The sequence below is a fragment of the Mytilus edulis genome, chromosome 2 (genome assembly GCF_963676685.1).
Source record: "Mytilus edulis chromosome 2, xbMytEdul2.2, whole genome shotgun sequence".
NCBI classification, from domain to species: Eukaryota; Metazoa; Mollusca; class Bivalvia; order Mytilida; family Mytilidae; genus Mytilus; species Mytilus edulis.
This window is the reverse complement of record NC_092345.1, coordinates 50,145,433-50,289,611: the sequence shown is the minus strand read 5'-3', so window position 1 is coordinate 50,289,611 and position 144,179 is coordinate 50,145,433. Positions and strand designations below refer to the sequence as shown.

Genomic DNA, 144,179 nt, shown 5'->3' with positions numbered 1-144,179 from the left:
TTTTAAAGAGAAAAAACCAAACATAAATTCAAAAAAAATATTAATGTGACTAAAGAGATACTAAGTACCTAAAAATAGATGTTTACCAACATTATCGACATCAAACATATAATTTGTACCTATTCTTTAAAATCATAACCCGAATAATTCAGTCGTTATATTGCGCTGATCTACGAAGGCTACATTATTATCGTATTTGTGTGAATTGAACACACGTGTTTGGTAAGACAATTACAAGACAGTTGCGCAGACTCATTATCCTGATCGCCGCCGGTTGGCTCTCTCTCACAGAGAGCAGGCGACGCGGCCAATGATCATAAGGAGTTCAAGCCCTCGTGTGGGAGAAAATCGGACACGGAACTGGCTTGAATTATTCGAGTTATTAAAATCACAGATCAGAATCTTACACTGGTTAATTAATCTTAATCTGTATGTATTCTAATCTAATAAAAATTCGTACTATTCCGATCAACATGTAAAATGTATTTTACATAATTCAAGCTTTTGCAAAAAGGGACATTAAAAACACATGGTTCATTCCCTCTATTCGGGCGTATGACATTTGCGCCGATTTTGAAAATTTTCATTCTTTCATTTGCGCCGATTTCATTTTTTCATTTGCGCCGATTTTATATTTGCTCCTAATTAGATTTACAGGTAAGTTAAAACTTGTACATGTACTGTGCTATACCATTGGTAAAATCTGGTTATAGTTGTTTTTCATCCATGTTTAAGTTAATTTTGATTCATATTGTTCTGGAACTTGTTTGTAACTTGATGGTCATATTGCACATTGAAACGGACCGAGAAGTAAATTTCGCAATCATCGAGGGCCATACATATCGGAAAGTCAGTGTTCTCAAACATAACTACATATCTTACTAATGTACCATAAAATCGTGTAAAGCCAGAGTTACCACGGATTCTATTGTCAAAACACAGATCGAGCGTAACCATGTGGTAAATGTCCGAAAGACAGATGCTAAAGAACTACGGATACGGTCAACAAGGAAAAAAGTCTGGAGATGTATCTTGTAGGCCTTCTTCCACCTCCCAGTGGTGAGCAGGGGACAACAGTTATATACATGTTGTGATTGACCATTCATTACATTTGTACAAGTGGCAAATGGAATAGGTCTACAATGATAAATGAAAAATAACATGACTTGGATGGAGAGTTCTCTCATTCACTCACATCTTCTTATATCTATTCACCTGTAATTTACCTGTAATAAAATCGGCGCAAATGAAAACAAAAATCGGCGCAAATGAAAGAAAAAATCGGCGCAAATGAAATGCAGATCGGCGCAAATGCAAAACGCCGCTCTATTCCCACTTTTTATAAATCTGGTAAGAAAAGGTAAAATTTCATGTGGGAATAGAAGGAAAACTTGTGCAAACAAAGGATTATACTGTACAAACATTTTTTAATCAACTGTTAATTGACCAGTGTTTTTTTTTTTTATTAGAACAGGTAATAAGTTATTTTTGCATCTGTATGAATTCTGTTTTTTTTTAAACAAAATAAATAATGAAGTAAAGTTAACAGTTTTCACCCATTATTTTATATCTTTGATTATTGGTCCAAGTAATTATATTTTAAAGTATACTTTTATTCCACATCTTAAGCCAACAGGAATCACCAAAAGCATTAAATTATCGTTAATTTAAAGTTACTTTGGAGTTTGAGAAATATTCATTTTGGATGACCGGCAGATATCCTTATTTCTTAAATTTGGAACTTTGAACATGAAATCTCCAATAGAAACTGGAAGATAGCAAAACATAGAAAGAGAAAACAGAAAATGTGTATTCTGTTATTCAGATGCCATTGGTGATGAATACCATTACATTTTTTAATTGTTCAGCTTTCGATAATTGTAGAAAACAATGTATTGCATTTTACAATAGAAATAGAACAAACACATTGAAGTTTTATGACTTAATGAATTCCCCAAAATGTACAGAACTGAACGAACTTTGTAAACTGATTAAGGAGATCAATAACAAATTGAACTTTTCTGGGTGAACAATTGTGAATGCCTCTATCTACTTTCGTACATTATATATTCATGTAATTGTATTGAAATATGTAAAATTATCTCTATACCTTTCTGTTATTTGGTTTGTGAGAATAAAGATTTATATATATATAAGATTATACTTGGTTATAATATTATTTATATGATGATTAATTAGTAAAGCAGACAATTTTTTAAAGTTACAAATTCAAAAATTATTAAAAATAAATCTGACTCCGATCAAGGATTTGTATAGTCTTACTATACAAATCCTTGCTCCAATCTATTTATCATAATTTTTCTTTATTTTGAAGTACACATTCAAAAGTTTAAAAATAAATCTAACTCCAATCTATTTATCATAATTTTTCTCTATTTTTAAGTATTTATTTGATGAAAAAAGAAACATATGACAAATAAACAAGGTATTATACCTAAACAGTGTACCAAATATGTTATGCTTTAAAAATAATACAGGTAAATCTTAGGTGAAATTCTAATTAACCCTGATTGTTATAAAAACAAATTATTTATCAAAACATCTATTGTTATTTGCAAGTGGGAATAGAAGGAATAGTATTTTTAAAAAGTGGGAATAGGAGGAAGACACCAAACACATAGGTGTTTCTTTAAATAATTGTAATCGTGTTTCAAGAAATCAAACCTTTAAATTTTTATTAGGTGCCAAATTTCAGAGGCCGATTTAGCCCCCCCCCCTTTTTGGGAAAAAGGAAAAAAAAAATGGTTGATTATATAGGTAATGACTGAAGCGTGACTGGACCGGACTCCCTCTTAGGCAGTCAGTGGGCCCCACTTATGAAAATTTCTAGATCTGCCAGTGCAAATGTCAAAGTAACGTGCTTGCCCAAAAAGAAGATAAACTGTAACATTTAGAAAGAATGTCAGTCATGAACTAGTTTTGTAATATAATAGGCGGTTAACATTTCTGTGGATGATTTAGAACTTTTCCCCGTAAAATAAAGTCTACCGATAGTCATAATGAGATAAAAAAAATATCTTATATAAATTTATATGCCTAGCATGTCGGATACAGTGCAAGGAGATTTGGTGTCACGATATCTCAGTAGCACAAGTTTGAATCCCCGCGAGGGAATGGCAAAAAAATTGCGAAATCAAATTTTCATATCTAACATTGAATTTGTTCAGTTGGAAAAAACTCCCTCTCGCAAAAAAGTCAAGCATTATAAACGCTTGAAGGCGATATATATACAAAATGTTCATATTATCTGGAATGAATCCATGATGATTGCATTCCATGTCAATGACATAATTATACAGACGCACAAGAAATATTTCATTGTATAAGAATTTGTCGTCAAGACTTCGAAGTTTTTGCAAGAAATACAACTTCTTAATCTTTATAGATGAAGTAATAGTATTATGTATAAAACAGAAGATGTGGTATGATTGCCAATGAGACGTACAACTGTTCACAAACGACCTAAATGACACAGACATTAACAAATATATGTCACCGTAGTCGACGTATACTTTGGCACATATCTGATCTCGTAGACGTTGTCAAGTCCAAAATACGCTTGACTTTAAAGTACTGAAAACCATAAAATAAAAGTAAAAAGATTTTATTTGGGAGATTTTACTTTTTTATCATGTTGCATGCAAAATCTATTCATTTTTGTTTGGTGAAAAGGTTGTATGATTTTTTTTTTAAATAATAAGATTCTTGTTAGTTAGTACTTGATTTAAGTTGCACATATAGTTATATTTCTTTTACTCAGACTATCTCCAGCATATGAACACCATTTCATCAGCTATCACCAGAAGATTTCATGATCTTCAGAACAATCCACGCCATGCAAATGTGCTTGGAGAAGAATTAAGCAGGTCGTTCCTGTTTAATGTAAGGCGTTCAGCACAGAACCAAAGAGACAGAAGTGGAAGATCTGCAAGAAGAAGCTCTGCTGCAGATTTGAGGATAAGCTCTTCATTTAAGGCGCAAATAACGTGTTTGCAAGATCCATGTGTAACAAGGATAAACACAAATTTGCACCTGGACAGTTTGACTTCTGTCGGCTTAGGTATGTATTATGGTTATATCAACATTACTCTGGTGGAGACTGTATATAGTCAAAACAATAAAAAGCGAATTTGCACTATCTTCCATTTCATAGGGGACATTAGAAATTGGCAAGTGAAGTGTTTACATGATATCTATGAATTTTCAGTAAACATTGTAACGCTCTTTCGATGTTGGTTTATATTTCATTGTAATGCATTAATTATAAAAGTCTTAAAAGTCTGTACAATATAATCTAGATTCAATTTGACTTTTTTGGCAAATAGTTATGAAATAGGAAAATTATAAGCCCGGCATAAATCAGTCAGATGGAATAGAGTATTATTATTCTATTCATAATGATATTCTCACTACTACCAAAGTGAGTAGGGAAGCAATGGTAAATATATACGTGTGTATAAATATATATAATATATATATAATAAGGGCTCTGCGCAATGCTAGGCGGTGTTGTCGTAGAAGTTAGAAATACAAAGTACGGGTTCTAACCCCGGCGCCAGGGAGGAAGTAGAGAATCAAATCTACTCTAAACGTGGTCGTTAGGTTGATTTTCTAGGTACTTTATAATACATGACATTAATGAGGCATTTGAAAGATAAAGTTATTAAGCATGTTAGGTAAGTTGTTAAAAGTTTATATTAATGATTGAACATACAACATGTACAAGTAAAATGACGATAATTTCATACATAATGAATGATAATTTTTTCAATTAAGCCATTCAAATAAAATGAATATATATGTACACACAGAGACATGTATACTATTTATATGTCTCTGGTACACATCATAAGCTCCAACTGCAATTAAGGTGTTGTTTATATTTATCTTGAGTTTAGAAAAATTACTAATGTTTAAAGTCATAAGAAACCTAAAAAAAATATAATGCATAAGATATCCGACGTATTTAAATTTGAGTATATGTTTAAAACTATCATTTCGATAATCTTCAGAAGCATTATTTAATGTCAAGAGTCAAAAATTAATTTTATGGTTCAATAAATTCAAAATAAATAATAGCCATTCATTAATTGTTAGCAGTAAAAATCTGTCCTTTTGAGGGACACCATTCCATGGCAATGGACATTATTAAATACCAAATTTCAATGAAAAAGTGTCCATGTGGACACTTTTTCATAGGACACTATTATGTCTTATTATAACTTCATTGAGGCAAATGCCTCATGTTGAAAACTTCAAAAAAAAAAAAAAAACAGAAACAAAAAAATTGTCTTCATATCAAATTGTTTTCACGGAAAGTGTTTTGCAAAAAGAAAGTTCTCTTCATTTTCTGATGTCGTCCCTGCATGTTTTTCGTGATCCATGATTCTATTTCTATTTTACTTTTACCGTAGTTTTGTTTTCAGAGTTGATGGTCTATTGTTTGTTATTCTGTGTTCCGGGGTTTGTCTTTTGTTCATTTATTGTCCTACTTTATGACGATAGTCTGAGGGTTAATTTCCATTTGTAAACGTGTGGTTTTGCAATGTTGCATGTTAACCGATGTCCAGACATTGTGCGACAAAATATTTTAAGAATATACGATGATGCTTCTGGACACAGAAAAAAATGATCGTTTCTGCATGGGGCATTGAACTTGATATCAAAGAATACAAAACTGACTCTTTTTGTAGATAAAACTAGACAGCTGACATGGTTTAAATTAAAGTAAGACGACCAATTCCTCGACATCTATAAAATTAAACCATCACTGTAATGCCATATGACATTTTACATTGAAGGATTAAACTTGCATTAAGTCGTGTTCATATCCTTTAACAGAAAATAAAGGAATATGGGGAAAACGTGCACGGGAACTACTCTCACACAAAGTCAATGAATAGAAAAAATACAAATGACCAATGGTCAAAGTTTTTATTCCTGTTCTTCATCTTGATAGTTGACGGAGGGTCTTCAACAATAAAAGAATCATTATTACCGTAAAACAATGTCAAGATCAGTGGCGGATGCAGGAATTTTCGAAAGGGGGGGTGCTAGCCCAGGGCAAAAGGGGGGGGGGTGCAGGGGGGGTGCAAAATATATGTCCCGATTCAAATGCATTGATCGGCCAAAATAAAGGGGGGGTGCGGACCCCCGGAACCCCCCCCCCCCCCCTCTGGATCCGCCACTGAAGATGGTCCTTAGTGTCGACTTAGGCAGTATTAGTACTTAAAATATATTACTGCACTGTCACTATATTTAAATCTAGTTATTATAAAATCACCAAAGTCATAGCAAAATACAAGACAAGAACAGACAGACAGACCCGGTTTTTATGACTATGAGACTTACGATGTTTGCTTTATCCTACATATCGGTCTGCTAATGATGTTGTCCCCTGAAAACCTAAAAGTCCCAAATTACAATGAATCTACGTTTTTGCTTTGAGACCAGAATATTGTCGAAGAAAAAAATGGCTAAAATAATAATTGCGTTTCAATGTAAAAAAGAGTCCGGGAAACGCTCAGAATGCACGATTTTGCGTTATTTTTCTCAGAGCTTCTGTTGGCCTTAAGCGGCCCCCAGACCCTTCGCCGAAAATTGTTCGCCTCGCTACGCTCGGCATATATATTTTGCCTCACTATTAACAGAGGCTAGTTACGGCCCTGTGTTTGTATGCATTGGTTCAAGAATTGGAAGAACAATATTTTTCACCAGTCACTCGTATCTTATGACTTTAAATATAGTAGAACTTTGCTTCAATCAGAGGAAAATAATTAATTCATGCTATTACTTGAACTGTAGGAGTACCAATTACAGAGAGATCACAGTCTCATTTGGGGCGAAGCAGGCAAACAACTTCTATGCCGACAGACTGGAATGCAAATCAGATGAGAGAGTTTTTATTCTCAATCTTCATACCATTGAGAGGATACAGTTATAAATTATGTTTCTCCTCTGTTGGTGGTAATCTTGAAGATATACCCTCTGATTGTGATACCCCAAAGAAATTGAAGACTTTTTTCAGTTCATTTAGGAGAACTGCAGGGAAAGTTTTCATACGGCCAGACAGATATATCACTACAACACCACAGGTATATAGATATATATATTATAAATTCGTATATTTTACTGACAAATTTGATTCGTTTAGGGATAGTCACATGTTAAACTATATTTTCGAAGGTAGAGAGAAAACGGCGGATAGCAAAAAGCATATTGCACGGTTATTTTTAGGATCTCTAAAAACCGATATAGTTTGTTATTGTTACGTCATGTAATGAATTTCATGATCATATTGTTAAACGATCTTAAACGTTTTGAAACAAATGATATCTGTGATCGATTATTTGAGATTTTGATAGCAATACATGTATGGTCGGAAATTAATAATATAACAAATAAAGCATTTGTATGAGGTCAATACAGGATATATCGACCCAAAAAAGTATATCAAACTCAGACTTTCTCCTCAGTCAATATATTTCTTTCGTGTATATAGTATATAAATTTAAAAGACTCTCAATATTTTTTTCAGCTTTGTGCTTTTAAACCATTTCCCCCATTCCTTTGGACGAAAATAGATAAATTGCATGCTGATTTAATTGTCTTCTTGTATTTCCCACCAGACTTATTTGGAATATTTCATTGAATTCATTAGAGAAGCTGGTTCTTAAAAACTATTTCTCATGAATTATAATTTTTCTCAACTATTGATAGTTAGATTTTCACTTTAAATCAGCTTGCCAAGGCTTGAGATTAAAAGTAAGAATTTTACAATCTTGAGTCATTCACTGGGAATTGTAAGAGCATTTAGATTTACATAAACATATTCTATAAAAATGTCTATAAAAATGTAAATTACCAGTTGTTATAGGCAATACTGGTAGATATAGTATATGAAATAATTAAAATAGTTTGATAAAAAAAGGACCTTAGGCAACAGCAGTTCATCAAGTGCATAACATATCTGTTGAGGAAGGGAAAAACAATTCTAAAGGACAATATTTTTCAAGGGTATAGGTGAAAAAGTAGAACAATCAAGCATAATAAACTCTTTTTTTTATCTTGAGCTGTAAAATTGTATATTATTTCTTTCAGACAAGTGAGAATACTTCATCATCCTCATTACCATCAACATCATCCTCATTACCATCAACATCATCCTCATTACCATCAACATCATCCTCATTACCATCAACATCATCCTCATCACCATCAACATCATCCTCATTACCATCAACATCAGGATTTGTTCCAACGGATGAGAGAAACCAACCAGTAAGAGAGGTAAAAATAAACTTGTGTTTATCTCAACTTGCCCAATGAAAGTTTTGACCATCACTGGCATCCAAAATTGTAATTATCATTATCTTTGTTGATGTTTCAGTATTGCGCAATAGCAAGAAAGCTTCAATTGCACAACACCAAATTTAAGAAATGTTCATTCCGTAATGATAAGAAATCTTCATTTGCACAGTATTGTGTAATAGCAAGTCAATTGCACAGTAATGGGCAATAGCAAGAACTATTCAATTCTATCGCACAATAACAAATCTTCAATTGCCCTTATATCTGTATATTGGGTAATGGAACTTCTGTGAATCAGGTGAGTCGTAACAGGCCGCTGTTTAAAAACTCATCTCTGAAATCCATGGATAAATTTTATCAAATTTGGCATAAATCATTAAATGTTCATTGTCATTTTTACTCGAAAAAATTAAAGATGCTTTGAAATTTAGATAACGGCAAAACAGGAAGAGCACATTTTATCTAGGTCAGTTTTTAGAAACGAGTCCCCCATGAATCACTAAGAAATAGTGCAAGTTTCTCATTTAGTTATCAAATGATTCAAAAGGTGAAATCATACTTTGTTTTTATATTCAAAAGGAAAAGAATTATGAGAATTTCATTCAAAATGTATATATATACCCCAGTCCGAGAATTTGATTTTTTATTAAGAAAAAACTAACGAAATTTTGATTGAAAATATGTGTTTTGTTTCTTGCAGAGAAGTGATAATTCCACATCAACATCAGGGATAGCACGGTTTATTCCAACTCCTGGGAGAAACCAGCCAGAAACTGATGAGGTAAAAACTATTATCTTTTTAAATGCCCACAGTAAGGCATTGGGGGTAGTTGGGCTTACCCAAGAATTTGTTCTTCATAATACAATATTTTAAAGTAGGCTAAGTTCAGATTAAGCAATTCTTGAGTTATTGCTGTTGATTTATACAGAACAATAGCAAATTTTGTGGTATTAGGAAGTCTTGTTTCTGTTGACAAAATCTGTAAATTTTAACATTAAGATATGGACCACCAAAGGCACATTCAATTTGTAGGATTTTGACATTGGTTATTTACTATTGTATTATTATATGTCATTTGACACTGCTGAAAATAGCTTTTTTTTTTGTTTTCATTAGATAACCTGCATATGTTTCCTATGATTAAAATTTAATATTGGCCGATTTAAGACCAACTGAGCTAGATATATATATATATATATTGTGGTTTGACAATCACTGACATTTGACATTTTTTTTACATTTAGTGAAGTTTTCAGAGGAATACTTTGACCTTTTATACAATTTATATTGAATAAATACAATACTTGAATTAGTAATGCACTATTTTACCATATTTATTCCAAGCAGGATGGCATGGCAATATTAATTAGACCAGGAGAAAGGAGTAGACGGCAGGCAGCACAAATAGCAAGAAATAATATAAGAGGATGGTGCAGTAATAGAGTGAGTGGAAAATGTCATGTATGAAATGATCAAGTCACCACAGAGCAATACTTCAATTTACAGCATTATTTTATTTGCTTTAAAATAGGTCAAGTTAACAGTAAAAAAATCATAGTTTCCATACACTTTTTGGCCAGATTAATCGTAGAGTAAATCTGTGTTATAGTAACAGTGAATTGACTGATAGGCATGGATAGAGGTAGGGGAATACAGAATATCAATTAAGTGTTATCAGCTTCTTTTAGAGTTTAAAGCCAGATCTTTGAAACTTTGTTGAAATTATAAACATTAATATTGTCTCATTCCCACATTTTTGTCTTAAAAGTCTTGGTCACATCAATGATTATGTTTAAGTCTTCTTACACTTGTGTATGAATGATAAATAAATTTTGTGAAAACTGTGATCCAATGTGGAGGGGGATAGGACCTTTATTGGGACTGTGGGATTGGGTGTTTTTTAAAAGCTCATAATTTCAGGATTAACACTTTCGGCATCTGGGAATTCTTTTTTTCTAATTTTGGGATGTCTGGTTTTAATTCATTTGAATTTCAGACCTTGGGATTTTATGTTTTTTAAGCCTCCAGGGATTTCGGGATCAGGACCCCTCCTACCCCCCTCAATGTGCATTATATACTTAACTTATTGGTTTATAGAAACACCTATTTAAATCAACGGTTAACACCAAAAGAGTTTGAAGCACTGACAGATTCTGGCTATTATATGTAGAAGCCATTTAAAAAAAAAAGAAATGTGTTCTTTGAACAACTCATTATTTGTACATTGTGAAACATTCAATCCATCAAATGAATTCTAAGAACCCAAATAATTTTAAGTCTGGTATCAGTATGACACAGTGGAGATACAAGGTAAGATCAAAATAATATTTCTTCTAAGTACTGTCTCATTCAAAAATGATTTCATAAGTGATCACATGGTTTAGGCCACCAAGTTCAATTCTTACCCAGCTGTTTCTTAGGTTAATTTCATACTTTATGTAAAAATGAATCTTCAACTCTCAGTTTACAATGGTTTACAAAGGAGGGGAAAACTATAAATATAACAAAATGCTTTATTGTAGCAGTTTAATTGCTCACATATGGCTGTTGTATATTGTCTGCAAACTTTTTTTTAGTAGTAATTGTTTTAATTTCAAGACTGTTATACATTTTTTATTTGCAGGGTTCAAGTTTAGAAAATGAAAATGTCCAAAGAAATGACTCTAATACTACTTCTTCAATTGATTCAATTATTAGTGTAAGTTATTGGAACGAGTAACAATTTGTATGAATACTACAAGGACATCAGAAATAACTGAAATGAAGTATTAATCATACTGAATTCAGCTGAACATAATTAGCAATTTGTATATATATAAAAAAGAAGATGTAGTATGATTGCCAATGAGACAACTCTCCACAAGAGACCAAGTGTAGTATGCATAACTTAATTAATGCAACATATATTTATTAAGTCACCTGAAACCAATGTCCTTGTGAGCTTTTAACCTGATACATATGTTAGATGTAATTAAGGACACCGATACATGAATCTTGCTTTATTATGTTGTTACCAGGCCTTGAAGGCACAAAACTTTGCTCAGTGCTCGGAGCACAAAAATCATGCTCGAAACATGAAATCCAGCAGTTTGATTGGTTAATTTTTGAGTCTGAGTACAAAAATCATGCTCGAAAGTTTTATGACCGTGAGGCCAGCAATTTGATTGGTTAATTTTCGAGTCTGAGTACAAAAATCATGCTCGAAAGTTTTATGACCGTGAGGCCTGATGTATAGCTTAAGTAAAGCAAACTCTAAAGAAAAATGATAATATGATCAATTTTCATAAATATCTCTACATGCACATACAAATTGTATAAAATAAAATTGAGAATGGAAATGGGGAATGTGTCAAAGAGACAACAACCTGACCGACCATAGAACAGACAACAGCAGAAGGTCAACAACAGATCTTCAATGCAGCGAGAAATTTCCACACCCGGAGGCGTCCTTCAGGTGGCCCTCATCAAATATATATACTAGGTCAGTGACGACAATCCTTCCCGTTAAGGGTTTAGTATCACACCATCATAACATATATGAGAATGCAATTATATAGAATAGCTAAGACTCAACATTTGGAAATATTCTGTACATGAATGATGCTATTACTTACATTTTTAAATGAGGATATCTGTGGTATGTACCCTTACAAATTTTCTTTTATGAAACTTATTGAATATTGATATTGCACACAAACTTTAAAAATTGATGAGGCTTTATAATTTGTTTACAGCCAGCAATGGTTTGCTTATATGTAAATTAACTCTTTAAATATTTTTCTTAGGGTAGTAGTATTGATAACCTAGGACTGTCAGTAACAGAATTACGGTCTCAGCAAAATGAACAGTATCTGCAAAGTTTAATGGCAGATCAGAAAAAGGTAGAAATGGTTAACAGTACTAGTATAATCTTACATTCCATATTCTTCATTTTTTGGCAAAAATGATATAGTAAACAGAAAACTTTTTTGGTCCATGGTGTACTGGGATACTTCAGGGTGTTATAATATCCATATCTATTAACTGGCGTTAACTTTTACAAAAATCTTCTCCTCTGAAACTACTGGGCCAACCAAACTTGGCCTAAATCATCATTGGGGTATCTAGTTTAAGAAATGTGTCCGTTGACCCGGTCAACTAACCAAGATGGCCGCCATGGCTAAAAATAGAACATAGGGGTAAAATGCAATTTTTGGCTTATAACTCAAAAACCAAAGCACTTAGAGCAAATCTGACAGGGGGTAAAATTGTTTATAAGGTCAAGATCTATCTGCCCTGAAATTTTCAGATGAATCGGACAACCTGTTGTTGGGTTGCTGCCCCTGAATTGTTAATTTTAAGAGATAAACTGTAAACAGCAATAATGTTCAGCAAAGTAAGATTTACAAATAAGTCAACATGACTGAAATGGTCAATTGACCCCCTAAGGAGTTATTGTCCTTTATAGTCAATTTTTAACAATTTTCATAAAATTTGCGAATTTTTACTAACATTTTCCACTGATACTACTGGACCAAGTTCATTATAGATAGAGATAATTGTAAGCAGCAAGAATGTTCAGTAAAGTAAGATGTACAAACACATCACCATCACTAAAACACAATTTTGTCATGAATCCATCTGCTTCCTTTGTTTAATATTCACATAGACCAAGGTGAGCGACACAGGCTCTTTAGAGCCTCTAGTTCATCTTCATTTAAACTCTTTTCATTTTTTTTAACTTTTTTTCTGTAGGAACAAGATAAAAAAGATGAAGAAGAAAGACTTCAAAATTATCATCTGAGACAACAAAGTTTGGTAACAGAAATTCAAAAGGTATTTCTTTAAAGTTTGATTGTTGAATTGCATGGTATGCAACTTTTCATTTTTACAACCCTTTCTACAGGCCAGGACCACTTTTAAATTGATGTAGGTTAAACTTAAAAAAGGTAAAAAAAAATGTCAATTTGCCATATTTATTTATTTCCCAAGGACATATAAAAAGTATGAGTTATAAATGGCAGAAAGATTGATCTTTCAGAAACATCCATTTTTCTGAAATAAATATGAAAAAAACAGGGGAAAAAAATTATGGAAATGTGATATTATGATAGATGGAACAGTGGGTGTGAAAAGTTTAACCCCACCCCAGTTTAAGTATAGGCAATTCAGCTATGTCAATAGAAAATAAAATATATTGTAATTTGTCGTTGGGACACAGATGATATCCCCCTTGCATATCATATGAAGCTCTAAAGGGACATAACTGCAGAATGGTCAAATAACAGCTACCCCAATGTGTACTTGAACTGCGTTTATGATAAAAAGTATTGTGTATTAGTTTCATAACATTTGGTTCAGGTAAACTAAATCAATGTTTCCATTTGTAAAGGGGCATAACTTGAGAACAGTATAAGTGACACCACAAAAATTCAAAATTGATCTATATTTTGTGGTAATAAGAATTATGAATAAGTTTCATAACATTTGTAGAGGAACAATACTATAGAATGGTAAAAATGACGCAACAAAATTCAACCTGATCTGTATTTTATGGTAATAAGCATTTTGTATATTTTTATAGCATTTGATTGAGGCAAACTAAAGAGAGAGGATGAAAACAAAAAAATCATAAATTTTCCCATTTAAAAAAGGGCATAACTCTAGAACGGTTGCGTGACCTACTTATTTATGAACAGTCAAAACAGACAAGGGTAAAACTTAATGCTATAGTATCTGCTATAGTAGGGGCATAAAAAAACCTAAGAAATACCCTAATTTGAATGTCCAAAAGTAATCTTATATGCTTTTAATTTTGATCTTTTCACTCATTGCCTAATCCATCTGTTTCCAAGTCTACACAAATTGACAATTAATACATACATTAGTGCCTATGATTGTGATTAAGAGTATAACAATGTTAAAACTTAATAAACAAGTGTGTTCTATTTTGATTTAGTTACGAAATATGAGGAAAGAAAGCCTCCCATCAGAGCCAGATGAAGGATTTGTACTTAAACTAAGAAGTGGCGAAAAAAGGAGATTTAGACAGTCAGACTTTGTTCAGGTACCTATATCAACAATTATATAATTTTGAAGTTTTAGACTTCTACCATGACTACCATAATTAATTTATTTTTAACTCACCAACTTCAACGAAGCATATACTGTACTATTATTAAATGTCTTATGCATTGTTGGTTCTCTCCCCTTGAAACATAAGAGTAATTCTGTACAGAATAGGTCGTAATGAGTAACTGCTATACCAAAACCATTGGTTCATGAAAAAAAAGACATTTTTTGTTCATTTTGAACGGAGAGGGTTTTTTAAATCAATCTATATTAAGTCAGATGTTCTCTAAAGGATGTTCAAAACAGACTGATATTTTTATTTAAAAGGATAGAAGAATGCATAGCAGTTAGTTTATTTTCAAAATGTGAAGGTATTTGCAATAAAATAACGGCCTGAAAAGGGCAATTCCTGACATATTTCTGTTTTGCCTGTGTATGCATATTTATTTGAAAAATATTTTGTGGGTATTTTTGTAACACAAAAATTCAATTTGGTACATGTATGTTTACATATATACATGTAAAACAATTAGTTACTAAAAAGAAGAAACTTTGCTTATTTTTCCTTATACAAATCAATTTGTATTTAAATATGATTTTTTGTTTGTGTAGGTGCTTATTGATTTTGTTGGTTGCCAGCAAAATGCAACTAAGGATTTTGAAATTTCAATTGCTGGCATAAGCAGGAAAATAAACTCTTGGAGTAGTAGTGGTATGCTGGAAGATTTTGGAATTCAACATTCAGCTGTTTTAGAAGTAGAATATGATATTGAAAAGCCATGTACAAATATCAATTCTCTTGTTCACAGGTGATTTTTGCTCATATTATTTCTTTATTACAACATTAAATACTAAATAAGTACTAACATAATAAATTTAAGGCTTTGGGAACACAGTTGTGGCAATCTTAAATCAATTACTTTTTTGTTTGAAAATAAGTTTCTGGAACACTGTTTGCGCCAAACAGTTCTGACATTCAGTTCTAACACACTTTTGGCCCATTGTGGACCATAAGTTTGCCAGAAAAACACACCTATTAATACACATGAATTGTTGCTTTAGTTCGAAGGTAATATTTTAGGTTACGGTAAAGATTTATCCTGCATGTCCATTCTTTACTGCAAAAACAAAAATAAAATATAGTTTTAATTGTCAAAACTGTTGTTCATTTATATAATATAATTTCACAGGAAACATGTTCTTGGAGAACTTTTTCACAGACAATTTCTATGTAATTTTGGTTTATTGGTATTTAATAGAACTTATTTCATATGCATTATAGTTCAAATACTTCTATGCAGCATGAATGTTAACACTATAAGTATAAAACTTACAAAGCCAACAGTATAGTCTTTTTGTTAATTCAAGTCATGTAAAAGCTGTTTATGGAATACACTGTCTTTACATGATCATTCTAATCAATGAAATTTCCAGAAGTTGTTTTGGGGTCAGTTAAAATAATATATTCATTGTTTCAAAAGAACAATCAAACTTGTTGATTTCACTTGGTTGTTTCGACTGTGATGTAAAGATTAATCCACCTATTGCTTGATTTGAGGTAAAATATGTAAGGCAAAAATTATAAAACACATTAGTAAATTGCCATTAAAACTATATTTCAGAAGCTATAATGAGTTGATGTCATCACTAGAATCACAAGATGAGAGAGAAAGTTCTGAAGAAGAACCAATGGAAAATGATGTGTAAGACACCTTTACATTGTATGATAACATTACATATTGAAATTCCAATCAACATTTATTAATAGATAGATACAGGAAGATGTGGTGTGAGTGTCAATGAGACAACTCTCCATCCAATTTTTTTTTTATAAAAGTAAACCATTATAGGTCAATATACCGCCTTCAACACAGAGCCTTGGTTCACACCGAATAAAAGGCTATAACGAAAGGGCTACAAGAAAACTAGTGTAAAACCATTCAAACTATAAAATCCATAAGTTCTTTTTACATGTTGGTTTTTTTTTTGTTTTTTTTAGACATAAAGCTAGTGGATACCAATAAATTAAATATGATAACAAATTGTATATTTTCCTGTACACACAATAATTTGGCAGATTGTTTTTGTTATACACTCTGGATCATTTTTATGAGTGCATGATAGAATTGTTTTTTTTTTAAATTGGCTTTTATGCAACCACAAGGTCAATTGGACTTGAAAGTTTTTACATGGTCAAAGATGGCAACTGCTTAGTAACTAAAAATAGAAATTTCCTTTAAAGACAGCTCTATTTTTCACCAAATGACCTTAAATTTTAACTTAAGCGTTTTGAAAGATTATGTATTGGGAATTCTTCCAAAAAATATACAGTTTGTTTATCTTTATAGATATGAACCTTTCTATATTTTTGTAATTTGTAAGAGGAAGATGTATTCTTTAAGTGTGCTTCACTATCATATAGCTTTATCAATAAATAGTACAATCTCTAATTTGTATATGCAGACCTCCTCCTGTTAGAGAATCATGTGATATCAGAGACACCATTCTAGAATGGAAGTTGGAATTAATAGACCTTGACAATTTCCAAACAATAAAAGTAAGCAGAAGACCAGAATCACTATGGGAACATTCTCTACGATGTTTTCGGAGATCTAGTTTTGATGTCACAAAACTGTTAAAGGTATTTCTTTAGATCATATTTCTTTTCCATTGAAATGCTAACTTCCCCAAGGACTTTGATGTAAAGCAAAACATTGTCCTTTGAAATATTTTCCACCAATACAGGGAGGTAATATTTTATTGTATTTCGTAGACAGATTGCCATGAGATTTTGTCTCATAAAAGAAAGGTTATTAACATATTTATGATAATGGATGATATAGTTAAAACGATTTAGGGAGCTACCATTTGATTTTTAGGAGGGGGAGGGGGCTATGATGAAATTTGAAAAACAATAGGCAGGATGAGACACTTGCAAAAAAAGTCAGGATGACAATTTATGTAAAAAAAGTCAGCATAAACTAAAAAAAAAAAAGCAGGACCGGATCGAGTGAAAAATAAAAAGGCAGAACAAAGATTACAACTAAAAAAAATGCCGGACCCCCCCCCCCTAAAAACCAAATGGTAGATCCCTTACTAGATTGATGATAATAAAAAAAACAAAAGTTAATGAACAGATACAGGTATAAAAAGAAAACTATTCTTGGTCATCATGGCCCCAAATTGTAATTGAAAATCCTTAAATTAGTAGTTTAGATTTGGGTCCCATTTTAAAAAAAAGTCTACATTGAGGTCCAAAGGGTCCCAAATTAAACTTTGTTTGATTTATTCAAAAACTGAATTATTGCAGCTCTATAATTTGCTAAATTTTATTGTGCATTTAGATGTTTTATTTTTGGCCATGTATTTGAATAAGTCCATATTAAGGTTTGAAGGGTCCAAAGTGAAACTTTGTTCATACTGCATCTAACAATGGTGTTAAATTTGGATATTAGACCATACAATTAAATTAAATGCTCCATTTCAAATTTTTAAGATCTTTGACCACATTTATTTTGTGTCAAAAATCTGTATAAATTTTGTATCAATTTAACAAGAAGGTAAAACAATGTTTAGTTTAGTCAAAATGTCTCTTTTAAATAAACCTACAAAAGGCATGTCTGTTTGATTAACTGCATGTCAAATTTTAAAGGGATTCACCCATTATGTGTACTATTTAAAATTTAATTCCTCAACATTGTATCCTTTGATAATTACATTGCATTATACTATGTTATTTTGATTGGCAATCTCTCTTCCATCTGCAATTGACGTTCATCACACAATGAATTTTTATCATTTATGATAACATGAGGGCCCACAATAACGTATACAGGTAAATTGATAAAAACTTGATAGAAATCGTGTTTTCATAATGCTAGCTAAAAAATGTAATTATAAGTATTGAATGCTTCTTTTTGTTATTTCACAGGATTGTAAAAGCATTGATCATTCACACATTGTTTATTATAGAATAAAGCACTTTAGCCCTTCATACAAAATGTATCTGTTCATACTTCATAAATATTTATGCAAAAGGATTTTTTTCAGGTTGAATTCAGGAATGAAAGTGGCCAGGATGAAGGTGGCTTAAGAAGGGAATTTTTAGAAATTCTCTTTAGACAGATGTTGTGTTCTTCACTTCTAAAAGGTATTTAATTGTTTTAAGCCTTGTTTTTGTAATTACATATACATATAACAATTACAGCCCACAAAACATATATGTAGATAGTTTATTTTATCAATTTGCTTAATTTTAGCTCATCATTTTAGAAATGCTATCCATATGTTCATTATTATTGATTTACAATCTGTTAACAGCATTTGGACAGAATTTTTTGTCCTGAGTAAACAGATGCATAAGTAAACTGTTCAACAGCCTTGGGACTGAAATTTTTGATTAAAGTAATTGTTGTCTCTGTTAAACAGTGCATGTATAAAAGTTTCATTCTAGCTTTTTGTCATTTTTATCCTAAAGTGATTGAAATGTATTTAATTCCATTGGTAATGTAATTGTAATGTAATTAATTACATTTAAAAACCAATGTTATTGTGATGCAATTAATTACATCTGAAAGTGTTTTTTTTTAATTGACATGTAATTAATTACTTTGGTATGTGATTGACCCAAGGTCTGGAGTAAACAGACATATTAAGAGGCAATATAGGAAAGGTGTACTGACATAAGTAGTCTCTAAACACATAAACTCCAAATGGAGCTATCATATAAAGTAGAAGTCATATTAATTATGATAAGTTTACATGGGATAAAATTACTAAGAAATTTAACTTCATAATCAAATAAAGTTGTTAGGTTTAGACTGATTTATGTTACACTAAGGTTTTAGTTAAGACATGTTTCACTGTACATTTAATTTCTTCGTTCAGACACAGGTGATGGTTACGAAGTGACAAGTAACATGATGGGAATGGTAAATGGACATTTCCATACTTTTGGGAAAATGCTTGGTACCATTTTGATACAAGGAGGACCAGTAAGCCCAGCATTTTCACATATGATGGTCAATTATGGACTGAAAGGTTTGGACAGTGCAACAATTGACAGTGTTGAAGATGTCAACTGCAAGCAGATTATTTCGAGGGTAAAAACTATATTCATTAAAACATGATCAAACATCCCTCATTTCATAATAGACTGGCAACAAACTTGGCCACCAAATGCATTTTTTGTTGCTGATTGGTTGAAAGTAAAAAATAATCTTCTCTGAAACTACAATGCAACAAACCTGGCCACTATAGGCAGTTCTTGTCTCATATTGGTCAAAGTTTTAAAATCTTCTCTGAAACTACAAGGCCAATTCAATGATTTGTAACTTGGAGGATTGACATATGGAAGATCTTTTTATGCCCCACCTATGAGAGAAGAGGGGCATTTATGTTTTCTGATATGTTTGTCCGTTCGTTAATTCATCCTTCTTCAGGTTAAAGTTTTTGGTCAAAGTAGTTTTGAATGAAGTTGAAGTCAAATCAACTTTTAATTTAGTACACATGTTTCCCATGATATGATCTTTCTAATTTTAATGCCAAATTAAAGTTTTAATCCCAATTTCACAGTCCACTGAACATAGAAAATGATAGTGTGAAGTTCAGGTTAAAGTTTTGGTTAAAGTTTTTGGTCAAGGTAGTTTTTAATGAAGTTGAAGTCACATCAACCTTTAACTTATTACACATGTGCCCTATAATATGATCCTTCTAATTTTAATTCCAAATTAAGAAAAGTGTTGATTCCAATTTCATGGCCCTTTGAACAAGGAAAATGATGGTGTGAGTCAGGGCATCCGTTTACTATGGACACATTCTTGTTTTATGCTTCATTTTATGCTGATTTGACAGCTATTCTGGCCCTGCATGTAACTTACCATCTATATAAATTTATCTTTATTTTTGTATTTTATTTTGAGGTTACTTTATATTTTTTTTCTTTGGTAAACATGTAAAAGACATTCAGTCTTAAAGGATGTACTTGGGTGAGGTTTTGGGATTTGTGTGGGTATATGAACTCCTGTTTTTCCCGTATGATATGGCAGCTAGTGGTGGACCCAGAAGTTTTCTTAAAGGGGGGAAGGACATTTTTTTAAACTCAAATATCCCAAAAAGGAGCTCCATAACCCATAAATATTCATAGATTGTTTTGCTCCCTAACAAATACATGTAGTTTTTCCAATCATAGCCTCAATTTTAAATTCTTGACTTTCTATGTTTAATCTTAGTACATAATTCCATATGATGAATATATTTACAGATCCAGGATGCTGATAATCCAGAACATCTCATGGAAGATGAATCAGTGATGAATATATTGGAAACTGCTGGGATTTGTACAATACTCAATGCAAAGACAAAACATACAATAGTCAGATCACTGATATTGAGTAACTCTGTAATTCTCAGAAAACAACCAATGCTTGATGCATTTTGGGAAGGCACAGAGTGTGTAGGATTAAAAACCTTACTACAAAAAAAACAAGGTAAAACGTGATTCAAGCTTACATTTGTATTTCATCACTATGTCTTCTTAATTAATCATCATGTTCCATACATCATAATTTCTTTCTGTAATGTGTTTTCTGAAGAAATAACATCAAAAATGTGAGGAATACTATTTTTGTTTATGTTATTTCAATTAGACATATGAAATATTACAAGTCTCTCTTATAATTTATTTCTTAATTCCATTTTTTACAGCAGTATAAACCATGAAAAAACATTGATGAAGTCACGGTCACATGACTAAATTATGTCTATCAGCTGATAAACAAACACATCAGCCAATTAGAAGACGTGATACATCTAGAATTAAACAATTCTCAAATATAGCTTAATGTTACCAAGCAATGCATAAACATTAATTGAGATATTGATAAAATATTGATTTTAGATGATTCTTCCAATGTTCAAAATACCTGTAGGAAATTGTCATAAAAGTCTAGATTTTTCCAGATTTTAATATCACAAGAACACATTTGTATTATCTTTCAACACTTATATCACATTAGGTAAAATATTTATAATGCATATTCTACTGCAATTGGATAACTTTTTTCTTAATGATAGTCCTAGATTCTATCGTCTTGCTTACAACAGTCAACATGTCGATATTTTTCAGGTCAGCTTGAGAGAATTTTATGTCACAGATGTGGTAAGCCACCAAAAATATCTGCCGAGATCCTCATGGAAATGGTGGATGTCAGCACATTTGGAAGAACTGGCAGTAATGCTAGGCATAATTCTGAGGATGTTGCTCAAAACTTTGAAAGTTTTGTGCATGATTGTGAAGGTATGTTTATTTACCTCTGCTGATATACAGTTGAACTTTGTTGTATTAAAGTTGGTTGTTGATCCCTTACCAAAAAGTGCTAACATGTTGCACATAAGTTGCACATAAGATGCTCACGTTAGAAACTAACATGATTGCACACAAGTTTTTTAACATGCAAATTAGGTGAGCATTTTGTGAGCAAAAAAATTGCACATATGAAACTAACCTAATTTGCATGTTAGAAACCTCACGTGCAACTGCTCATATGAGCTTTTGTTTCACATGTGCATTTTATTAGATTGCTCATATGAGCAGTTGCTCACATGTTGCACACGTGAATATTATAGTTGACCAAAACAAAATGGCTGCTTCAAAATAGGAATATTTTTCAAATTTAAATGAAAATCTTAAATATTATTCAGTTGAAAATAAAATAACTGATACATCATGTTAAAAGAGTTATTCTTTAATTATTGTCAGTTAATTATGATTTTCATATCATTTTTTTTTAAAACAATAATCATGATCATGACTAAAAACATAACATTACATTATAAAACTATTAGAGGGACTTGCAAGTTTAGTTCACAATTAATGTCTTTGATTAATAAGTACTGCATGTATTTCAAAAAGTTTAAAAAGGAAAAATCTTTATACATGTAGTACTTATTTTGAAGCAACCTGTATATATTCCCATAAAGGACTTAAAATTGTAATATATTTCAAAATATGACACAAAAATGAAAATAATGAAATAGAAATGATAACTTACAAATAATTAACCACAGCCACACTGGTTTTGTCAGATTTCAACAATGCCTTTCTTCAAATAGCACAATACAGGACTTAACATTTTCCATATCCATCTACCTCTATTTATTGCATGCTTTCATGAATTTGAATTTACAGGAAGTACATGACTGGGCATGTCATTTTGAAAAAGCTCATATGAGCAATGATGTAGGTTAGTTTTGAATGGTTAGAAGAATGGAAAAACTTTTCAAAGCACAAAACTAACATAAAACTAACGTGGATGATAAAAGCTCACCTGAGGTTTGAATTGCACATGTGAGCATTATGTTAGATTTTTGTGGGCACATATGAACTACCAAACTGCACATATGAGCAACCTGATTTGCATACAATTCTTACTTGCATCTCATGTGCTTCACATGTGAAACTTATGTGCTTTTGTTAGCAATTTCTGTACGGGATAGTCCAATCAGACAATAGTGTCAGAAACATTATATTTAACCTGATACATTGTACTAGTATTAAATAACAAAACAATTTTAAATGAAGCTGAGATTAAATAATTTCTCTAAATAGAATTCATTAATTTAAATAACTAAAAAGGATTGTGTGTTTTTGGTTTTGTAAAAAGTATACAAAATCAGGCTATACATTTAGAAATATATGTTTGCCTTAAAGTACAAATAATGGGTTAAAAATCATTTTTGAGCGAGAAAGACATTGCAGACTATCCGTTTATCATTGTACGTGGCTATGGGAAAATTTAAGTAACATATTTTTACTCTTCAAAGTTTAACCCCATAGGATATTCTAGAATGCTGCATAATATTGTTACAGTGGTATGTTACATTTTTACAGCATATCATTAGAATTTTTCCAAAGTGGACTCTTTAATGACAACCCGTTCTTTGACCATATTTTAGCTTTTCACCATTTTCTCTTGATTTTTTCAAGTTGAATTTTGCCACCTTATTTCACATTGTTAGGAATTCCAAAAAAGCTTTTAATTTTGATTTTGATGATAACAAATCTTTTTTTCAAGAGTTGGACATTTTGATGAACATGTTGCATAATATATTGGTGAAAGTTGATATTTCTGTTACCTGATTTATTAAAAATTCTTTGTTGCTTTTAGGAATTATAATACAAGCATATACCATATTATTCCTTCATTTTGACTATACTTAATGTCCAAATTTTATAGGATTTTTAATTTTCTGCTAACTTCCTTGTCTTATTTTTATACCCCACACAACGGGTGGCGTAGGGTGTAATGTTTTTCACCTGTTAGTCTGTCCATTAGTTCTGTTTCTTGTCATCACAACTCGTCTTAAACCACACAAAACCTTTTTAGATAATAAGGACATAATATGTAGATGTGCATATCAACAGGAAATGACAATTCAAATTTTTTTCTAGGAGTTACAACCCTTTGAACTTATTTGCTTTAATGTACTACTGCAACAGTTTGTCATAGCAACTTCTCTGAAACCATACAACAGAATTTCATGAAACTTTGTAGATAATAAGGACATACTATGTAGATGTGCATATTGACAGGAAATAACAACTCAATTTGATTCTAGGAGTTACGCTCCTTTGAACGTATTTGCTTCGACATACTACGTAGATGTGCATATTGACAGGAAATAACAACTCAATTTGATTCTAGGAGTTACGCTCCTTTGAACGTATTTGCTTCAATGTACTTATAGTTTGTCATTGCAACTCCTCTGAAACACACAACAGAATTTGATGAAACTTAGTAGATAATAAGGATATACTATGTACAAATGTAGATGTGCATATTGACAGGAAATTATGATTCAATTTTTTTTTATTTTACAATTTTCTTTTCTTACGATTATTTAATTCCTCTAATGACAATGTGGGGACATGGGATATGTGAGCGTGCTCACTTAGGTTCTTGAATTTGGTATGTAGTGGTGGGAAGATTCAACAATTAATTAATAGTGGTGAGTTCAACAAAAATGTGATTTTAATTTAACGATATGATTATATTTTATCATAATTGATATATTTTCAGATGGAATGTGTACCTATGATGGTGGTGTTGTTAAAGTGGATGATGTTCTAAGATTCATGACTGGTTGCAGCTCAGTACCTCCAGGAGGATTTGATGCTCGCTTCTCGATTGGTTTTACTGAGGAAAGAAAATACCCTACAGTTTCAACATGTACATTTGAAGTTGTTCTACCACTTCATTTAAAGAATTACAATACCTTTAAGGACATAATGATTGAATCCATTGTTTCAGGTCCTGGCTTTGGTCAAATTTAACCTCTTAGTTAAAAAAGTTTTTTCCAACCGAAATAATATAAATATTCAAATGTACCTCACAGTTCTGAAACTGTCTATCAGATCTTAAAAGTATCTGCAAAATGTATTGACGCTCTGAATATGTAACAGTTTATTTCTTCCGCTGTGATATTTTATCCTGAGGATAATTTGTCATGGTAATTTTTTTCCAGGCATGGTATTTCACAGGTAGAATTTTTCAAGAGGAGTGAAAATCTGTCTGTGTTATGCAGATAGTATGTACCGGTATATATTTGCCGTTTCATATTTCACAGAACCTTGTGAAATATAGTCCCATTAACTAGTATGTAAGTTACTCGCAATCAATATATACCTGACTTTAATTATAAAATGTTTCACAAAGGTAGAACAAATTTGCATAATTTATCAAAGGGAGGTAATTATGAGCAATTTATATTTTAAATTAAAGATATTAATATAATATATTCCTGAAACTATTTCATAGTGAAATTTTTCCTTGAGTCTTATTTTATATATATATTCATTTTTATAACAAGATGAATTACAACATGGATTTTTGATAAGACAGTTATAACATTTCACAGGTAAATACTATCCACTAAATTGCTTTTGTTCCAATATATTGTTATGCTATAATTTATCTGATTTCCATATAATCAACAACAACATCTTTGTCCCGAGACTATTTATATAGTTAAAAATATTATCATAATCAAATTCTTTCATTACTGATAACAGTAGTAATGCAACTATATTTCTACCTTTACGTTTTAATTTATATTTGTACTAAGATCTGAAAACAACTCAATCACTTTTACACTTACCTTATTTAATCATGATATTATTTCACAATAACGATTTTTGAAATTATTTCTGGTTTTCATTCTTATGTTTAAAATGATAATTTTCTTTTTAAAAGACTGATATTTACTTGATTTTTTTTTCAGGAAATTTTTTCAATGATAATTTGTGAAATAATTCCCATTATAATACATTTTTTTTACAAAATAGGTTTAATTCAAATACACTATTATTATTTCATAGTATTTGTAAAGGATAAGTTTTTTCTAATAACTATTCAATAAGTTACCTACCCAGATAGAATTTCACGGCAAAGGAAAAAATATCCCAGGGAAATATTTTCCTCCGAATAAAAAAATAACAACAACTACTGTGACATTTATTCCGGATATAATTTTGCTTTACACATACACTTTTTCATATGATTCAGTTTGTTTTAAGTAAGGGTACTTTAGGTTTGCACTCTCTGTCTGTTTGTCAGGTTTTTTTTCTTCATGCTTGAAGATATTGATTTGATATTTGATGTATTGTTTTAATATGACAAGTTACAGGTCAAGTTGGATTTTCACGATTCAAGCTTATTTCCTTATTCACTCAAATCCAGAGAATTAAATGATTGATGATGTACTTATTAAATGCTAGATTTCTGTTTCTGTTTTTGTGATGAGAATTAACCTTTGTTTACTTTCTAAAGTCAGAAAAGCATGAAGCTATTCTGGTTTCATATCCATACAATTTGTGTCAAAGATATCAAAGTTCATAAGAAAGTAAATACAATTAAATGGACTTCAAGTTATTTGAAATAGACAAAACGAGAGGCTCAGTTGGATAAAAAAGTCAGTTTTAAGAAAAACAAGTTTACAAGATAACATAAGGTGACACAGATTTTTTCCAAATTACCTTTACTGATTTTGAAAAAATAAGCAAATTGGGCTTATAATTATTTAGACAATGAACAAGTGGACACAGATGAGTGTGGATAGTATGTTTGGATGTTTGACAGTGTCTTATGACAAAAAGAGTTCTATGTTTTTCCTATATGGTGTTATTAACTGTGTTGTACGGTGACAACCGATCTGAGCATTTGGAGTGTTATTTGTTTAATATTTTTTTTATGTTCAATACAGACATGGGGAGACAGTAATTTCATTAGTTACCAAATGATTATGATAGAACATGTTCTATATCTTTGGTTTTGGATACATTTTGTAGCTGGGAGAGCAACACATAATAGGTTTATTTTTTCACATGTTTTTTTTCTAAATGGGAGATGATATCTAGATTTGAGAACATGATATAAGGAGCCTGTAACTCAGTGGTTGTCGTTTATTTATGTGTTACATATTAGTGATTTTTTTTAGTTTTTAAACATAAATAAGCTCATTGTTTATGGCCGTACAGTGACATGTAGTTGTTAATTTCTGGGTCGATTTGGTCTCTTGTGGAGAACTGTCTCATTGACAATCATACCACATCTATTTTATATGAATTTGCTTACTATTGGTATGGTTCTATTTATATTACTTTTTGGTGGATCGTCAGTATCATTAGTAAATTTTTTTGTTAAAATGTCGAATTGGTTCCTCAGATTAGAATACATTTTTTTGTTTTTAAGTAATGACAATGGCTTATGGCTGACATGATTATTGGGGCATAATGAGATAGGAAGTAAACCTCTGTGCTGATTTATATCACTTGTTAATATCTTGACAATGAATCATTAAAAATCTTCTCTGAAACTCAGAGAAATTAGAACTAAATGACTTTCAAGACTGTGTTATTTCCCCCTGAAACATTTTGATCACAGATAATTCAGGTTAGCGATTATAGGCTCATTTGTTATATTATGATGGTCAAATGAGCTGTAGCCACTTCTTTGTAAATTATGTATCATTTATTAGTATAGTATTGATGTGTTGGAAAACATAGTATTTTTATGATGTTTTTTGTTCTTAAAAATGTATATATTCATAAATAAAAAATTTATTTAATAAATGAAATTTGATTCACTCTTCACAAAGATATAGATTAGGGAAAATGGGAACATTCCATGAGTACACCTAGTTTTTTTCATCACTTGGCGTCTGTCGTCAAGTGTCTGTCGTCAAGCATTGTCTGTTAACTTTTACAAAAACCTTCTCCTCTGAAACTACTGGGCCAAATTTAACCTAACTTGGCTACAATCATCATTGGGGTGTCTAGTTAAAAAAATGTGTTTGGTAACCCCGCCTGCCAACCAAGATGGCAGCCATGGATGAGGAAGACAAGCATGATGGGAAATTATCAAACTTGTCCCCAAAGTCGTCATTTTTCTTGCCGGACCATTACGATGATGTTCAAAGAACTGTTTAATCTATTGGGGTAATTCCTGTTGCATACACAAAATAGTGCTACTTACCAGAATACACCATTTTTTTGTGGTAATATCAGATTTTCCTGGAAAACGAGAGGAGGGTGTTGAGGTAAAGAAGATAAATTGAAGAAATTGATAAAACGTTTTAGAAATAGTTGCAAATTGTTTGCAAATCTTGAAGACAATATAGTTCATATTTTTCTTAAAGTAGCCTAAGCCTTATTCTGTTTGAACTCCGTCGTCCATCGTCGTTTACTTTTACAAAAATCATCTCCTCTGCCCTGAAATTTTCAGATGAAATGGACAACCTGTTGTTGGGTTGCTACCCCTGAATTTGAAATCTTAAAAATCTTCTCCTCTGAATTTACTGGGCCACATCAAATCAAACTTGACCACAATCATCATTGGAGTATCTAGTTTAAAAATGTGTCGGGTGACCCGGTCAACAAACCAAGATGGCCACCATGGCTTAAAATAGAATATAGGGGTAAAATGTAGATTTTGGTTTATAACTTTGAAATCAAAGCATTTAGAGCAAAATCTGACATGGGGTAAAATTGTTTATCAAGTCAAGCTCTATCAGCCCTGAATTTTTCAGATGAATTGGACAACTTGTTGTTTGGTTGCTACCCCTGAATTTGTAATTTTTAAGAAAATTTTGCTGTTTTTGATTATTATCCTGAATATTATTATAGATAGAGATAAACTGTAAACAGCAATAAAGTACAGCAAAGTAAGGCCTACAAATAAGTCATGATGAGCAAATTAGTCAATTGAACCCTCAAGGAGTTATTGCCCTTTAAAGTCAATTTTACCATTTTATCTTTATTTTTAAAAAATCACAAAAATCTTAATCTTTTACAAAAATCTTTTCAACTAAAACTACGGGGAAGTATTCAGACATAGCTCACTGAAGGAGTGGGAATTTGAGAGATTTATTAAATTTTCTATAATGAAAATCTTTTGGAATTTCGAAATTGCACAATACATTTTTATTTCTCTACACTTTATACAACCATTCCATGCCACAAGATTAACAGTAACGCCTTTCTGAATTAATCAGAAAATATCTTTGGAAAGCAGAGAGATAAAAGCCTACCATACCTCTATGTCTACCTCTTCAATCATTTTTTAGTTTCCATATCTCCATTAAGCTTTGTTTGCAACAACAAAAAACTGGTAAATGCTATTGGTTATTTTACTTCTAGACAACATAAGAATATTTAGAGATAACACATGAATTAAAAGAATTACAAGAAACTAGCATATCACCACGAAAAATTATGAAAGAAACACAAAAAGCGAACTGAACACACACAGTAAAATTTCATACAATTAAGGTTAAGAATAATACCAGAAACACAAGAACAAGAAAACATTGAGCGAGAAAAAGAACAGAAAAGCGAAGAATACCCCTAAAACTGTTTACCTTCTGCTTAACGGCAATTTTTCTGCCACAAATAATGTGTTTGTTCTCTATTTCGGATGATTACAACTTCAACTAACAGTAACAAGATTGAGCCGCTAATTTTGCAATTTAAGATTGCAAAAAAAAAACAAGTATTTTAAAAGAGGGTCGAATGATACAAGAGCTAGGAACAGTCAAAATCATTACCTGGCCCATGATCGCTATAATAAAATAATGTCTTATGCCTAATGTCATAGATTGGAAATAAACTGACAACGCCATGACTCAAGAAGTGACACAAGACACGTAGTCGTGGCTGCCGGATAAATTCAACTGCCTTACTATATTCAATTGTTTTAATTTATGATCTCAGATAGTCATTGTTAGTCTGCAATAAATCTGAGTAATTATTACCAGGATAATATATAAACATTTGATAACTAATTGCAACATTGAGAATGGAATTGAGAATGTTTCAAGAACCCGACGAAAATAGCAGAACACAGCAGAGGGCCACAAATGGGTCTTCAATACAGCGAGATTATCTCGCACCACAGGCTTGCTTCAGCTGGCCCCTGAACAAACATATGTACTAACTACAGTAGAAATGAACGTCATATGATACTTAACTCCAAAATACATCATGAAATTAACTGAATTGAGCGTATAAACAAATTACACTTAATTTCCTTCAGCATACACAAAAACTACGTTCACAGTTAAAAGTTAACATATATATATACGAACTTTTTCACTTATGAAATATTTTATTGTCACCCATGTTTCTGGTTTCTGTACGGCTAAAAGCTCAAAACTTGTTCTCAATCTAAAGCTGAAACCTTTTTCTTTATTGCTTGTGCCGATGTTCAAGGACCTAGTTATAAATTCTGTTCTTGTTTTCTTTGTGTTCTTTTGGTATAGACTATAGATTTATGTATGACAGAACTTAGAGTTTGGGACCATTTCAAAATATGGAGTAAATTTCCCGGGATGCAGGTTTTCTAGAATTTTAAGGAATAGACCGTTTCGACACTTTTCTATATTTCTTGTTCAAATTAATAACTTGGCGTCGACAGCATTGAAGACTAGTCCCCAAAATATTCCTGTTAATGTCTTATGTATAAGACCAGTACTATGGCCAGTGAATATGTGAAAAAAACTTTAAAATAATGTATTATCAAATTATGAACTTAGTCCCACTTTATGGATTTTTTTGGAAAAAAAGGTTTCGTTTCCAGTTTTAGGAAAACAAATAATTTGTTTTAGACCCTGAGAAAAAAATTGTTTGTTCCACCCTCAGCTGCCACTATATTAATACTAAAATTGAAAGAAAAAAATGTTTTCGACTTGTCGCCAAAAAAAAATTGTCCAGAAAAAAATTCCATAGCCCCCAAAATCAAATGGTTGCTGCCTAATACAATAATACAATGCACATGCAATTAATATAAGAAGAATTCAATGTATTATACTTATACTTTGTATACTGATTTAAATAATGTACTGTGTAAACAAAATATTATGCAGATAGAAGAATTTTTACTTGATAAGTATATAGAAAATTGGCAAAATAGAATATTAACACAAGATGTTGGTAAAAAATTGCGGACTTATAAATTGTTTAAAGACAGTTATGGTAGTGAATTATATTTATCTAAAACATTATCTTATAGATATAGAAGTGCTTTTGCTAAATTTAGATGCGGAGTAGCTCCGTTGAGAATTGAAACAGGGCGGTATGAAAATAAAAATGTAGACGAAAGAGTGTGTTTTATGTGTAATGATAACATAGAAGACGAAAAACATGTAATACTTTCACGGCATGTCCTTTATATGCAGATTTGCGCTTTTGTTTATATAGCGAAGCTATGAAATATAATGTAGATTTTAATGATTTGTCTGATGATGATAAATTTGTTTATTTATTTAAAAACATTAATTGTTATGATATGGTTGCCAAAACCTGCTTTGATATTTTAAGTAGAAGAAATACCTTTTTATATTCTTAAAATGAAATGATTTTAATAATCGTATGTATTTTAACTAGTTTTATATAGAAATGGTTTTATAGTCTCTCATAATTCTTAATAGAATGGTACTTGTAATTTATATTTGTGTATTGTCTGTTTTATATTGTGTATATACTCTGTATGTACTGTATATTTATGTATTGCAAGTAGTGAGACTTTAATAAAATATTGAATCTGAATCTACTTAGACCTATTGGTGTAATCATTATGATCTGAATATTTACTAAATGACACAGTCACTGCAGGTGCTTAATTGCCACTTCCAGAATTTGTAGTCCGACAAATTATTTAGTTTAGAATCATTTATCGTCGAGAAATTTGTTTATGTCAAATAAAGCATTATTGACATAGTTTTCTATAGCAAGTGCAGCGTATAATACAAATTTAATAGAAATGATTACATTTGTTCGCGAGAAGGCTCTGCGGGGTACATAATTAATACATCACCCAAGATAATACAAGAAAATTATTGTTCGTGTGTGCCCCTTACATAATTGTTTTAAAACTACCCGATGCCAGTGAGATCAAATCTACTAATATGTACCAGGCAAAAACATATGAATATATAAAATGTAATAACATTAAACAAAGATTTTCTTCTCTCAAAATACTCGAATTGATCATTAAAAAAGTTTTGTTTTTGTTTTCAAATGATCGTATTATACATAACATTTTTAGAAGTATTGATGCAAAAGGGGCGGAGACTTTAGTGATGACAATTTAATAGATTCGTTAAACACGCCTTCCAATAGTAAGATATACAGTCCAATCAAAATAGATTATATAGCCTATGCTACTTTCGAGTTTTGACCCTTTATTGATGTGTTTGAAATAGTACAGCATATGCTACAATTTGAAAATATAGCATAGTCAGTATTTGTAATATAGCATATGCGATTAAAATGCAGCATAACCAGACAAATAGATATTGACCCTTTCGGTACGTCGAATATAGCTTATGCTACAAAGCAGCATAAGCTATTAAATATAGCTTATGCTGCTCTTTTTACTTTTGACCCTTTCCGTACGCCATACTATTCATAGGTGTTATTGTAACTAAAGGTTTAAGATTTACAACATATGGCATTCTTGACCTTGAAATACATTTAAAAGAAACAAATGTTATCAATCTGAATCACAATAGTGTCCATCACAGCATGTATTCCAAGGGTTTATTAAAGATGAAGCGACTGATACAGAAACAACAGGTGACCATTAAAATTAATACAAATCTAACAAATTTTAGATTAGTATAAGTGGTTATGATAACGTAAAAAACGACGAAACTAGTATAATTACAAAACATATATATATGTATTATTATTATTTATTGATTCTACTGAAATATTGCAGAACAGAAACTTAAACAAGAAAGAATATATTCATTATTTTTTAATAGCAAAATACAAAGTATCATGAAATATTCGCATAAATTTATTGCAGTCTGACGAGGACAAGTGTCAAATGTTGAACCATTAGTTATGTAGAGCAATCACAAAAGTCTAGGGGAAATTGATAATTGATAGTTGTATGCCCTAATGATGGCATATCTGTCATGATATTGATGAATCATTTATAGATTTATGACTGATTTAACATGTACTGGTAAATGATATTTTTTTTTATTTAATTATAATCAAGTCTAAGCTAGAGGACAAACCCAAGCTATAACTGCCGACATACTATAACAGTGTCGGGTCCTATCAGACGACATTGGATGCATCGTTTTATGCATGATAATAAAATATGTACACGGAAATCATTTCAATCTATGAAAATACTCTCAAATATAAAAAAAGAAGATGTGGTATGATTGCAAATGAGACAACTATCCACAAAAAAACCAAAATGACACAAACATTAACAACTATAGGTCACCGTACGGCCTTCAACAATGAGCAAAGCCCATACCGCATAGTCATCTATAAAAGGCCCCGATGAGACAATGTAAAACAATTCAAACGAGAAAACTAACGACCTTATTTATGTAAAAAAATGAACGAAAAACAAATATGTAACACATAAACAAACGACAACCACTGAATTACAGGCTCCTGACTTGGGACAGGCACATACATAAATAATGTGGCGGGGGTTAAACATGTTAGCGGGATCCCAATCCTCCCCCTAACCTGGGACAGTGGTATAACAGTACAACATAAGAACGAACTATAAAAAATCAGTTGAAAAAGGCTTAACTCATCAGATAGACAAAAAATACAAGTGGACGTGACCGGGTACTTATACATCCCGACACAAAAAGTCACAATGAACAGATCTGAGAGTACTCGCAGTTATCTGACAGCTAGTTTAAAGCCACTAACAACTAATAAAAAAATCATGCCTCTAAGACTAAACACTCAATCCGTACACATCCAACATACAATGGATTTAGTGTAAAAAAATCAATATTTATACCAATAAAAACAATATTCAATGATCTTATTACAGTGTTGAATAGGTAACCTTTAAGAATAAATTTATTTAAAGGAGCAACAAGTTTACATGGATCATTTCTAAATTTCCGGGCACGGTTAACAACATTTCCGTAAACATGAGGATGTGCTATCCCGTTTGAAATAAGTTTTCTACAGGTACAACCAAACTTCAAAACCAAATCTTTATATCTATGGAAAAATTTAGTAAAGGTTTTAAGTAATTTATGGTAACGATATCCCTGGTTTAATAATTTACCAGTAATACATAGGTTGCGTTCGTTAAAGCCAATTTTAATATCATCGAGCCCGACTCTCACGAACATTTATATAGCTCTTTTGATGTTGTTGCTTGGCAAAAAAATGAGGGATAAAGAATTAATGCAAAATAATTATAAGATGATATAATTTAGCCACAAATTTAGTCAATTAATTTGCATTAAGACTTTAGGGTAAATGTGCTAATGTGTTAAGGTTTTCACACTGTCTTAGGGATTTTTTTTTCGGTCGTTATAGTGATTCGGCATCTGTCTCTTAAAGATTTAAACATTGGCTATGAATTGGCATAACAAATTATACACGAAAAATTCGGGATATACATGGTTTCTATAGGTTAAACTTTATGCAAAGCTGTTTAATTCAACAATTTAGAATTTGGTTTTGAAATGGTGATATATGACAGCTAAAGGTCATTTTATTGATGAGAATTTAATTAAGTAACAAAGAAGTCTAGTATTTTTGAAGCTAAAGCTAGGTTGACACTGCCGATCAGACCAACTATATCAATTCCGATCAAGACAGATAAAGTGATCGGGAGACTGGTCTGGCTAGTTCGACAAGAATGTTCGGGGTGGTCTACCTTACTCGTCATCGATCTGACTTTCTTTCAGAGAGTTTTTGACGTTTCAAAAACATTCGAGTAAGCATCGAGAAGCCAGTCAATCGGAAAAGGATCGTAAAGGGATCGAGTTTGGTCTGAATACAAATATTTGAACAATCAGTACTCGATCATCACGACCTTTGTTCGACTAAAATGCGATCGTTTCTCAACCAACGTCATCGATCACTGCGATTACTAATATTTTTTTTTTTTATCCTAGACCAACTCGACCAATACCCAATCTCTATTCGACCAAACGCAACCACTTTTCGATGTGTAGATCTAATTAACTCTCATAACTTTTCCCGCAAGAATATATTGTCCTTGTTATTTTGAAATGTACGAAAATGAAATCCGCAAAAATTTCCCCGTGTACCGTACTTAGCTGTACGTTAACAGAGGCAAATATACCAAACAAACAATCACACCCAGAGGTCAAGAACAAACCGACCCAGCCATGGAAAAAAGCTAAAAACGACGACAAGACAAACAGCAGTCCACAACTCATTATAACTAAAATCTTAGCAACACGAAACCCACCAAATACACATTGCGCCTGTCATATTGCATAAGTACCAATCCGGTGACGAGTCTCATTTAGTGGTGTCATTTTCAAGAAAAGAGCAGTAAATCTAATAAATAAGTAAATACAAACGTTTCGAATCATTTTTGAAACTTAAAAAAGGCAAAACATCTACCAGTGGTTTAACGATAAAACTACAAGTAGCTTAATTTACAATAGCACTGATGAACAAAATCATACTCTCTTGCCACTCAACTGAACCTGCTGGCATTTTGAAATAGTGCATAAGATAGTCTCGGTTTTGATATATCTGGAGTACGGCTTCATCCAGATCTCAATGGTAATGCATCATATTCATCATGAGGTACCGGTATGAGTGTTCTCCATATCGCCGGGCAGTGGGTGTTTCTAGTTCCTCAATCAAAGTCCTCTATTCAGAATGGTTAAAGAGTCAGACGCACTTCCATCTCTGTACCATATAAACTTGTAATATGCGTCAACGAGGGCTAATAGTGTGACTGAGAATAATCCTTTGTAGTTGCAGTACAGTGTACCAGAGTCCTTGGTGCACTTTATCCGGACGCTTTAGTCCCCGTTCGCATATAACGATATTTAATCTGTGATATTTGATTAGGATACTAGTAATAAGCAGTGTGTATGAGTTTCATAACATTAGGTTAATAGAGGCAAACCAAAGTTAGAGAACGGAAACTAATATGTGGAATGAACAGACGTACGGACGAATGGATTGACAAGTGTAACACTAAATGTCTCTTTGTTTCGGCGGGGCATAAGACAATCCGACTTTTTTCTAATGAAATTGCACTTACTCGACCAATTCCCGGCTATCCCTACGACCCCTTTACGATCAAGTCTATTAATTCTGGTCGAGATCGGGCTGAGTTCGAGCTTTGTTGACTTGTTCTAGCTAGTCGAGTAAAGATCTTGTAGAGATCTTGTAGAGATTGTGAATTCGTCTTATAGTCGAATGTTTATTCTAGTGGTGGTTGGGTTGGAGTCATGATGTAGTCATTAAGAAGTCGTGAATTGTCGAGTTAAAATCTTGTACAGTAGGATTGCGGTCGGGTAGAAGTCGTAAACAAGCCTGGTCAAGAATGTGGTCCCGCTTGATCGTGGGAATTTGAGCAATCGGGTTCATAGAGTTGATCTAATCGACTGTGTGAATCTGGCTGATCTTGTGCGGGTAACTAAAGCTAGGTTCACACTACCGATCAGATCAACTCGATCAATCCCGATCATGACAAATTAAGTAATCGGGATACTGGTCTGACTCAATCGACAAGAATGCTCGAGGTTGTCTATATTGGTCGTCATCAATCTGAAATTCTACCCGATAATTTTTGACATGTTAAAAACATTCGAGTAAGGATCGAGAAGCCAGTCAATCATATTTAATGCTTCCTTTCCAAATGTACAATGCAATGTAATGTTATTTAATATGTTTTTCTGTATACCTTTGTTCAACTTAGGTGATACCAGAATAAAATGATATACACAAGAAGAGATCGACTATTCGTCGAGTAACGGTCGAATTGATCGGGAAATGATCGTGTAAAGATCGAGTTTGGGTGGAATACAAATATTTTACCGATCTTTACTCGATCATCTCGACCTTTGCTTGATTAGTATCAGATCATTTCCCGATCAACGCCAACCTGGTTGATCTGTGGTCCAGATGAACTCGACCGATGCCCGATCGCTTAGATCACCGCGACCTCTATATTATTTTGACCCCAGACCAAATCGACCAATACCCGATCTCTACGCGACCATATTCGACATCTCTTCGATCTTTACTCGGCCATATACAAGTACACATGATTGCTACACGATTCAGTAAAAATGTTTGCAAATCTGAATAACTCTCATAACTTTGCTTTCGCAAAAGTATATTGTCACTATTTATTTTTAATTGTACCAAAAATCCTCCATGTACAGTACTGGTCTGTACATTTGCAAGGAGGGGTAAAATTTTAACAGAGAGTCAAAAGATACCAAAGGAACAATCAAACTGAAATTTCGAAAATACCTACACAGCCATTAAGAAAAACGAAAAACGACGAGAAGAAAAACATGCAGCAGTCCACATAACACAAAATAGAAAGCTTAAAACTAATTAGCAACACGAAACCTTACAAAACCTGGGACTATCTCGTGCAGGTGTTCCGGAAGGGAAATAGATTCTGCATTTTGGTCCCTTGGTTTTTTTCAGATATGAAAGTAATTGTGCAATAAAAAATCATTATTAGAATGCTAATGACTAATAAAACCTCCAAAGTGGGGTTTACCTGTTTTATGAACTATTTTCTGTTTGACTGTTGTGTAGTATAAAAATAAGATCAGGTATGATTGCCAATGAGGTAACTCTCCACAGGACACCAAATAATACAGAAATGAACAACTTTCTGTTACCGTACAAACGAACTTTATGACGCAATTTTACAGAAAATAAGACGAAAGACAACTGATTTTGATTTGATCTCTTGATAGTTATACGTAAACAGTTTCAGAAAAGGTTTCACTCCAGGGGATTACAAGTCTACTTCTGGTCAATTTTTGGGAAATATATGACAGCTTTACCACCTTTCTACAATAGTTTTTAGCCAATAGGTAATTGCCATGGATACACACATACATGTATGCATATATATATGACACAAACAGCAAGCTTCATTTGTAAAAAAGCAAGGAAAAGGGGATGGTCAAATTTATGTATATTGCTATCTAACATAAGTACTAATCCAGTGACAAATCTCATTTTGTGGTGTCATTTTCAAGAAATTTAAAGACCAGTTAAACTCCCAAAACATATCAGCTTAGACTCTGAAGAAGTTTTTCAACCATTGGGGTCCTCTTTGTCGAACTCCTGCAAGTCTCTGATGCTACTCACACAGTGGTCGCCGTGTTACACACTGCCTAACCTAGACGTCTCGGCATCCGTTGCTGTCTACGCCTTCTTGTTCGTCTTCTACGTATGTCCTCACAATTTGTTTCCGTTCTCTAATTTTGTTTAGCCTCAATAAAATTTTATGAAACTTACACACAACACTTATTATCATAAAACACAGATCAAGATCGAATTTGGAAGGCGTCACTTTTGTCGTTCTCGGGGAATGAACCTTTATAACGTTATATGCAAGCTGGGGCATTATCTATGTCCCATGGACACATTCTTCGTTTGTTTGGTTAAATTCAGTAGTGCACAGAAGGTCCGAGTAAAACCATTAGAATATCTATATGGAAATAAAGCAGTTGGATTTATAGAGCACAGAGAGACAGGTCAAAGGTTGTGACGAAGCTTGAAGAGAGCGTACGTACACAATGTACTTACGGATGGACAAAGGCAACACTTATACCCCATTTTTTCACTTTTAGTTGTAGCAAAGCAACCCGACGTATAAATTTTATAGTGGAACTCGGTATTAGTCTTAATGACCCCTACACTGCGGCGTCGCATAATAAAATATGATGTTTTTATATAAAAATTGTATATACCCGACTAATTCCCGACTATCTATACGATTCGGTCGATCTGGTTTGGTAGAGATCATGCTGTGAACGAGTATCATTGATTTGGTCTAACAAGTCGAGTAAACATCGTGTGGATCGTAAATTGGTCGGAATTATCGAATATTTAATCAATTAGTGGTCGGGTTGGAGTCGTGGATGGTCGAGTTAAAGTCGTGTACAATCTGTCGAATAACAGTCGGGTAGAAGTCGTAAACAGGCCCGATCAAGATTTTGGTTTCGCTTGGTGGTGGAATAGGGACAATAGGGATCATCGAATTGATCTGATCGGCAGTGTGAACCTGGCATAAAATTTAAGTTTCCAATGAAAATTGCAAAAAAACAAAAATTGTGACCTCTATTTTGTATTTCATATTCCGATTTAATTCGGATTAAAGTCAAAAAGTGTACAAAATATTTTAAAAATCGCGAGATATGCAATTCGGTATCGTGTTACTTGTGCCATTAAATGTTTTTTAAACTCCCATGGGACATTCTAATTTATTGTCATCCAATGTTTTTTTATTTACTTTTTGTTGCTGTGTTACACTTTTGGTTTTTCGTTTATTATTTTGTACATCAATTAGGTCGTTAGTTTTTTCGTTTGAATTGTTTTACGTTTGTCATTTCGAGGCCTTATATAGCTGACTATGCAGTATGGGTTTTACTCATTGTTGAAGGTGTCCTATAGTTGTTAATTTCTGCGTCTTACGTATCCTTTGGAAGCGTTAAAGATGGTTAAAAAGCCAAAAACAACTAGCGCTTAATATGTTTTCCCATTTTTTTTATAAAGAGAATGAACCAACCAACAATAATTCACAAATCGATCTAGAAATTATGATATTAAGGAATGAAGAGGAGAAATTCTACCACCAGGAAAGCGTCTACCGTGTGGTTATGTCGGCGTAAATATAAAAAGGAGGTAGGGTGGGAGAAGAGGGGAAGTTGATAAGTAAATGAATCCATTTTTTGGTGATTAATTCATGCAAAACAATCCGTTTTGTCATAAATAAAATAAAGATTACTGACGTGCGATATAGTGGTATGTGCTATAATATTGCCACGTGTTCAACGCTCGGAACATGTGGGCGTTCTTCAAGTAATTTTAATTGACCAAAATGGGAGGAGTAAGCAATTAAAATTACTGTGTTAACAGGTTAAGCGATAAACCTCCTCCATCAATCACTTACTTATTTTTAATAATTATTTGTTTTGTGCATAGACGATAAATTAAAAGTTATTAACACTAAGAAATAGCGGTTAACCGATAAAATAGCGGTTAACCGATAAAAATAGCGGTTAACCGACATATTAATAGCGATTAATCGGTATAAATAGCGGTTAACCGATAAAATTAGCGGTTAATCGACATATAAATAGCGGTTAATCGATAAAAATAGCGATTAACCGATAAAATTAGCGGTTAACCGGTATATAAATAGCGGTTAACCGACAAAAATACCTTTTGAACCAAATGGTACACCATATAAAAAAGCTACTATTAGCAATGAACCTACATAAAAAGCAGGCCTATACGATTTAACACCTAGAGTACTAAAAAAGATGGCATTAAAAGTAACACCAATCCTAACAATGATATATAGAAGATCATATCTCACTGGAAAACAGCAAGTGTATGCCCAGTTTGAAAGAAAGGAAAACATTTCAAAGCTATTAATTATAGACCTATTACCTCCATCTGCTGCAAAATATTGAAGCATATAGTTGTCTGCCACATAATGAATCATGGAGATAAGAATAACACCCTCGAGCTCTACAAATGTAGCACGAGTTTAGAAAACAGTTGTCATTCGAGACACAACCAGTAGAGTTCATTCACGACATCATAAGGAACTTATGTTGCAGTTCCACCCCGATAAATGTGTAGTTCTACTAATCACCAAAAAGAAGGAACCAATAAACAAAAATTACTTCGTCCACGGACACAACTTGGGAAATGTATCATCAGTTCAATTCAATCATGTCTGATTGATCTATATGACCATTGAAATAATTTTCGGTATGATTACCAACTCCATATCTTATAATGATAAAATGTCAAGACCACTCAGTTAAAGCTATTTATAAAACCACTGACATAGATTACATCTAATAACATTTATTTCTAAAGTGCCCTTTTCATTTAATGAAGTTAAACGTAACTTTGTTGACACAGTAACCATGGTAACATATTTCCCTATATTCATAAGAAAGGTTACAATTATCACTTTATCTCAGTGGCGAATTTCTTGACCCATTTTTCTTGGATGATGTTTTCATGAGATAGATCATATAAATAACTCTCTGCGATATATATTTTTCCTAGAAGAATTAGATCTAATGGTCAAAGTTTTGTTTGAAGCAAGAAAGAATAATTCAATGGAGAAAAAAAATGTATTTATAAGTTGGAGAGTCTTCCTCCTTTTGTGATTTTGGTTACAACGTTATGTAAATCTGCGTTTTCATATTTTTTAATCGATTATAAAATTAACTATTCTAAAAGGCTTCAACTTATAACCGAATAGACAATCCTGATTGCCGCACCTTACTTTAATTGAAGCATCTACCAGTACGATAATTACTGATAGCAGCATGCTAACAACTTCTATCCTGGCGCAATATCTCTCCAGAAATTTACATACTACAGGATAAACACGAATGTAACGAATAGCCATAACTATTGACAATACACAAACGCCCAAAAAAATGTAAAAAGACAAAGAAGAGGGAACAAATCGTGGTCAAAATATTGTCACTTGGTGCTGGCAGTATTATGTTTGGATAAATTCAATTCAAAGTGCACACCAAAACGATAAGCACGAGAAACAATAAAATGCAATGGTAGCTAACCGATCTTCAAATCTCTTTTATACACTTTTACAATACCCCAAAAAAAAAGGGTGTGGCAAGAACTCCAAGAGGAGCAAGACCTGTTTCATTGACAGCGTTTCATTTCTGACTATGCATGCATCGCTAGCCATTTAAATTGAAAAACAGAAGTCAAAGTAAACATCGTTACATCTATTTATTATAAATATTATAATGTTAGTACCGAAGCACTGACTAATGAGCTGATTATCCAATTGATGACTAGTAATTCCACAGCAATATTATCGATCCAGTACTAGTAGAATAAAATAGTATTTAATAAATTTCGTGCGTCTGAAGCTTTACTAAATTTTCTATAATCTGGAACGCTTATATTCAAGTATGTAAAATCTAAAGATGTATAAATACTACTGAGCCATAGGTGCAAAATATCTCTAAAAGATCAACATAACATGTTTTATGGAACATTCAATTCCTATTGGGACATGTAAGTGTTAAAGGATTTAGTGAAACACCTGTTTTGATATACATTCTATTCAAATATAGAGATTACTTGATTTCTTTTATGTAAATAAATTGGATTCAAATATGGCATTGATATTTTCTTATTGCATGTTCTTCTGTTCTTTTATCAAATTAAAACATTTTTAAAAGACAAATATTATTAATATGAAGAATTCCGTCTTTATTGGGTGTTTTTTCACACTATCATAAACTTTATCGCCACGGTCTCACATAACTTTTCTGTTTTGTCTCGAGGTTAGGAAGTTTGATTTGTTCATCATTTTTCTGTTGTTCAGTATTACCAACTTCTGAGTTTGTCGTTAAACTTGGAAGTTTAGTAGCACAGTACGATCTTTGTCTATCTAGTGATGACTCGTCGGCAGATATGCCAGAATCTATAATAGAATAAAAACAGTTTTACATTCATAATACACATTCGAGTAAAACAATAACTTTTTCACCATTTTTTAAGTTGAGTTTGTTTGTAATGTAAGTGTAATATCTCGTTCAATGTCATGATTTTCGACTAAAGGATATTGTTCTATTTTTTTATAAATTTCGAATCATTCAAGGAATGTATCTCCCACATGAATAGCTCTGATTCCTCGTATTTAACTTTTATCTTCTTGGGTTTTTTTTTTAATCTGCCCTTCACTATTTGCTTGGATTTCAAATATCCTGGTCTCGAATATCACTGAAGAGACATTTCAAAATCATCGAAATGCGCATCCGGTGCAGTACAATTAGTACCGTTAATGTATCACTACCACTCAGTCGAGAACTCTGCTGGTCGACTGAGGGTACCCGAGAGTTTCAACAACCTAGTGACCAGTACTTCGGTACTAGAATTAAATTACGGATATTATACTGTATACATTTGCTGTTATAATTTTTTTAATTAAGGAATATATATCTTTCTTGTGCATAGCTTAGATTCTTTGTCATTTTTTGGCTTTACGATTGGTTCTTTTTAGTTTTTGTCTGCTCTTTGTGTATGGTTATTTACTTAAAATATTTTGTCTTCGATCATTATTGAAGAGACATTAGTAATCAAAATGTGAATCTGATGGGGAAAAAAAAATACACATTTTTTAAGCAGCTTTCTAACCAATATTCAACTAATTATCCTATAAGTCAATATCAATCTATAGAAAAGAAAATACGTCAGTAAAATTGATTTTTGGCTCCGAAGATTACCTTGAAAATCCGTCGCAGATGATTTCATCCTATGTAAAAAGTCAGTCGTAGGTGGTAAATGCTCAGTTTGTTCTTGTTTTCTGACAAATGTTTCAGATTTCATTCCAAGGTTTGGAGAAGACTGATCTGTTTTTTAAAATATAACAAGATAGTTGAGGATAGAGCAATACAAATATAAATTAAAACAAATGAATTGGCTGTTGATTGTTGATAAATCTTCCCATCAGATAGGAACAAAATTATATCCTTATTTGAATAAAGTAATTTTAATCAATATGTGAGTGATGTTGGGTAACATTAACCCAAGCCATTTTTTCTGTGCAATTCCACGCAAAATTTGATATTACATGTACTAGTGATACACAACTATTATATTTTCCCCAACATTTACATTTTTTCATTTCAAGATACCGTTAAAAATTATTTTGTAATGAAAACACAACTTTAATTTTTTAATTAAGGTCTTTTAATTCCTCCCTCATATTTACACTTTTTACCGAATACACAGAGACCCAATTAACTAAACGAGAACAGCAATCAGGCGTTTATTGTTTATAGCATACATCAAGCCGTTGCTTGTAGCTTCAGAGTTTTGAGATGGCGTAGTCATTTATAGTTTAAAATTCGAGACCATTTTTATTCTGCATAGGCCTGTCTTGGTTTAGCTATTTTTGCACGATTTATATATTTAGCTATTACGTTTTGATCTTAATCGAACCAGATTAATCTTATTGTAGTAAAATAATTATTATGCCAAAGAACTTATACTGTAGTATATAAGCAATAATTATTAGTTATCATGAATAATAATACCTGGCGTGTTATCATTTTCTGCTGTTGTCGACTTGTTTGACGAACTTCCAGTGTTAAAGTTCGCATTAGTCTTTGATTTTCGCTTCTTGTTTGAGTCTACAGGTTTAACTTTATTGTTAGAGCCTTTTTTCTGGCTTAATGTTACAATCGGAGGAAGAGCTCTTGGTGTGAGACTGTCCATATATGGACTGTTCTTACTTTTCTTTCCCTTCTTTTTCTTCTTTTTCAATGTATTTTTCTTCGGTCTATTTATTTTGTCGGACAGTGGTACCATTTCTGTTTTCGATCTTGGCAGAGTCTGGGAGAGAGGATTTTTGCTCATCTTTTTCTCAAATTTAGTAAGCGAATTTGATCTTATAGGAAACATGTAATGTGGAACTGTTTTATTATATTGTTTTGTTTTATCTATTATGGAGGGTCTATCTTTATCATTTATAATTTCTGTCTTATTCACTACATCTGCTTCATTTATTCCCTTCTCTTCTTCCATCAATATTTCTGTTTGTGTTCTGTCTGAGAAAGTTCCGATTGACCCAGTAGATAATGCTCTATACATCTGTATTCGCTTTAGAGCAGGTGTCTGTATATCTTTTGTCAAAGCAGCTGAACTTACTCCAGTGTTTATGACTGGTTTGTGTATTATCAAAGGTAATTGTGTTCCCTTCGGTGGGGCAAAAGAATTAAATGTTGTACTTGGTGTTGGTATCTGAATATCTTGCATTGATAAAGGATCTATCGTCGATACCACCTGACTGTCAAGATCAGTTGTTGATGTTGCTGGAATATCTTCCATTGACTGAGACCGATAGAACGAGTCATCTGGACTAGAATTGCGTGTTGGTGGGCGAGTTTCGGTCGATTGAGACTCTTTGAGAGAGGGAAGCGAGTTTGATCTAGAGATAACTGAACTTTCCCTAGACATGCGCATCAAAGATTTTGGTGGTGGTATAAATTTTGTTGCTTGTCTAGAAAGTTTTTTGTCGGAAATGGGAATGCCTGTGTCATCATATTTTATTCCATATTTAGATATTGTATAGTCTGCTAAATTTCCCTTATCTTGTTTTGAAACTAAAGCAGAAGCTCTTTTTGCGGTTCTCCATGGCCATGGCATATATTTTGGTGGTGGTGTTTTTGGTGGTGGAGTTGGCGGCGGCGGTGGTGGTGGTGGTGGTGGTGTTGGAGGTTTTCGAAAATTTATGTTCTTTAGTTTTTTAAGAAGTTCTGTCTGAGACATCGTATCTATAAGATAATAAAAACAAAGATAATTTAGTATTTTCACTTCCATCATTTTTTGCAATAACATACGCATAGTGTGAGTACGAGACATAGTTATCATCTTCAGGCAAAAAACAATAATATTATTTTAGAAACTTAGTAGAAAGACAATTGTTCGAACTTTAAAACGTTCTTGATTTTAGAAAACTTAATGAATAATATTTCGAGTACAATAGGATACAGAACGGGATTCATCAGTGAACAAAACAAATGATATTATAATCGTTTGCACAGCAAAAGATTCAGGAATATTTTTCCCTCAGTTCATCTTATGATCAAATGTTTTGAAAAAAAAAATTAGCACATATGTTTTTAATGGACCTAAATAAACAGCAAATGTTGGTCAGTTTAATTTTCCCTTAGTGATTTGCAACTCAAATAGTCAACAACATAATGGAATTTCAAAATTAAGTGTGTCATGTTATTCATGACAATACTGAAAAAACTTGCAACTGGAAAATGGTACCATTAAGACTGATAGTTCACAAGGAGCTAATGCTATATATAGCTAACAATAGGGTAACATCGTGGATAAAAGTATTAAACAGCAGTGAAAACAAGCTTACTTCCCGTTACAAGCACCGAAGTTCACCTTTCTTGTTTTGGGGCTTTCTAAATTTTTTGTTACGATTATTTTTATATTAATCCTGCATATCGCTTCAAACGCAATGACTCTTAGTTGTGAATTTTACCCACAAAAGGAAGTGAAAAACCACTGGAGATTGATTTTTTTATACATCAAATATGTATCAAAGCCCGATGTCACCAATGTTTTAACTCAACTGATCGAATGTAACAACAAGAAAAAGGGAAAAAATGATAATGGAATCATTTGAAACATATAAACTGACTTTTATATGCATCAGATATCAGGCTTCAAAAAGGTTGATATGCACAAACTTATATTCTGTCATCCATACTATACATGTTCAATAGAAATGTCATAGTGAAGATGTTAAATGAAATAATGAGTAAACAGTTTGAAGGAACATATTTTTACCTGTTGTGACGTATCGCCTTAAAGGTCCAATGGGATCTTTTGTGGGCGTGTCCCAGGTCTCTGGATATTCAATAGATGGTATTGATCCATCATCGCTCTGATCATCATCTGAAATATTTGGAAACTGAATAAATCTAACTCAGTTAAATGATATTGTGATCAAGAAAAAAAAAACGTGTTTTTGTATTTACTCTTGATTTTGGTCATCAAATGGTTACTTTGATTTTATAAAACAAATTCCATTTATTTCCATTTAATGGTTATGAAAAAGAACAGTTTCGATTCCCTAAAAAAATAGGGGATAATACATATTTTATTAAGTTTTGATCAAGTGTATAAATTATGGTGCGTTAATAAATTTTCTGTAGACAATTCCTTTGTAGGAACAAAACATTCCCTTCGAACAGGAGATGAACTCATCAATTCCAATGAAAATGTCAACCTTTCCTCTTTGAAGGTACATAGGAATTTTATCATATGAATAGATTAACCAAACGACAGCTTGGGCTAGATCAACACCCATTCTTCATCAAAAGACAGATGTAATACGATATTGAAAGCTCAACAATATCTGTAAAAATCACAAAGGATTTGCTTTAACCAATAACATTTAAAAAATATGACTTAAGACAACTTCTAAAGAGGTTTCTGACTTTACACAGGCAAATGAATAAGTTACGATGTAAAACCAGTTTTGTTTTAATATCCTATCTCTCACCATTTATTAATCGTGATAAATTAATCAAAAGGTAGATAAAAGAACATGCAAAAAAATAACATCCAATTCATTGCAATTAACTTTTTAAAAGAAACGGTATCAAATAAGTATATACAAAACAACAATTGAATTGAAGTGCAGACTGCTGGTCTTGTGATATCCTGGTACACAAAACGTCCACCAGTTGCGTAGCGACAATGTTAAACTAATTGTAAAAAAGCTAATAAAAATGCTTATAATTCAGCAGACATTTGTCAACTCAAATCAAAATATTTTTAAAACAATCAAATAGTTGTTTCGTTTGAACTCTTGTTCAACGCATGTTCAAATAATTTAACACAAATGATGTAGCGATCAAAATAGTTACTGTTTATAATTGAATCTTGCAGAAATAGTTATGCATAGGATATTATCACTTACCCAAACCATCTTCAACTTTAACCAAATCATCCTTAGCCTCCGGCACTTTCTTTTTCCGCAGAAGACAATACAGAATAATTAACAATAATAAAATAACCAGTAAACCACCCAATACGGCGCCAACTATAGGCCATATGTTACTATCATTAGAATCAACAGCAGCTGACTCTGTTGTGTTAGTCATAGTTTCTGTCGTAGTTGCCTCCGGTGTTGTTGTCGGAGTAGCTGTTGTTGTGGTAGTAGTTGTCGTTGATGTTGATGTAGTGGTTATTTCTGTTGAAATTATTTAATAAATACTAATGAATAAAAGAAAATTACTGTAGTAAACATTTTACCTCAACAAGTAGTTTTATTTGGGGGGGAGGGGTGGGGGGTTATACATTTATACATTATATCAATGGCTGGAGTTATAAAACTGACACAGTGATATGTTTCGCGACGGTATTCTGTTGAATGAATAAATTTTGAATCAAAAACAGTGATTGCAAAAAGACACTTAGTTTGACAGTTTGTTTTTAATGTTTTAACATTTGTTTTTGAGAAAATGTTGATCGAGCATTTTTTTCTATAATTGTAATCGATGTCTAAATTTGCCTCGTAATTTTAGATTCAAAATATAACGTTTCAGCCAGAACAAAATATTTTGAGATAGTTATCCTCAACTCTGATAACATGGGGCGGTCATGTTAATTGTCCGCTGGGTAACAGGAAACAAACAAAATGGAAACCAATGTTGGTCAATTCAAAGTTCCGTTCGCAAAGCTGTTTCCGGATTGCGAAAAAAGTTTACAACATGCGCCAGTTGCAAAGAGATTTTACTACTTTTAGGTGAGCTTAACTATACATTTTGTTGAATACAACGATGATAAATTACAGTTTTATGTAAAGGTTAACCCACAATCATGCATTAAAAACAATGATAACACTTACGAGGATGTAGTAATCAAAAATTAAGGCGTACTTCGTGTTGGTATGTTAAAGTTAAATTTAATTTCTATTTAAATAAAAAAAAAAAACTGTTGCCATTTGCCAAAATCCCCAAAACACTTGATAAGTAGCTTTTTTAGGATTTCTTATTTAATTCCATTTTCTACTTTTCATTATTGTTTCCCATTGTGAATGGTTTAAAAATAAATTATTAATTGTGTTGTTGTAGATCTCTGAAGTGTTTATGTCAGAAATAGTTCCCAAGAAAATTAAATTTTGTCTATACATACCACATGTACCTGAAATATTAATAGATATGAATTAGTACGACGAATAACAATGCGTAATATCATTTTCTGAAAACATTAAATTTAAAATTGGTAATCTTTTGAACATTGCTTTCCGGACAAAACATAATTAATTTGAATTGCTCTTTTTGTCTCCAAAATTGTATAAGGTAGCACTCCACAGTTAGGTGTGTAGTTTCGCATTTTGGCCCCTGTGGATTTTTCAAATATAAGAGCTAGTGTGCAATAAAATTCATTTTTGGATAGCTGAGTATTAAAATAGCCTTTGTATTGGATTTATATGAACATCAAGATTATGTAATGTATGTAATATAGGCTGTTTTCTGTATGACAGTCCGTATTTGCATGTCCCTACCATACATTGGTCCGGCAATTATTGCAATGTTTTTTTCCAACTTTTTATCGCACGAACTTTGTGATTGGATTTTACGAAAAAATGAGGCGAAAGACACCCATTTTTTATTTGATCATTAGGAAGATTTATGAAAACAGTTTCTAAAAAGGTATCACTCAAAGGCATTGAAATTCTAGTTTGATCAAAATTTTGGGGTGATATGTGACATGTCAACCCCCCTTTTTGCAATATTTTATGGTAAATAAATGCAGAATGTTGCCATGGATACACATAAAAGGAATTAATTTTCACTCTTTTAACTTTTGAAAATCAAATCTATGGAATATACTGATTACATACATATGCACATGTACAACACAAACAGTTAGGTTAATGTATTAGAAATCCAGGAATAGGAGATGATAAAACATTTTGTGGCTCATTTTTAATTTTATTTTCTAACTGTGGAGTGCTACCTTATGGCACATCAGAAAGTACAGAAATGCACTTTTTAAGATAAAATTTACCACAAATCTTAAGTCTTTTATGTTCTTGATTTAGTTCTGAAGGTAAAAAATCTGCTAGGAATGCAATTTATGTTTATTTTATTGTTTACTGTCCTTAGCAACCAAATATACACATTTTGACACTTAGACATGTTGCGGTCTTAAATTTGTACTCAATTAGCTTCACCATTGTAACCAAAGAATGCGCTTTATATGATATCCTCAGAATGTATCGCTTTATATTTTTGAATGCGAATAAGTCAAATAAACATTTTTAGCAGGATTTTATATTATAATTTGGCATTAATTAAATTTAATGATGCCAGTACTGCTAGAAATTTATACCCTGCTTGAGAGCTTCTAAACCAAGGTTAGGTATGCTATTTACAGCAAAATTGACCTATAAGTGCTTTCAAATACCTAAAAATTGTACAATTTGTCCTCTTTGAAGGTAATTTTATGATTTTAAATAAGATAATGGGAAAAGTTTTAGAAATTTACCCCAAAAACGAGACAGAATTGAAGTTTTTCACTATGATCCAGCATTTATTTTTAAATCACTTTTTGTCGCGTTTCAACATCAACTGCTAACCTTCATAAAATCTTTATTACTGAACCAATTTTAAAAACTAAGGTACCATTTTCATCGTAACAGCCAGTAGAACACAGAAAATATAATAAAAATTGAGGCAGGAGGGGAAAAATTTCACCTTAAGGTAGCACTCCACAGTTAGGTGTGTAGTTTCGCATTTTGGCCCCTGTGGATTTTTCAAATATAAGAGCTAGTGTGCAATAAAATTCATTTTTGGATAGCTGAGTATTAAAATAGCCTTTGTATTGGATTTATATGAACATCAAGATTATGTAATGTATGTAATATAGGCTGTTTTCTGTATGACAGTCCGTATTTGCATGTCCCTACCATACATTGGTCCGGCAATTATTGCAATGTTTTTTTCCAACTTTTTATCGCACGAACTTTGTGATTGGATTTTACGAAAAAATGAGGCGAAAGACACCCATTTTTTATTTGATCATTAGGAAGATTTATGAAAACAGTTTCTAAAAAGGTATCACTCAAAGGCATTGAAATTCTAGTTTGATCAAAATTTTGGGGTGATATGTGACATGTCAACCCCCCTTTTTGCAATATTTTATGGTAAATAAATGCAGAATGTTGCCATGGATACACATAAAAGGAATTAATTTTCACTCTTTTAACTTTTGAAAATCAAATCTATGGAATATACTGATTACATACATATGCACATGTACAACACAAACAGTTAGGTTAATGTATTAGAAATCCAGGAATAGGAGATGATAAAACATTTTGTGGCTCATTTTTAATTTTATTTTCTAACTGTGGAGTGCTACCTAAAACAATTGCCGTCTTTTTTTTCGGTAAGTATGTGGTTTAAATGACTTTTTTATACCATTGAATATCTGATTTTCAAAAGAAGACATTATTGTTTAATAAACTGAATGTGACTTTTTTCGTTCGTAATATTGGTTATTTCAAGCATTTCTGTCACATTTTTTCATAATCAATTCAATAGTTTTAGAAAAAAATCTAGTATAATGAAAGACAACATCTACAGCGATTCGAGCAAATTTTCTTCGACAAATCCAAACCAAGCCGCATCAAGATAGAATATAGTTTGGACCAATAAATGATCAAATATTTATCTTATCTGCCTACAAACAGTTGAATATGATACTCAAGATGATTTTAGGAAGATAAATACCACTAATGAACCTCTTTGTTTTCTTTATAAGGTCTCTTTTGGTCAATTCATACCTCCCATTTCCTCAAAATTTCAACTTTTCAGGCCAATAAGTAAAAATAATGCGGTAACTTTCACTCATTTATGATAGGAATGTTATAATGAATGAGTTATTGAAGTATTTTAGCAGAATGAACAATCCATATATAATAGAAGATTATGTTTACAATGAATTCAGCTCCATCGTCAATATCAAAACTTAATAGCGATATTCTTAGACTTATGTTTCTCCAATAGAATTAACTTTAAAATAGGTTTGCTGATAATAAAGAAACAATTGCACCAAGGGTTATTGGTGGTAAAATGTAAAATTATATTCGAAAGTGTTGCGGTCGTCGTCATCATACTTTGTTTTACAATTATGGAATGTTTATTTGTCATGAGGGTTCAACTTGTTCCACTGAAAGTGCGTTTCCTTTGCCTAATTAACACAGCGAAGTTGACAACCAATTTTTCAATAAATAATGATTATGTAAACCTTCTACCGCCCTGAAGAAATCCAATAACGAAAAGGGAATAATAAAAAATGTGACAAGAACTTTCTGTTTATGCAATAGCAACGATTTACTATATATATATTTATATCACACATTTCAAATCATAAAATACCATTTGGAGTCAATGTAATTAGTCCTCCCTTATTTCGTCCTCCAGAAGTTGGTATGGTGGTGTATGTCTGATCGGCAACACACTGACCCGGTGTATAGGTCACCTGAATATCTCCAGATGCTGCATTTTGGACTGCCTTAAAAAAGAATTCATTTTGTTCATCTGATGCATCAAAGTCAGAATATGAATTACTGTAAAATCATTGTTGGAATACTAAATGAAAATTAAGAGAAGTTTTGTGCTATTTTTCTATATTTACAAAATTACATTTTTTTGCGTTACGAAATGATCACCAAGCGTTCAATGTTTTCTTAAAATGGAGAATTTAGTCCTAAATTAGTATCGTTAAAAGGTTTGTGCTGTTTGTGCTGTTAGTGCTGTTTTTGTCTTATTTATGTACTATAATATCCTCGCCTGTTCTTTTTTTTTTATTATTCACTGCTGCCCTTTTAACTTATTAACTCAGTTCACATTACTAGTATATACAAGCTAACTATGTTGTGGTTGTTGCTAATCTTACCGCACAAGTGAATCTGTGTGTAGTCAATCGATTAACTGTATCGTCAAAATTATACAAAGACGTATAGTGTGTCCCAGATGAATCATCGATGATAGACGCAACACAACCAAGTCTGCCAAATGCTGCAATAGATAAAAAGATTTATTATAAAAAACGCGATTTAATTATGTAAGATCTCGTCCAAACTTGTACATGTATTGATTTGTATCGCTTTTTTTGTCGATTAAAAAATGTAGTTGTTTGTCTCTATTTTTTCTTTTATGCATTCCATTTACATTAGACATTTTTTTTAGAAGATCCTATGATATGTATCATTGTCAAAGGCTGTATAGGTGTAGATATTGAATTTGTTTTGATATCTTGATGGTTCATTTATGTCTTATTTTGTCAAACTAAAAAATATGTAGCAAACATATGTATGTCAGCGACTGACAAAACTCGAGATTAATTTTTTTCTACTGTTGACAGAATAAACACGAGTCTTATATTCGCCTCTTTTATTTTTTCTTCTCCTTGATTTGCCCCACATCTCATTTCATTTATATTTACATTACGATTTCACTACATACTCGTATACGCTATTTTATTGGCACATTTGTCGTAGTCAAAGTTCAACTCTTGTCTGCTAGGACACACTGAGACAAATCCGTTTTTCGGCGAAGAACATATATCTGTTCCATCAGTGTTGAAAATATAGGTAAAATTTCTGTATAGGGGATCTGGACAATCAGCTAAAGCAATTTCCTCTGAACCTTTGAATAAAGAAAAAAAATGTTTTTCATGTCAATTAGATGAAACATTTATGGGTGAAATTACTGCACAAAGTTATCGCAATTGAATTCTTTGGTTTTATCATTTTTACTCCTTTTATTAAGATATTGAAGATTATCCTTATATCCTTATGCATCAAGTCTTGTTTAACTGTTCCGTTCGTCTATTTTTCTATTCGTCGAAATTGTAGGAAGAGCTGTTCCTGTTATAATTCATTTTTGTGCATTACGCTAGAGGTACACGTAACAGGTCGTTCACGTACCTCAACTGATATTTATTGGTGATAGATGAATGGTCTGTGTTGTATCACCCAATATTCCATCATTATAACTAAGGTTTTACACAACTTAATATATAAAAAGTCTTATCATGAATTGCATTATCTGCTAAACTGCTAGTTATACATGTAAATAAAAAAAATGGTTTTCTGTATTTTAAAGGCGCTTTCATGCTTGTTTGACCTGCCGCTTTCTGCGCCTATTTTCTAATCTATCCTGAACCGCAAAAGTGAAAATTTTTCAATACTGTTCTTTATCTCCATGTTGTCACCAGTAACAAGTAAAATTTAACTTGAGCAATTTTTGTCAAACGGTTCATAAATAATTACACGGAAACTACAGAAAGTCTTATTCTAAAAAACTATCAAAGAATATAACTCCTGGATGTTAAAGAAGAAAATTGACCATACCAAACTTGATCTCATTTTTTTTTTCATAAGTAACAACTTATTAAGATTTGAAAACAATTTATAAACGGAAATTGTTTGCAGCCGCAAGCCCGCACATCGCCCGTCGCTTGCCTGTCGTACTTCGCCATTTTAATAACCGTATTATCTTAAAGGAAAACCCGATTTACATATTATTACTTACTTAAATTGGTCAAGAAAATGTTTTTTGTCATACTGTATATATGCGAAAATATTTGCTGCTTGACATTGAACAAAATCTATGAAACAATAAAAAAAATACAAATATTTGAATGAGTGTCAAACCCCATCCATTAAAAAGTAGACAAAAATATCTTTTACCAAAGCCAGATTTATTTTTGTCATATTAAAATGAATATTTACCTGTCCTGACCATGCTAATAAATTCTGCCTTTGATGGTGTTTCTGTGCAAATTTCCGTTGCATTTCCCGTTGCATTTGATGCTGTTCCAAATATATGTATTCGCTCACTACCTATAAAAGTATTTTTTGCTGCAATGGAAAAAAAACTACAACAACAACAATATTATAAAAGTTCATATGATAAAACGAAATTAATACATTTTTATATAGTTTCATAACCAATATTAACCCCATTATGAGTACAGGTTGTTACTTTATTAGTAATGGAGGGCAAGTGCATGTTGTTTCTTTATGTTTGCAAATTTTTTTCCCTGTATTTTTTCAGACTTGGTGATGTCTTTGTTTGTTCATGCTTGTTGTTCTCTTTTTGCGTGTCGTATTTTTTATTTGTACATGGATGCTGTTCTCTTTTTTGTTCATGCTTGTTGTTGTCTTTATTTTATATTTTATGTGTGTTGGTCTCTTTACTTGTTCAAGCGTGCTGTTCTTAATATAAGTTCATGTTTGTGTTTGTCTTTATTTGTTTATGTGTGTTGTATTCTTTATTTGTTCATGTTTATTGTTCTTTATTTGTTCATGCTTGTTAGTCTTATTTTTTGTGCATGCTTATTGTTCTTTTTATTTTTCATGCTTGTTGGTCTCTTTTTTTATTTATGAAATAGGTTCTGTCTATGTTTCTTTAATAAATAAGTGTACGTATTTCTAAACCTGTCTTTTTTTACTGTTTGGTGATTGGGAACATAGTTGATAAATACTTTACTAATCGAATATGTTTTTGTAAGATGAATAACTGCTGAATGTTCGTTTTTTATTTATTTTTTTTTTGTCATAAAAGGTTCTTATTGAAAATCTTTTATCCTTTTCTTTAAATGTTGATGAGGTATAATCCATAAAAAAAGAGACGAAGTAAATTAAAAGAAGAAATATTTCAATTTGCAATTACAAATATATCCAAGAATAAATAATAAGCAGAATGTTTTGTTATTAATTTTGTACTTACGAGAATTCATATAGAAGTAATAGCTATTGTTATTGACTGCTGTTGCCTCCATGCAGATATAAGCAACGGACTCAGACTTATATAGTTCAAATATTTCAGACCTGTAAAACATTTAAATGGGTTTCTTTACAATTGTGTTAGTTATTGGTAGGAAGCTTTCTTTTTTGTCATTATATTTAGTTGAAATTCTAAATGATGCAAGCTTGTGTTTCCACATTTTGCTAACCAGCGCAAAGAAAAAGACCAATAGATAATTAAAATCTACAAACTTAGGTGTACCAGAAAGGTTATTTACTTAAAGTAGTTATTGGTTTAATAGTGGTGTCAATCGTGTTGCTCATCTCATAATAAAATTGTTCAAAAACATGTCATTAATAACTAAGAAAAGAGAAGGGGATTTTGATAGAATAATGGAACATTACGGATAGGAAATAAAACTCTAGCGAGTAAGGCACTACAGTTGGGTGCAGGGAAATTAAATAACGCGATAATGGAAGCTAGTAATTGTTTATTTTTGAAGACATTAAGAGATTGAAAATAAAGATAAGAACCCGTATGCATGATGGAACGACTCGAAAGAGGTTTAAAAAATGCTGAACAGACAGGTCAGGTTTGTCCTCGCGTAAACTTGATTTTATCCACAACATGTATATCTTTATTACCAAAGTCTATATAAACTATAATTAGAACATTTTGGAGAAGTATACAACTGATCATCATGTTATTTTTTTTGACAATCAAACAAACGGTGTATTATGACAGCAACATTTATATCAGGCAAGTCTAAAATAAGGGTTTGGCTATACCAGACATCACATAAACCTCATTCGATAAAAGATTTGTATGTGTCACAGACACTTATCTCTGAAAACAACTGTATTGCAACATGAATTTTATCTAAATAAAAAAGAAAGTCTATGCACAATTCCCTATTTATCAACCTATGCTGAATATATGATACTCATATATAAGATGTAATTATGATATATTTAAAAAAAAGAGGAGACACTCGAAAAAGGGTCGTTCACTTTTTATAAATACGAAGCTATATCCAATTTCATTCGTAAATAAATTTTAAAAAAAAGTTTATATTGGGGGTCTTATGTTTAACTGGGAAAGTGTGATAAATACTCAAAGTAAGGTTGTACTTTAACTTTAAATACACATGAAAAGTCAGATTATATAGTTAAAAAAAGACTGAATTTTAAATAAAAGTATATAAATACCTTAAAATAACATACGGTTCTGTGGTATTATCATGACACGTCCAGTCGGTTGTAGTCTTCCCGTTTATATTGAATGTATGACTCCCTAATGTTAATACACTACTAGAGACGGTTATTGTCTCGTAAACGTTACTAGTCCATGATCCAACTAAGCTACTATCAAACGTGCAATCAGCACTCACTAGAAGATAGAAATTATACAAGAATATAAATAAGATGCGGAATAGACCACAAATAATGGCTGTTAATTTGTTGCGCATGACAATGTACAAAATATAGTTTATTGGAAACGTTTTGATAACTTTATTCTAAAAATTCACTTCGACTTAGATTTTAATTAACTGATTAAAATTATACAAATTAAAAGAATATTTGGTAAACTTCTTGCAGTATATCATGTGACTCTCCAACCCTTTTAACTTTGTAGTTCTATAAAACGTATACTCCAAAAGACTCGACCGGTACACACAAATCATTTAAACATCTAACAATCTTCGTTGATACAACATATACGATTCCTTCATATCCGTTGGTTGAATGCTTTGCAAATCAGGAAACATTTTGGAACAATACAGTATAAACAAATACCACGCATTTACATGAATATGTAGGTTCGATCGCAACAATCTCGAAGGAACAAAATAAAAATCAGACAATTACTATAATAATGAAAAGAGGTTTCTCTTAAACATAAATCATACTGCCGTGAATAAATTTGAGAATTTCCGCTTGTTCAAGACAGGAGTGGACACAAAGTAGGCAAAACTTCTATATATTTATAGTCAACTAGCTGTGCCAATCGGATGGATTAAATCAATTTTATTTTATTTTTTCGTAAGAATTGAACATACGACATCCTGTAAAATAAGTTTATCTCTAATTTGTATTCGATATGTTTACATAATGTGAGTACAAAAACTGGGTTGTCCATTGTGGGTAAGTAGAATAAAGAAATCCATCTAGTTGGTGTGTTGGAATCACAATTGAAACTTACCAGACTGAATGTGTAGAACAAACAAAATTTCTGATAAAAATAAAATACATCCTTTCGTATCCATTTGTGTAATGTTTATAATGTCCTTTCCACCATTAATATTTAGAAGTTAGTGTTACAATAAAACTCATTGAATGACTTAGCTTATTTGTTTAAAACAAATGAAAAGGAACATTAGTGATATTCAACGATTTCATGGGGTCACGGGTAAGGAACAAGACTTAAATACTTTGACTTTGTTGATGTTAATCGAATGATTAAAGATTTCATTGGTTTCCATACAGTTTGTCCCATAACTTTCCCTTGTTTGTCTTATGATATTTATCTGTATTCTCTGTTGATATAATTTCGTTTTATAATTTTAGTTAATAATGCGTGTGCTCTTAATACTAGAAGTTGAACAACATTCATATGGGAAACAAGTTCGACTTCTGGAAAATTTTTATATATATTCTCATTCTGCTTATTTACTTTCTTTCTATTATGGTTATTTATTTATCAGTTTCTTTCTTCCATTCTTTTTTCGTTCGGTCTTGCTTTTTAATTTACTTATTTAATTCTACCAAATTAAAATTCATCTATTTACTAAGTGATTTGAAACTTACAAATCGTAAGTTAAGTTCTTTTTTAAGGACGCGGTACATGAAAGGAAAGAGCCTGGTGCACCTAAGCACTAGAAGATGAAAAATATCTGTACAAAACACCGGGAGGGGGGGGGGGTTCAATTGTGGACTTAACAGTAAGCGCTCATAAATAAATTATTAAATTTAAATGTGTTTTACTTTTGGAAGTGCAGTGAAACTTTCAATGTTTTGAATGATAAAATCATCTCTTTTTTGGTTTGAGTGTGTTGTAAGAATCTGTTGCATTGGTGAACTGATAAAAACAGTGTCAACAAATTAAAAACGCGTCTTTACATTTTTACACATCTTTTCAATACATTCATTCGAAAATCGTCTACATTTTTGTTAAATAAATATTGTCGCTCCTTCAAATGAAATAAATATACAATCTATTGGTCTATTTAACAACCTCTCTTTTATGATAAACATATTCAAATACTTGGTGTTTAAAAAATGAAATGATTTTTACGACTTTTAATTTGTAGGTAATTAATCCGGTTGTTAATATCAACACATAGATACGAAACATGAACAAAGGTAAAATAACACATGCAATATTGAGTTACAAATTTAAAATCTTGTCTTTTGTTTAAACAATAAAACATGCGAAAAATAATCTAAAATTGTTAATTTGAATGGCAGGTTTTTGCCATAGGTTTAAATAGCCATCCTTTTGTAAAATATCAAAATGAAGAAAAAATGTTACATATTATTTTAATCTTTGGAATATTTCTGATGGATCAAAATGTTGGTACGTGACGTACGACTGTTTTATGGCTTGTTTCTGTTACTTCGTCAAAGTTGTGAGTATTTTTGTATATGTAGTTCTATAATAATTCCGAGGTGTGTTACATACTTCGTTTGCCGGTACAACTCTATATTTTTCGTCGCATCAAATCAAATAATCACAAGATTGACTCATCAACATATTGATGGCACTAGAAAAACTATAACTTATAATTCAACATCCCTAATAAAAGCAAAAAGCTCCTTAACGACTAGCAAAACAATGAAAGTTATGGTTCCTTTTATAAATGGACAGTATTCAAGATTGATAAACTTCTTAAATAAGGTGATGTTGATTGATTTCAAATGAAACAAATATGAACCAGAGACCAAAATGACGTTGACGTAATCAACTATAAGTCACCGAAAAGCTTACCATTGATCAATACTCATACCAAATAATTAGCTTAAAAATACTTGACATGAAAAAATAATAGAAACAACGGCCTTATAATTGACATAAGGACTAACGAAAAAAACAAATATAACATACTGCAATAAACAACAGAACAAATGCCACTTAATTCTATAAAAAAAATCTCCTTTTAACATTCCTTTAAAAAATCTTTCCCATGTTTTCCTCTCATTAAACTCCTAGTTCAGATGATCAATTATCAAACATTTCATTGGAAGTTTCTTGCTCAGCGGAAGATATTTTACTGTAACTTTTTTATGGTTTTAAGGTGGTCTTTGTACTTATCCAAGTGATTTACGAGGAACATGGCACGACAGCGTTTATGGGACTATCGCCTTTACAGATTCTTCTATGAACATGGAGACGAAATCATTCGTTAGTGGTTTCACCAATACAAACTTTACTTGTCAACTAAATAATGGTGATATGTATGTATCAAAGTAAGTAACATTTATAACTATATATAACATGACTGAATAAATAGTCAACGATCAATCTTACAGGGCGATGGATCATGTAATATGATTCTGTACACTACAAAATATAATATATAACAAGTCAAAAAGGGTACAACATCACCATTAAATAACTATAAAATGAACAAATATTAGATATTTCGGATAACAGATATCCTTTTCCGGTAATAGCTCGATGTCAAATGAATCATGTCAATATATTCAAATTGAGACACTATCAAAATCTTGAAAGTTTACACAATTTAAGCGGACATCACAGACGCTGGTAAAATTTCAAAATTTCCAAACACGGCGCAAAGATTTTAAAAATATGCCAAATAAAAATAGTTATTTGCGATGTGAACTGGCACAACTCTAAATTTGCAAAGGTTGTGGCAGTTGAGATGTTATAACTACATGGATAGAAGTTACCAAATAAAAAAAAAATGCCCTAACCGATCCAAGTTGGTATAATATTTCAAACTTGACAACGGTAGGGCAATTGCAACAGAAACAACTACATATTTAAGCCTCCCAAACGAAAAGCAGTTTAATAATGATAAGAAAATATGTATTATTTAATAAGGTAAAATAATTGAACGTGGCTAAGTACTTGTACATCCATCCCAAATGAATGGAGCCCTGTAATTCAAACTGGTATTTTAAAATAAATCTTCAAACTGTAAAGCCAGTACAGAAGCCGGAGTTACTGGAAACAAGTGTATGTATCAAGGTCATATTGTTCGTACATGTATGAACAGTAATGTCTCACAGTCTTTTATATAAGCTTTGGATTTCAAATATTTTGGCCACAAGCATCACTGAAGAGACATTTATTGTCGAAATGCGCATCTGGTGCAACAAAATTGGTACCGTTAATTTTATTACTATGCATGTATGCAAAAATGTACATGTTTTGGTTTTTGTAATTTTTTGTTTTTAATGTTATTAGTTTTGGGTTGTTATTATTTTTATTTTTGCCCTGTTTTGTGTTTCTGATTTTGATGTGTTGTGCTTTGTTCGTTTTTTTGTTGTTTTTTTTTTGGGGGGGGGGGTGGGTTTGGGGACCGGAGGGGTGCCATTGGGCTTCAAAATCTCATCGAAATTTATTTAATATTCCTCTCATCATTTAAATAGGTGTATCGCACGCCTGTCATACTACATTATTGGCATGGTATCTTTGATGAGTTAATAATATATGTTATCACCTTAATGGCATATTTGTATGACTCTATAATTTTTTTGTTACAAATGAATTTTATTTTGAAGAATATTAAATCAGACGACGAGGGATACGGTTCAGGCAAATCTCAACAAAAAAGAATTCTTCAAAAGACATTTTAATATTCCATAACACGGTCTTCAACTAGTATATGTACAAGGAATGTATATTTTGTACCTAGAAATAAAAGAGATATGCATCCTACAAATACTTACTATTTGTTTTATTTTTCAGAAGTGTTGAGTCTGTCACGCTAGGTATTCTTGGTGGTTTTACTATTAATGTATGGATATGCTTCGAAATAAAATCATTAACGACTTCATCATTTTATTATTACCTCAGATCAAGTAAGTGGCATTTTTTCTTCCAACAAGCTTTCAATTGATATTTGAATAAACTTCTATTTTGTCACCGTATTATTTTTTGTTTTACTGTTTATTTTTTTTAATTATCTTCAATTTTGCGTTTGATTCGGCCCTTTCTTCTGTTTTAATTCATGTTCTACTGACGGGTCTGACATAGACTCTTTCACACATTCCCCATTTCCATTTTCTATTTTATTTACGTAACGCGCATCTGGCGCACCAATTATAAGACTGTTATCATTGAAAAATGTTCGTGTATTTTTAAATAAAGACATTTTCGTTAAAAAGACTTATAGCTTAAGTCTTTGACATATCATTTCAGGTGATCAAGACAATTTGAATTTTGGCGATGTAGTCCCTGTTGCAACAACGGTTACGAGTGTAGCAGAAGCCGATGTGTGTAATACTTCACCAGGAGTCGGTGAATTTCATATGCTTGTAAATCCTGGTGAGTTGTTTAGAACTTAACTTATATAAACATAACAAGACTATTCTTTTTCCAAATATTTCATACGAATAACGATAATCAATGTTAAATATTTCCAATTACATTGAAAATAAGAATACTATGTCGAATGTTCATTATACTGAATCAGTATATTTCTAGGTTTTCTGGATTATTTCGACTGAAAACCTGACTTAGAACTGCATTTCTGTTTATCACGTAATCACAAAAAAAGAACACGAGACTACTGATTTCCTCACTTTGTACCAAAAGCCGACAGAGAAAACATCAGAAGGCTTTACTGTAGTAGTTAATAGGTACCCCAAAAACGTCATATAAAAATGATTTAATTTAGATATATGATTTGTGTAAGTCTTTAATGGTAAACATGTCTGCGTATTCTTGTTGTACTAGTTAACTTATATATTTAACAGCTTCAGCAAAGGAAGGACTAAGTGCTGTTCCTGTACCTTTGCTTGGTGATTTTACCTATACCATGAACTTTGGAACCGCTTCATCGGAATGTGGAGTATCTGCATTCTGGGAAGGATGTTCTAATACAACTATTATCACTCTAAATAATACTGCCTGTGGTAGTCAGTTCGTTGGATATTCAGGTAAATTTATAAAGTAGCTATATTTTTTTCATATAAAACACAATATAATTAGGTTTTAAACATCTAATTGAACGGTCTGTTTTACTTAAAACAATGCCTTGCAATAAATCATATCTTCATTGCACTGATTTTGTCTTTTACTATTAATGAGATCGCGGGAGGAATTTAAAAATCTGTTTTTTTTTTTACCTAACTCATTTTATCACTCACATTTCTAATAACCAAATATAGTTCCGTCGTCTTTTCATGCTACCTACACAAGTTATTAGAGAGTATAGACCGACCCATCAACAGTTTGATTGCCCAATTATGAGCCACGATAAATATCACGTGAGCTTTCCATCCATAGCATCTAATTTTTTAGTGGGAGTCATGTTTTTAGGTCTTTATTTTTGTTTAGATTAATATTTTATGTTTGGCTTTTTTCTAATTTTGGTCATAATATTGTATGCTTTTTGTCCCGTGATATCTTGATATCTTTTTATTGTTGTTCAACAGATCCTTTTTGTGTTATTAATTTGAATTTATACTAATTCAATTTGAAAGTATGATGCATTTGATGACATTTTTGAAATATGAAGTATGAAGAATACGTGTGTTCAAACGACACATTGTGTTTATTCAGAATCAACAGTTGTTTACCGATGTTTTAATCTCATCAATTCATTTAGAACATACAAGCCAAGGGTGAGATAAAGGCTTAGAGAATCGCATTAACTCCAAAAAGGGCACTTTTTGATGAGTTGAAAGGAAAGGCGTCATCTGATATGCATGCTTCACTCGAAATGCGAATCAAAACTCGGTCATTCCGCGCCAGTGAACATTTCAGGCAACCGTGGGACAGCCAGTATTTATTTTATTGACGCACAAATGTTGCAAATAAAACTATTTAAAAATTTCTTTTTTAGTTTACCATTAGAGTTATAGTAGTTGCAATTTCTGATCGAGCAGTTTATCAGTGAAAGTCTAAAATTGTCCGAATAGAGAACAATACTCTTTTTATATGGTTCAAAATAAAGATTCACAGTTTTTCATAAACTCAGCTTTTATTTAAAGTTTTAAACATATTTATTTATAGTGGATATGGAAATAAGTTATTGCAACTTATATTAATCGCTTTACACTTTACGGGTGTGAGTGCTACCTTTTAGCGGCATTAGCAAAATCTACAAGGGTGTCTATTACGTTAACTATGAAATTACACATGTAACTTAGCAATTTAGTAAAAATAAGTTTCTGTTAATGGAGCAGAGTTATTCATTCTTTTCACCAATATATAAATTATAGCTGATGTTATATTTATCCAGTTTTATGTTAGGCTAATATCTTCCCTACTACAGGCTATCTTTAACACACATTATTTATCTAGACAAAAAAATACGCTTAGAAAAAGACTATGTGGTATGATTGCCAATGAGACATCTCTCCACAAGAGCCCAAATGACACTAAAATTAACAACTATATGTCTTGATTGTTTTATAGCGAAAACCTAGTTAATAACTATCTACCTAAACAAAACAAACCCAATCAATGACAAAAAGCTCGACTGACTTTCAAATTCATTATACATTACATACTATGAATAAATCTATATATTATTATTATTCATTCCAGCGTCTGGATCATTAGGTTGTATCACATCATTCCAAGATACAACAAGTACCAGTGTTTATTATGTAGGGGTTTACAACTTTGATACTTCTGTCAATGGAGCGTCAACAAAGCGATTTACGTGTTTTGTGAGTAAAATAAAAATGTTAATGTTGCATTTTGTTTTTGATTTTTTTGCTATCATATTATTGCTTTACATGAAGCGAATCGAGTGTGCATACAGAATCACTCGCATACACACCTACATATACTATTCTAATGGTTAGACTTACAATCACCTTCCCCCCGAAAAACAATCAAGCCGGTGTAAGGGTGTCCTAAAATGACAGTGAATAGAAATTGTGTGTTTACTTCGTATGACTTAGGTGGGCCTCATTATGACTTTAAGATGAAAATATCAATAAAAGCGCTGTTCTTTTGATTTGTGTGTTTTGCTGTGCACATACTGATTTTGTGTCATGAATGGATACTCCATATCCTTCCGTCTGTATTCTTTCAAGAAAAAAAAACCAATAATTATATTCTTCTGACATTATAAATTATTATCTACTGTTATGACCGAACTGAGAAGAGAATTTAACAACGTGAGGTCTTAAATTTTTTGTTTATATTATTTTTAGACGGTTGAATTTGATACCAATATTACAATGGCCAGTCAAAGTCCAAATAAATGTTCATCAGGTTCCAGTCCGACGGTTCTTCCTACAGATGGTGCTCTTCTTCAACTCACAACTGTCAGTAAGTTGTTAACATTACAAATATTGATTTTGAAGATTCACTTTGTTTTTTCCTTTTTCTTTTTTTATGTTTATATACTACAGCATAAACTTATTCAAAAAATTGTCACTCAAAATATGCTTTGTAATTTTCAATGTTTATGCAAATATCTTGCTTTAGGACGGAATAATTCATACTTCGTGAAAAGCCACTTTCATTCAAACAAAAAGTTCTTTGAAACTGGTATTAACAAGATGCTTGATTTATTGTTAAATGACGACACATTTGTGACGTTTTTAGAACCTGTTTTTAATAGATAATCGGCATCTTGTCTTCTTGACGATTTGTTCTTTTGGTTTATTTAAGATATACCTCATACAGAAGCTTCCTATTGACACTTTAAGATATACCTCATACAGAAGCTTCCTATTGACACTTCAGTAGTGTCTGCATATGGATTAAATATCTCCCAGTTGATACGATACGCCAGAGCTTGTGTTTCCTACCTGATTTTCCTTGATAGCTGATTTCTGGTTTCAAGAAAGCTATTGAACCAAAGTTTGTAGCTTTGTAGTAGTACAGTTGAAGCAATCCCATCTAAAGTTTTAAGGATTCCATCATGGTTTAGTTAACTATTATGGAATAGCCGTGCCACAGATGAACAGAAATATGTGCCGATTGTCTAAGTAAGATCCCGTTCCTATTTTCTAAGATTATAACATCCCCAAATGAGACTTACACGACGATGGCACTAGAGAAGCAGGATCTGTTTGTCCTCCTGTGTACCTGAGATTACTCATGTTTTAGGGCTATTGTATACCTTTTTTGCAATGGTTTTGTTGGTCTATCTTTGGTATCTTCCAACATGAACACATTTACCTAAGTAACCATGAATTAAATTATGACTTTTGGAAAGCATTTCGAAGGTATATGTTTATATTGAAGTAATATTTGTAAAGGCCATATACGAAATCCTTTTTGACTGTGTTTCCTGTTTCTTTATAAGCACATACAAATGCAAAGCCATAATTAAAGGTACTAGTGTTAGATATATGAGTAATAATGCCACTGTTTTGCTCAGATAAAGATTGGTATAATCAATTTAACATTATTGCTGTCATAACCATTTCAATTAAAACTTGCCATAAAGTGTTTATCAAGAACATAATATACATTAGAAATGTCTTTTACTTACAAAATCAAAGGAATACTTGCAATCGAGGTTATATTTTAAGGGAAAATAACGTACAAACTATCATGAATCTTAAAGATATATCTGGTTATGGTAATTAATGCTATTCATTGTGTTATAAAATACATTTTATGGATCAAGTTAATTAATGTATTTCTTAATTTTAATTATACACTATTTTCAGCATCCTGTGGTGAGTATTAACTTGCTTTAAATTCTACAAACAACTGATTGAATACTTTACAAAATATTTTTATATTACCGTTCCCAACTGTCGTACATTTGTATCAACTGAAATTTTTCAAGAGTTATAATGTTGCCAATTAATTGCTATGTGTTGAAATCAATAATACAGTAGTCCATATCTTGAATTCGATCTAGTTCTACCTTAGCATTTAAAATACTAGCTCAAATAAACTCCTCATAGATACCAGGATTAAAATTTTGTATTTGCACTAGACAATCTTTTCGTTTACAAAAGACTCACTACTGACGCTTGAATAAAAAAAAGTTAAAAAGGCCAAAAAAGTACGAGTTGAAGAGCATTGAGGACCAAACATTCCTAAAAAAAATTACAGCTAAGGTAATCTATTCCTGAGGTAGAAAAGCCTTAACATTTCAAAAATTCAAAGTTTTGTAAATAGTTAATTTATAATAATGACCATATCAATGATAATTCGTGACTACTGGGCTTGTGATACCCTCGGGGAATAAAAACTTCACCAGCAGTGGCATCGACCCAGTGGTTGTAAATAAACTCATCATAGATACCAGGATTGAAATTGTGTATTTGCACCAGACCAAACTGAATAGCGGGAATATTGGTTCATATATGTATGCTGTATTGATTTGTAAACAAAAAGGAATGTTTAATATAATGATCTCTTAAATTACTTTAGCTTTTCTAAAATAACCGAGTAATACATTGATATTTGCTAGCCACTTGTTCTATCTGATTATTTTAATAAATTTATTGATATCATGATTTGCTATTCTATAGTCTATAGGAATGTCGAGGGGAGGGGTGACTTATGTTGGTGAAAAAATTATCGGTATATACGATAGTTATCAAAGGTACCAGGATTATAATCTAGTAAGTCAGACGCACGTTTCGTCTACATAAGACTCATCATTGATGTTCATATCAAAATATTTATAAAGCCAAACAATCACAAAGTTGAAGAGCATTGAGGATCGAAAATTTCAAAAAGCTATACCAAATACGGCTAAGTTAATCTGTGCTTGGGATAAGAAAATCCTTTGTTTTTCGAAAAATTCAAAAATTTTTAAACAGAAAATTTATAAAAATGACCACATTATTGATATTCATGTCAACAGACTTCATATTGTATGTTTATTATTTCTTGAGTGCTTATAAAATGTTTAACTATTCGAGTTGCTCTACCCCAAGTCATATTTGGTACAAATGATTTTTTTTCTTCGGTTTTCAATGCTCTTTAAATCTTTAAATTATATAGGGCTAAAAATATGCATGTAACTTTTTTACATCTATGTTATTTATTTAAATATTTTCAAAAGCGTACACCGTATGTTATTATTACATTTTTTTAGTTTAGTCATCTAGTTGCATTACTTTCGGTTTTCACATTTGTGTGCAAACATAGCAATTATCCGCAATCTTTTAGATTCTTAAACGACGAATCAGCCGAACATCAGTTTAATCTCTCTACTTTCAGCACCAGTAACACCGCCGGATGATCCATTGTCTATTCCAGCAATCTTTGCAATAGTTTTCAGTCTTATGTTAATCATATTTCTGGCTCTAGTAATTGGTATTTGCTGTTATAGAAGTTATATTAAAAAACACACAAAGAAAATCATTATCAGTAAGTATAGTCAAATTTCCATGATCTTGTCAATCAGCAAATGGTAAATTGCATTATATATATTAGAGATAACAGTGGTTTATCGATGTTCAAATCTTATAAATGCATTAAACAAATATATACTAATCAATATAATAAAACGAAGAATAGCATGAAATCAAAAGAACAGGGTATCGGTTGTCATGCATGCATCTAACGCCATTTCAATCTCCTATTATGTTTAATTTTTGAAAATCTACAGCAACAATGTATTTATGTAATCATAAAAAGCAATCAACCATTTGTCACATGGGCTAATGCAAAGAAGAAATAGAAAAATTCTGAGATAATACAGAATTAAGATAACAATATCTGAAAACAGACAGATTTCAGACCACATAAACCAAAGATACCAGTATTCTAAATCAGAATTTGGTTCGATCTTGGATTAGATTCATTAGTATCTATTCATTTTGTATCGATAGCTGTATCTAATATTAAATTATTAAAGCAATGATAAGACCGATAGTTTATAATTTAGAATTTTATCTTATTTAATATTCAGTCTTCAATTGATTACATGCAATGGAACAGATCTTTTTCCCAAATGTGTTCAATCCAAAGAGAGAATAATAAACGGAATATTACTGCAAATCAATCAAATTTCAAATATTTCAAAAAATAACTAGAAAATGTGAATGTCTTATTCGCCAAAATGAGGTCTATCGTCGACTAATCAAACTGCTAGATTCAAAAATGTTACCTTATTCGTACCGTTTTCAAAATAGATTTTTAACCAAAGCGGTCGATGCACTAAAGGAGTACTAGCTACGAGATATATACAATATTTTAAATAAAATATTTTTGTTCAATCATTAATAAAAAAAAAGAAATGGTGAAATAATTGTGAAATAATTGTTCAATTTTGTCAAAATAAGCTTAAAAAAACACATTTATGATGAATTATTCACTCGCAGGTGAATAATTCGACCTCATATTGAATCCGTATTCATGTGAACTTGAATTTAATCATTTGATTGACTGGTTCGTCCAACAAAAACACATTCTTATACAGGTAAAAACGATGATAAACATATATTTTTAATCTGTAATATGAAAATAAACAGACCTAAAAAGGTTCAATTACACGGTTCGCTTAATCTTTTTATATCTATATTTATGTTTACATCGTTATATGGTCATCGGAGGACTTCGAAGGTCAATTCGATAGTTGATTGATTGGTTTATATGACCGTCGGTTGTCACCTAGATGGTTATTAAGATGGCGTCTTAACAAAAATATACACGGAATGAAGCTACATATTTTAGAGCCAATGCCCCGTTAATTGTTTATTTTATACTTTTAATAGTGTGAATAAATGTGTTACATTCTTATAAAACAAATATGAGAATTTAAGTCAAATTGTGAACATGAATTTGACAGCTAGTGTCCCTTTAGCGTCAAGACATACAACACAATATATAGTGTAATAAATCAAAATATGTATGTTTATGTGCGTGACAAATGCAAAATGTTTAGAATTTCTTCTCTTAGATTAGAGGTAGAGTATAAATCTAATTAGTATATTAATAGATTATTTTTTTTTTAATTTTTATTAGTTCCAAAAACCCTTCCTAGAGGAGCCCATACTGTGTTTACTTTGTCGGACACCAATACCATGGTAAACAAGGAAATAATAACAGAGCCTAAACTTGTAGTGAAACCAATCAGGAATGGTCAACCACAGAGCATGGAACTTCAACAATGGAAACAAAACGCCGAGTTTCAAGAACCAGAAGGACAGCTTAAATTAGTAACGAAACCACAACCCCACATAGCGACGATAGACACAATGAAAAGTCGAGTTGCTACCCAGATGCGTGAAGACAGTGAACGTAAGCGCAACCAGGCGCTAGTTATCGACAGAGTAAAAACTAACTTAGATAGAGAATTGCGTGTAATAGCAGTGTTAAAGGCTAAGGATGATGCGAATAAAGATGCATATAATAGAGAAGCAGCAGCCAGTAAAATGAGCCAGGCAGCATCAATTTTTCAAACTAAAAGTAGAATGAGTCAATATGTTCATGACCCTCAGGCAAAGAGTCGAACAATGAGCATGCGCAAAAATAAAATCACAAATGGAACAATTAAAACAGCAGCTCATGACAATAGTTTTAACAATTCTTTTAGTTATGATCCTAGAACTTCAACACCATTATCGATTCAGAGACCTTCTAGTATTGATATGGTTATGTCTGAAGCAAATTTATCAGTGTTTTCAGTTGATTTAAAACCCAGAGCATCCAAGACCCCAAGACCTCAACCAGATATAACGGTGACTAAAAGAATTAGGGATACAAAGAAATTCCCTACCATTAAAGAACTTAGTAATATGCCAGGAGAATTTCAAAACTTTGAACGGTGAATTGTATTTAAAGATTAATAAGAAACAATAGTCATATAACAATTTATTTTCCATTTTATGTGCATTAGTTTTATATATTTCCTTTAAGAAATTGCATCTTTATTTATCATAAACTTGTTTTAACTAAATTCTTAACTGTATATGTTTTTCGTTGGATATAAACTTTTGCAAGGAAAAGTTCATCGGTAATTATAAGACATAAAAACATCAATCTTGATAGAATATGGTGAATGGTGTTTAAACTTCATTCTCCGTTCAATTTATGTTGGAATTATATTTATCAAAGGTACCAGGATTATAATTTAGTACGCCAGACGCGCGTTTCTTCTACATAAGACTTATCAGTGACGCTCATATCAAAATCTTTATAAAGCCAAACAAGTAAAAAGTTGAAGAGCATTGAGGATCCAAAATTCCGAAAAGTTGTGCCAAATACGGCTAAGGTAATCTATGCCTGGGATAAGAAAATCCTTAGTTTTTCAAAACCACTTTTACAAACCCTCATTTTAACCATTACAAATTTACAGCTATCATTTCGGATATTCCAAGTCACAGACTTTTCAAACCAGTTCGCATTGGAAAGATGAAAAAGAGGAAAAGATCTTGTCTTAAACTTTCCTTTGCCAACAAAGGTCTCGATTCCGTCAACTTGGGCAATATCCTTCATCATAAATTAGTTCAAACGCAAATGCCTCCCTATTTTAAAGATCAGTATGTACCAATCATGTCTTATAACTATACCAAACCGATTGAAACTTAAATGTTCAACTACAAGCAGGTTTTGCAGGATATCAATATTGACGACTTCAAGTCTAAAACTCCTGATTGTACCTGTGCTAGATCCCCACTCATATATAATCCGGCTGGTCACGTTATTACTGGTGGCCTCAACATTGTCAATAACACTTCCCTGCGAAATGTGTCATCCAAAGATCCGAAATATTGTGAGATAAATTCCATCAATTAGAAACACAACTTCGAAATACTGATGGAGTAAGTCGAGGATTATGCCAGGAAATTTGTTGAACACGAGAAATAAGACGTAGATCTTTTTTCCAAATGAATTAAGTCTGTGAGGCCGTTGATACAAACCAGAATTAAGCAGCTGGATGGGTCTATCAATACCCACGTTATGTCAATCTTTAAAGACCCAAATGGTGCAAAACACTTGTCCTACCTCCATGACAAATATGTTGTTGTCCCCGCAGATAACGCCCCAAACAACATCGTATTTGTGTGTAAATCACATTACATAAACTGCTTGATAAATGAATTAGACATTGACTATTCACTTGGAAACTCAACATATATCCACACGACACTTACTAAAGAAGAAATCCTGGATAATCATAGGTCTTTTCTATGTTCCCTTGGAATAACAACCAAAGATGAAGAACTGGATCTTCAATCATTTTATTGGATATCTAAATTACATAAGTGCCCTTACAAACAACGGTATATTGCTGGGTCTCCCAAGTTCTCCACGAAAACTTTTTCTAAATTATTTACATCGCTTTTATCAGCAATCAAACCATGGCGTCAAAGTTATTGTGAAACTGCTCGTTCTAGAGGTGATGTGAATCAGATGTTGATATTAAAAATTCCAAAGATCCTTTGAAGTACATACAATCTAAGACTCATCAAGTGTAATAGTATTAAAATAGTTGACTTTTCTACACTTTACACCAGTATTCCCTATTCCAAGCTAAAAGACTAATTGAAAGAGTTGGTATTACTTTGTTTCATAAAAAGAATAGCCAACGTAGATGCAAGTATCTTGTATTTTGGAGGGATACATTCTTCTTTGTAAAAAAATCACTTTTATTCAAACAAAAAAATCTCTGAACACTGACATTATCAAGATGTTTAGTTTCTTGATTGACAATATATTTGTTACGTTTGGAGAACTTGTTTTTCAACAAACTATCGGTATTCCCATGGGAAACAACTGAGCATCTCTTCTTGTCAAATTGTAACTGTTGGTAACATATGAATATACCAATAATAATAAATGGGGACATCGTCAATTTCCTGTAAACTTTAAAAGCAAGGAAAATGAATATTATAAATCGTCTTAATTGGACTATTGATGCAGATATACATCACACATGTAAAACGAAATCAACAAAAACGAAATAAAGGAGGACTTAAAGTATTCAATTTTCCAAAGTAAACCATATATAACAGCTGAAGATGGCTTCTTTGAGAATTGTATGTTAAGCATAACATACGAAATAGGGATTCGTCAAAGATTTCATTTAGCATAACAATATAACCACAATAGTTTGTACACTGCATGCTGATTTTTTCCCTTCTAAGCCAGTTCCTAGGAATTGCTACACTAAAACTTATGATAAATTGGATTGCTCCGGTGTCCTAAACTCAATCCGGCTATCATATACCAATATTTCACCATTATAAAATAATGATCTTATTGAATTTCAAAGCAAGTAACACCAAAATATGTCCATTTAGATCTGAGTTCAAAATACAGCAGATGATATACCATATGATCAACAAATGCCCGTACAATTCAATAATTGCTTATGAGAAACTAACAAACATACCGAATGCAAATGGTACTACAGCGTCGCACTTAGGGTGACTTACAATCATACAACACTATACTCACGGCCGACACTCGGCTAACCGAGAGATTGGTCGGTTAATCTATATTGAGTATGCGGCTATATCGGCAGTGGGTCTGTTAATCGGGTTGGCTATACGTCTGTTAAGAGTAAAACGCACAATTTAATGTTAAACTCGATCAAATATACAGATTTTTGGCATATTATAAGAATTAAATCAAAAAAAGAAAAGTGTCTGACAAAATGATATCTATCAAAGAACATTTTCCACCTTTAAAAACATTTCATAGTCTGCGCAGTTTTCAGTAAAAGTAAAAGGCGTCGCGCAAGTATGTAGTATTTATGATTACACGCATAGCAATTTTTTAATAAAAGGCGAAACAAACAATTTTAGATATCATTTAAAAGACACAAAATACTACTTTGGTTCTTAAATATAAATTGACATTAGTAAATATTTCATAATTGTAATATAACGTGAGTAATACCACGTTTTAGTGAAAATTATGTGAATAAAGTCTGTTAATGGGTTGGACAATTGAAATTGTGTCAGTTAAGAGTTATTTAGCCACGAAAATAGTTGTGCTACCTTTATATTTTCCCATTGAAAATGTTAAAAATGAGATGTTCTTGAGTAAAAAAAAAATATTGTAAGGGTTCCGCGGAACCCAGTGTCTCGCCTACTTTTGCTGTAAATTGCAGGCTCAACAAAAATGAGGAAAAAAATCAATAAAAATATTCCTCTTGATACTATCTTATGATTGTAAGAAGCTTCTGTCCATGTTTAGTAAAAATTTAGGATAGTGAATGAATCTAATAAATGTTTTGAAAACTTTAACTGCAGACTGTATGTAATGTTAACTGGAAGAAAACCTAAGTCCATTTAAAAGTAAAATACAGAATAAATGGAGTTATCTTTTTACAATATTTACTTCTTGATACTATCTTATAATCATAAATAAGCTTCTGTCCAAGTTTGGTACAAACCCAGGATAGTTTAAGAAAGTTATTAAATTTTTAAAAACTTTAACCACAGAGTGAATGTAATGTTTCCCCGCAGAAAAACTAAGTCCATTCAAAAGTAAAATACGGGAAAAAATGGATTTACTTAATTTAATAAATTTACTTCTCGATACTATCTTATGATCATAAACAAACTTCTGTCCATGTTTGGTACAATCTAAGGATAGTTTAAGAAAGTTATTAAAACTTTAAAAACTTTAACCACAGAGTGAATGTAATGTTTCCCCGCAGAACAAACTAAGTCCATGATTTATAAGTAAAATACGGAAAAAATGGAATTTTATTTTTACAAAATTTACTTCTGGATACTATCTTAATATGATCATAAACAAGCTTCTGTCCAAGGTTGTTAGAAATCCAGTATAGTTCAAGAAAATTATTAAAATTTCAAAAACTTTAACCACAGAGTGAATATTTGTGGACGCCGCCGACGACGACGACACCGACGACGACGGAATGTAGGATCGCTTAGTCTCGCTTTTTCGACTAAAGTCGAAGGCTCGACAAAAAATAATAATACGATGCAACACTATCCTTCCAGTAAAAGCATTTTTATTTTGACTTTCTTTGCATTTTACTCAAGAGTGTGTCACTTCAATATAGCGAAATCTGGTTGGTCGCTGGAATATGCATGAATTTATTATTAACGATTTCAATCAGCCTTAATTTTTGTGTCTGCTCAAAGTAGCATGTTCTCAAATCCGATTGAACGTGTCTTTCTAATACAACACAGGGTACATATATAACGTGTTGTCGTTTTCATATGCACATGACATTTGTCACTGGACGTTTAGGTGGTACCCAACACTACAGGGAGATAACTCTGTAAAGTCAGTGATACGTTTTAATTACGTTGTGTTGTAAAGGGAATAATAAGCTTCTCGAAGATCAAAATTGGTGTTTGTCAAACTGCTATATAACCAGTTAATTTTTCTGACAAAACGGTTGGTTCAAATTTTTTGAAATTTTTATATTTCTGTTAAAGGTTCAAATTAAATACTTGTCAAAATTTTATCCAAATTAAACGAACCACATTGATTTCAGTGAAAGTGTTCGGTACCACCTTAATCCTAATTCCTCAGCATCATCCAATTGTTTTTTTTCTTGTATTACTTAATCATCTGTTGTTTACAAATCATTCTAAAGAAGTAAATGGAAAGAATCGAATGCAGCTACATTTGGTTGTATTAGAATTTAATTCATTTTATTCCGTTTAGTTCCCTTTCTACATATGTGCAGAGGAGAACTGCAGGTGTCCACATGTAAGCGTCAAGCATTTGTCACCAATATGAGTACATCGCAATCCGTTACTGTTTCAACACCCAGGGGGTTTCATGTCTTTATTCTTAAACAAATTGTTTTCTTCTCTTTTTTAGCAATGCATCACTCTCTACTGTCCTTATCTTTTATTTTGTATTCTGTATCTCCATCCAGATTCTCGTGTATACCATGAGGGTACGGATTGGGGGGTGTTGTTTATTTCTGTATTCTTTAAATAGTTTTGTTACTTTTCTCTACATTTTATTTATCTTACCCATTATTCTTTCTCTATTCTTTATATTTAGGCATCCCAATATACTGATGTTTAGTTACATTACGACGTTAATCTCTGATTTATATACTGGTTACCAATGTAGATGACAAATTGGTGTCATTCATGACAATTAAACAGAATCCACATGATATATGCGACCATTTTCGGATAAAAACAATTTTACTTTAATTTAACACTTTTTGAAACCATTTTTATCAATTTTCAATATCCATTGCCTACATTGTTATTGTTCATGTGTTTTGTTCCGTATATTTTATATTCCATTGCTCATGTTTTGTTTCCGTATATATTTTATGTTCCATTGCTCAAGTGTTGTTTCCGTATATTTTAGCCGCTTGTCTTGAGCCTACCAAATGAACACACCATAAAGTAATAAAATTATACTTTTATTGTCATTCATAACTCTTAACAGACTAATTAACAGACCGGGTTTTATACATCCGACCCATTAACAGACCAGGTTTTTAATAAAGATTGATTTATGTCACCAAAATACAGATTTTCGTGTAGATTTTTCACAAAATGATATCAATTTGGTTGACACTCATAATGCCTGTCTTTTTTCGATGTTCAAAATAGTGCATGCAAGTAAATTCAACCCAAATGTCATTTTGTGTACATTTTGTGTGTGTAAAATGTGTATAAATTTACTGATGAGTAATTTGCCTTTTCATTTTATAGATCGTACATAGAAGCTAGAAAAATAATAATTACACCACAGGATTCAGTACATTGAATAGTTTTGTCAGACATAAATATTTTTTATGATAAACATATATTTAAAAGGTTATACAATGAAACATTCTGAGTTTTCAATGATTTTCTCGATAACACCTGATTAACAGACTTTAGCCAACCCGATTAACAGACTCACTGCCGATATAGCCGCATACTCAATATAGATTAACCGACCAATCTCTCGGTTAGCCGAGTGTCGGCCGTGATACTAGCGTCGATTTTTGTTTTCCTTTTTTGTTTTCCTTTTTTTTTTTTTTTTTTTTTTTTTTAAAGTTATCGTTAGTGTTATCCAGATCATCTGCTATGATGGAAACTTGGGAACTACGCTTATAGTGTCTAAATCAGTTGACAACTTTAAAATATTTTAGTTCCAAATTTTCTGTTAAAAAGTGTGGGATTGTGAAAAAATCACCTTCATCTATTTTTTTTTACTGTATCAAGATTTTGTTCATGGGCGACTGGACTGGTATACGGGCGTTTTTCAATAAAACTGAATTTCAGACACAAAAAAAAATGGAAAATCAACTTGTTTAAAATTTTATTTCGAGAGTTATTTTGAATACCTCTATTGTAGACCTGTTTGTATATAAAAAGTGCAATCTTAAATACTCTTTAAAATGATATTATTTTCTTAATTTATGTACTGTTCCGTAGGGGACTTTTGTCCACTACGAAACTGCTTCTAAACGCACATCTTACTGCACTTTAATGTCTTCTATAGACATTCCAGTTTGTTTTACTTTATATACTAGAAAGATCTAATTTTTGTCTGAATTGGAAAACCATTTTTTATCGATAAAGATTAGACAGTACTTCACATATGAAGGTACAACTCATGTTACGTAGTGGACATTTTGATGAGTTTCGTAGTTGACAAACCCGTTTCGTAGTTGACAAAAATTTCGTAGTTCACATCAACCCTATTCTATGTTGATAAAAACATACTGAAAATTACATGAAACTAACTCTTGTTATTTGTTTTGCGCGAAATAATTGAAAAAAAGAGTAAAAAAAAGACTGCATGGTAGTGGTAGTGTCCACTGCGAAATATAGATTCCACAACTATTTCTCCACTCGAGACAGTTAAATTTTAATATTTAAAGGGCGAGGCTTGTCGAGCTTTTGAAATAATTAAAATTTAACTGTTGAGAGTAGAGAAATATCGTAATACACGAGTAATTACAGTGGTGGAATCTGTTTCTCTTATGATTTTTATCCTCCCTTTTCAAAGATTTGAGAAAAGTTGTGTACTTTTGGTGTGACGTCATCAGGCACGGTCACCTTTTTTCATTTTTTTTATTTTGACATAAATTCAGTGTAAGAATTAAGTTTCTAGGGACAACATCAAAAGACCAATGTGCATGATAAAGCAAAAACGGAATTCACATAGTTAAGTCTGTGGCTGCTGTTTTTTTTAAAACTCATGATCAAGTTCACAACAAAACTACAGTCCTAGATTACAAAAAGAAATGCAACACTAACAGAATACAGAAGGGCAATCAATGAACAAAAGACAAATAAATACATGAAATAAGAAACATTGATCCCGACAAATCAGGGCTACGTCTGAGGAAAAACAGAACTTGCTTTTTGCAAGGGACTCGCCGTGAACACAATTTGATATGGAGACAAGTGTTTGGTTTTGAAATTTCCTACATGAGGCATTTGCCTCAATGTAGTTAGGCATTTGCCTCAATGTAGTTACGGCCCAGTTAAAATAAAAGTGAGGCAAGGTTTCCTGAGACAATTTACCTCAAGTTAAATGAAACCAATTTTCAGACATTTCACATGTTTCAAGTATATTTGAATAATATTTATACTTTTATTATTAAAAAATTGGGAAGAGTTTCCCGATTTTTTTTGGGGAAAAGATGAATTTATGAAGAATCTGGTGCCATCTCATACTTTCGATTAGACCTGCTGAGTTATTTATTTTTGATTGCAAGTCAGGTATTTTATTTTCAAACTACCACAGAACAAACCATTTATTTTTGTGATTATCAAGGCCAAGTTATTTATTTTCAAAATCCTCCTGCCCCCTCCCCCCCCCCCAGAATATCAAATGGTCGTCCCCTTAATTTAAATATTAAAATTTTAATAAGATTGCAAAAGTTCAAGCTGCCGGGGCAGCGGCGAGATTAGCGATAATGTGTATTGATTATGGACTTTCCCAATTGATCTTCCTCTAAGTTCAGTATTTTTGTGATTTTACTTTTTGAAAAACGACCATATGCATGCCTCTTTTAAATTTTTAATAATTAAATATTTTTTAATCCGCATTAATATTATTATTGTTGTTGTGTTGTTGTTGTTGAGCACTTATATCCAAAGGAGTTCCAGAGAACTGATATGGGTCGACGGTTTTGATCGAATAGTGGCGAAAGGAATTTGGGTCGAATAAAGGTAGATCTGCTGAAAGAGTTGACGTCCCCGTAAACAAGAGTAGGTGCTCTGCTAAATGAAACTGCTTTACATCTAATGAAGGCATTCTAAGGTCATATGACATTGTTTGAATATGTGGTATTTAGCCGCAGTGTTTTTGTAAATATATAAATGCCAAGGAGGATGACTGGTTACAAACAGTTGTACGCATTCGTTTGCAAGAGAAAGTCTGGTTTCCCCAGTAAATTATTTTAAAACTCAAGTTTAATCTTAATATTCATCATTGATCATCGTGAATATCTTAGTTTAATAAATTATTTTATATAAAGCTTGCTAACCAGACAAAGGTAACTGCCAATCATGCTAATAACTGAATACCACAGGCACTTGTTTCTATCCATAGGAAGGTCGACTATCCATATATATAAACAGATAAATAGATGGATAGTCGACCTTCCTATGGATAGAAACAAGTGCCTGTGCTGAATACACCTCATCACTATTTCAGGGGGGTTCTGATTCCAGATTACTCTTATTGTTTTGTCAGATTCCCGTATCCCGCTTTAATAGTCTTTATGTACCGTGTAATTCTTGTTTTTTTGTAATTTCCTGTGTCCCGCTAGACTTTATTTCCCGTTTTCACAGCACAATAATTTTACTCTCAAGTGTCACGCTTACAAAAAAATGGCAATCCTGTGTCACACTTAGACCACAATGACTGAATGAGACCCACTTTCAGTATTTGGAAATATATGTGCTGGTTTACCTGAGAATAGCTCGAACTATTGACGTCATACAACAATCAATTATCAATTATCCATTGTGGCATCAGATATTTTGTATTATGATGTCAAAATTTTATGTAAACTTTTGTGATGTCCTGTAATAATGCGGACTAATAGGGATAAAGTCACATGCACTTGCCTTAAGATAAGGTGTATAAGGTACATTTGTATCTTCATTTTACACTTTGGGGTATTTAGCTGAATTTGCCCTCAGAATGACCCTAGCTGGATCTTGTCAGTCTTTAGTAAATAACCATCTGAGGTCATGCAAAAATCACTTTAATTAGGCCGTTCATGGGACATATTATGGTATACCATTAAAAATGAATTGTCTATCAGTCTGTTCGTCCTCAACTGGTTAAAAAAGTTGTATCTTGTACTGCACAGAATATATTGGAAATTAAATCTAATAAGTTGGTCACCCTCGCTTCAGTCATAAGGAAATTAAGATTACCTACTTACGAAACATAAATCATGTAAATTATTTCTAGACTGTAGCTTCCATGCAGAATTACAATGTATGATTGTGAAATTGCTTGAAACTTTAATAGCGCAGGGATACAGGCTCGCCTTAATCTTCTATCTGGTACATTTGTAAATGACATCATAAAGGTATGCAATATTTATCATGGAGGACATGACTCCAGAAATGATGTATAACTAAAAATGTCTGTAATATGTAGATGGTCTATATATTAATTATGAGTTAAATTGTGATGACCAATTTGGCTGAAACTTACTTGTAACTTGATTTGAAGTAATCATTACTAATGACAGGTGTAAATGAATTACATTAAGACCTCAAAAGTGCTACTATAGTCTCTTTAATATATTCATTTGGTATATAAGTAAGTCTGTTCAATTCGTTGCAATAAGGTGAAATGAAGGCACTTACTTGAAAAACCAAATTACTGTCCATAATCATATAGGAAACAATTGATAACCATGGATAACTGTCATTTTGTTCAACTTGGATGACATTTTTTATCAAACCTTAAGGTGTTACATTTTAATTAAGACTAATCATGCTAATGTGTGTGTCAATTTCTAATCCTTAAAATTTCCTCCAAATATTTTTTTATACTTCAAAGTTGGAAGTACTTAAAATTATGTGTCAAAATACTTTTAATTGCAATGCTGACCAATGTTTTCTTTATCCAGTATAACATGTTCAAGTCAGTTTGTTAACAAATATTATCATGATTATGTTGATGAAATGATGACTTACTGGGGGCATGGAGGAACGATTGAGTAATGCATATAATTTTCTAAAGGTTACTAACTTGTGTACACCTGATGACTACAATAACATAAATAAACAGTGCCGTGTAGTGGTGAGGGATGGGTATTGGACGAAGAATCTGCTTTATGGATATATGTCTATTTGAGTCTTTAAAAATGCTGGTATGAACAAACAATACATTTGCAAGTATATATATACATGTATACATTACATTGTACATAATCTAGCAATTATGCAGAGAACAAATTTATTACGATTATAATAAACAGTGGTATTTTTCATAGATCTATTATTTTATGATTTTTTTGTAGATGGGTGACGTTAAACAGTTTTTATATGCTTGGTGTGGGAAAAGAAAGGTCACACCATGTTATGAGTTTGGCCAGACAGGATCAAAACATAAACCAAGGTTTAAATGTGAGGTATGTCAATATTTTGGAATTTATTAATGCATGTAAAACATTACAGCTCCTTTCCTAGCTCACCTGACCTATTACATGTTTTACAGGTAAGGAGTTGGCATAATTAGTCATTTTAGTAATCATAATCAGACTTCCACAGTAATCGATCACATTGCTTTAATGACTTATTTAGAGTTTACATCTAATTTCCATTATCAGATACTAAGCAATTTACAAATGAACATTGAAAAACAGTTTGTTTAAGTAGCATCTAGTGTGAAATTTCAAGGTTCTGTGGCAGCAAAGTATTTGACATGGATTTAAAAATGATTTGAAAAATGTTGGACGATTTTTGAATCCCTGTCAGATATTTTTGCAGATACTGATATCATGGAAATGGTTGTAGTAAAAAAGTGTTAAAAATTGACAAACATATGCCTATTGTAATTGTATATAATTTGTTTACCTGAATGACGTCTTATTTATTACCCACTATAGGGTACATGCCTATCACACAGTCATCTACATTTGACCTTTCATTGCAATGCTTTGTTTTAAAATCATATGTTTGGAATTTATGTGTCCTGTAATTTAATGTGTACATTGTAGCATCAATTTGAAGATATTCTCCAGATATATATATTTTTAACGTAGCATTTTAAAGACTTAAAATTTCATTAGTAGTCTCCCTTGTATTTGTTAACGTCATACCATAGTTCACGTCAACCAATTGTTTTAGTCACATTACCTGAAGATCTGTGAAAGCAGTGAAAGTACTAGTAAAAGTGATGCATTGAAACAGTTATTATCTTTTAATAATTTTCCTATATATATATGGTATGTGTCAAAATACTTTAATTGCAATGCTGACCAATGTTTTCTTTATCCAGTATATATACAAAAAAAGTTTTTTTTCAAGCGGTGTACAGAATTATATATTAAAAATTAAATACACAAAAAGAGTTTTAAAAGCAGCATTGTCTAGCGCTTTCATCCATCTTGGGACTTTTCAAGACTGATGAACGTCGTTATGGGGAACACATTAGTATTATGACGTAACGTCATTGTTCGTAACATGTATATATTTATATATATAAATATTGTAGGTCAGAGTTGAAGGGTTTGATTACATGGGTGTAGGTAACTCTACAAATAAGAAAGATGCACAAGCTAACTGTGCCAAGGACTTTGTTCAGTTTTTGGTTCGTCAAGGCCTGGTACAACAATCAGAAGTTCCTTCTACAGGGGTAAGTTTACTTCAAGAGGGGTTTCATTATTTTTATAGACTGGAGGTACCTTTGAGATTATAGGGGGAACCAAACCCAAACGTCAATTTGTCTACAACATTATGGAAATCATTATAAAAAAGAAGATGTGGTATGATTGTCAATGAGACAACTCTCAACAAGAGACCAAATGACACAGAAATTATATTAACAACTATAGGTTGAAGCACCCCTTGTATCAAAATCTTTGTGTGTAAGTGTATTCTCATCCTCAACATACAATTAATGCTATTGTCAATTATTCCATCATCTGGCTTCTATGGCTACTGAAAGTGAAGTACTTATAGACATTTAAAATGTTGGAGACATTAGAATTATGAACCTTTAATTTTAATTCCATCAAAAAGAAGAAAAAAAATTTATAGTTGAAATTTAGGAGACCATTGAATCAGACGGGAACTAATTGGAAGCTGTATGTTTAATTGTAGAACTCAATGATGTTAACCCATCAAAAATGTCTATCTGTAACTGATTATTTTGTATTGTAATTTTCATTGATGTTCTAGTTACAATCAGAAATGTTGGAACCTAGGCCCGGTCCAAGTGAAGCTAGTAGTGATGTTGGATTTAGTGGATTACCAGGTGGTCTAGCTCCACATCAAGCTTTAGGATTAGGTAATATTTGATAAAATGGTACGGTATCAATTAATTGAGAATGGAATCAGGAAATGGGTCAAAGAGATAACAACCTGATCAAAGAGCAGAAAACTGCCAAGGTCTACCTGTGCATACATTGGAGATATAATTTTTATTAAGAAGATGATTTCTTGTTTTAAATATTCACTGATTTTAATGTCTTTTATCACAAATGATATATGTATACGGTTACTTGCTTTTGAGTACAATTTTAATACATTATTTGTTTTTGAATACAATAAGAAAAAAATACTTGATCTTGAAAACAATTGTAATACTGTCGATTCATTTATTTTCGTGGGTATCAATTTTCTTGGATTGAGAAAATCTTGAATTTTCATGGGTATTTGATTGTATGATTGTAATACACTATACATATAGCTATCTACCCCCTGCCCCCCATTCATATCCAATCTCGAAATTTCTGAAATTGCTAGAGTTTGTACCCAATATTCGACTGCTTAGCTTTTTATTTAAGAAGCCTCTGGTTTATTGTATCTGATTTTAGGTGGGGAAAACTTTGGTGGCCAGAGAGAAGAACCACCCATGTCAAGAGAGTTTCCACCATATGAAAGAGGTCCTCCTCTCAGTTATATGGAAAGAATGGCAGAGAAAAGAAAACTGGAAGAAGTAATTTGTTTATTTTTTTAGGTCTCCTATCAGCATCCAGCGTCAGTGACACATAGTGATCACTTAGTACTGTCAACTTTTCTCAGTTTTAGACTTTGTTCAACTCCTTAAAATTCAAACAAATGTTAAGCAATTCTTTTACATGACAGGAAGTTGTGCAGCGTCTGTTTAAGTTTTTATACGCCCGTCGTCTTTTAGACGGGACGTATTATGGTATACCGTTGTCTGTCCGTCCGTCCGTCCGTCCGTCGTCCACACTTCGGACAATAACTCAAAAACACTTTCACCAATTTCCATGAAACTTAAGTGAATTGTTTATATCTATTGACGTACAAAAAGCTCCCTTTCGTTTTTTTTAATTTCAGATTTTAAGTTTTGGATTTATGGGGCTTTATTTATAAAAAAAAGGGGGATTTTTAACACTTCGGACAATAACTCAAAAAGGCTTTCACCAATGTCCATGAAACTTTGGTGAATTGTTTATATCTATTGATGTAAGCTCCCTTTCAATTTTTATAAATTTCAGATTTTAAGTTTTGGATTTATGGGGCTTTATTCATAAAAAAAGGGGGATTTTCAACACTTCGGACAATAACTCAAAAAGGCTTTCACCAATGTCCATGAAACTTTGGTGAATTGTTTATATCTATTGATGTAAGCTCCCTTTCAATTTTTATAAATTTCAGATTTTACATTTCTGTGTTATGAATTTTTATGCTTAAGGGGGTAGGCCTCAGTAACCCCAAAATTTTCCCGTCGTTTAATATTTTTTAAATTTACACCAATGAATAGGTATGCCTCAATACATGTTCTGGACAAGTTTAAACAAAATTGACCGTTTAGTTCTATTTTTAGAATTGATTGAAAATGGTCAATTTCGGCCATCATTTAAGCCAGTCCAATATACCAATAGATAAATATATTCGTTTATTCGAGAAAATGCACGGCCTAAATTATGACTGTTACTATTTGATTGTATTATGGTATCATATTCTAAAGTTAATATGAACTAAAATTGGCATACATATATGTGATAATTTTAAATGAAATGTAAGGTGGGAACTAACAGATACATGCAAAACTTGGGTAAGTCTCATTTGACACTTTTTATATATAAATACATGTAGAAAAATATTTTGTCGTTTAATTTGCATATAAAATTACTGGAACACATATCAGTCATATATTATTTAAATGACAACTTTTTATAAATTTTCACCGTTTGGAATTTTACGAAAAATTTCATCAAAGTGACCTAACGGACCCCCTAAAATAGGGGTATTTTGAAGAAAATAACCAAAATTGACATCTATGAATCCTCATAGCCATAATTTATGGTAGAACAGTTCAAAATGTTGTTTTACACAATGTATACATATATATGATATTTCCGTTGTTCATTTCAAATAATATTTATCTTCAAGATGCGGACCCCGGACGTAGAAAAAAGGGGGAGGGTGCCAATAAAGAAACATCTTGAGTGGAACTTTGTCAATGCATTTACCGTATAAGTTACACCTTAAGTGGGTGTTTGTTTGTGACACATCCTTCTTCCACTTATGTATTAACTAAGTAACATAGGCCCAAACAAACATAGTGTAAAATTACATTTCATCACAATGACATTGCCATTGGTTTCATTCCCCTGGACTACAACCGCTCCGTCATAATTTTTTTACTTGTGTACACCAACAAGGACCCAATCCTTCACTTTCAAAATACTTTCTGTGTGCTAATGTGAGTAAATTGTTAGCTTTAGCTGGTATTTTGTTAGTAGTTGAGATATCACCTCCAAGAGCACAACATGCAGTAGGCCGATAATTGCTAGGACTTGAATCTGACTCTGAAGATTTCAGATTTTGATCCGACCAGCTTCATCAACTTTTCAAATTGCATCCATATGATGATCATAAGATTTTGGTAAGACTGCTGAATTTGTAATCCAATATATCATATTTTTCAAGTCTGCATGTCCCTTTTTTGCATTATTCAATCTGCTACCTGTCTACACAAGATGGGGTGGGGTTTGGGGTAGAGAGGCTTTAATACTCAATTGATAGGTGCCGCTGTGTTTCTTTTGCCTCATTCTTTTCATAAAATTTAGGTTTAAACAAATGTAAACCTTTTCATGTATTGGTTAGGTAAAATGTTACCTTTTCCCATATTGTTTAAGTATCCTGTGGTGTATAATGTAGAACATGTAGAAGTGGTATACCAAAAATGCCAAAAAATTGTTTGATAACAACATGAACCCCAATAAAGACGAAGTTATGAAAACTTATTTACCTAACCATATATTTCTGATAGTTTTCTTAACTTATTCACATATTTTCAGGCTTGAAAAGGTGACCTATTCCTTGGGCACGTCCTATCACTTTCCCGTTTGAATGGTTTTTCACTAGTAATTTTGGGGTCCTTTATAGCTTGTTGTTCGGTGTTAGACAAGGCTTCGGGTTGAAGGCCGTACATTACTATAATGGTTTACTTTTTTAAATTGTTATTTCGATGGAGAGTTGTCTCATTGGCACTCACACCACAGCTTCCTTTATCTATTGTATATAGGAAGTGACCCCAAGCCTGTCTGCATGAGATCTAATCTAAATGTGTCACTTACCAAGAGAAAAATAAAATATTTCACTAATTTTTTTTACATGCAGTTTGAAAGTTCTCATTGTCTCAGTAGAATTAGTATGTTTCAAATATAACAGTTTGTTATAATAACATGTATCTGCTCTAAAGACTATACTCTTTAGTTCCAGCAGGGTGCAACAACAGCATACAAAGGGTAAACAAATGCTGTTAAGTAGTTGCCGTCCAATATATTTATTTTTTGGGATTTCTTTCTAAACTGCATTACAAATGTAAGATATCAATCAAATTTTTGTTTTCATGGAATTCTTTGAGTAACTGAAACAGGAAAAAATGTGAAGCACACTATATATTTAATCCTTTAAACAGTCTTCGTGTTTAAAGAGAAAAAGTCAAGAAAACACAACTGAATATACTAATGACAATAACTAACACTTTCACAAAATTTTATGCAACTTTGATAAATTGTTTATATCTATTGACATAAGCTCCCTTTCCATTTTTATAAATTTTAGATTTTACGTTTTCTTAAGTAATGAATTTTTATACTTAAAAAAATGGGGATTTTATGAAACTTTGGTGAATATATTAATGTAACATCCCTTTTGATTTGTATATATATTTCTAGTTGATCATATAAATTCATTTAAAGCATAAAAGACAAGTAAAAAGAGCAACGGGTGTATCATGCGCTAAAGCGCAGCGCTTTATTGATCTAAGTGATTCATTTGGGCTTTACTATATCAAAATATTGACTTGGTCATTTCTACTTTCATCAGTTTGTTGATCTGCAATTTCTTCTAATTAGCTCGTCAGAATTTAATTAAGCTTTCACATACTCTTCAGTGGGACATGAAATTATGTACCTGCAGTTTAAGTATTTGATGTGTGATTAATTGGGTTTTCCGTACACCAAAACATGGATTTTTCTGTTTCTACTTATATTATTTTGAAAAGACAGGTGACTAAACTAATTAAAAAGTATTAAGAATTAATTGCAGCATGACACCTATTCTCAACACCTGACCTATTGCATTAAAGAATTAGAAATAAGATGACTTTGAATTCAACTCTTTTAGTTTATTGCTTTACTAGAATAAGTTGTAAGAGGGGAGGGGTGGTTCTGAAGGTATTTTTATTAAAATAAGTTGGTAGTTATTTAGATAACCTTATGAATGAATAATATTTTAACATTTAAATTACATCCTCATGATATGCAATATTTTCTCCAAAGAAGGTTAACAAATTTATATTCCCATTTAGAAATATTAAATAAGATATATTTAAAGTAGAATGATTTATATTTTATATTTATTTAATAGTCAGAGGATGTAGATTTCAATGCTGATATCCATGGTAACTGGACTTTAGAGAATTCTAAGAGTCGATTGCATCAGTGGCTTCAACAGAACAAAATCCAGGCAGACTATAAGTATAATATGGTTGGACCGGATCATAACAGGTACTTGGTGCAGAATTGTCTTTATATTTTGTATACACCTTATCGCTATTTAGTCCAATCCGGGGGGAAATCCAGTCATTTAGACAACTTCCTGTTTAGGTCAACAGTTAAGCAAAACAAAGGTCATCAGTAATGAGCTGAGGAAGGAAACAATTTAGAAAGCGATCACTAAGAAACTTTGATAGATTATGATTCACTTTTTCGAAACTCAAATTATAGTTAAAAAAATATTTCATTTGAAGTATTTATGATGGTTTAAACAGGTCTCATTAAAAAGTATCATGCATGGTGCATTGTTTAAACAGGGTCCCAGATAGCTTCAACTGGATGAAAAAGTTGTGTAATTTAAGAAAATACTTGGAATGGAATGAATAGCGATAAGGTGTATTTGGTTCTCCCCTCTTAAAGTCCATGTTCATTTAGAATAGTATCCTGTGTTTAAATGAGGGATGTTTTATATTTCATAGATTTTATATTTTTTATATTTGCCCTAATGGCCAGTGTGAGCATTTGCTATCAGATGGTGTCTGTCAACAGACATCAAATCTGTTAATTTTAAGAAGATCTCCTTTGGAAATACAGGTTTGCTTGCCCCTTTTTATGCCCCACCTATGATAGTAGAGGGGCATTATGTGTTCTGGTCTGTGCGTCCGTCTGTTCGTTTGTTCGTCCATCTGTCTGCCCCATTTCAGGTTAAAGTTTTTGGTCAAGGTAGTTTTTTATGAAGTTGAAGTCCAATCAACTTCAAACTTAGTACACATGTTGCCTATGATATTATCTTTCTAATTTCAATGCCAAATAAAATTTTGACCCCAATTTCACGGTCCACTGAACATAGAAAATGAAAGTGCAAGTTTCAGGTAAAAGTTTTTGGTCAAGGTAGTTTTTGAGGAAGTTGAAGTCCAATTAACTTGAAACTTATTACACATGTTCCTTATGATATGATCTTTCTATCTTAAAGGCCAAATTAGATTTTGATTTCACTGTCCACTGAACATAGAAAATGATAGTGCGAGTGGGGCATACAAGTACTATGGACACATTCTTGTTTTTAGGAGTGATGAAAAGACCAATAAATTAATATGATACAGCATAATAACTTCATGAGATGAAGAATGAAGGGACAATGGGTGTAATATTTAATGGTTATATATTTTTGTTATTCATGTGTGTTTGTGATTAACCATAAAATATTACCCAAACTGCTTCAGTCTATATTTGACAATTTCTCACTGCACTTATCAGAAATGTATAATATGATATGGCCCTTTTAAAATTTTCAGTTTCTTAGGGTCTGATGATATGGCACTTGACAAATAATCTCTGGTTTTCAACCATGATACATCATGATATATCAGCTTTATATATATTTAATATAATTACATATTTTGTGGGCTAAAGGTCGATTATTGTTTATTTTCTCCCTCTGTTTAGCAAAAGACCTTCAGCTCATAAAACATTGTAATTTGATAATTATAGTTTAAAAAGAAATTTTCAACCTAATTTTAATTTGGAAATAAAAAATGAAGTTCGATATTTATCAATTGGAAATTTTTTTTGAAAATTAAAAAGCTTAAAGAAAAGCTTTCAGATTTTACAAAGTTTCAAATATTTAAGTACAGCTATTTTGAGATTTAAGTTTTGAGAGATTAAGGGAAAACCTAAAACATTACCTATGTGGTGTAATTGACACCATGTAGATAATGGAATATTGATTTGACATGATGTATCATTGTTTTGAAACAAGACATTATTTGTGTCACAGTGTGAATAACAGAAAGAGGAAGTGAGACCCTAAGAAACTGAAGACCATACGAGGTAAGATTAGAAAGTAATATTAATGCATTAAGTATAAATTATTTTGTTTATACCAGGGCTTCCAAAAAATATTTGAGCCAGCCGGATATTTTATATCTGATCCCGATTTTAATCCCTTAAGACTTAATCACAAAAGGCAATTATGGTAATCAGATGGCCATTCCAATGATTGACATTCGATTAAAAAAAATTCTTTACTTTGATATGAATTTGATGTTTGGATGTAAACTGTTAAATTGGCATTGCATCATTCCAAATGTGCACATCAGCGTGCTCATATCTGCCTTAAACTCTTTATTTGTGCAAAATAACATTGTCAAAAACTTTACTTTCGTTTTTAAAATTACATTTTTTTCAAACCGGATGTTGACTTGACAATGGTAAAACATGAACCATTAAAGGATACGTAAAATCTGTGTACGTTTACAAATCACGACTGAGTGAAGAAGCCCTTTCCACGCTATTTCTTCAACAAAATACTTGAAATGAACGTTAGATACAGGTATCAATGATAATTATAGCATTTTGAAGAAATGTAGGATGCATAATTAAATTTCACACCTGTGCAAATGCGCACACGTGTTTTAGTTCATACAACGTAGTTCTAGCGATTTTTCATTTAAACCTTTTCAAATTTTTCATCAAATCATGTTGATAAACTAATTTCTTATAATTTTAATCTTTTGGACTTAATCAAGTAGATAAAAACCGCTGAAATGTAAGAAAATAATTGTGAATAGACCGATCAATTTATATGATGTCCGGTACTGAAAATAGTTTACCTGTCACCTGAACAGGTAGATTTCAGCTGTCCAACAACTAATTAACCTTGATTAAAATTAGAAAGTATTGAAGTAGGGGTTGTTTTGATAGTAATTAATCATCATGTCACTTTTATGACCGCCAATGTGTGGATGTTATAGTCAAAAGGTTGGGTCAAAAAGATCGTGAATTATGTTAAAATGACCGAAAAAGGCTTGAAAACTAAAAAATAGATGACTGTTTCATGCTTTGCCCAGCCGGACTTTTACCGGACATTGTACAAATGACCGGAATATATGACCGTTTTGGAAGCCCTGGTTTATACATATGATTTTATTATTTATTTAAATAATATTTATTTCAAGATGTGAAGAAAATATATGTAAATTCAGAAATCAATTTGTGAATTTCTATATGTGAGTCCTTAGTTTTACAAATGTGATTGCTAAAATTTACAAAGGACCAACAAAACTAAAATTATGAATGCAAGTTTTTCAGCGAATTATTTATCTTTATCATCTGTCAAAAAATAAAGTTGTAGAAAGCATTATCTATAGTTTATATATGAACAAGTTTAGACAAGCTTCACACTGTGCATAGTAATATGACGAAAAGATGTGTGTTATTAGTCAATGAGACCTTTTTTAGCTCACCTGGCCTAAAAGGCCAAGTGAGCTTTTCTCATCACTTGGCGTCCGTCGTCGTCCGTCATCGTTAACTTTTACAAAAATCTTCTCCTCTGAAACTACTGGGCTAAATTTAACCAAACTTATCCACAATCATCATTGGGGTATCTAGTTTAAAAATTGTGCCCGGTGACCCGCCAAACCAACCAAGATGGCCACTGTGGCTAAAAATAGAATATAGGGGTAAAATGTATATTTTGGCTTATAACTCTAAACCAAAGCTTTTAGAGCAAATCTGACATAGGGTAAAACTGTTTATTAAGTCAAGATCTATCTGCCCTGAAATTTTCAGATGAATCGGACAATGGGTTGTTGGGTTGCTGCCCCTGAATTGGTAATTTTAAGGAAATTTTGTCCGTTTTCGGTTATTATCTTGAAAATTATTATAGATAGAGATAAACTGTAAACAGCAATAATGTTCAGCAAAGTAAGATCTACAAATAAGTCAACATGATCAAAATAGTCAGTTGACCCCTTAAGGAGTTATTGCCCTTAATAGTCATTTTTTACCAATTTTTCTTAAATTTTTTGTAATCTTTTACAAAAATCTTCTCCTCTGAAACTACTGTGCCAAATTTAACCAAACTTATCCACAATCATCATTTGGGTATCTAGTTTAAAAATTGTGTCCAGTGACCCGCCAAACCATCCAAGATGGCCACCATGGCTAAAAATAGAACATAGGGGTAAAATGTAGATTTTGGCTTATAACTCTAAACCAAAGCATTTAAAGCAAATCTTACAAGGGGTTAACTTGTTTATCTAGTAAATATCTATCTGCCCTGAAATTTTCAGATGAATTGGACAACTGGTTGTTGGGTTGCTGCCTCCCCCCCCCCCCCCCCCCCCCCAATTAAGGAGTTATTGCCCTTTATAGTCAATTTTTAACAATTTTCATAATTTGGTAAATTTTGGTAAGTTTTTACAAAATGTTTTCCTCTGTAACTAAAGGGCCAAGTAAATTACAGATAGAGAAAATTGTAAGTAGCAAGAATGATCAGTAAAGTATGATCTACAAACACATCACAATCACCAAAACACAATTTTGTCATGAATCCATCTGTGTCCTTTGTTTAATATGCACATAGACCAAGGTGAGCGACACAGGCTCTTAAGAGCCTCTAGTTTACATTTTTTTTTAAAGCAAAAAAATAAACATCAGTTGATTGATTGCTTGGTTTCTCCAAAAAAAATTAATTTAAGAGATTGGCATACTGTCTTCAACTGTACAATTATATCATATGCCAATACCAAGATTCATAGCTCTTGAAAAGTGGGGTTGGCCACCAAAATTTTAAAATGAACTGACACAAGTTTGGTAATTTGCTATAGAATTAATATTGAGGACCAGAAGATTTTCTTTGGACCAGCAGGGGAACCAAAATTTCAAGAACTCAAAAGCTTCATAACAATGTCTCATTATTTTTTGACATTTAATTTAGTCTCATTGTACACTTAAGATGGTGTTAACTTTATGAAATATAGTTCATGTTGTTAAAGCTCTGAAGAGAAGGTATTGAAGACCAGACAGTGTGTTTTTTGTTTTCACTGTTTTGTCCCAGTCTGTCTTTAGTTAATTTTCAGTTGTCTTCAATGTTATCAGATGTTAATGAATTTGTCAGTAATATATAACTGTATTGTTTAAACAAGTATTCAGAAAAGTTGTTTAAAAAAATGATATTTGCTGATGTGTAACTTAGCAGTGTTTCCATTGTCATGAGACCATAGCATTGACAAGTTTTAAGTTTTTGATTATGTTACATCCATGAGACAGTGAAATATAAGAATATATATAAATGCTTTCCAGAAACTGTAGCAGTTGAGATACATAAACATGTAGGACTCTAAAGTGCGATGGTACGCTAAAGTGCAATGGTCACGCTAAAGTGCGATGGGCTACGCTAAAGTACGATGGTGTCTCACGCTAAAGTGCGATGGTTGTTTGTTTGCTAAAGTACGATGGTATTTCACGCTAAAGTGCGATGGACCAATATGATAAAGTCGACGGTTTAAAACATTTAAATACATGGATTAAAAAAAAAAAAGTCTATTTGCAAAAGCTAGAATGCGAAGGTATAACATATGTGATAGGCTTTATGATTTATCGGTAAGCTTATATAGTGATAGTTTCTAAATTTATAAGACCGACCACATTGTCTGAATACATTAAGTAAGATTTATTTGTACAAGGTGTTTAGCTTTATTTTTAAATGCGAGAAAAAGCGATATTAGTAGAGCTTTCTCTTTTCCGTAAAAAAGACATGTTATATTTGTCTGCACTGTACAAACTATGTTGTAGCCGACAATTTATAATTTACGCTGAAAAACATGAACCTTTATTTTCCTGACTTTACTTTTCAATAAAATCGAGAATATTTTAACAGGAACCTCAATATAAACTGAATTGTAAACAATAATTTCAGTGCATCCGTTCGCTGCCAATAGAAGCAGGATCTACGATACCTATGCGTATACTATTTTCAACCTATTTAGCATCTATAAAGTAAAATGGTCGACTGCAGGACACAAGTCCTTCTTCCAGCATCCGAAATAAATCAACACAGTTGCTTCAGCCGACGAAGCACGGTTAGGTCTGAAATTAAATCATGGACATTTGGTTTAAAAGTTGTGAATCAAATGTTCTTAATTTATGTTCCGGCATATACATTTTTGGTTTGTATAAACGACTGTTAACGTCATAATCCAAGTACAATTCTCTCGTCTATACTTTCGCGGACCATCGGACTTTAGCGTATGGAGGAATCGCACTTTAGCGTAGACCATCGCACTTTAGCGTGACCATCGTACTTTAGCGTCCCCATCGCACTTTAGAGTCCTACAAACATAAGAAAGTGATTTCAAAGTGCATAATTAACTTTGCTTAAAATAATTTTAATAAGCTTATACTGAATGAATGAACTTAGTTTTATTTTGAATAATTTAATTTAAACCATTTTACAGAACTAATTTTTCAAGTTGCTTTCATTAATAAATGGATAAACAAGTGATCCTTAAAATCCAGTTTTATTGGTTCAATTGTCTATTAATAATGGAGTTTTTTGTAGGAGTTTTATTGCTGAGATGAAGTTTTATGTGAACAAGCTGAGACAATGTAAGTTACTCTTTATTATAAAAACAGATTCTGTATTTTTACCAATTCTCTAAAATCATCATCTTCTTTAAAAGTAGTGGTAAAACAATTTTTTATAGCCTAAATTTTTACAACTGTCCCTTTGAGGAGTTAGAAAATTATTAAAAGAAACATTCAATACTTACATTTACATTTTTTTGCAAGGACCATGATTTCTATCAAGTTTTCTTTATTAACCTGTGCACTTTATTGTGGAAGCTCATATCATCATGAATGTAACACTTCATTTTAAGATCGTTGACCGGGTCCTCCACCATATACCATCAATGTGTTATATCTGTATATTTATGTTATGTTTACTCTTATCTCCACAGGAGCTGGAGTTATAATATATTATTAACCAACCAAGTTTTACATGGTAGCAGAGTATGATTAAAATGATGGGTTAAGGACCCAGCACAAAAATTGTTCAAAATTGTTATAATGAAACATACATGCTATATAATTATTATCAAAAAAACTTCTTTTCAGATATCCATGCTCGAGAACATGGGTCTAACAAACAAGTAGCTTCTAAATCCTGTGCCTTGTCTCTTGTAAGACAACTGTTTCACATGGGTGTGATTGAAGCTTACACAGGACAGACAAAAAAGAAAGACCAAGAAAAGGTAGAATTGTGGATCACTTTTTTGTATGGGTGCCTAGTTATCATGTACTGAGGAGAAATAATTAAAAAATATATAAATTGATTCTATCATTATTACTACAAGTATACAAGAACTCTGAAATTTCAGGTTACCAAATTTTATGAAATTAACAAAAGTGAGAACTGTACAAATGATGATGAATCTACATAGTATACCTGATTGAATAAAGTCAGAAGATGTGTGATATTCAATGGTGTTTCATCTAAATGATACAATATGCTTAAACAAGAAATTATGGGTAGGAATAAATGGGAACATTGAAACTTTAAATAGTATGGCATATATTTCAACTTATTTTACATCTTCCCTGTGCCATGATTTATACATTGAAAATGTTATATATACTAAGGTGAAAAATGTTACTATAAATTCAGAAATTATTGCATTCATTTATTATTGCGATTTTGTCATTTTAGACTAAAATGCGATTTTAATATTTGCAATATTGAGAAAAATCCTGTTTAATTATATTATAAAAATTTTCATAATGTGAGTTTAAATTATTGCGATTATAACCCTGTCGTTTTTTTTGCAATTATAAAAACATCGCAATAATTTCTGACTTAACAGTACTTAGATTGAGTATAATGCTCATCCATTAATAGATAAGTCTTAAGTTGTTGACATACTTTCAATTTGCTTTTTTTTAGTTGGATGAATATGAAGTTGCTATAAGCAGCGAAACAGAGAACCTGGTCAATAAAGCTTTGGAAGCATGGAATATAGAACCTGTTCAGAGGGTATGTATATCATAAGTTTGGCTATCAAGTTATTTAGGTAAAAAAATGTATGTTTACAGAAATTTTAAACTAGATTGTATACTGCAGTTTAAAGCTAGAACTTTTATAATCACATTTGAATAATAAAAAATATATATCTTTTCTGGTATTTTCAGCTACAATGTACATGTATATCATTTCAATCAACAATCTGTTCTGGAATGAATATTAAAATCTCATTTTACATTTTTGCAAAAAAAAACATTGGATTTGGTAAAGAATATCAATAGGGGTGAGGGATATAAAACTATTCCCATACTTCCTACATATATGAGAAAGTGTGTATAGATTGTCTTTATATGTCAAATTATAACTCCTCATTAAACTGTGGTAAATTTGCAGAATAATCGTTAGAAAATTCTGCCAAAATCATGTAATTTAGAAGAGAAATTTTATAATTTATTCTACAGCCAGATGATACCAGTCAGCCTGTATCAATGATGTCACATACCTCATTAGAGGAATTTGAACCTGCACCCAAGCGAAATACAGGTGGAGTTGTTCCCTGGTCACCACCACAGGAAAACTGGAACCCATGGTCTAATTGTAATATTGACGAAGGCCCACTAGCTCATGTAAGTACCATGGACCTCTTTTAGAGCTGGAGCAATATAAAGTTGTTTTTGGGATACGATTGCTTTTAAGCAATCTGTAGACTTTTACCGTTGACTCAGGGCTCATTCCCTCACGTCAACCGTTTTATTCTAAACATTCAGCAACATCTCAGATTCTTATGATTGTCTTGCTTTAAAAAGTAAAAACAAGCAAAAGGATTGAACATGAACAACTTTCCTGTAATGTTCTTCTCATAATCTTCATGTTTGATTTTTCCCTTGACTTATATGCGTGTTTTTTACAACATGGAGTTAAGCAGTATTTATATTTAGTGTTTTTATAAATTTAGAAACACGTCAGAGGGAATTCCCCAGTTTTGATAAATGAGAGTTCTTTGAATTCCGATAATTCTATTTCTGTCAAATAAGAACTGAAGTGGACTTTTCCTGGGGCGTAGCTCCATATACGCTGTCACGCCATGGCGTGCACATCGCGGGGTCTAAAAAAATAATTTTAATACGCCGAAAAATAAAAAAAAATACAAACGAGTAAAAAATATTAAATCTAACTTAACCAAGCAAAGTAGAAATTAATAACGTCACAATAATATTTCCGTCTGTAAAATCAACCCTGACCTAAATCGTTTTTATTTTTTTTGCGAGAATTTTCTTCTGGTACTGGACGTAAAAAGCAGCGTATAAAACCGTGAATACATAATCAGTTCAAAGCGTGACAAGGACTGACAAGCCTAAGTAAAGGGCAAACGTTAGACATTTTTATTCTCTCACAAAAACGCCTACCAACAGTGATAGTCATGCAGAAACACACCCAGCAACAAATCAGGACAATTTAGACCCCTGAAACGTCAAAAATTGACGATGATTGAACTTAGCTTAATGCCACATCAGTGTCATGTCAAAGCCAGTACAAAAAAATCTGGGACCATCTTATCGAGATATTTCTTTGTTGATAGATTCGAATTCTTAGGAAAAGATGTAAAGTTACAACTTTTGCCCGACAAATGAAAAGATGTCCACACCTTCAAATTTCCGACAAGGTATATTGATCTATATTAACTCCATTTCAATTAAAAAAATATATAATGCGCGTCGTTGAACTAACAGGGCTGCAGGGGTTGTAAACTCACATGTTTGTTTAGATAAGGGTTGTAAATTTCGTACATTATTTTGGCAAAAAATGACCAATTGACTTTTGTTCCATTTTTATCTCTCAACTTTGGTTTTGAACAATTTAATGAATTACAGTAAACTTTATATGAGTTTGACTGTCCCTTTGGTATCTTTCACCCCTCTTTTACAGTAAATTACGATAACGGTAAATACAAATCTGAATTCCCTCTTTAAATTATTGTTTTGAAGGGCTACTTCATAATGTTCTGTTTTGACACCTTCCTGTCGACGAAATATTAAGGCGTCAACGCATTTAAAATAAAATAAAATCGCCTTTCAAGACTTCATCAAGCCAAGTTCCGCAGTACTAGTCCGTTACTGAAATGGTGCGTTCCGAGCAAAATGATGATAATGTTTGGAACGAGCTATACCAAACCACTCTTGATATTGCAGACCTTTTTGGTATAAATGAGAAATGACAGATTATCGGCTCTGGGTTCCACCGTGATTTTGAGGTCAATTTAGACAAGGCCATGGACGTTTTTGTTGCAGCCAAAAAAACGAAGTGCAGATTTTTGAAAAATATTCAGGATGTTACTCAATAAAAAATGATCAAATACAGTCTTAATAATTTGCTAATCAAACCAATTTTAGGCCGTCAGAACGCACCATTTTGCGTCTAGCCAAAAAAAAAATCTTGGAGGGACAATCCCCTCCAAACCCCCCCTGGTTGGCGTGCACTTAAAAGGGACCCAGCTACGCCCCAGTTTTCTATATTTTACCGTTATGAAAATGATACTGTACTCTCATAAAGAAATTGAGACTCATTCATTATATCATAAATTAAATAAACGTTCTTGTTCCAAATCGCAAGTCGCGGGTTTGTTTATGTATTAATGCGCATGCGTATAGTTTTCTTGATTTCAAGGGGTATCAGATTAAGCGGTTGTTCTGGATTCCCCGCTTATTAATTAATTTGAAACTCATTGGATTCTTTCTATGTCTGCCTGCTATTGAGGGTTTAATATTGTTGTTGCATAATTTAAATTCATATGCATCATTTAAATTACAATCAATGAAGTTTTACCTATAACACCCTTTAGCCGAAATGGAGTCTTCCATATCATCGTTTCGAGTTGTCTCCCTTTCAGAAGTATTTCCCGTCAAGAAAAAATTAACTCGTTAGATGTCAATAAACATCGTATTCTATTAATAACGATCTCAATTTAGACAGAGGAGTGTGTACGGAAGGATTCATGCCCACTGACCCAAAGGAAATTAATGATTAAAGAGTTAGAAATGGGGTTCCTCCTAGAATTAACGGTGATAAGATACGAAGTGAATAGTCCGAGATTTATAGATTATCGTTGATCATCTCAACGAGATTGATTTTCTCGCTTGAGCTGGTACAGCGAAAGTGAGAAAAGCAATTGAGTTGAGATGACCAATGATAATCTGTTTATCGCTATTTTACCTATGACGACGTTGTCAATTTCATGTCAATTTCATGTCAATTTCGTTAGCAACGCCACGTGGTCTCCTTAGTTTCTAGCGATAATTTTCCATCTCAAGCTAGAAGCATGATATGAAAATTATCACAAAAAAAGATCAAAAGAAAAATGCACAAAATAGCGATAATACTGGGTACAAAGTCAAATCGGCACCCATAGAAAAAGTCAAATCGGCACCTGGTTAAATCGGCATCTAGTCAAATCGGCATTTGATATAATATATGGGACTGGGAAATGGGGTTCCTCCTAGAAATTAGAATTAACGGTGATAAGATACGAAGTGAATAGTCCTGAGATTACTGGGTACAAGTCAAATCGACACCTGGTCAAATCGGCACCCATAGAAAAAGTCAAATCGGCACCTGGTTAAATCGGCATCTAGTCAAATCGGCACCTATTTAAAATTCAATTCGGCATCCAATAATACTTGATATAATATATGGGACTGGGACTATTTAAGTTTGTAATTTAAGTATACTAGCATAAAAGTCCCCCATGGTCCCAGCTTGTCTGGCAAATCAGACGTCGGACATCAGAGTAAATACCTTCTCTCTCTCTCTCAGTGACTGCTGTGGAAAGTAAACTTGGAATTGATAGCACACAAATAAAACACAATAAGTACATTGCTCGTACACTTGTATCCAGGATTAGCTATTTTTAAAGTTGAGTGACTATTCAGATTTATATTACCTTTGCATGTGCAGTTGAATTAGTTTTGAAAATAATACTATCCAGCTGTACCAGGCCTTGCGGTCATAAAACTTTCGAGTCAGTTTTTTTGTACTCATACTCGAAAATCAACCAATGAAATTGCTTGATTTCTTGTTTAGAGCATGATTTTTGTGCTCCAAGCACTGAGCAAAGTTTTATGCCTTCATGGCCATAGTCCAAATAATTATGACGTCTTGGAAGGCTATTATATTTTTTTTCTTTGATGCCTTACTTCGACGTCGAAGTAAGGCGTCAAAGAAAAAAAAATATAATAGCCTTTCAAGACGTCATAATTATTTGGACTATCAAGGCCAGGGCTGCCAAAAATGCGTGAGACTCACGCATGTTCATGCTTTTTTGCAGCAGTATCCTTGGATCAATTTTTTCCTCTTTGATCTTTTCTATTTTGGCCAAATCTCACGAATTTGCTTAATGAAAAGTTGGCAGAACTGCTATACATGTGTCAATGAAAACTATATGGCAATCGTATCCCTCAGAGCATTCTGCTCTTTGATTTTTTATTTGAGAAAGCTAGACTTTAGAAAATATTTTCTCTAATAGACAAAGTTGCAAAATTGTAGTTCTTTGAAAAGTTGATGAAGTCTTGCTGTTTCATAAAAAGAACCATCAAGCATGACAGTTAGACCAAGAGTAACTACATATTGTGGTTTAACTAAATTTGTAACTTTAAAAGAGTCAAACCATTTCTCTTCAAAGTAGTTATTTCTTTTTCTTAAATTTAGTTTTGGTGTATATATATTAATGCTGAAATTCATCAAAAATCTTTTTATATTAATTGTACATCTAACTTAACATTATTTGTGTAAAATTAAAGGCTACCCTTGACCAAATTAGTAGAGATTTATATGAATCAACAGAAAGACAAAGAAATACAGACCAGAATTTACAAAAGGTTTGTTCAAATATTTATTATATATATCTTTAGCGATTTTAAATGTCATCTAGATATTTAAAATAAACTTGAAGGTTCAAAGGAGAAATTTTCTTCATTTTCACATATTAATGATGTGTTTTGTTATAGTTATAACTGGCTAAAGAAACCATTTTGTCGGCTTTCATCAATCATGATAATTTCATGTAAGGCCAAATAAAAATATATGTGTGGTTCCAGTAACCCGACCGACCCTAGTTAAAACCCACCGACCCTAGAACTTTTTTTTTCATTTCTGAAAAATAAATTTTCAAACGATCAAATTTTGAGGATTGTGAATTAATATAATTAAATTCATAGATTTCTGTCATCTGAATTTCCATCACAAGTATCTGTTATTGCTAAAATGCAACAATTCATAACAGAATGCAACAAAATTAACTAAAAACGTATCATGACTGTTTATTTTACAACCAAACACATGTAAAAATGGTGGACTTCCGGATGGGGCGTGTATAATACCGGAAACAATTTCAGTAAACACACGATTTTTTTCCGGATTTTGACATTCAAAAATAAAAATAAAAAAAAAAAAAAAAAAAAATTTGCCGACCTACCGACCCTATTTTTTAAAAGTATGTAACTGGAACCACACATATATTTTTATTTGGCCTAATGGTTCTGCTCTGACCTATCATGTACATATTAATGTTGTCTTTGCATTTCACAAATTAGCACATACCATGGTTTGAGTTGAACAGAAGGGGACATTTGCTGACTATAACTATGATCTCAATTCTGCTTTTATTTTTAGGTAAAGATTGCATGAAATGCAATTAAAACCTTATACATGTAAGACTGACCTGATATCTAAATGTTCCAAGGCTGATCACTACCTTTTTGATATACAAAATATAGTGCATTAACCATAAAATTCTATACATCCTATCCATGAACATTTCCAGAAATTTATTGATGTAATATATGCTCAGATATTCAAGACATAAAATGATGTTACACTTGTCAAGAAAAATTACATAACTTTTGCACAGTGCAGGAATCTAATATCTGTTCTAAAAATATAAATTTTGTCATTGTTAACCTCATCTTAAAAAATTGGAGTTATCTTCCTTTGTCTAGAAGAGCTGTTAAAATCAACTACAACCGATGCAATATTTAATTTTACTTCCTACTGATAAAATGAAGCAATCTTTACCATTTAGTGCTTTCAAGCACTTTTATTCTTTATATGGAGCTTGCTAAAGAAAGAAAAAAGTAATGTGTCAGTTAATGAAACTTCCTTTTCTTTGTACAGCTAAGCTGAGTAGCTGTCTCATACCTAAGTGTCACACATCTCCTTATATTCATATTATGTTTTATTTTGTAGATGATAGAAGAGAGAACCAATCTCCCAGTGTCTCGGTCACATGATTACATCTTAAATGAAATTAACAACAACTCTTGTATTATTATCAGAGGAGAAACAGGTTGTGGCAAGACCACTCAGGTAAACTTTTTCTTTACAAAGTTCAATTGAAATTCAGAAAAGTATAAAGTAAAATCACAAAAATACTGAACTCCGAGGAAAATTCAAAACGGAAAGTCCCTAATCAAATGGCAAAATCAATGATAAAACACATCAAACAAATGGACAACAACTGTCATATTCCTGACTTGGTACAGGCATTTTCAAATGTAGAAAATGGTGGATTGAACCTAGTTTTATGGCGCTTAACCTCTCACTTGTATGACAGTTGCATCAAATTCTGTTATATTTACAAGGACGGTGAACAAAACAGACATAATCGGTAAAATAGTCAAAAGAAGGTTTCACAATATTAAATGTAAGAATTTTTCAATGGTAACATGAATTAGAATGGCATTTATCAATGTACTAAGTGACATTATATCTCCCAACAATTAAGGTATATGATTTGTTCTAAAAAAAAAAAAGTAAAAATGATTCAAGATACAAAACTAAATCAAGGCAGAGCTTATGGTAGAATTTAGGGGGACCATGTCAGAAGAAATTGCAGAATTTAAACATTTTAATTGTAGAATCAAAATTATTTCTTGTGCAGCTGGCAGGTTTACAAGAATGACTAGGTAGAAACAATTTCTGTTGGATATTTCCACTGAAGCATGACCATAAGCAAAATGTTTCAGATGTTTTTATTAGAATTGTTTATGATTCATGAGATTAATGTTATGTACTGGTATAAAAGGAAACACATTTGAAATAGAATGAATTTTTCACTAACAGGTTACCCAGTTTATTATGGATCAGATGATACAACAGGGAAGAGGAGCTGAATGTAATATTGTAATTACACAGGTAGGTTCATTACATGTAGGTGTGCCAAATAATGTAATATTGTAATTACCTAGGTAGGTACATTACATGTAGGTGTGCCAAATAATGTAATATTGGAATTACCTAGGTAGGTACATTACATGTAGGTGTGCCAAATAATGTAATATTGTAATTACCTAGGTAGGTACATTACATGTAGGTGTGCCAAATAATGTAATATTGTAATTACCTAGGTAGGTACATTACATGTAGGTGTGCCAAATTATGTAATATTGTAATTACCTAGGTAGGTACATTACATGTAGGTGTGCCAAATAATGCAATATTGTAATTACCTATATAGCTAGGTAGGTTCATTACATGTAGGTGTGCCAAATAATGTAATATTGTAATTACCTAGGTAGGTTCATTACATTTGAGTGTACCAAATAATGTAAAATTGTAATTACCTAGGTAGGTTCATTACATGTAGGTGTGCCAAATAATGTAATATTGTAATTACCTAGGTAGGTACATTACATGTAGGTGTGCCAAATAATGTAATATTGTAATTACCTAGATAGGTTCATTACATGTAGGTGTGCCAAATTTTGTAATATTGTAATTACCTAGATGGGTTCATTAAATATAGTCGTGCCAAATAATGTAATATTGTAATTACCTAGATAGGTTCATTACATGTAGGTGTGCCAAATAATGTAATATTGTAATTACCTAGATAGGTTCATTACATGTAGGTGTGCCAAATAATGTAATATTGTAATTACCTAGGTAGGTTCATTACCTTTAGGTGTCCCAAATAATGTCATATTGTAATTACCTAGGTAGGTTCATTACATTTGAGTGTACCAACTAATGTAATATTGTAATTACCTAGGTAGGTTCATTACATGTAGGTGTGCCAAATAATGTAATATTGTAATTACCTAGGTAGGTTCATTACCTTTAGGTGTCCCAAATAATGTAATATTGTAATTACCTAGGTAGGTACATTACCTTTAGGTGTCCCAAATAATGTCATATTGTAATTACCTAGGTAGGTTCATTACATTTGAGTGTACCAACTAATGTAATATTGTAATTACACAGGTAGGTTCATTACATTTAGGGTGCCAACACATATACAAATGTAGGTTTACAGTCTTAGTAAAGCTTTAATTCTTACCAATTATGTAATCCTCTTACACCTAAACCTAACCTTAGAATAAGCATTATCCCTGAAAATGTGTACCCCTTAAAACAATGTTACAATATACAAATCAACTGATATGGTTTGATTGCTAGTGAGACAACTATTTGCAAATGACCAAATTAAGTGCATAGTAGCAACTATAGCTTGCCTTTATCAATGAGCATAAACAATACTCTCTGTAAGCTATCATTGGCCTGGGCAACGGAATTAAAAATAGTCCAAACTAAGGCAATCAATCATTATTGTACAGTATCAAAGCTGAAATGTAGATTCTGTTACAATACTAATGTTCAGAACTTAAGTCTTTTGAGTGGTCTTTCATGTTCAAAATTCAACATTATCCTATAGCTGGATACTTTACTTTTAGAGGGAGAAAAAGAAAACAGTGTTTTAGAATGAAGTAGTGTATTGTGTTAAAATAATGATAACACATTTGTATTGCAGCCAAGAAGAATCAGTGCTATATCTATAGCAGAGAGAGTGGCTCAGGAGAGATGTGAGGAATTAGGCATGTCTGTAGGATACAGTGTCAGATTTGAATCAGTATTTCCAAGACCATATTGTGGTATTCTGTATTGCACAGTAGGTGAGTGATTCAGAAAAGTTTGCCAAGACTATAGTATATATTGCTATAGTCTAAGATATAGATATGAATGTAAAATAATAATTATACTTTAGATGGGTGAATTATTGATTATTAACTGATTGAACTACGTTTTTATGTTCTTATTATCACCATTGATAGTTTTTATGCCCCACCTACGATAGTAGAGGGGCATTATGTTTTCTGGTCTGTGGCTCCGTTCGATCGTTCGTTCGTTCGTTCGTCCGTCGTACCGTTCGTTCGTTCGTCCCGCTTCAGGTAAAAGTTTTTGGTCAAGGTAGTTTTTGATGAAATTGAAGTCCAATCAACTTGAAACTTAGTACACATGTTCCCTATAGTATAATCTTTCTAATTTTAATGCCAAATTAGATATTTACCCAATTTCAAAGTCCATAAAACATGGAAAATGATAGTGCGAGTGGGGCATCCATGTACTTTGGACACATTCTTGTTTTTTCTACATTGACTAAAGATAAAGGGGAGGGTTGAGATCTCACTAAACATGTTTAACCCCGCTGCATTTTTGTGCCACTCCCAAGTCGTAGCCTCTGGCCTTTGTTAGTATTGTATGATTTTTAGTTTAAGTTCATTTATTTAGGGGTCAGCTGAATCCTGCCTCTGGGAGCAGGATTTTTTCTCTGTTTTGAAGACCCATTGGTGGCCTTCTGCTGTTTTCTGCTCTTTCATCGGGTTGTTGTCTTTTTGACACATTCCCCATTACCATTCTCAATTTTATTTATTATACCCCTGCTTTAAAAAAGGGGGGGTATACTGTTTTACCTCTGTCTGTCCGTCCGTCCATCAGTCCGTCAGTCCGTCCATCAGTCCTTCCGTCAGTCAGTCCGTCCCATGAAACTTTCGTCACATTTTTCTCAGGAACTACACATCCACCCTTTCTGTAATTTGGTATCAACATTTATATATGTTAGCCATACTGTGTGATGCGTTTTCAGATTCATCACTTGACAACTTCCTGTTTACCGAACACTTGTATGATTTTACACATGATAGCCAAGTTGAAAATTTTCGTCACATTTTTCTCAGGAACTACACATCCACCCTTTCTGTAATTTGGTATCAACATTTATATATGTTAGCCATACCGTGTGATGCGTTTTCAGATTCATCACTTGACAACTTCCTGTTTACCGAACACTTGTATGATTTTACACATGATAGCCAAGTTGAAAATTTTCGTCACATTTTTCTCAGCAACTACAATACAAGGATTTCTGAAATTTGGTTTCAGGATTTATATAAGTCAGCTATACTGTGTGATGCGTTTTCAGATTCATCACTCGACAACTTCCTGTTTACCGAACACTTGTATGATTTTACACATGATAGCCAAGTTGAAAATTTTCGTCACATTTTTCTCAGGAACTACACATCCACCCTTTCTGTAATTTGGTATCAACATTTATATATGTTAGCCATACCGTGTGATGCGTTTTCAGATTCATCACTTGACAACTTCCTGTTTACCGAACACTTGTATGATTTTACACATGATAAAATTGAGAAAGGAAATGGTGAATATGTCAAAGCGACAACCACCCGACCATAGAGCAAACAACAGCCGAAGGCAACCAATGGGTCTTCAATGTAGCGAGAATTCCCGCACCCGTAGGTGTCCTTCAGCTGGCCCCTAAAATATGCATAATAGTACAGTGATAATGGACGTCATACTAAACTCCGAATTATACACAAGAAACTAAAATTTAAAATAATACAAGACTAACAAAGGCCAGAGGCTCCTGACTTGGGACAGGCGCAAAATTGCGGCGGGGTTAAACATGTTTATGAGATCTCAACCCTCCCCCTATACCTCTAGCCAATGTAGAAAAGTAAAAGAATAACAATACGCACATTAAAATTCAGTTCAAGAGAAGTCCGATAGCCAATGATTTATTTGTATGATTTTACACATGATAGCCAAGTTGAAAATTTTCGTCACATTTTTCTCAGGAACTACAATACAAGGATTTCTGAAATTTGGTTTCAGGATTTATATAAGTCAGCTATACCGAGTGATGCGTTTTCAGATTCATCACTTGACAACTTCCTGTTTACTGAACACTTGCATATTTTTACACTATTAATATTATCCACTTGCGGCGGGGGTATCATCAGTGAGCAGTAGCTCGCAGTTTCACTTGTTAAATTTAGAAAGCAGATCTAGATGTAACACTGAAATTTTAATTTAAAGAACAGAATTTGCTTTTATTTTTGCTTTTTTATGCCCCACCTAAGATAGTAGAGGGGCATTATGTTTTCTGGTCTGTGCCTCCGTTCGTCCGTCCGCTTCAGGTTAAAGTTTTTGGTCAAGGTAGTTTTTGAAGAAGTTGAAGTTCAATCAACTTGAAACTTAGTACACATGTTCCCCATTATATGATCTTTCTAATTTTAATGCCAAAATATAGTTTTGACCCCAATTTCATGGTCCACTGAACATAGAAAATGATAGTGTGAAGTTCAGGTTAAAGTTTTTGGTCAAGGAAGTTTTTGATGAAGTTAAAGTTACATCAACTTGAAACTTAGTACACATGTTCCCTATGATATGATCTTTCTAATTTTAATTCCAAATTAAAGTTTTGACCCCAATTTCACGGTCCACTGAACATAGAAAATGATTGTGCGAGTGGGGAATCCGTGTACTATGGACACATTCTTGTTTCAACTTAAGATTTAGTTTGAAATAGCCACTTTGGCTAATCTGGTAACTTACTGGTGATATGTAGAATGAAAGTCTGTAAAACTAAAAACAAAGTTTAAAGATGGTATTAAAGATGAGAAATATAGTTCTAAACCAAAATTATATTTAATGTCATTTCAGACATACATGTTATATAATTTTAGTTTTTAATGTCAGCTCTTTAAACTTTGCCGTCTTTGGTGACTTTCCATCTGAAAGAGATATCCTAAATCTATCTTTTAACTACAATATAAACTCTAGATATCAAATTTATTGAAAAGTTTAATGCCATAGCTGACACCAACACAATAGTAATGTCTTTTATTAAAATAAAATCTTTGTATATGAAAAAAATTTGAATGTATATCTCTTTTTTTTTCTCAAATGAATAATTCTATTTTTGTGTGCTCTGACAGGTACTCTGTTGAGGAGGTTAGAGAATGGTATGAGGGGTATATCACATGTTATTGTTGATGAAATACATGAGAGAGATATCAATGTAAGTATCAACTTATTTTCATTGATATAAGTGGTTATCAAAGAAAAAAGGATTAGGGTTCAATCACTTAAATTTTCTACAGAGATGTCACAAAAGAAGAAGAGAAACAATGTTCCTTTGATCTATAGTTATTTTAAAGTATTTTATGACATATCTAGTCAATAATAGTATTATCAGTGTGTATTTATAGATTATCCTTGATCATATGAACGAGATTGATTTTCAAAATTGAAAAGCAGTTGAGTTGAGATGACCAATGATAATCTGTTTATTGCTACTTTACCTATAATTTCATTGACAACGCCACATGCCCCCTAAGTTTCTAACGATAATTTTTCATATCACTCGACTCCACTGAGAAAGGAAATTATCAGTCCACAAGATCAAAGGAAAATTTCGAACAAAAGCGATAAATGATGTTATTAGGGCCCCGCCGACGGCGGGTCGCCCTATAGTGATCAGTCTGTCCGTCCGTCCGTCTGTCCGTCCGTAACACTTTCGTGTCCGCTCCATATCTAGAGAACCGTTATGATTTCATACTTAATACTTAACATGATTATTAACCAACACCAGAGGGTGTGTCATGTTGTATGTACAACTTCCTAGGTCAAAGATCAAGGTCAAAAACTTTGGTTTCAGTTGACAACCCCGTGTCCTGTGGTGAAGATCGTGTCCGCTCCATATCTAGATAACCATTATGATTTCAAAGTTTATACTTGACATCCATTTTAACAACCACCAGAGGGTGTGTCATGATGTATGTACAACTTCCTAGGTCAAAGGTCAAGGTCAAAAACTTTGGTTTCGAGTTGACAATCCTGTGTCCTGTGGTGAAGATCGTGTCCGCTCCATATCTAGATAATCGTTATGATTTCAAAGTATATACTTGTCATACATTTTAACCACCACCAGAGGGCGTGTCATGATGTATGTACAACTTCCTAGGTCAAAGGTCAACGTCAAAAAAACTTTGGTTTCAGTTGACAACCCTGTGTCCTGTGGTGAAGATTGTGTCCGCTCTATATCTTGAGAACCGTTATGATTTCAAATATTATACTTGACATCCATTTTAACCAACACCAGAGGGTGTGTCATGATGTATGTACCACTTCCTAGGTCAAAGGTCTGTCTGTCTGTTGGTCTGTCCATCGCTAACAAATTTGATCCACATTATATTTTGAGAGGACAGCTGTTATTATTTCATACTTTATACCTGACAAACATTTTCAACTTAACATATATATTAACCAACACAAGAGAATGTGTCATAATGTATGCATCCTAGGTCTAAGATCAGTCTGTCGGTCTGTCCATCCGTTCGTTGTTCTTAACAAATTGTGTCTGCTCTACCTCTCAGGAACCATTTATATTTCATACTTTATACTTGGTGGGTCATAATATATTGAAGGCATAATTCTAAAAATATGTGACAAATATCAATTGGGCAGCACCTTTAAACATATTGTTCAAACATCAATCCATATATCCAGAAGTCACCTTAGAGTAGTAAACAATGAGTTCACATCATGCAGTCATATCACTATTATACTATGAAAGTAAGATGAGAATATTTATCAGTTTTAACTTAAAATCTTAGATCAAAATCACACATGAGACTATGTAATAACTTCAAATAATGCTTCATATCAGATTATCCATACAACTTATTTACCCCACGTTATTGACAGCGGGGCCCACAGAGATGGCTCCCATCTCAATGATATCTAGTTGAAACAGTTTATTATCCACACAAACAAACATGTTAAATCCCATAAATTACTTTTTAAGCCCCATTTATGGGCATTATGTTTTCTGGTCTGTGCGTCTTTTTGTTCATTCGTCTGTTTGTTCGTTCGTCGGTCAATCTGTCCTGCTTTAGGATAAAGTTTTTGGTCAAGGTAGTTTTTGATGAAGTTGAAGTCCAATCAACTTGAAACTTAGTACACATGTTCCCTATGATGTAATCTTTCTTATTTTAATGCCAAACTAGAGATTTTCCCCCATTTTCATGGTCCACTGAACATAGGAAAATGATAGTGCAGATGGGGCATCCATGTACTGGGGACACATTATTGTTATTGGTATGCATTTGTAAATACATTGTCCACTTTATTATCATTTGTAAATTGTACGTATATTGTCAGTTTCTTGTCTATTTCAGACTGATTTCCTTCTGATTATGTTACGAGACATGGTAAATACATATCCACAATTACGTGTTGTACTGATGTCAGCCACAATAGATACATCACTGTTTTCTGAATATTTTGGCGATTGTAAAATCGTTGAAGTGTATGGAAGAACTCATCCTGTACAAGGTATGTGGTTTTAATACCCCCCCCCCCCCCCCATTTTTTAAATTGATGAATGTAGTATCTTTAAGGTTTAGTTCTACTAAAAGTAAAATTTGAATAAGAAGGCAAGGTTACATTTTTTTGTAGTTATATGGCATAATAGTGGCAAGTTTGTATAAAAAAAAGCTTCAGGTTTTTGGTACTGAAGAAGTTTTAACATTCCTTGCACATGTAATTACATTAATCCCTTCTGAATTAATGATGAAATTTCTGTAATAACAATATTCCCATTTTATAGATATTACAAAGTTATTACAATATTCTATGATAAATTAGAATAGTTAAAAAAAATATTTTGATATATTTTTTCCCAATTTTAGTAATGGCAGCTTACTTAAAAAGTCAAAGTTCTCATTGAATGTTTCAGTTTCAGGGTTAAATTCTGATATAATTTGTCTGTGGCATAGAATTCAGATATAAGAAAATCTTTGTAGTGATATTCAGAAATGAAAATGGAAAAGGATTATTAGTACTCCATTAAAGTTGCTGCAGTATTCTCTACAAGTGATCATGCAAGTTATTTGTATTGTAGAATATTACCTTGAAGACTGTATACAGATGTTAAACTTTATCCCACCTCCAAATGATAGGAAAAAGAAAAAAGATAAAGATGAATTAGATGCTGAGGAAGGAGACCAGGAAGTAATTTATACTTTATGTTTTATCGTCATTTATTTTTAGAATTTGATTTGTTTGTCAGTCCATTCGTCTGTCTGTCCTGCTTCAGATTAAAGTTTTGGGCTAAAGTCTTTGGTCAAGGTAGTTTTTGATGAAGTTGAAGTCTAAGCAACTTGAAACTTAGTACATTGTATACATGTTCCCTATGATATGATCTTTTTGATTTTAATGCAAAATTTAGAGGTTTTACCACAATTTACGGTCCAATAAACATAGAAAATGATAGTGAGATTGGGGCATCCGTGTACAATAGACACATGCTTGTTTCATTTGTTAAAGTTACATCTGTATTTAACATTGACAGATTGTATCTATCCCTTCTAAATATATAATCGATATGCCACTGTTGCAAAAACTGTAATTTTGTTCAGGAATGACAGATAATGTTGGGTTTTTTTTTAATCTTGGGTATGGTTGTAACATACAATACAGTTTTCTATTTATCAAACAAGGAAAGAAATTTAGGTAGCTTTACATGGAACAAAGTCCTGTGAAATAATTGATGTGGATAGAAACATTAAAGTGATTGTTGTTCTACCTACATCTTCAAATTGTTCAAATCTGAAAACAAAATATATTGAATAAAGAACTTCAATATCACACATATAGCATGATTCAGATAAATGGAATATTATTTTGATTGTGACTTTTTCAGGAAAACTGTAATTTGAAAGTGAGTTCTGAATACTCTGAACAGACCAAACGAGCTTTGGCTATGCTAAATGAAAAAGAATTGTCCTTTGAACTGATAGAGGTAAGACAAGTTAAAATTATTTATTCCTAAGAGCAAAATGATCGGGAAAACAAGATCTACAAAAATACATGCAAGATAATCTCTTATCATTTTTTTTATTTTTTTTGCATTTATAGAAAACTGTAAACAGGAAAAATGATCATCAAAAGTATGGATATGACTGGACCCACATATTTATTTCTTAAAGAAGTTATTGCCTCTAAATGACATTTTTTTCTATTTTCAACCTTTTTACGTATTATCATTTTTTAATAAAAAATAGGTTGGCAGAAACATCAGCAATACATATCTTAAAAAATATACCAAAAACTGTCTAAAACAATACATAATAAAATTTTGTTTATGTGAGAGCTTTATTTCATATGATTTGTATACTATATTTTACAGGCTCTTATCAAGTACATAAAGACACTAGGTATACCAGGAGCTTTATTGATATTCTTGCCTGGATGGAATCTTATCTTTGCCCTCCATAAACATCTGGAAATGCATCCTGAATTTGGTATGAAATAATGGTTTTGCACCAATATATGCTTAATATCTTTTCCTCCTCACTATCTAGACAAAGTATATTCTAAAAATGAATCTGGTAACCTCAAATCAATTTGAGTCATATCATTAAATGGAAATGTTCCTAGCAGTAATCTATCATTATTAACCAAATTCTTTGAATGTTTTTGAGAAATGTTAATTTACAATTAAAATGCACTTTTTATGCCCCTGTCTTAGAAGTGGGAGCATTAAGGTTTACACTTGTCAATCTGTCTGTACATACGAAATTAGTTCTGTTCTATTTAGTTTTCTTTGACCAAATTTTTTGAAACTTATACTCAAAGTTTATTATCACAAAACACAGATCAATTTATAGAATTTGGGTGGCTTCACTTTTACCATTCCTAAGTTACGCCTCTTTATAAATGGAAATATTCCTTAATTTATGGCTTCTGTTCTCTCCCACTCTCTAACTTGAGTTAGCCTCATGCCAATTTATATGAAACTCAAACATATGCACAATGCTTAGAACCAAAACTTGCAGACACATTTATAATTTGGGTAGTGAGACAGTTACAGTTCTACAGCTTTGCTTATAACTAGGGACTTTTATGGTTCTGCATTTTTTCTTCAGTTCTCATTTATATTGTATGAAACTCATAAACAATGCTTAAAAGCAGAACATACCAACAGACTTGGAAATTGGACAGAGAGTCATTTACCTTTCTAGAGTTATGTCCCTTTTTAACTTGGAAAATTGCAAAGCTTAAGCATTCCTTCTTTTATTTCATGTACATTGTATAGCTTGATAGATCTGTATTAAAAAAATATTAATTATATTTGTGGAAGTATGAATGCTACATGTATCATTTTTCAGTTAAAGGAGTTAGTTCTGTAGTCATTCAAAATTAATTTAAATCCCAAATACTGCCATTAACTTCTCCTTTGAATGAATGATGGGGTGAAACTTATTTTTAACATGGGTAGTTACTAGTAGATCATTTATAGATGCATGTCTTTTTAAATGAAGGCAAAATTACACAAATATTTGTTGGTTTGATATGGGGGAATTTTGGAAGTGTTTCCCCTATCTGACACTTTCAATTAAAAGGAATAGTCCCAATGATTGCATGGTCATTTATTTTACTTTAATCCTGTATACACACTATTGTCCTTATCTGCAACGACTTTGATATATTAACAGGTGGTCCACAGTATAGACTGTTACCCTTACATTCACAAATACCTAGGGAGGACCAGAGGAGGGTGTTTGATCCAGTACCAGATGGTGTAACTAAGGTAAATGACATTAAAGCTATTTTCCTAATGCATGTAGTTTAAAGGTTTGTATAAATGTTTGTTCAAACAAGCAATAGGATTATACAAGCTGAAGCCACACCTATCTATTGATAGCAATTGTAAAACTTAAATACAGTGCTTGAGCAAACAGTAATACTTACAAATCAAACAAGTGAACCAAACCTTTGAATTACATGCATTAGGAAAATAGCTGTAATGTTCCATAAATATTGAATACTCTGACATGAGGCAACATACTAATATATTATTGATTGATGTTTTCATCAACCATAAAACATGTTATGATACTTTTCTATATGTAAATTGTGACTTATCTAACAATTTGTAATTCTCTTTTAGAATATTTTTTTTTTTTAATGACTTAAATGGGCGAATATTTGTAGATCTATTGTCATGATATTCTAGTCATAAAGAAAAAAGATACTGGGGATTCATTATTATTCGTTGGATACCAATTTTTGTGGATTTCGTGAAATTATATGTTCAACAAATGACAAATTTTTCTATAGGCTTAAATGCAGACCTCTGAAAACCACAAAATTAAATACCAACGAACATACAAGTTTTTCTTTATCCACGAAAATTGGTACCCACGAAAAAAGAATCTACAGTATGGAATACTTACAGTCATAACCTTGAAAAAAATCATTATTTTTTTTCAATTTTCACTGTTTGTTTTGGTTTCAGATTATTCTATCAACCAACATAGCAGAAACCAGTGTTACTATTAATGATGTTGTCTTTGTTGTTGACAGCTGCAAGTAAGTAAAAAAAAACTGTCCAAATATCAGGAAAATGTCCATTGCACCCAGGGGTCGAATTTAAGCTTTTTTGTGTACTGACCAGTCGGACCAGTGGACTGAAAACTCTACTGGTCCGGCTCCAAATCTACTGGTCCTGCAAAAATGACATTAATGTGTCAAACACTAATATAAATGACAGAGGTTTAATTTTATTTTGATGCTTTCGTTTACATAAGTTAGACAAAGGAATAGTCTTTATTCTGAATTTGATAAAGGCTTTGGTAATCTTAATGATTTTCTTTATCAAAATCAAGATCAAGGACAGAAAAAATATCAACATTGTCTTTCACGTCATCGCAATCCTCACATACATTCCTGTCTTTTATTGCCGTAGATTTTTTGTGCTGTTCTGATTGCTCATGAGCAAGTACAGAATCCAATCTGAAATTTGACGATCCAGTTACGAAAATACATTACCTATCTAGGTCTGTCACTGCAAATTTTTCACATATTGTACAGTTCATTAAATTCCGATCTACTACATAATGCAACCATTCACGATCTTTTTCCCATGATTTTTGGTATTTGCGTTTCCTTTTGTCACTTTCGTATACTTTATTTCGATCTTCCTTTTGATTTTCAGTTATCTTAATTTTTTTGTCCGGCGGTTTAACTCCTTCCAAAAATTTCCATATTTTATATTGTTGTGAAGGATGCTCACCCAAGATATTAATTAACTTGATCAATTGTAATACCCCCCAGTACCGTGTAATTGATTTCACAGATAATTGTTTTGTAAACAAACGGAGATTGCGATGCAATCAGTGATTTTTATCAACAAATTTCTACTGGTCCGCCGGACCACCAGCTGACAAAATCTACTGGTCTGGCGCAAATTTTACTAGTCCCGGACTACCGGACTAGCGCTAATTTCGACCCCTGATTGCACCATACACTAATATCTGAGGACTTTTCTCTGTACAGATCACTGTAGTCTAACACTTTGTAACTCAGTGCCTCTTACTCCAGTTCAACCAAATCAACAGAACCTTGAATTCAAATAAACCCATAGAAAGTGGGATTAAAGCCAAACAAACAAATTAACAAACTTAAACTCAATTGTAACATTCATATCTTACAGAAGTATGGAATGACTGATCAATAGCCAATTGTTGGGTAAAGATTGCATTCAATGCAATCCAAACCCCATGTGACTGACTTGATATATAAACCTTCCAAGGCTTATCACTACCTTTATGATACAAAAAAAAAAAGTGCATTGATTATATATAACATTCTATACACCTTATCCAAGAATAATTCAAGAAATTTATCAATGTAAAATATGCTTAGATATTTAAGTCACAAAATGATGTTACACCTGTCAAGAAAATAACATAACTTTTGCAATTTGCAGGATCTAATATCTGTTCTAAGAATATAAATGATGTCATTGTTAAAGTCATCTTTAAAAATTGGAGTTATCTCCAATTGTCCAGAATTGTAGTTCAATCATCTAGTACTACAACCAATGCTTTATTGACAATGCAATATTTAATTTTACTTCCCACTGATAAATTAAAGCAATCTTTACCCTTCAGTGCTTTCAAGCACTTTGATTATTGAGTGGTTCTTGTATATATTATCTAACGTCAAGAAAATTTTGAATTTTGGATCTTTTATATGTTTTATTTTACTAATGACGGTTTTAAGATTAATGATAAACTTGATCATATGTTTTCAATGATTACAGAGCTAAAATGAAACTGTTCACATCACATAACAACATGACAAATTATGCCACCGTCTGGGCATCGAAGACCAACTTGGAGCAGAGAAGAGGGAGAGCTGGGCGTGTTAGACCAGGTTTTGCCTTCCATTTGTGCAGTAGAGCCAGGTTTGAAAGGTAATAATGATATTTAGGATGTCCAAAAATTATTTCAAAGTGAGAGAATTGTTTATATATGTGAGGATGCACTGAAAGGGGGAAATACGCATTTATAGTAGGAAAAGTTTGTGCTTATTGGGGAATGTAAGGCTGAAAATGGTTACTTTATCCACTAGGGTTAGTTATTTATTTTGAAGGGTAAATTTATTGATTTGGAGCTGACATATTATATATCAGGAAATTTGGTGTGTGTCTAGTTTTCACTCTTTCCATTTTAATTTTATATTTGAACAGATTGGAACAGCATACAACACCAGAAATTTTCAGAACACCTCTTCATGAACTAGCATTGTCTATTAAGCTACTGAGGCTGGGTCCTATAGCTAAATTCATGGCTAAAGCAGTGGAACCACCACCAATTGATGCTGTCATTGAAGCTGAAGCACTTCTTAAAGGTAGGTAGCAGTTACAGTGACAAGTTGTTTATTGCTACACTTTTATCTTGGTAATTTCTTTCCAGTCTCATGGATTTTACATATTTACTTAAGAAAATGAATATTAATTTACTTCGTTTGACATGAAATGTTTCCTACAAGCTTTGTTTGTCAAAAACACTTAATTTTAACAATTAATTATTCTCCACAGAACTTCGTTCCTGAGGGTCAAATGTTTTTAACCTTTCCTTCTGTCTTTCAGTCCTGTTCTTGTCTTCTCAACTCCTCTGAAACCAAAAAACATTATTCATGAAACGTTGTAGATTATTAGAACATACTATGTAGATATGCATATCAACAGGATTTTTTTTCTAGAAGCTATGCCCATTTGAACATAGAATTTAGGCCTGTATTATACTATGGTAACTCATCTGAATCCATGCAATAAACTTTCATGAAACTTTGTAGATAATCAGGACATTCCATGTTGATGTGCATGTCCACAAAGAATTTTTATCAGTTGACTATTGTAGCAGTTATGATTCTTTGAACTTATGTGATGTCAATATATTTATATATTTTTTTTTTATTATTTCTGTTATAAGAAATGAGAGCATTGGACACGAATGATGAGCTGACACCACTTGGTAAAATTCTGGCTAAACTACCTATAGAACCAAGACTAGGAAAGATGATCATCTTTGGATGTATGTTTTAGTAAGTATTATCAATGGTAAATTAGTCTAATTCTTTAACCTGAAAAAGAAAAAAAAATAAGTAAAATGTACCATAATTAGTATAACTGAGCATTTATAAGACATACCCATAAGAGTTAAGCCTTTATACATTGAAAACAAAATTTTGATTGTTTGTTTATTTATGAAATCTAATATTTTTCACTATTCATAATGATATCTGTGAAGTTCTTTTTGTATTCCATGGGCATTATTTAATATCTTGTTATCTTCTTTTTTCATTATTCTAGATACAGAAATAAGAGTGTATCTATTTTGACATTAAGGGGGCTCGCTGTTCTAAATCGATTTTTTTTCTTAATATAGGATTACGCTATATTTTTCTATAAATGAACTTTATCTTCTACTTAATAGAAAAATAAAATAAAAAATGGGGTCACCGTTCATTTACGCTCACAATCTGCCTTCTACAGAAGCATACATTTTTGTAAAGGTACTTTTTTTCTGTTGAACTAATAGGAGAATTAGACAATATACGTATAGTGTCTTGAAATATGAAATTTATTTGTATGAGGCTTAGAAACGGGAAAATGCGAGGTTTTACCGAGCATTTTCCCGTTTCGTGCCGAATACAAATAAATTTCATATTTCAAGACACTATACGTATATTGTTTTTATACTGAAATCGATTAAAAAATTTAAAAAAAAAAAATGTAACAAATATTGTTAAAAAATTAAGTGTTTGGAATTTCCCTGTTGGGGTACCATTTTGGGGTATTTCCCTATGAGCCTAGTCCAGGCGGTAAGACATTGACATTTTAAAGATTTAGAAAGGGAAAATGAACTTATTAATTACATTTGATAAACATGGTATATAAATTACCAATTTGAAGACATAACAAGTTTAAATTCATAAAAGTTTGACCATTGTTACTACATGTTGTCATGGTTGTGATGTGACGTTGTTGATGAATTCCGGTAAGTAGGCGGGCTAATAGGTTAGTTGGGGTCATTGATGTATAAAGCTAACGTTTATACGTATAGCTTTATCTGTATAGTAAAATAGCTGATTGCAGTATAATTAGAGTTAATATCGAAATAAAAAAAGAACTAAATTACAGAAATTTCTCAGATTTTACAATAGTTTTGTTTAAGTACAGCTTATTTGAAAATAATAATTAAAAATATAGGTCACTGATGAGTTAAAAAAGATATATCAATTTTAATGCCAACAAATGTCATTTTTGCAGCAAAGGGAGATAATTTGGAGCTTTTTCAATGATATATACATTTAAAAAGTCATCTGGGTCCAAAACGAATTGATTTTTTTGAATGATTTTATACCATATGATAAAGTAACAACTAATAAAGTAATAAATAAAATTTGTAATGAAAAAAAAAATTTTATACCTTAAATGCTTTTGCAAAAAAAAATACTTTGTGAATTGAAAAGAACTTTTTCTTACATATGCAGCTTATGTAAATTCAGTAATATATATTTAGGTTTTTTTAAAAGCTCTACAACACTCTAAAAAGTAAATGCATTACATATTGTTAGTGTCTCCACACTCCACCAATCCTAAAACCCCTGATCTTATTATTAAATAAAAATTGATAACAAATAATAAATGTTATATTTTAGTGTTGGTGATGCAGTATGTACAATAGCTGCCAGTACAACCTTCCCAGAACCATTTATAACCCCTACAGATAGAAGAAGATTAGGCTGGGTACATAAATCTTTAGCTGGAGACAGATTCAGTGATCATGTAGCATTATTAAATGCTTTCCAAATGTGGGAAGATTCAAGGTAAATTTTCTTAAATTAGTGGAAATAAATGTTTTTAAAGTAAAAGAGTAAATTGTTTAAATTGGTAAAAAAAATATATCAGTCTGCTAGATCTGAATATGATTTCATTGATCGATCAAAAATTAACATTTTGCTGCTTCAAAAATTGACTTGATACTGATTTTCACAAATTACATAAAATCAATGAATCTGCTAACCCAAAAATCTTTTCTATTTCTATAAACTTCAACACTTGCAATCCATGAGTTAAAAGTCAGTCATAAGAATATGGTTATGCATACATTTTCAGATCTGGTGGAGAAATGTCAGAGATGAATTTCTGTGATCAAAAGTCATTGTCAATGCCAACACTTAGAATGACATCTGAAGCCAAGGTAAGATAACTCTGTCATATATAGGAAAAGATGTTAACATAGGCTTATAAAAAAATTAGCCTTCTCAGATAATTCTTCTTTTCTGTAAGAACTTGGATTGTTTTCCATTTTGATGTGATACATTAGAGTCTGATACTGTAGAATTAGGAATTAATGCATGGAAAATATGCTGAACAAATCGTTTATGTTCTCTAACTTTAGTTTGTCTCAACCAAATGTAATGAAACTTGTGCAAAATGCTTATAACCACAAAACACAGTTTAAGTTTGGGTAGCATCACTTAAACCATTCTGGAGTTTTGTCCCTTTATAATATAATATGCAAACAGGGGTATCATATGCATCTTATAGACACATTCCCCATTTATTTACAAAATGGTTTCTGATGGAAAGTAAAAGAGAGTGTCTTTGTCTAATTGTAAGGAATTCTTATTAGCCAGTGTAGCTAAAGATATTATTTCAACAGTTGAGAAATGTCTTCAGTTGTTATATAAAATAAATGAAAACAACAGGACTTTATTGGTAACAAACTATGTGAGTGTCTATATTTGTTTAGATATTCAAATTGCAATTAACATTATAAAGGAGTTTGGAAAGGTATGTTTCTGTAAGTAATGAAATTAATTCTAATATAAGTTTACATTTGCAAGTTTTTCGCTGATTTTTATAGATAAGAAGAGAAAGAGTGAATTTGATGATCACCGATTTATAGTTAGATCTATATCTATAAAATGTGGCATCTTTTTGTCTTTCAGAGACAGTTAGCAGATATCCTAGTGAATTCTGGATTCCCTGAAGACTCTCTGATGCCTCAAGCTTACAATTTTCATGTACCTGACAGTAATCTAGATGTGGTATGTTAAAATAAGCAGAGGTCTCAATTCCCTCATTTTTGTGAGACAAACCTAAAATTATGCAGAGCTTAACAATTCAATCTTATTGAAGAATTCAGGTTGAAAACATTATTCAATCCTCACTGTGATGAAATAGCATATAGTCATTAGTGTTGTGAATGCAAGATACATAGTAAAAACCGTATTCCTTTTGGCTCATTCAATACATGAGTTCCTGCCATTTAAATACATTTTGCCTTTACATATAATGAACTGACACCATAACATTTTTATTTTGGGGGGGGGGGGGGGGGGGGGGGCGGTTAATGTCTCCTACTTCTACCTACCAGTAACCTAAGCAGAAACCAAGCGTAAAATAAAACACATGCTCTAGGCCCTCGTGTATAGCAGGCAGCAGATATACTTTCTTTTCAGTAAATTCATTTAACTAACGACAGTCGACACAAACACTTGTCACCAGTCCTTCTCCTTCTCTATTTGAAGAGACCATGGACCTTCTCAAGGTCCTATGACTCCTGCTTTTCACATGTCCTTGTCATTGGTGTGGGGATCTTTTTCCTTGTGACTTACCACATACATAATGCAAGCTGGTTGTTTAACAGTAAAGTTTGAGCCAGTACAAAACAAAATTTATACATGATCATAGTGATGAATTAAATAAATGTTACACAAATCAAAATCCTTTTGTTTTATATGAAAACAATTTTTCTAGCAGTCCAGCAGTCGATATTGTTATAAGTTGAATTTTATTGATTTTTGAAGGAATTTATGTAAATTGGCCTACAACATGGCAGCAAAGGAAAACAGCTCAAGTTCAAATTATGTCAATGGAAAACTATCTATAGTTTCTTCCACTTAACCCCATCAATATTTATATTAATCACATAGCAATCGTAAAATGTAAATGGATATACAATCAACTTGAAACTTAGTAGACTTGTTGCTTATGATATGATCTTTCTAATTTTAAAGCCAAATTAGACTTTTGACCCCAATTTCACCGTCCACTGAACATAGAAAATGAAAGTGGGAGTTTCAGGTTAAAGTTTTTGGTCAAGGTAGTTTTTGGTGAAGCTGAAGTTCAATCAACTTGAAACTTAGTAAACTTGTTGCTTATGATATAATCTTTTTTATTTTGAAGCCAAATTAGACTTTTGACCCCAATTTCACGGTCCACTAAACATAGAAAATGAAAGTGGGAGTTTCAGGTTAAAGTTTTTGGTCAAGGTAGTTTTTGATAAAATTGAAGTCCAATCAACTTGAAACTTAGTACATATGTTCCCTATAGTATAATCTTTTTAATTTTAATACCAAATTAGATTATTACCCTATTTCACGGTCCATGGAACATGGAAAAGGATAGTGCGAGTGGGGCAACCGTGTACTTTGGACACATTCTAGTTAAATTATAATATTTAAGGTTACATATAAGTTTTATTTGGTAATATTTTCTCGCTCTCTGACTTTCTCTCATACAATACAAATACTCTTCACTCATTTGTTATGCTACAATATGTATCTTGACTTACTTTTAAAAAGACAAAAAAAAAATCAAAAAAAAAAAGCTCAAGGATAAATTTTTGCTCATAATATATATATATAAATAAATTTGGTGTATTTACTGTCTTCTGATTGGTTAAAAGTATTAGTTTTATTTTCAATGTTGTCAATTTTTATGGCGACACGCCCACTCTGACGTTGTGTATTCATACGCCAACATGTGTGTACGTTGTTATTGTTAAAATAAGGAATATAAAAAGTTCTTTGAGCCTTATTTTTGATAGAAATTTATTTATAATGAATGGCAATAATTTATTTTGAATTTATTGACCCATAAAATTAATTTTTGACTCTTCACATTTTACATAATCCGCTTTGCGGATTATTCAATGTGAAGAGTCAAAAATTAATTTTATGGGTCAATAAATTCATTCGCGGATTATGTAAAATGTGAAGAGTCAAAAATTAATTTTATGGGTCAATAAATTCAAAATAAATAATAGCCATTCATTAAATAAGAATAAAAATAAAATTTCTCATTTATATGTAACAATAATTAGTTAAATATCACATGTAAAGGAGACCAAAATTTTTCACACTTGGCCTCTGTTATTTTTCTCTGCAATATAATGTTCAAGAAATTGGTATTTCTTTATTCTATTCTTTAACCCAACCATATTTGGTTTTGTTTCATTTAATTTACATTTGTATATATAATTCTTTGTAATTATGGCTAACAGATTCGGTAATAAACTTTCATGTTTGCAACCAAGAAGCACATTCTCTTTGTTACAAAGAACAAAGTTTACCAAAAAAAGAAGTACTACATTTGAAAAAGACTGCCACAATTGAAAAGTTATTGGGCATTCAAAAAAAGGTGTTCAATGGATATATTAAGACCAACCAGATATTGTTGATTGCTATTCAGGTATCTATAAGTTATTTACTGTAATATTTTGTCATAAACATTATCTTTTTACAGGTTATATCTCTACTCTGTCTTGGTTTATATCCAAATGTATGCTACCATAAGGAAAAGAGAAAGGTGTTAACAACTGAGAGTAGAGCTGCCTTAGTTCACAAGTCATCTGTTAACTGCAGTAACCAGGAGATCAAGTTTCCATCGCCATTTTTTATATTTGGTGAAAAGGTAATGGCAATTTGAAGTATAACTGTATATCAAAGCAGAAATACAGTATAACCTTATAAACCAGCCGGCTACGGGACTATAAAAAAGGGCCGGTTTGGACAGTGAGCCGGTTTATTCAGGTTTCCGTTTTGACCGGAAGTTAATGACTTGTGAAGTCAATATTTTGCATGTAAAAGTTCTCTCTGTCAGATTGTAAATTATATCTGATAAATTAAAATACTTTCACTTCGTTTTTCATTGTTTGCATTTGCATCATAATACTTGCGTTGTTTGGATTGTGAGACGAGAATTTCGATTTTCTTCCATGATCGTTATTATGAAACGTTGGAATGCCATGGCCGATTAAAAAGCCAGAATATTATCAAATGTAATTTCATCACTATCGAAACGTTGTTGTACAGTGTACAATACCCATTGATTGTTGTCATCCAGATGTTTTTTATTAACAAGGTCATGTGTTTAGGGGTTCACAACAGGGAACCCAGGATTTTGAAATAGATGTAAATTTCTTACTCCGCGATTTTTAAAATTTGTTCATCCAAGTTACAACGTAAGTTCAATCCGAGATATATTCAATGTGTCTTTTCGTTTAATTGACATGTTTATAAAGTTTTAATAAATAATACAGCTCACTCCTGTACGATTGTCAGTTCACAGTTGAACACCTGACTAATTGATTATCCTGAAAAGCCATATTGTATAATTAAATATGTTTTGATTGCATATCGATTTTGAAATTAATTAGACAAACCGGTTTTGACAGGGAATAATTAATGTAATTAAGAGTATTGGGACTGCATAATAAGACCGGAATTCGGAATACACAGGGACCAGTTTACAAAGGGTATTTTAACAAAGCCTTTGAAAGGAAAAAAATGGGACTTTCATTTTCGGCCGGAATGGACAGGAAACCGGTTTATTCAGGGTCCGGTTTAATCAGGTTTGACTGTAGTTGTCATTGTGGCAACTCAGTTTGATCATTTGTTTGAATCATATATAATCAGAACTATGACTGTATCTGATTGCCTTTGGACTTAGTAGATTATGATAAAACAAAAACTGTGATTCAATATAGGTCTGTTTGATAAGCCTTTAATTTATTCATTTTGGTTAAGTACAAGATATTAAAAATGGGATGGTACAATAAATTTTATTGTATATTTCTGACCATTTATGTAAGAGGCTCAAACTTAGAAAACAAAACTTTAATGGAGAACATCTATATGTCATATTGCAAACTTAAAGGGATAGTAGCTACGATTTTGACAAAATTATGAACAAGTTTTAAAGCTGCTAAAATCAAAGATATTTGCTAAAAATAAGCAATAAGATCGCTAGAACGTTTTCATTAACTACAGAAGTGTTAATAATTGATAATTCATATTGTGTTGCGTGCCGTGCCTAATCATCTCATTAATTATGCATCGGGTTTACTTCCTGAACTTTGCCGACACAGCAAGTGAGATAACCAAGATATAAATAGATATGAACATGTGCTTTTTGTTTTCTTACGTACTTGATAATGACTTTAAATTAAACGTACATATTTGACGCCATTTATCAAATAATGTAAATAAAAAATATAACAAAAACCATCATATTATTCCAACCCAAGATTCTCCAATAATAGCGATATTATACACTTGTTATCACATTTGTATGAACAAACAATGCAGAATATGTATACAAATGTGTTGAATCGGGGGCCTTCATGAAGGATCCACTTGAAGAATAATATTATATTGTAGGGAGTTGATTTCTAATTTATTCTAAGGTGGGAGATCACTGCTCGTAAAATTATCACCATATTTTGAACAATAATGAACACGTTACGATTTATTTTCATGTGATCTGGAATATTTCAGAAATGTAAACATTACGCAAACCGTCAGCTTCTTCCGTTTTTTATTTTCAATTTACAATAACTTGTCATAACTTGTCTGAACCTCTGTTTTGTTTCTTTTCTCGCAAAAACTGTAAATTCACGTTTCATTTCCACGATAACATTCCTCTGTTCTACAATTTTCCCTTCGAGGCACAATGTGCGATTGCGCATTGGGAACTGAGGAGATAAGCTCAACATAGGTCATATGAATAAGGGTTGGCTTCATATCGAATTATTGTCTATAGACAAAAAATAAATTCAGGTATTAAACGTTGAAAAGCTTCAAAATGCTAAATGGAAAGTAACCAGTAATGGTTTCAATCATACTTATTAAACTTTTTGTACAAAATCTGGCATATAGATTATAATTTAATTTTGGATGTAACATGTCTTCTGATTGGCTGAAGTTGTTTTGTTTATCAGCTCATAGACACAATTTTTTCATGTGACCATAACGTCATCAATGTTTTTTCACGGTTTACTTCGGTTTAACATGGAATTTAGAATTAAATTATAAGAAATGACTGTAATATTTTTTATGTCTATTCGAAATAACATAAAAAATGTGGTGCACACTTTAAAATAACCATCTACGCAGTTATTCAGTGTGCATCACATTTTTATGCCCCACCTATGATAGTAGAGGGCATTATGTTTTCTGGTCTGTGCATCCGTTCGTCTGTTTGTCCATCCATCTGTCCCGCTTCAGGTTAAAGTTTTTGGTCAAGGTAGTTTTTGATGAAGTTGAAGTCCAATCAACTTGAAACTTAGTATACATGTGCCCTATGATATGATCTTTCTAATTTAAATGCCAAATTAGAGTTTTGACCCCAATTTTACGGTCACTGAACATAGAAAATGATAGTGCAAATTTCAGGTTAAAGTTTTTGGTCAAGGTAGTTTTTATACTTCCGTCTTTTAGACGGGATGTATTATGGTATACCGTTGTCCGTCCATCCGTCTGTCCGTCCGTCGTCCACACTTCGGACAATAACTCAAAAACACTCTCACCAATTTCCATGAAACTTAAGTGAATTGTTTATATCTATTGACGTAAGCTTCCTTTCGTTTTTTTTTAATTTCAGATTTTAAGTTTTGGATTTATGGGGCTTTATTCATAAAAAAGGGGGAATTTTCAACACTTCGGACAATAACTCAAAAAGGCTTTCACCAATGTCCATGAAACTTTGGTGAATTGTTTATATCTATTGATGTAAGCTCCCTTTCAATTTTTGTAAATTTCAGATTTTAAGTTTTGGATTAATGGGGCTTTATTCATAAAAAAAAGGGTGATTTTTAACACTTCGGATAATAACTCAAAAAGGCTTTCACCAATGTCCATGAAACTTTGGTGAATTGTTTATATCTATTGATGTAACAAATAATACTTAATAAAATCTGATGAAAACATAAAATTTGTAAAATCTTTAGTTCAATTTAAAACATTAAATTTCTTGTAAAAAATAGGTTCCATGAATGTCATACGTTTGTACTATTATTGAATGGTTGCAAGGATGAAAGCACATTAGCAGTCCCTGAGATACTAACTGTTCCCTGAGGCATATATCATTTTATGATAACATTTTTACTGTCTAAGCTATGGATAAAAATCAAATACTGTTTTTGCATATAGGATGTTTTACTCTTGTTAAAATTGGTTGCAATTGAAATCACAAATGATACCTTAGCATTGCAGCTTTTTTATAGAGTTCGGTTTCGGTGGAAGGGTTGAGCGCAATAAAAAATGTTATAAAACATAACTAGTCTACAATAGCACATAATAAGTGAACAAGTGACAACATGAAAATCCTAACATGTGACTTAATATTCCTTAAATGTTAAAGGGTGTCATTTTATGAAAAAAATAAGGAAATAAGTCTCCTAAACATTTATCAATAGGATCATCTTGTGAATATATTTTCATTCTCAGAAGAGGCCTCCTCATCATCAATGAAATCTTTATCTTCATCATCAATGAAATCCTTACTTTCATCACCTACTTCCTCATTTAGATCATAACTTTCAGTAGAGTCACTTTCACCATCTTCACTTTCCCTGTTATCTTCTTGCTGCTCCTCATTGTCATTGTAGTCTTTTTTGCCATTTTTATACGCCCGACGTCAATGAAATCCTTACTTTCATCACCTACTTCCTCATTTAGATCATAACTTTCAGTAGAGTCACTTTTACCATCTTCACTTTCCCTGTTATCTTCTTGCTGCTCCTCATTGTCATTGTAGTCTTTTTTGCCATTTTTATACGCCCGTCGTCTTTCAAACAACGGGCGTATCATGCGCTAAAGCTCAGCCCTTTTTTGATAAATCAGAAGTCCAATCAACTTGAAACTTAGTATACATGTTCCTTTGATTAAGATCATTCTAATTTTAATGCCAAATTAGAGAATTTATTCCAATTTCACGGTCCACTAAACATAGAAAATTATAGTGCGAGTGGGGCATCCGTGTACTGTGGACACATTCTTGTTGATGTTATTTCTTTATAGGCAGAAAAATATTACAGTCATTCCTTAAATATATTTAAGAATTATACTTAATATTTTTCTGAATTTTAGATACGGACAAGAGCAGTTTCTTGCAAACAGATGACAATGGTGACACCTCTTCAGCTTCTGATATTTGGCTCAAGACATGTGGCAGTTCACGAGGATGGCATTGTTCTGGACAACTGGTAAATTGGGCAATAACTAAATAATATAGTACAAAAAAAATTGTTCAAGGAAAGACAACTGTGGTGCATTCCAATATTTTCTATGTATCTGTAAAATATAATCATCATTTACCTTAAGTTTTCATTGTTGTGTTCATATTCCTATAATTTATATTACCATTGCCATCAGGGACCTTGTCATAGATTTGTGTAGTTTAAGCTTGATATTTAATTTCCATCTAAGAATTTATTTTGACGACAGATATCATACAGTCACTGTTAAATTTATTCACAACTCTCTAGGCTTGAGGTAATTTAGATCTTCTAATGATTGACAATGTGTGCTGATCTCTTGATTTCTTTGAATTTTTATGTGTTTAGGTTCATGTGTCATTAATGTACATCATGCATCGTTTATTCAAAGTTTTAGTATGTTAACCTTTAGTTAGAGTTTATTTTGTGTAATATGGTTGTTGTATGATTGGAGATAATCCAAACATTTTCATTTAATATTTCTTTGAATGATGTGGTTACTGTAATTTCATTTGACAGTTAATTTTTAATTTGAATATTTTTGCAGGATTAATTTAAAAATGGACTATGATCATGCTGCTAAGATAGTAGGTTTAAGACCTGCTTTGGAAGCCATGGTTGTTAGAGCTACAACAGATCCAGAGGTTGTTAGTAGTCCAGGACACCAGGAGGAGCCACTGATGGCTGCCTTCAGAACTCTAGCAAAGGTCAATGCTGGGAGGTTTGGTATTGCACAGGATGAAAAAACGTAAGTTTAGATATAGATGCTGTTGTTAAAATTTCACAAAGAAGTCTTATATTAACATTAACTTTATGCTGTTCAATTTTATTTTTAGATGGAGACAAAAACAGCTAGCACATTTTTACATCTATTTTTCTTGCCCATTCTGAATATCAAAAATTGATTTGTAATTTGTATTATTTTTTGAAATTTGTGCAGCTTCTGTTTCATTAAAATTTACATTATGGTTTCATTAATATTTACATTAGTGAATTGACTTGTTTTAAAAAACGCCAATGAAGATAAATATTAAAATTGAAATTGTCTTCCTGTGTCTATAATGGTATTTGAACCAATAATAGACAAATGGTGATATCTTCAATTCAAAATATTGCCTTTCAATGCTAAAATTTAGCTCCCTCTGAAATCTGAATGCAATCTTTTACCTTCAGTACTATCCAGCATGTTGAACCAAATCTTGTGATAACTCAATATATATAAGAAGGAAAGTCATGATACACTTCCTTTTGATTTTGACAATTTTCAGAGTTATCAGTTTTTGATTTATTGGACTAGTCAATTTTTCATATATCTCAACATAACTCAGTATGATTGTGACTTGGATGGATAGTTTTCTCATTGGCACTCATGCCACATCTTCTTATGTCTTTTTAACAAATTCTTCAAAATGTATTGCAAAGTTTTGTTTATTAGATCATGTAGATAGTATGTATTAAATCTTCATACAAAATCCACTCCAACTGATTGTTAGATGGATGTATCATGTGATCCATCTATCATTTAACCACATCCTGTTAGAAGCATGCACATTATTTATACTATGAGGAAAATTGTCTATTATTTTCATCAGAATTACAAAAATATTGCTTTTATTTTTCCATCTTTGAATAGTTTTCCTGTCAAGACTGCTGATCAACAGAAAGTTGGTTGTGATTATGTTCAAAAGCAGAATACAACAGATAGTGTGCTAACAAATTCCAATGCTAATGAAACTAGCCATAGAACTAGTTTGTATCAAAAAACAGAATTCATACCAGTAACTAATGCTCATAAGGATTTAGGTATTAAAGATTACAAATACGTAGGAGAGGAAAAACACTTTGTGACCACGTGCACTACAAATCAAGAAAGCAAAACGGATGTATTTACTGTAGGAACTATCAAGAGAGAACTTCAGGAAACAACATCAAACTTATGTCAGACACAAGAGAAAACATCAGCTTTTCAAACTTTGCCATCATTCCATCATTGCAAGATGGATATTGTTGGATATTTCCCAGAAGATCGAGTAGGAATAATAAGCAGTAGCCTGGAAAAAAGACCTGAAATTAATGTGCAAGTAGGTAGCAACGCTTACCCAAGGGTGAAACTAGAGGACAATAGTGATACGTTAATGTCAGTGAATAAAGTATCACAATACCTGGGTGTTGAAAGTTGTTTGTCCTCTACTTTTTCAGACAAACAAAATTTAGGTGAATCAATGCTAGAGGGTATCAAAAATAAAGAATTTATCAAGGATATATCTGTTAGTGACAATGTAAGAGAAAAACATTCAGTTTTCTGGTTTTCGTCACAAGAAGAGACAGAAATTGGTAAGAAGGAATTTATCAGTGGGAAAGAAATTTGTTTAAATGGTTCTGACATGACATTAAGCTGTAGTAATTCTGATATTGATCAAAAGACATTGAAAACTCAGATGGACAGTAAAAATCTCATGAGGAAAACAAATACTCACAAATCCAAAAGAATCACTGTCAATTCTGGCACAAGAATGTGTTTAAGGAGCTCAACAAAAATTGTTTCCACCAAAACTACAGTCAAGTGGGAAAAACGTAAAAAGCCAAAGAGGGATACATTAACAGAGAAATCAGAAATGAAAGAGGGGAATGAAAATCTGAAAAAGTCTAAAAGGGATAGATCACCAGAGAAATCACAAAAGAAAGACAGTAATGAAAGACTGAAAAGAAAATGGAGAATACCAAAGATAGTATTTGATCCTAAAATCTATGAGGTAAACATTGAGGAAATTGATTCTGTAATGATATCTAAAAAGTTCAAAGTCCAAAAAGATAGACTTCAAAATAAGTTTGTAGATGATTACAGGAAAACTGAACCGAAAGCCATTCTCAGAAAGGAGTCAAAATCTTCCACAAATAACGTTTCTTGTCAAAGAAAGGAGTACTTAAAATCTACAAGCAGTTATAAACAGACAGAAAGTAGTAAAGATACTGATGATATCCCATATAATGAAGAGAAAGATTATGTCTCTAGTAGGATAAGCATGTCTGAATGTCAGAAGAAAAAATTTAATATTTACAATAGCCAGGTCACTAATTGTTTTAGAGAAGAAGTAAGCGATGGCCATAACAATGTCATACCTGTCTTTATACCTCAGCTTCATAGCTTTAGGAGGAATTCCACATCCAGGAGTGCGTCCAAGCTTAGTCATGGTAAAGTGAACAAAGGAAAGGAGATAGAGAATTCATCCCAGCAAGTCAACATGTCAATAACAAACTTTGAAGATATGAAATACTTGAATGATTCTGATGGATCAATGGTAAATGAATCAAACAGCAAACAGGCTGTGGTAGAGGAAAATACAGCGATTCATAAAGAGCAAGTGGTGATTAAAAAGGAACCACAAGATACTAATGATATTCCATCTGCACTACTGGATTTCCAGATGAATCATTCAAAAATTGAAGAAAGAAGAAAGAGAGACAGTGCTAATTTAAATGCTAATGATAATATCAAAATCTGGACAGCAATTGATGATTTGGGAGGTGGTGTTCAGGTGAAAGTAGAGACTGGAAATACAATAAGAAATAATGATAGTAAAGAGAAACAATTGAAAGCCTCTGAGGAAACAGATAGTAACTATAACAGCATTGAACCAAAATCTGTTCATCCAGAAATAGAAATCAATCCTTTGATAAATTGGCATACTTCAGAAATGGGAATCAGTCATGTGACAAATTGGCAAGATGCAGAAATGGGATGCAGACCTGCAACAGATTGGCAGGATCCAGAAATGGGAGTCAGACCTGTAACTAATTGGCAGGATAAAGACATAAGAATAAAACCTGTGACAAATTGGCAGGATACAGAAATGGGAGTCAGACCGACAACAAATTGGCAGTATACAGAAATTGGAGTCAATCCGGTAACAAATTGGCAGGATACAGAAATGGGAGTCAAACCGACAACAAATTGGCAGTATACAGAAATTGGAGTCAATCCGGTAACAAATTGGCAGGATACAGAAATGGGAGTCAATCAGGTAACAAATTGGCATAAGGCAGAAATAGGAATAAAACCTGTGACAAATTGTCAGGATACAGAAATGAGAGTCAATCCTATAACAAATTGGCATAAGACTGAAATAGGAAAAAAACCTGTGAGAAATTGGCATGATACAGAAATGGGAGTCAGACCTGTGAGAAATTGGCAGGATACAGAAATGGGAATCAATCCTATAACAAATTGGCAGGATACAGAAATTGGATTCAAACCTACGACAAATTGGCATAAGACTGAAATAGGAAAAATACCTGTGACAAATTGGCATGATACAGAAATGGGAGTCAGACCTGTGAGAAATTGGCAGGATACAGAAATGGGATTCATACCTATGACAAATTGGCAGGATACAGAAATGGGAATAAATCCTATGACAAATTGGCATAAGGCAGAACTAGAAAAAAAAACTGTGACAGATTGGCATAATACAGAAATGGGAAACAATCCTGTGACAAATTGGCAAAATACAGAAATAGGATTCAAACCTGAAACAAATGGGCAAAATACAGAAATAGGATTCAAACCTATGACAAATTGGCAAAATACAGAAATAGGATTCAATGGTGTTAAAATGGAAACACAGGATGATATCAGAAGTGATAATACTGAAAGATACACTAGTTGTTACTTATATGAGGCGGAATTACTAAGAACTGATTCAGAACAGAATTATGGAAGGAATGACATTGAAGAAACAGAAAGAGTTAAAGAAGAGACAATGGAACATAATAAAAAGAGGGGATTCAATAATATGAAGATTGAAATGGAGGGTGAAATCAATAAAGTGCATAGAGGACGATATTGCAAGACTGGATTATTAGAAAATAAATCTGAACAAAACGAGGATCAGTGTCTGTAAGCTGGAAATTTGTTTTGTAGTCAAACTGTTTTTGTTTTGTTACAGTGGAGCCTGTTTAAACCAAATGTATAAAGATCCATCACATCAGTATATTTGAAAAATATTGATTTGAATTTAGAAATTAATTTGGTTATGCAATTTATGCTAATTATTTTAATTTCAAAGTCATATAATGATATTCATTAAAAGATTTAAAGCATTTATGTATGATTTTCAGATGAAAACAAATTACATATTATAGTCAGACAATTTGGTTTAAACAGGATTTATGGTTTCGGATCCTTTTTTAAATCCTTCCCTCCATTTAAAGTTATAGTAGTTTGTAGAAATGTTTTGTTGTTCAATAATTATTTCATGTTCAAATTTTGTAAAATAAATTAGTATTGAATATACCTATAAAACCTGTTTAACCATCTCATGTTAATTTGTTTAGTATGGTCTCTTGTATATTACCTCCTATAAAAGCGAGTTCATTTATTTATTCGTGTACTAATTTTTTCATTGATTTAAGAAAAATCTTATTTTCATGGAAAATGAATTTCTTGGTTCTGTCTTATTCTGCGGACAAGCCCATAGAACATTTATACTTTGATCAAAATTGTATTTTTTTTGTGAATTACATATACCTACAAATCCTTCCAAAATAAGTACTCCACAAACAGCAATTAATCCACAATATCATATTTTTTTTTATTGTTAATCTTTTTTATTTCTATTTCTAACCAAACAATTATTTCATTTTAAGAGTATTTATGAAACATATCATGATAGTCTTTACATTGTGCTGTGCTGTCAAATATTTAATTTTATTTTGTCAAACTTGATGAAATAAAATTAGAACACATTGTTTTACATTCATAGATTTGGTATTGATGGCTAATCTCTGTTAAATCAATTCACCAGTTTCCTCTAACTTGAGGCAATAGACCACTTTCGAGTTCATCCGTCACCGGAAAAAAATCGTCAATTATACGTGCCTTTATGACGTCATTTACCAGATAGAGGGGGTCGCCTGTATCCCTGCACTATTTACGTTCATCAAGTGTCTTAGTGATCGTCATTGTGCAGGATAAACAAGAAATAATGGTTGTTCTGTAGGTACTTAATGACAATTCCCTAATGACAGCAATGCTGATTGTCAATTTTGAGAATTCAATTTGCAGAATAATTCGTACAATATAGAATTATAGTTTTCCAACCACTCGCTCAACGTGGGAACTGAAGTGACGACGCCCCTAAACGCACAAATGACGTTCACTAAAACCAGAGTTTTTGACGGAAATGCATCGAACTCGAAAGTTGTCTATTTAGATGTTGATATATATTGCATATTCACTTTTGTATTGTTGATGACCATATGTTGGTTGCTTGAAGTTTTTTTTATTTTTTTTGCCAAGTTGGGGTGTTGTCTTCTCGCTGTATACCCAACATCTCTTTTGATTTATATCTTTATTCAAAGGACAAGATTCACTTATGGCACAAATGGCCTAAAATATCAACTTTGTCATAAAACATATAAACGGGTTACAATTTGGTTCGTAAATGGGTCTATTTCAAAAGTCTTAATGCTAAATAAGTCAGTTCTTTTCATAAAAGTACATAATATTCTCCAAAGTAGGCCCATTTTGGACTTTTTGTCGAAATATGATGATTTTGTGCAATTTTCAGACCTAAAAGCTTTAGAAACACCTTGGCCACCACCTCTGATCCAAAATGTGGGGTAACCAAAAGATTCCAATTTTGATATAGAATTCATCGATATCAAAACGTTTTGGATCATGGATGGCGGCCAATGTTAATTATGCCAAAAACTATTAAAATTATGGAAAATTTTACAGAAATTGACCTTAAATTACAAAAAATGTTTATTTAAGGGATCATAGCTTCAAAAATGTTAAAGAAAGGTGCCAAAAAATATATTTTTGTTTTAACAGTACTATCTCAAGTATTTCTATGTGAAATTTGTAATTTCATGGTCCGATTTAAAAAACATCAAAATTTAGGGCCAATTTTAACCCTTCGTTAACCTTTGTTGATACTGAGCTATTTGAAATACTGAAAATTCAAAAATTTTGGTATGCATTTAATATTGTGATTCTTTAATAATTGACCTACATGAGTGTTGAACTGTTTAGATTTTGAGTAATGCAGCATACAAAAGATATTAACGAAATTCAAATATTCTTATTTATATTAACAAATGTTCATCTCAATAAAACATAAAAAAAATTATATATATATTAGGACCTTTTTTAATTTAAAATTTGATACATTTAGAACTTAATTACATATTAAATGATAAAGTGATATAATATATATTTTTGTTATTTCAGGGATGATGTATGCTTTTAATATGTTTTAAAATGGAGTAAAGTATTATTTTTAAATGTAACCCTATTTTTTCAGAGCTAAAGGATTTGGTGGACCACACAAAAGAGGAAGATTTGGAGGAGGTGGGTTTGGCGGCGGTGGTGGTGGACGAGGATTTGGTGGTAGGGGAGGTTTTGGAGGATCAAGAGGAAACTTTGGAGGTGGTGGGTATGGAGGACGTGGATTCAGTGGGGGAGGAAGAGGAAATTTTGGTGGAGGAGGATTTGGAAGAGGTGGAGGAGGAGGAGGATTCAGTAGAGGTGGTCAATCAAGTGGATTTGGAAGAGGGCGTGGAGGTTATGGACAATCAGGTGGATTTGGTGGGGGGAACTTTAGAGGACAAGGGGGATATTGATTCTAATATGTGAAATGTTTTCTGTACATTATCATAACAGTCCTTGTTTAAGACATTTTTAAGACAAGTATGATAAGTTTCTTGTTAAATGTTTATGATTTTTAAAATATTTTTTTGTTATTTTATAGCCAGTGTTCTGTCTTCTACTAATCGTTACATTTCATTTTTTTAATTGTTTTGTTACATGTACAATTTCATTATAATAATGATCGTTTAAATCTTGGAGTACATTTACCTGTAACTAAAGTCCAAATCATTTTATAAATAGACATATTTTGTTTTAAATACCTTTAGGTATGTTGATGTGTAACCATAAAGAAGATAGATGTATGCTTTCATTCAGCTATGAAAATCGTTTTATCATTGCATTATAAATTCAAAACTATCAAGTTCATATTATTTTAATATTGTTTGATGAAAACTTATTTTCACCCTTTTTACAATTTGTAGTTTATAAGAAATAGAAGTTGTACAAAAGTACAAGTTTTTAATTTTAAAACAAAAGTCTTGCATCATTACAGCCATAGGATCTAGAAATTACCATAATCATGTGTTTTTGTGTTAGAATGGCCATTTTATTGAAAATATTGATGAATATTTATGTGTCTAAATAAATATAAATATACAGTTGTTTTCAGAGTCATATCTCATTTATTAAAGACTTTCAAAGATGTCACTATATTTTTGAGTTGATTTTCAGTGTATCATTTTATTCATTTCATGGAAAAGTTGGATCTGGAAATTAATTTGTCACAGTTTTTGTCTCGCTTGACGGAGTCAAAAAGTGAGACATAGTTATGCTGTTTCCGGCTGTGACGGCAGCGTCCAACAACGTATTTCTTTGTGATTAGGTCTAGTTTGTGGGGAACCATAAGTGGTAGGTCAATCATATTTGGTATGTAGTTGCATTAGAATTGGCAAATCTGATTTCCATAGAGATTATTTGGCCCTGCCCACTCAGTCATGGTCTATTGACTTAGAAACTTTTGCTTATTTTACATGCAGCAGTTCGTGATTAAGTCAGTTTATGGAAAACCACTAGTGGTAGCTCAATGATATTTGGTATGCAGTTGTATAAGCATTCAGCATATCTCATTTCCATAAAGATTGTTTGGGTCTGCCCCCATAGTCATGGTCTATTGACTTTGACAATTTTGCTTAGTTAACATGTATTAGTTTGTGATTAGGTCAGTTCAAGGGGAATCATTAGTGGTAGCCAAAGTTAATTGGTATTCAGTTGTATTAGCTTTAGTACATCTCATTTCCATGTAGAATATTTGGCCTTGTCCCTCAGTCATGGTCTATTGATTTTGAAACTTTTGCTTAGTTAACCTTTATTAGTTTGTTATGTATAGATCACTGCAGTTGCTTATTTTGAAAAGGGTTTTAAACTTTCTATGTAAACAACATTGATTTTTAGATGACAGTTTTGCCTTGGCATACTGATTTCGTTCTATAAAAGTTAACCACCTGCTACAGTAGAATAATATATATAATATATAATATATAAATGTATACAAAGAGGAGTACCTGAGTATGTGTTGTTGATACCAATACTTATTAACCTCAATGTTTGATCACTTTTCAAAGGCCATCCATGAACACATAAAACATTTCCAACCGATCAAGCAAATGTCAACCTGACATGTTAAAAATATTCTGTAGGACAACTACTCAAAAAGCCTTTTACCTATTTTCATGAAACTTGGATGAACTGTTTATATCTATTGATGTATAAAGCTTCCTTTTTATGATTTTTGTTAATTTAAGATTTACCAATTCTCAGATAAATGTTTCCAATAAAAGAGGGACGACAGATACCAGAGGGACAGTCAAACTCATAAATCGACAATAAACTGACAACGCCATGGCTAAAAATGAAAAGGACAAACAGACAAAAAATAGTACACATAATACAACATAGAAAACTAAAGAATAAACAACACGAACCCCACCAAAAACTAGGGGTGATCTCAGGTGCTCTGGAAGGGTAAGCAGATCCTGCTCCACATGTGGCACCCGTCATGTTGCTTATGAGATAACAAATCCGGTAAATAGTCTAATACGGTAGGTCACATTTATGAAAGGGAAGTGGAGTGTAGTTACAACGTAAGAAACATATCCGATATCATTTGTGAAACGGTTTATCCATATCCATAACGGTCAACCAATGGTCCATAAGGGTCAACCAATGGTCCATAACGGTCAACCAATGGTCAATAACGGTCATAAAGGTGCTGCTAAATCATTAGTACTATATTTAAGATTCTTCACAGTTATACACATCCCAAAATGTTTTCGAATAAAGCTGATGGGATGTGTTATGACATCATTAGTTCTTTATTTAATCATTTACACAATACAATACACCCCAACAATGTATTCAATTAAAGGTGCCTTAACATCATTAATACTGTTTTTTTTAATAATTTACACAGTATGACACCCCAACAATGTATCCAATTAAAGGTGCCGTAACATCATTAATACTGTTTTTAATAATCTACTGAGCTTCCAATTAAAGGTGCCATAACATTATAAGTAAAAAAAATTGTACTGTATTTAATAATGTACATAGTGATAACACCCCAACAAGGTATCTGAGTAAATATTTCCAATAAAGGTGTTATATATAACATCATTAGTACCTTATTAAATAATCTACAGTTTGACACCCCAAAAATGTAACCAAATAAATATTGCAAATAAAGGTGCTATTACATCACATCACAGCGTAGCATAAACTATTTGTACTAAGCTAAATATTTCAGAATGTAGAAGACCGGGATGCTTGTATGCAGATACTTTATGATAAGAAGATTCCATGAGTCTTGTCAATTGTCCTTGACCACGTTTTCAGGGTTCAGTGACTGTTTTTTGTCATGTGAATTTCTCACAATTGATTAACAGGATAAATATATTTCGTATATGGGTCCTGTACAGGACTGTGTTCATTAGACGTTCGCGGTAATGCTATGTATGTATTGTAACGTCACGTACTTATGACGTTGAGATTTATGTGCAAGATGAGTTTAGAATCATTACAAGTAGAAACAGCTAGTGTTTCTTATTGTGCCTAACAAGTCTGATAATACCACTCTAAGATATTGGTGCCGAAGGACCAAGATGAGTTCCAAACTACGTTCGATACGTGCAGGACACAGAAGTGTTATTTCCCGACTTTTGAAGAAATTTGAGGACATCCGAGACGACGGAGATGAGCCCGTGAACACTGAAGAGTTAACTAAAATTTTGAACAATTTGTTGAAGAAACAAGAGACACTACAAAAATTAAATGAGGACATTCTAGAAAATCTTGATGAAGGAGAAGTAGAAGCCGAGATCGTCGATTCAGATGAGTATGCTTACACATTAGATGGAAAAATAACGCAAATACAAAAGCTCATTCTTGTCAATACATCCGCACTCAATACAAATGCAAAAGATTTCGTCAGTTATAGCGGCCCTTCTCATTCCGCCCCTGCCCAGCCCGCTCATGATCAGCCAAGTTATGCTCAACCCGCTCATGATCAGCCAAGTTATGCTCAACCCGAGAGATGCACTAAACAGAATACATGTAATTCAAACTTCCGTGAACCGGAAACTCAGTTTTCACGTAGTAAAACTAGAGTAAATAGGTACAATAAGTTGCCCAAATTGAATCTTCCTACCTTTGATGGTAATATTATGCAGTGGCAGTCATTTTGGGATTCATACGAGACATCCGTTCACGAAAACACTACTCTTGGAAATGTTCAGAAATTTAATTATTTGAAGTCACTACTCCATGATGAAGCATTGAAAACCGTCACAGGGTTTGCGCTTACACATGCAAATTATGAGAAAGCTATTTCTTTACTGCAAGAAAGATATGGACAATCGCATGTAATAAGACAGAAGTATATGCAAGCACTAGTTGATATACCAGCCCCTAAATACACGATATCTAGCATGAAAAACTACTACGATGAAATTGAGATACACATTAGAGGTTTGGAGTCATTAGGTCAAAGTGAGCACACATGCGGAGCGTTTTTAGTGCCCATTATTATGAACAAACTACCCGGTGAAATCCGCAGAAATCTTGCCAGACAATATAGATCTACAGATTAACAACTGAATGAATTACGCCGTGGAATTTTCGATGAACTTTATATTATGGATGCAGGCAAAACTTCAGAACAGTTAGAACCCCCTACAGCTACCGCCGCCTTTCTGACAAATACAAATTCCAGTAATCGAAATAGAGGTAACAAGAATACAAACGCAAGTAACACTAAACCCAAACCACACTGTGCGTACTGTAAGGAGCCACACTCGTCTGTTAATTGCACTAAAGTATCTGATTACAATGGCCGGATGTCAATCGTGAAAAAAGACCGCTTATGCTTTAACTGTCTAGGACACCATAGCTTATCCGCCGGTAAATCTACAAAAACTTGCAACAAGTGTCACAAACGTCATCACACCAGCATTTGCAAAGACAATGTTGAAATAAATGAAGACAACAAACCAACAGGGGATGTAAACGTAGGCACAATTCAACACAACGCGGAGGAACCATACACTGTTTTACACTCGCAATCGCCAGATAATGTACTTTTGAAGACAGCAATTAACCCAGTAAGTGCAGAACATGAAATACTTGATGCAAAAATATTGTTTGACGAAGGCGCACAGCGGTCATTTATCACAGAGGAATTAGCCGAGAAATTGAAACTCAAGCCTACTGGAACTGAAAGCGTTAACCTATCCGGATTTGGAGACAATGCAAATAGTACTAAAATTCGCCATTTGAGAACAGGATTGGTATATCTCATAACTACAGATGGTAAACTGCCGATTCGAGTCTTGGTCGTTCCAGAGATCGCAGCACCGATGAGAACCTATGTACGCCAAGCAGCAAAACTTACATATTTGTCAGGAATCAAATTAGGTCACCCAGTAACAGCAGATGAAAACTTTGAAATGTCTATTCTAATTGGAGCTGATTACTTCTGGTCAATTGTTCAGAATGATATTATCCGAGGCGAAGGACCGACAGCTGTTCAATCAAAAATCGGATACTTGTTGTCTGGAACGCTACATTCACACAACTCTGACACAGATGGATACAAGAGAGCTTCAATGATGAACGTGATGATCGCAACAAAAACCGATGAGTACGACTTGGAGAAATTTTGGAAAATAGAGTCACTAGCTACCGAGAAAATTGACACCACAAAGTTAGAAGAACAGATAGATATTCAAAAGACTTATGAATAGAAACAAATTCGTTACCATGACAACAGATATTTTGTAACGTTACCATGGAATGAGGATCACCCTACGTTACCGACAAATAAAGCCATTGCACAACGAAGGACAGAAAATGTAGTAAGAAGACTTAGCAAAGAACCCAAACTACTTGAAAAATATGGAGAAATAATGGCAGAGCAGGAGAAAAGGGGCTTCATAGAAAAAGTGGATACTACTAATGAGACCGATGAAACTAGCAAAATACACTATATTCCGCATCATGCTGTGAGAAAAGATTCAACTACAACACCAATCAGGGTCGTATACGACTGCAGTTGTAAAGCAACACCAGAATCGCCTAGTCTTAATGATTGTTTGATGACCCACCACCACTGCCGTCCGACAGACTTAATGATTGTTTGATGACTACTCCACCCAATTTAAATGACTTAGTCGGCATTCTTTTAAGATTTCGTTTAAACCAATTTGCCGTTACTACTGATATAGAGAAGGCGTTCTTGAACGTTGGATTAGAGACACAGGATAGAGATGTCACACGTTTCTTTTGGTTCGATACACCAACAGACCCATCAACTCCACTATCAACTTACCGATTTAAGTCTGTATTTTTGGAGCCACTTCATCGCCTTCATACTGAATTCCGTTCTACAAAAGCACTTGAGAGAGAACCGTTGTGAATATACTGACACTTTAATGAATGATTTGTATGTTGATAATATACTGTCGAGTTTTCCTACTGAGAGTGCATTACTGAAATATTTTGATACAGCAAGAGACTTATTCACTAGAGCAGGATTTAACTTGCGCTCATGGGCTTCAAATTCTCAACTTTTGCGAGACCGCGCAAATTCACACAACGTATTAGACAAAGATGAACTCATAAAAGTGCTTGGATTGAGATGAACACTTGTAATGACACACTTACTTTCGCCAAACCGGAATACACCGATATTGAAGATACACGTCTGACAAAACGACAGATTTTAAGACAATCGTCGAAAATCTATGATCCACTCGGACTTATTGGTCCAGTTACTGTGCGTAGTAAGATTCTTATGCAGACTTTGTGGGAGATGAACCTCTTACATCTGAAATTACAACAGAATGGAAGTGTGAACTACAAGATATTAATGAATGTTCACATTTGGAGATTAATAGACCGTATTTCAAAGAAAAATCAGACAATGTAGAATTACATGTTTTTAGCTTGAAAGCCTATGGAGCATGCGCATATTTAGTCAGCGGAAAAGAAACCGTACTTATCATGTCAAAGAATCGAGTGGCACCTCTGAAACAGTTAACAATCCCGAAGTTAGAACTCAGTACAGCTTTGATAGGCGCAAGACTCGTCAAGCATTTAAAATTGTACTTGGATGTAACAAGCGTCACATTATGGAGTGACAGTCAGATAACTTTGTGTTGGCTTACTACTGAAAAACAATTACCCGTTTTCGTTAGTAATCGAGTGAAAGAAATTAACGAAATTACTCAAGAATACCAATGGAAGTACTGTCCGACAGATTCAAATCCGGCAGATATGCTATCGAGAGGAGTAACTGCAACGAAATTCTTAGAATTGGATCTTTTGATGAAAGAACCCGAATGGCTCACTGGCAAATCAAACTGGCCACAATGGAAGAATAAAGAATCACACATTCTTAGCACTACAATTGAGCAAGGACAATCAACTAGTGAACCACAACAAAAAATCAGATCTTATGAAGGAATAAGTAAAATTATGGATATACAACGCTACAGCTCATACCAAAAACTTTTGCGTATAACAGCATACATGTACCGATTCATAAACAACTGTAGAAATAATGACAAACTAACAGGAAATCTTAGTGTCAATGAAATTCAGACTGCTTCGACTTCATGGATCCGAGATTCTCAACTGCGTAAATACCCGGATGTTATTGAGAGTTTTAACAACAAATCAGAGAAAAATGCGCTAGTGAAGCAACTTAGATTGTACATAGACAAAATGAACATTATCCGTTGTGGCGGGAGAATTAACAATGCACCTATTGATGAATCAGCTAAATTTCCAGTACTAATACCGAACAAAGACAGACTTTGTAAATTAATTGTTATGGATGCACACGCAAGGAATTTTCACTCTGGATTAGAAAGTACAGTGACATTTATTCGCCATTCTTACTGGATTCCGTCGATTCGACAATGTGTGAAATCAATACTCCGTCATTGCGTTACTTGCCGTAAAATTACAGGAAGACCCTATCTTACACCCGACCCACCACCACTGCCGTCCGACAGACTTAATGATTCACCACCGTTTACGTAACCGGTGTCGACTTCACAGGAGCATTGAATGTGAGAACAAAAAGCAACAGTATTAGTAAAGCATATATTTGTCTATTCACCTGCGCTAACACTAGAGCTGTGCATTTGGAAATCGTTGAAGACCTTTAAATACAGAACAAATATTCATTCTAGCGTTTAGGAGATTCGCCAGCCGCAAATCGTTACCAAAAATCATGATGTCTGACAATTGTTCAACATATACCGCAGCAGCGAAGGAAATTGAAATGCTTACAAAATCTACTACTATTCAGGAACAACTCAACATATATGGAACTCAGTGGAAATTTATTCCAAAGCGTGCACCTTGGTATGGTGGTTGGTGGGAGCGATTGATTGGCTTGACCAAGAATTGCATAAAGAAAGTGTTAGGACGAGCACTAGTTACTTTTAGAGTGCTAGAGACAATTGTGACCGAGATAGAGGCTATATTAAATGATCGTCCGTTAACCCACGTATCAACGGACCTTACCGATGATAAACCGCTTACACCATCTCATCTTTTCTATGGGAGACGGATTAAAACTTTACCGTATTCAGGAACAATTAATTTCAACAGTGAGGAGAACGTACAAAACTTAACACATTACACAGCAAATAGACAATCTAGTGTTCAAAAACGCATTATTCACGACTTCTGGAACAGATGGAGACGAGAATATCTCACTTCACTTAGGGAACAACATAGAAACACCGGAAATAACACCCAAATCATTAAAGTGGGTGACATTGTACAGATTCATGATGATACCCCAAGGACAGTGTGGAATATAGCGATTATCGTTAAGTTAGTTTATGGGAGAGATGGACTTTGTAGGTCTGCCATTTTACGCACTAAAAATGGTACGACATCTAGACCGATAAGTAAGCTATATCCACTTGAACTCTTATCAACATATAGTCAGTGTGATTCTAGTGACAATACTATTACTTCAACTAGAAAAGCTAAAACTGATGCCACTAAGTAACGTGTAAAAAATGAAAGAGATAACTAACATTTGTAAACATGATTTAACACACTACCATGTGTGACTACAAATGAAACATAAGGGAGCAACCATTTAACTTTGAGGGGTGGGGGGGATTTTTTTTATATTCTCAATACTTAACACATTAAGGTTTGGTGAAAATCGTGATTCATAATATTATTTTTGACCTCTGCTTGAACAGAATATTTTTCATAGATGTGGGGGGGGGGGGAATCTTATCACACCCTCCCCCCTTTTTTTTATAGATTAAATGGTGTTCCCTAAACATGAAAAAATCTTTGTGCCATAATACACTCATGCTGCAAAAAACTGAAAGATTTGTTTTAGTATTAGTATAATAAATTCCTAGAGAGAATAAACATATTTCGGAACTATCAGTATCGTGGCAATCTAACCAAGGAAATCTAAAAGAAAGTTATTGGTTAATTCTTAGACTACTGAAACGTGTTATAGTAGTCTCAGGTTAAATGGATATTTTTAGTTTTTAACTATATTATGTTTTATTTTCCTTTCACAATTCCTTATTCGTGACCATCTGAATATACGGCACTCATACCGTAAATTGGGTTATTTTGGTTGTAGTTTTATTTTGGTTTATTTGGTGCCTCCAATAAAAGTGCCAAAATTAAACACACGAAAATAAAGCAAACACTGAAAATTGAAACGACAAAATCGTGCACCGGTACGAAAATATCGCCATGTTGATTATGGGGAAAATATTTTTTTGTTTTCATATCCTCCTTATATTTCCTACAATTCTATACATAGACAAATCTTCAATAAAACACTTGATATAAATTGACAACACTTGACAATTTTCTGAAATTGTTAAGAAAACACAACATGAATGTTTATTCCAGCATGTCATGAATATGCCAGACTATTGCTTATTAGACACCTTTATTGA

General features: G+C 32.3%; 8 protein-coding genes across 10 annotated transcripts; 7 read left to right on the top strand and 1 right to left on the bottom strand.

The window, feature by feature from the left end:
* The first annotated feature begins 9,576 nt into the window (after positions 1–9,576).
* LOC139510211 (G2/M phase-specific E3 ubiquitin-protein ligase-like) lies at positions 9,577–27,512 on the top strand. Its single transcript, XM_071296681.1, has 13 exons — positions 9,577–9,775; positions 10,956–11,030; positions 12,118–12,213; positions 13,067–13,147; positions 14,271–14,378; positions 14,996–15,192; positions 16,006–16,086; positions 16,847–17,024; positions 18,434–18,533; positions 19,271–19,485; positions 20,646–20,871; positions 21,510–21,680; positions 24,463–27,512. The coding sequence occupies exons 1-13, from the start codon at positions 9,686–9,688 to the stop codon at positions 24,714–24,716; spliced, it is 1,872 nt and encodes a 623-aa protein (XP_071152782.1). The 5' UTR covers positions 9,577–9,685; the 3' UTR covers positions 24,717–27,512.
* Positions 27,513–41,677: 14,165 nt separating this feature from the next.
* LOC139510896 (uncharacterized) lies at positions 41,678–57,605 on the bottom strand. The gene is made up of 12 exons (XM_071297441.1): positions 57,479–57,605; positions 56,485–56,665; positions 55,259–55,359; positions 54,259–54,387; positions 52,988–53,170; positions 52,419–52,540; positions 51,899–52,034; positions 47,428–47,700; positions 46,290–46,397; positions 44,015–45,253; positions 43,202–43,327; positions 41,678–42,399 (listed from the first exon to the last, which is right to left on the bottom strand). Exons 1-12 carry the CDS (start codon positions 57,540–57,542, stop codon positions 42,218–42,220), a joined length of 2,844 nt encoding a protein of 947 aa, XP_071153542.1. The 5' UTR covers positions 57,543–57,605; the 3' UTR covers positions 41,678–42,217.
* A 1,109-nt stretch (positions 57,606–58,714) lies between these two features.
* LOC139512380 (uncharacterized) lies at positions 58,715–70,237 on the top strand. Its single transcript, XM_071299976.1, has 9 exons — positions 58,715–58,904; positions 59,571–59,742; positions 61,214–61,326; positions 61,667–61,792; positions 62,224–62,406; positions 64,022–64,146; positions 64,639–64,756; positions 66,112–67,774; positions 69,374–70,237. The coding sequence occupies exons 1-8, from the start codon at positions 58,847–58,849 to the stop codon at positions 66,129–66,131; spliced, it is 915 nt and encodes a 304-aa protein (XP_071156077.1). The 5' UTR covers positions 58,715–58,846; the 3' UTR covers positions 66,132–67,774; positions 69,374–70,237.
* Positions 70,238–78,473: 8,236 nt separating this feature from the next.
* LOC139510207 (ATP-dependent RNA helicase A-like) lies at positions 78,474–135,326 on the top strand. Of its 3 annotated transcripts, none has more exons than XM_071296667.1 (31): positions 78,474–78,525; positions 80,805–80,915; positions 82,001–82,141; positions 82,687–82,795; positions 83,325–83,446; positions 87,358–87,497; positions 93,829–93,875; positions 94,386–94,522; positions 95,212–95,301; positions 95,751–95,915; positions 100,083–100,160; positions 101,527–101,646; positions 102,403–102,474; positions 104,090–104,231; positions 107,361–107,443; positions 109,605–109,761; positions 110,330–110,439; positions 111,131–111,229; positions 111,617–111,731; positions 112,926–113,020; positions 113,729–113,802; positions 115,538–115,690; positions 115,967–116,127; positions 116,712–116,823; positions 118,444–118,611; positions 118,901–118,985; positions 119,740–119,838; positions 122,321–122,488; positions 126,946–127,061; positions 127,621–127,821; positions 134,381–135,326. In XM_071296667.1, the coding sequence occupies exons 2-31, from the start codon at positions 80,805–80,807 to the stop codon at positions 134,697–134,699; spliced, it is 3,789 nt and encodes a 1,262-aa protein (XP_071152768.1). In that variant the 5' UTR covers positions 78,474–78,525; the 3' UTR covers positions 134,700–135,326. The 3 variants fall into 3 exon arrangements, with proteins under 3 accessions (XP_071152768.1, XP_071152767.1, XP_071152769.1); XM_071296666.1 differs by having other exon boundaries at positions 78,479–78,577; XM_071296668.1 differs by lacking the exons at positions 78,474–78,525; positions 80,805–80,915; positions 82,001–82,141; positions 82,687–82,795; positions 83,325–83,446 and adding an exon at positions 89,263–89,315 and having other exon boundaries at positions 87,414–87,497.
* Positions 135,327–137,825: 2,499 nt separating this feature from the next.
* Positions 137,826–138,812, top strand: LOC139510895 (uncharacterized). The gene has a single exon (XM_071297440.1). The coding sequence runs from the start codon at positions 137,826–137,828 to the stop codon at positions 138,810–138,812; it is 987 nt and encodes a 328-aa protein (XP_071153541.1).
* A 45-nt stretch (positions 138,813–138,857) lies between these two features.
* On the top strand, positions 138,858–139,964 carry LOC139510894 (uncharacterized). The gene has a single exon (XM_071297439.1). The coding sequence runs from the start codon at positions 138,858–138,860 to the stop codon at positions 139,962–139,964; it is 1,107 nt and encodes a 368-aa protein (XP_071153540.1).
* Positions 139,965–140,126: 162 nt separating this feature from the next.
* On the top strand, positions 140,127–142,266 carry LOC139510893 (uncharacterized). The gene is made up of 2 exons (XM_071297438.1): positions 140,127–140,310; positions 141,020–142,266. The coding sequence occupies exons 1-2, from the start codon at positions 140,127–140,129 to the stop codon at positions 142,264–142,266; spliced, it is 1,431 nt and encodes a 476-aa protein (XP_071153539.1).
* A 196-nt stretch (positions 142,267–142,462) lies between these two features.
* On the top strand, positions 142,463–143,251 carry LOC139510892 (uncharacterized). The gene has a single exon (XM_071297437.1). It carries the CDS (start codon positions 142,463–142,465, stop codon positions 143,249–143,251), a length of 789 nt encoding a protein of 262 aa, XP_071153538.1.
* Positions 143,252–144,179: the final 928 nt, after the last annotated feature.

What these genes read in the sequence shown, in the direction of transcription:
- LOC139510895 (XM_071297440.1), top strand. Translation starts at nt 137,826, where the DNA reads ATGAGTTCCAAACTACGTTCGATACGTGCAGGACACAGAAGTGTTATT.
- LOC139510896 (XM_071297441.1), bottom strand. Translation starts at nt 57,542, where the DNA reads ATGGATACGAAAGGATGTATTTTATTTTTATCAGAAATTTTGTTTGTT. An exon ending in CAATAAAATAGCGTATACGA is followed by an intron (nt 52,541 to 52,987) that starts GTATGTAGTGAA and finishes TATCTATTGCAG; the next exon opens with CATTTGGCAGACTTGGTTGT. An exon ending in CACACAGATTCACTTGTGCG is followed by an intron (nt 52,035 to 52,418) that starts GTAAGATTAGCA and finishes TTCTTTTTTAAG; the next exon opens with GCAGTCCAAAATGCAGCATC.
- LOC139512380 (XM_071299976.1), top strand. Translation starts at nt 58,847, where the DNA reads ATGTTGGTACGTGACGTACGACTGTTTTATGGCTTGTTTCTGTTACTT. An exon ending in TCTGTTACTTCGTCAAAGTT is followed by an intron (nt 58,905 to 59,570) that starts GTGAGTATTTTT and finishes TATGGTTTTAAG; the next exon opens with GTGGTCTTTGTACTTATCCA. An exon ending in GGTGATATGTATGTATCAAA is followed by an intron (nt 59,743 to 61,213) that starts GTAAGTAACATT and finishes TTTATTTTTCAG; the next exon opens with AAGTGTTGAGTCTGTCACGC.
- LOC139510892 (XM_071297437.1), top strand. Translation starts at nt 142,463, where the DNA reads ATGTCTGACAATTGTTCAACATATACCGCAGCAGCGAAGGAAATTGAA.
- LOC139510893 (XM_071297438.1), top strand. Translation starts at nt 140,127, where the DNA reads ATGGCAGAGCAGGAGAAAAGGGGCTTCATAGAAAAAGTGGATACTACT. An exon ending in ATCGCCTAGTCTTAATGATT is followed by an intron (nt 140,311 to 141,019) that starts GTTTGATGACCC and finishes ATTCTTATGCAG; the next exon opens with ACTTTGTGGGAGATGAACCT.
- LOC139510207 (XM_071296667.1), top strand. Translation starts at nt 80,805, where the DNA reads ATGGGTGACGTTAAACAGTTTTTATATGCTTGGTGTGGGAAAAGAAAG. An exon ending in TGTGAACAAGCTGAGACAAT is followed by an intron (nt 93,876 to 94,385) that starts GTAAGTTACTCT and finishes ACTTCTTTTCAG; the next exon opens with ATATCCATGCTCGAGAACAT. An exon ending in TGTCCTTTGAACTGATAGAG is followed by an intron (nt 111,230 to 111,616) that starts GTAAGACAAGTT and finishes TATATTTTACAG; the next exon opens with GCTCTTATCAAGTACATAAA.
- LOC139510894 (XM_071297439.1), top strand. Translation starts at nt 138,858, where the DNA reads ATGGATGCAGGCAAAACTTCAGAACAGTTAGAACCCCCTACAGCTACC.
- LOC139510211 (XM_071296681.1), top strand. Translation starts at nt 9,686, where the DNA reads ATGGCAATATTAATTAGACCAGGAGAAAGGAGTAGACGGCAGGCAGCA. An exon ending in CTTACTACAAAAAAAACAAG is followed by an intron (nt 20,872 to 21,509) that starts GTAAAACGTGAT and finishes GATATTTTTCAG; the next exon opens with GTCAGCTTGAGAGAATTTTA. An exon ending in TTTTGTGCATGATTGTGAAG is followed by an intron (nt 21,681 to 24,462) that starts GTATGTTTATTT and finishes ATATATTTTCAG; the next exon opens with ATGGAATGTGTACCTATGAT.